Source organism: Manduca sexta, chromosome 13 (genome assembly GCF_014839805.1).
Source record: "Manduca sexta isolate Smith_Timp_Sample1 chromosome 13, JHU_Msex_v1.0, whole genome shotgun sequence".
Lineage (NCBI taxonomy): Eukaryota > Metazoa > Arthropoda > Insecta > Lepidoptera > Sphingidae > Manduca > Manduca sexta.
Window position 1 is genome coordinate 11556611 of NC_051127.1, and position 131101 is coordinate 11687711.

The 131101-nt window shown below is 33.5% G+C and overlaps 6 protein-coding genes across 10 annotated transcripts; 2 read left to right on the top strand and 4 right to left on the bottom strand.

Annotated features, from left to right (window-relative positions):
* Nucleotides 1-11158: 11158 nt before the first annotated feature.
* LOC115443451 (claspin) lies at nucleotides 11159-42723 on the bottom strand. Its single transcript, XM_037438213.1, has 23 exons — nucleotides 42144-42723; nucleotides 41285-41556; nucleotides 40615-40761; nucleotides 40137-40342; nucleotides 39238-39887; nucleotides 38921-39146; nucleotides 37923-38614; nucleotides 37482-37702; nucleotides 36673-37291; nucleotides 36482-36573; nucleotides 36001-36203; nucleotides 35370-35485; nucleotides 34870-34991; nucleotides 34461-34673; nucleotides 34041-34214; nucleotides 33559-33629; nucleotides 31189-31192; nucleotides 26716-26871; nucleotides 23891-24033; nucleotides 20568-20827; nucleotides 19662-19813; nucleotides 15803-17365; nucleotides 11159-13136 (listed from the first exon to the last, which is right to left on the bottom strand). Exons 1-22 carry the CDS (start codon nucleotides 42385-42387, stop codon nucleotides 15812-15814), a joined length of 6537 nt encoding a protein of 2178 aa, XP_037294110.1. The 5' UTR covers nucleotides 42388-42723; the 3' UTR covers nucleotides 11159-13136; nucleotides 15803-15811.
* A 710-nt stretch (nucleotides 42724-43433) lies between these two features.
* On the bottom strand, nucleotides 43434-45339 carry LOC115443450 (63 kDa chaperonin, mitochondrial-like). The gene has a single exon (XM_030168854.2). It carries the CDS (start codon nucleotides 45180-45182, stop codon nucleotides 43479-43481), a length of 1704 nt encoding a protein of 567 aa, XP_030024714.2. The 5' UTR covers nucleotides 45183-45339; the 3' UTR covers nucleotides 43434-43478.
* Nucleotides 45340-46780: 1441 nt separating this feature from the next.
* LOC115443425 lies at nucleotides 46781-48335 on the top strand. The gene is made up of 3 exons (XM_030168816.2): nucleotides 46781-47150; nucleotides 47366-47544; nucleotides 47773-48335. The coding sequence occupies exons 1-3, from the start codon at nucleotides 46884-46886 to the stop codon at nucleotides 48173-48175; spliced, it is 849 nt and encodes a 282-aa protein (XP_030024676.2). The 5' UTR covers nucleotides 46781-46883; the 3' UTR covers nucleotides 48176-48335.
* A 552-nt stretch (nucleotides 48336-48887) lies between these two features.
* LOC115443424 (beta-1,3-galactosyltransferase 1) lies at nucleotides 48888-51952 on the bottom strand. The gene is made up of 3 exons (XM_030168815.2): nucleotides 51682-51952; nucleotides 51204-51351; nucleotides 48888-51109 (listed from the first exon to the last, which is right to left on the bottom strand). Exons 1-3 carry the CDS (start codon nucleotides 51863-51865, stop codon nucleotides 50359-50361), a joined length of 1083 nt encoding a protein of 360 aa, XP_030024675.2. The 5' UTR covers nucleotides 51866-51952; the 3' UTR covers nucleotides 48888-50358.
* A 5692-nt stretch (nucleotides 51953-57644) lies between these two features.
* LOC115443444 (zinc transporter ZIP1) lies at nucleotides 57645-86280 on the top strand. Its single transcript, XM_030168840.2, has 5 exons — nucleotides 57645-58030; nucleotides 74682-75057; nucleotides 80138-80345; nucleotides 83733-83865; nucleotides 84308-86280. Exons 1-5 carry the CDS (start codon nucleotides 57769-57771, stop codon nucleotides 84316-84318), a joined length of 990 nt encoding a protein of 329 aa, XP_030024700.2. The 5' UTR covers nucleotides 57645-57768; the 3' UTR covers nucleotides 84319-86280.
* Nucleotides 86281-86402: 122 nt separating this feature from the next.
* Nucleotides 86403-115805, bottom strand: LOC115443446 (synaptosomal-associated protein 25). Of its 5 annotated transcripts, XR_005112282.1 has the most exons (9): nucleotides 115646-115795; nucleotides 103122-103212; nucleotides 102145-102186; nucleotides 97877-97925; nucleotides 96909-97026; nucleotides 96086-96214; nucleotides 95516-95660; nucleotides 89112-89263; nucleotides 86403-89079 (listed from the first exon to the last, which is right to left on the bottom strand). XR_005112282.1 is itself a non-coding variant. In XM_030168843.2 (8 exons), exons 2-8 carry the CDS (start codon nucleotides 103209-103211, stop codon nucleotides 89198-89200), a joined length of 639 nt encoding a protein of 212 aa, XP_030024703.1. In that variant the 5' UTR covers nucleotide 103212; nucleotides 115646-115805; the 3' UTR covers nucleotides 86403-89197. The 5 variants fall into 5 exon arrangements, 4 of the variants coding, with proteins under 4 accessions (XP_030024703.1, XP_030024704.1, XP_030024706.1 ...); XM_030168843.2 differs by having other exon boundaries at nucleotides 86403-89263; nucleotides 115646-115805; XM_030168844.2 differs by lacking the exon at nucleotides 97877-97925 and adding an exon at nucleotides 99890-99938 and having other exon boundaries at nucleotides 86403-89263; nucleotides 115646-115805.
* Nucleotides 115806-131101: the final 15296 nt, after the last annotated feature.

Consider the following 131101-nt stretch of genomic DNA (forward strand, 5'->3'; position numbering starts at 1 on the left):
TAAATACATTAATTGAACTTCTCTCTCTCCCTCTCTCTTTACGGTATTTTTGTTTTAATTATTGTTGAATTTAAATAAATTCCATAAGCAATGTATTTGAAAACAAAAACGAAGTTTGGACATAGCATGATGGTACTGCGCTCACATCTCGCATGCGGATCGGACTAACTCATAACCAAACTGCGGCTGATGCGGTTGTTCACTAGTTTATAAGCCCGAACCAAGCTAGGCTTAAATGGCGCCCCAAAACTCACGCGCTCTAAATCACTACTGGGAAATACCCGTTAGCCTCAAACATTAATAAAACAAAAATATTGATGACTGTATGACTGCCAGTAAGTATTCTTTTTGTTGCAAGTTACAATACACCTCTCGTTACCAATGGTCTCAAAGTTATTGTAGGGACTAATGGACTATGAACTAGACTAACGCTGCTGTAAGTTGTGGTGGGTGATAGGCGTAGGTAGATATTATTTATTGTTATTTCTGAAACTTGAAAAATCCATTTTATGGTTCTACACGCAAAGGGTGCTTACGAAACTCTATTACTAAATCTACGTTGTCTATCTCTTCGACTTTTATATTAAGACTCTATCTTTTGAGGCAGATAGAAATTACTCTTAAATGTGTTCTGATAGAGCATTATTATTATAATGACATTGAGTTTTGATGTACAGAACCCTGTTCGCCCGAGTCCGACCCACACTTGGAGGACTTTTGTTATTTAGTCTGTGGATCTAGCAGAATACCGTTTCAGCTGAGACTGTTGCTAAATCTATTGTAACCAAATTTTCATATTCATGTGAAAAAAAATGCGGAGGATATGTTAACTAACTACTTTTTATTTAATTCTGTCAGTACATCATCATCAAATAATAGATTTATATATATAGTAAAATAAATGTACTAGTTTTGTGATTCTATACTTAAGTAATATCTTTCCTTTTTTTGCTATGATTTATTTTTAATATATTTGATACCTAAGTTCATAAGACGTAGAAGATGATGCCATCATCTATTTGCCCTTATAACGTTTCTAACGAATTTGAACTTTATACCATAATATACATAAGGTCTCATCCCTTGGTCATTATATTTGGTCTACAGTGTTCTTTAACACCTTTTTGGTCTAATGGCAGTAACGGGCTGTTAAGTGGGAGGACCTGAATTCAAGGAATAGTTCGTTGTTTTTTGTCCAACTGGAAAAATACATCTTATACATTTTTAAAACTGGAGGAACACTTTGGCATTTTACAACAGGATTTGCGAACGACTTTGGATAATCCCATGACGTCAGGTAAACAGTAATAAAAAGTCAGCCAAATAATATCTGTAAATGTTTGATAAAGTGTGTTCCGCCGATTGCTCATAAGAGTCGTATAAGAGAGAGAGAGAGAGAGAGAGGAGAAGGATGTATAAGAAAATTAAAACAGTACATATATAACCGCTAGTAAAATTATCGTGGCAGGTTAAAATGTAGCCAACACATTTTTCATAAAATTCTAAATAATAATTCAGTAATACAACTGGATAACTATTCAATTCAAGTTCTTATAAAAAATAATCTAATTCCAGCAAAAAAAAATCAACCCAAAAACGACAGGCTGTTGAATAATCTAGGCATCCGTACGCCACTAAACCCAGCGATCGGTGGTTGCGTGGTGCGTACCACAGTGCGGTCGATAGCACGGGTATGTAGGCACCAGCCCGGCCAGCCGTAAACTTACTTTTTAATGCTCGACAAATGAGTAAATACATGAGACTAATTGTGTTGGTAAGTTAAAAACGTTGCGATAAATTATATCAGTTACAATATCTATGTCGACCTTCCAAACAACTGTACCTACTTAATACTCTTTTTCGACACAAATAAGTACACATATAAGAATCCTTAGTGGCTGCCTAGTAGACAAGATTTAATACTCTCACAGTTTAAATGAATACATTTGGTATTGAAATACTTAATTATAAAGCGAAAGATGTGCAAAACATTGACTCAAATAATCCTCAACTGTCTGTCTGTGTGTATTGTCGTAAAGTGATTTATTCAATTTTGATAGAGCTAGAAAAATATTATTAAGAAACGTCCTGGGTTTGAAACCTTGGGCTATAATTTGTTTGGATTTTTCCTATGACAATTAGACCAGGACTGGATTCCTCAGAAAAAAAATTACAACAGAGACATGATCAGTCATAAAAACGTAAGCTAAATCCGTTCTTCAAAATGCTTAAAAAAGTGTTTTGCACTGACCCCCACACTGGAATGGCAGTAGGGCGGAAGAAAGAAGAAATTAATTAGTACACTGCAAACTGTGAAGACACCAGGAAACTCGTATGTCATTCCTATGAGGATCTATGCTAATTCTCAGATCTACAATCCTTCGATACCAAATTAACAGACAAAACATTAATCTTCTAAATGCGACCAATAGAATGCAATGCGTTATTGCAAATTATTTAATAAATACAACAAAACATGATTTGACTCTGAAATAGTATACAAAGAGTTTATAATTTCTGACACGTTATCTACTTTGCCCAAAATGTTTATAATTTACATTTAATTAACAAACAGCTTTTATCAACAAAAACGCTATTTCTTTCTGCTTCTATGAATTCTTCGCATCTCCTAAAAAGAGCGTCGGGAAGTTGCTAAAATTTATGGCAAGTTAGCGTTGATGCAAATACGACAGAAGCCAGACTAAACTTAGCCTAACCCGATTAGGATTGGACAAGGATAAAAACTAACGCGGCACACATTATTATTTAAGTTTTAACACTGTTTCTATAAATGGGTCACACGATTATACAAATTATTTCCTGTGATTAGAGAGCATATACTTAGGTATTTAAAAGTATAAAAACCACATTTGCTTGTTCATATTGACTCGAAACTAACCGTGTGCGTTATTTCTAAACGTGAATATCTTTCCTCCGTCATATTATTATAGAGATAACTATTTCTACTAATGCAAAGTAGGTAGTCATTCGACATTTACCTATACCGACTCTGTATGACCAGGGCCGCGCGCTCGTCATTACGCCGATGGTCAACCGGTTTGTGATCGCATCAGAAAAACAGCTACCCCTCTACCACGGCACTCACAATGTGGCCAGCGACAGAAACTTAAAACGGGAAATGAGACGAAAGTGTTACATTGTGATATCGTGGTACGGGCTGGCCGATATGCGCGCTGGCGGAGAGCGCCACAAATTCGGCGTCAAAAATTTTATATAACGCTGCGAAATGTTAGCACCGCCTCGGTGTTCGCTTTTATACCTACTTTCTGCAATATACGCAGTGGTTATTGTGTGCTTTGATTATCTCAGCATTAATAAAGTAAAATAAATTATAATAATAGGTAGGTTTTTGGTTACAAATATTATAAAAATATTATTAAATAATGACTTTAGTCTCTACTTGGTTACAAAATCAAAACTATAGTTATAAATGTTGAGGGCCCTTTTAAAGCTCTACTTACATGCACACGTGATTTTGGGTAATTAATAAATTAACTAATCACAAGGCTAGATTAGGTCATAGGCGATACTGTCGGTAGATAGCAGATATTATTTTTTTTGCAACTGTTTATAGAGATCGCGCTGTTTATTCTTTGAATAAGCATTGGATTACAAATAATAGCATATCAACATATGTTATTAAATAAAAAATTTACTTTCTAACTTAAAAATGATTTAATTACATATTAACATTCAGTTTCCATTGTACAGAAGGCTTACAAGAATGAGTGTTCACGAATATAAGAAAAAGACGCATGGATGTAAAAATCGAGTCAAATGAACGAAAAAATTAGAAAGCTGCGTGGGAAAAGGCGGAACCCGTTGTACTCAGAATTTATTAGAAGAGGAGAAAGGTGGACTGAAGCTCGAAACTCGAGTGTGACATTCTTGAAAATAAAATTCAGGTATTACTTACTGTTTATAAAAACAATAATAATACTATTAATGTTACTATTGTTTCAATAAATAAAATAATTTAACACTTAAAAATAAATGTAATTAAATCCCGGCTTTTTTTCTTTACCTCATATACACAGAAATTATGTAATTACTCATGATAAGATTAATATAAACCTTTTATTTTCATGTACCTATGCGAAGCTGCAATTAAATTACTTAATACTTGGGGTCATTAACCCAAGTCTTCAAACATTATTTAGGCAAACGTCTTGGCCTTTTGACAAAACTAAATGAATCATTTCAACTTGTACCTTACTTACCCTAGGATTAATTACTAAGGAATTTTACAAACGGCGTTTACTCAATAAACTGCGAATTAAGTTTCCTAAAACAATGTACTCTATGTATACTATAATATACTGTAATGTGTTTACTTCTTGGCAGCTCATAGTGGCCTTTCATTCTATCACAACATTTTTGATATAAAATCAAGGAAAATAACCCCTTCATTTCAGCCGTTTACTATTTGCTTTATATTTCGTGTTGTCAGCTCTTCGTACAATATTTATAGATTGATTTTTGTAAAGTTAACAGCGTACGTTAGCCATTTTCAGTAATTGTTATAAGTGATAGCGGTAGGTACGTTAGTATAAGCGCAGAGGGTGTGCAAGGACGCGAGGGCACTAGAGGGCGCTAGGGTCGGCGCGCCGAGGGCGTCGGGGCACTGGCGGCCAAGGGTACCAGGGACACGCGGCGCATCGGACCCTAAGCCGTAAAGAGCTACTGCATTCATACTACTTATTATGCTACCCTTGTTTTAAACTCTTTGTTACTAGCTTAAGATGTGTCTGAATGACTGTTTAATTTACAAGACCTTTGTGAATGTTTACGATTTCGGTAGTACTTTTCTGCAACTTTTTGTTGCATGCATTTTTAGTTGGAAAGTTAAATTTTAATTTGATAACACTCTTCCATTGATATGTTTACAATTCTTACTTATTGAATATTATGTAATATCCTATTGGGCGTTTTAAATAATTACTTAAGTATTTTATATAGCAAATAAATAAATACAGCCATTTTATCTACAGTAATGTGATAATCCGATTTTTATATTTTTTACATTTTATACTTTTAAAGATTTTTTTAATGATATAGGTACATACATGTTCATATTTATGGAATAAATGATAGCATTTGTACATTTTTTATAAAAAAAAAAAACCATTTTTCAATTAATCGCCTTGTGAAACTTACATCTAAGCATAAAGATGCTGAGCATTCTATATTTTCGAATTGCAACGTATTTACGATCAGCGATTAGTCTTGAGTTCAGTCCTGAAATGAAAATTTGATTTGTGTGTGTTTTTTTTAAATCGAACGCAGACCTGATTGTATAGACAGTTTTCCGGGATTGGAATTTATGCCCGGTACAGCGATAGAGTCGGCTATAACATAACACCGTGGACGTAAATAAGTTCGGCGGACCGAGGGTGCTGTTGACAGTTCCGCCTCTACCTAACCTTTGGGGGATATGCGTAAGCTTATATAATATATGTATTCACACCTGTATATCGAACATTATAATAATATAGAATATCGATAATTATTGTCAGTATATCTAAAGTTTATTGTGAAATAGAAACAAAACGCGAATGGAAAAAATTATGCGCCACATTTTACATGTAGCGCTTTGGACATGTATCTTAGCTTAGAAGCGCTTGATCTTGGATTCGATTTTGTAGCTACTTAATTCATATATCGTTCGCAATAGAACATAATACAGTAAGGTTAAAGGGATATATTTGATACTAAATGTTGCATGCGTTTCTCCTAAGTATACCTAAGTAACTTATTTTCATGTATGGAGTACACTAAAATATCTACCGATGTAAATATAGTAGTGGTTAATTTAAACATCTATAAGCCTATCGCTATCTGCTGCTCAACTGAGATCTCCCCATTCCCCTAAATAGCGCCATCTACGCCAATCAGCATCCTTCCACTGCCTTCAATCTTTTTCAATTCTTAGTGTCGGTCTGACGGTCATCAGGACATCCTACACTCTGTCTACCTAAGCACAATTAATTCTACTAGTAAAAAAATAAGTTTCTTAGAACGATTTTACAAAGAACCACATTCCATGAAGAATTAAGGATACTGCATTTAAATGTGTTTATGGTAGGGAGAGATCAAAATCAAAAAAGGTTTAATATAAAAACCAATCACATACGTACTGATACTCGCAATAATTTATATTAACACACCGGCAGTACAGTCAATTTTGTACATTCGCATATTTACCGTTTTTAATCATTTTCTAAATTTAGTCTTGTATTTTCAAAGCTAGTTCAATTCTTATGTAATCAACTTTTTATTTTTAATATTATCTGGATTAACAAATATTTACAGCAATATATTTCGTTACTTTATTCAATCAATTACAAATAGTCTCTCCTTCAGTATATTGGCATGGTATGCGGGCTGGTCCTAACTTCTATTACTATGATATATATTACTATGTGTGCTTGTCTCTAGCATCATTTTCACGTGCCTAGATCGCCCAAAGGGGAATACCACCTAGTAGGAGAACAGAACGTAAAGTGTTATAAATAGTTATATTTTGAACAGAGATCGGAGAGGGAAAAGTGCGTATGGAATAAAAAGACATGTGGTTCACCATTCTACTATATAAGATAATTGCAGTTCTAATTCAGCAAACAATTACAATAACAATTATGAAAACGCCTTCTTTCTCAGCCTTTGGAAGTCCACTGCTGTACATATGCCTTTTCTAAAGATTTCCAGACCAAACTGTTAGAAACAACCAGCATCCTGAAAGCGCCTGAGACCTTGACGAGGTCGTTTGTCCACCTTACAGTAGGACGTCCAATGCTGCTCCTCCCGGTACGTGGAAACGTGTACAAACTCTTGAATTTCAATAATCCTTATAGCTATGCACTAAGTATGCTTATGACGAGTAATATCGAAGGCGTCGTAGCGTGGAGCAGCGAAAGGTGCTGCCTGTTGGTTAGCGGGAACAGCGAATTAGTAAGTATTTGTTGTATGTTTAACCTCTGACACGAACATAGAGGTGTTATAGGTATTTTAATTCATCTATAGTTAGTTATAGTTACTATCTTACTACTTAATATTACATATGAAAATATATTTGGATGGCAGAACTTAAGACCTAAGCCGCTAAATGTATTGTAACTGACGCAATGATACACCAAGTTTTTATTCAGTATTATGTGATTTTCATGTCTTGAATAGCTTTCCACTCAGTAGAGCCGCAAGCAAGAAATAATTAAATAAATCGTAATTCAGAACTTCATACATATAATTTGCAAGTTTAAAAAAATTTAAACTTCTTTTATTAAGTACAAATTTAGTATAAATATTTTCGTTTTTTTTTTTAAGAAAAAGTAGTTTGAATGTCTCCATGGATTTTTATTTATAATATTACAAATTTAAACCTTAACCAAATTTAACAATACAAAACTGGAAGCATGTTCATAACCCTGGTCGTTAGAACAACATAGTCATCAGTTACGAAAAAGCTCCTTAATCATGGAATGCAAAACAAAGTCAGAAATGTCACGCAAGTGTTGGAAATTCAACAACTGTTGAATTTCCAACAGGGTTCCAATTAGGGTTTTATGTCGATCATTTTTGCCAACTTGAAGTTTGACAGCGTGCAGAAATGAAATCCGACAGCAAAGCGTGATGATTGGCGCATTGAGATTCTGAAGATTATTCTAAATTGTGCACTATTAACCAGATCTACAGTCAGGCTTTTGTTTGTTATGGTATAAAATAGTTGTCACGAACTTGGCTTGACCATCTTTACCGTGCGACTTAATGTATCGTCAGACAGTAAGAAATATCTACTCTGGAATAATGTATATTATTTTGCAAAAATATGAAAATTTTCTTAGGCTACAATTTTAAAACGCAAAACTATTTTTTGTTATGTAAAAAGGAGAAATAAAGGCTATCGTGGCAACAAAAGCTCAGGCTCGAAAACAACGTCCCCCAAACGTGGTTCAGTTTTCCTCAAATGATTCGGCAGAGCAAACTTCTTGATGTAGATTCGATTCGAGCGTCGAGCGTGGCGCAACTGCCGGAGTACCTACCAACGAGTTACATAAAAATACAAGTCAGCCAGTCGGCCGACCACGACGTACCGGTTGCTACACAGCCGCTACTCGTCGTTCCTTCATTTTTATTCGATGTGTACGTAATCATTTTAGTTTTGTCGAAAACCCTTAATATTGAGTCCAATTAAGTAGGTAACATAAACAATAGTAACAAGTCAACTCGTAGCCAAGAATACTTAGAATCATTATCTAATATACCCATACCGTAGTCCGTACGCCTGTATTGATGATATGAAGGACAGTTACCCACCCATATGGGTAAAACCAAAATACCTCATCTTGTACATACCACATCATCCGGCATCCTCGCACCTTGACAGCGACATCAAACATTCTGAACGTCACATGTTGCGCCGCAATTGTTGCTCGGTAAATAAGCGTTAGTATGTCAATATTGTATTGTGTTAAATTTTAATAACTCCCCTTTTGAAAAAGTCTCTACCTACTATATGCAAACAATAACATTTTCGTTATGTTTGATCGCAATTATAGAATATACTATAATAGAGAATATTCTTAGTGAGGCGTAGTCTGTGACATACCAACGTTTACAAATAGCAAACATATCTACCCGCATTTCATTTCCCATTTTCATAAACAGTGTCCTTATTTCTAGCAAGCGTTGGATTCCAAGAAACTCTTATTATCTCAGCGGGAGTAGATCGTAAACAGCGGCGTCGCGAGCGTCGGGCGTCGGCGTCGCCGGTGACACATCGCTGTGTGATTCAGAGCCGCCGAACTGCGCGTGCACAACAATCCTTGACGTCAGCGTACGTCCGGCGGTTATTATAGAAACCGTGGGAAATCAGCTAATTCATTTTTTTTTATATATTTTATTCCGTAAAGATAATTCTTCGCCGATTCTTTAAAGACAGTTGAAATAAAATTAACTAAAATGATGATTGTCAGAAATTTGATCTTAGAATATAATCACAATAGAATATTTGTGACGATCCTTTGTGATCATTTCTAGAAGTTCAATGATCATGTATAGTCATATATCACCAAAAATGTCTACAGGTACGTCGGATGTCGATCGTGGTTGTCGGAATAAGATTCGGCGGGCAGCGCGCACCGGTTCATGTCCGCGACGTTCCGTTCCCCGACCGCAATGCTGCGCATTCTATACCTTTTGTATTCATAACCTCCGCATCACCTCACAGCTCGCTTGATTCAACTACCCGCGTGTGCCGAATTCGCTTTAATGCTGAGTGCTGACCTTACCAGTAGAGAAATAGGTTCCCATTATCTAAATAATTTATTGCAGTTTATGGATTTTTCTATGTCTTCATCCGCGTAAAAGTAATTTAATAAAAAACGTTAACATTTCCAACATCGAATAAAATGAATTCTATATTGATGCGCATATGTTTTCCCTTCTTGTTTATTAGACCAGTAATCAAACATATCATTCACGATTTATATAAATATACATTTTTAATCAATAATACAATAATATATATCTATGCCAAAGTTGATCCCAAATAGATATGAAAATGTTCAATGGGTAGATATGGCACGCGTTATAGGTAGGTACCTAATATAACTCAGAATAATATACTTAATATGTCAGTGTAATTTCAGTTTTGGTACCACTGACAACACGTTTCATAATCATGTATTTAGTTAGATTTAGTTTTTAGTGCTTATTATTCTGAAGCTTTGGATTAATTAAAGCCGTATTCTTTGTAAAAGTCCGCTATAGGAACGCGCGCCAAACTTTTTCCAGCATGTTAAGATTAACAGTAGTTTTTTCTCTACGACTGGCTATCTGTCTAAAGCCTAATTGGGGCACTTAGTCCTCCGCGACATCATTTTAACAAAATCTATGGTGTTTTCATATCATACGAACCAGGACCTCTCTGTCTACCAACCTCCTATAATGCGTAGTCTGAGCGGTCGCTACGTTGCTACTAGGCCAATGTGGCAACAGATACATTTATAGATTTCAAGTAAAACGGTTTAGAGATTTAAAGAATAAGGAAAATAGCTGATTTTTTTAAACAAAACCATCATTTTGTTGTTTGTTTAAAAAATACGTGCTTGACATGTTGAAGTCTTGAGTTCGATACAAGAATCGGGTAACCGATTGGGTTTAATTTAAAGCCTAATATAGTAGACGAAATGTGAATATAACTCGTTTAAAAATGAATAAAAGCGTAATACTATGTGTGTATGTATATTTTTATTTTCCTGCAAATATTCATATACTGCCTATATTCATGTTTGTGTTAGTGCATAAACAATACTTGGGTCATCGGTCAAGTCGCATAATTATGAGCGAAATATGCGTAACATTCCAGTAACCTCTCGTTCTCATGTGCACCTATAGTACTTACGATTATCATTCACTTCCATTGTGATTGCATAAATCCTTCTATCTAAATCAAAAAGGTATATTGTGACATGTTGTGTAAAATAAATATTGTGTTGTATGCATTTTTTTTAAATTATAAATTGAAAACTCGATTGCAATACTTTTCTAGTCAAAATCGTACTTCTAAGGCTACTGCAGACTACTGCTAAGTACCGAAAATACAAATATGCAACAAAGTAAAAGTTTACAATCAAAAGTCAATTTCACAGTAAAAAAAAAAAACAGTATTGTCGGAGTAGAGGCGTTTCGTTAACAAACGTTCGCAGCACAGTAATGTTAATTAATTTTTGTAATGTTCAAAAATCCAAATTATCCTTTGTGTCTAACAGGAAAAAAGATTATAGGGAATATACTTTCACGCGTCACATCTACAAGCCCAGGATAAAATTTCCAATTTAAAATTATTACAACTTTTGCCACTTTTTAGTAGATTATTTTTCTAGTTCTACTTACCAGTACTCTGTATAAACAGTTAGTTTAAACGCCCATGGACTATGTGGCTATTTTGCCACTCAAAAATGAGTTTTCCTGGAGTTTATATTTTGTCATAATTACTACGTCAGCCTTACATGTATAGCAACAATACGTATAGCGAATGAACAACATACGAGACATAGCTTTCAGTAATAGGGTTTAAATGTTGAAGCACAATTTATTTTTGTAGGTTTTAATTCAGAGTAAAAATAAAATAGCAATAGAAAAATTCTACATCCATTATATTTTAACGTCATTAGTGGTGACAGTTAAAACTAATACATTTCAATTGCTTTTGAGATTTCTTGTTCATTTTTACAATAAAATGTACCAACTTAAACGATGTATGATTTACTTAGTTGTTAGGGCACCCCTCGGGCTCACGCATTATCCCAGTTTCTGATAATTGTCACGCGTTTCGACCATTTATATCCAGTTCAGGGATAATGATTGAGTAGAGTATGAATAGTAAAAAATCAGTCTAAACGAAGAGGCTCGTACTTTCATCCGAAGTTGGTCTATTTAATTTCCAACTCACTGAACACAACAGCTTCGGCCTTATAGCTAACACAGGAACGTTTACAGCTTAGAAATAAAATACAGTCTACCAATGTCGAATAGAAATTATATCAATAAATAAATAATTGCAGTCATAAACCGAAAAAAATAAATTCAGCCTTCACTATATTTCTAATTAAAAAGAAATGACTTAGGAATAAATTCATAATTAGGGAACATGTAAACTTTTATCATAAAATTATTATTTATTTTAATACTTGTTTTTTGCGAAAGAATATATTATATACGCAAATTCGGAAATCCTGTTTTCACTCTTCACAAAACAAACTATATCTTGGTCATTGTTTAAAATATACAGCTTCTCTCGTGTTGCTTTGCATTACCGTCCAATTTCATAGTAAAATTTCAGTCAGTTTCACGTTACACCATACCTTATCGCTCGTCATCCAATATAAACCTAACACAGCCAGAAAACAATTACCAAAAAATGAAAAAAAAATAAACAGTCTTTATCATGTCCATTATCACAGTACCGCGTGTCCCAGACTTGACATTGCACCGACATGGTGAAGTTATGGATGCTGTTATAAATATGATTATGTATTCACAAGTTGCCATCTGGAACTGTCATAACCATTGTCATTAGACCGACTGCGAATGAAAATACGAGTGTTTGGCAGTGGATTTAAGAAAATCGAGTAATACAATATACGATAATTAAGAATCACAATACAGTTAATACTTACGAATAGAACTTACCTAAGTCAAATACGAAAGTCGGTGACGGAGAACACACACTGTTAGCCTCGCGGTGGGGAGTTCGCGTTTTATAACCAAACAACATATCGCAGATATACACCTACCACTAACAGAACATTCCTTAATGATATATTTCAAATATATTCTAATCAATTTTCCGAGACCGATAATCCACTAAATACTAAATCTTACAGCATATCTAAAAAGCACTCACAAAATTTTGCTCATGTATTGGCACGTAAGATCAGCAAATTTGAAGCACCAAAATGAGATGATACAAAAAATATTAAGTCTTTGATAATAGCTCTAACATCAAATAAACCAGAATAACATCATTAAATTAGGAATGTCTTCTCGTTACTGACGTAATCTTAAGTTTAACTGATTGGAATCAATGTCGAAACGCCACTCTAATTGTGACTTACAGGACAATCAGTTTACTCTGATTATTGAACATTATCGCTATTTTGTTCGCACTCACTAATAGTAATTCTTGTTAAAAAATACTGTAATATTCACATAATACTTGACAACAGTCACACATAGCAAGTCTTTTCTTACCGCAAACACGAAATATTATTTGCCATGCCGCCCTACAGTACATCAAGATCGCTTTTTGACCTACATTTACAGATTTAATCACTTACGACGAATATTTACGACACGAGTCACATAAACACAAACTCGTAGTCGCGACGGACAAATAATACGTCATGCACACACCGGAACATTAATTTTGTGCATTTACATTTGCTCGGCGTTTTCAGTGTACACCAACCGTCACCGCACAGTACACAGTGAAATTTCAATACACGTATAAACTAGGAAGTGATGTCAATTAGCGTGGAAGCAACCTCAGTCTTGTCATTCTTCTGATGTGAACCAACAACGCTGCGACGCCCTGCTGTTCCGATCGTCCGACACTGAAATCAATACAAATAGTATGCAGCGTCAAGTCAACGGTTCAAGTCTTATATTACAATGGGGACATTCTTGTACAGTTTCATTAGTGGCGCTGTTAAGAAATTCAGTCAAAAAATGTCGACCTTATGCTTATATTGATTCGATTATTTGAAGTAAATATTTTTGCATGTCCTTCGACTCAAAACAATGACTACATTTAAGTTAGATAGATAACTGTAAGAAAAAATATACTTTGGAGCTTATAATTGTTTTAACTGGCCTCCCTATCTAACAGCACCACCAAGTTGGAGAAAATTCACGACTTGTCATTACAACGTGCGCAACGTACTTCGAATAAAAATATTTAAAGGACATCACAGCTATAGTGTATATTAATGTATAATACATCACGAGATGTATAGCTTTAAATTATCTTTAATCACCACACATGGCAGGTAAGATAATTTATCTTTCCCTTTTTACCATCGGAATACGTATCGATAGACGCACTTGTAAACGAATAATAAATATACATTATAACTGTCTTGTGTGGGCTCCTGATTTTTTTTTCGAAAGATGTATTGAGATGTAATTAAAAATATCATGTTATAATATACATCTTTACATTACAACAGACGCGTGTGCCGCGTTAATAATACAATGCTTGTATTTAGATCTTGCGCAATATTCAATAGCAGACCACATAGTCGAAGACCTACTTATAAAGAAAAATATAAATCAAACACCCCTACTAAAGAAAAAAATAAACAGTCGAAACATTCCAACCTCTTAAGGGTTTAACTTTTGTCATGAATTAAAAAGTTCTCCATTATGAAATCTGGTAATACAGTAAGACCTTACAGGTCACACTACGGTTAAACGCGCGTGGTATTTAGCGGCGTCGTTTTATGATGCACTGGCGTTTGTTCCCGTAATCGACAAAATAGCAACTAGTTACAAAATGGCGTGCGAAATAAAACCGCGTATAGTTTATAACACGCTCAACTCATACGCTCCCATGTGGCGGTTACCGCTAGCGGTTTTTAATTCTAATGCGAGTACGATGAGTGGTTTTAGGGTTGCAAAAACAACCGGCCGTGGCAGAAAACTTTAGTGCGACCTTACGTTAAGTAATCACAAAATAGTGACAATAGGTAATATACTTGCGAGTATTATAGTTTTTGAGTATATCATTTAGCGAGAACAATTAACGCGAAATTTAATATATATAACATTAGCTCTATACTATATACTGTCCCTCTGCTGGGCTCGGGACGCAAATACTGAAAGGGTTTAGATAATTTTCTACCACGCTAGCCTAGTGCAGGTTCGCTTGGAATCCCTTCGAAATTCTTATGAACTTCTCTGATATGCAGGTTTCCTCGCGATGTTTTCTTTCACCGTTATAGCATGCGATAATTCACAAAGAATACACACATAACTTTCAGAACAGTCAGAGGTTGCACGCCGCTAAGGTTTGAACGCGAAATTTAGTCAACAATAATTTAATTCCTATTTAGAAACACGTTTCTACGTCTTAGTTTAACGTTTCTCTATTCGGACGAGATGAGACTATCAATACGCCGTGTACCGCCACGTTTTGACTTGGAAGTCCTTTTTCAAAGTTTATTTACGCAGAGATACCACAATAAAGGTCAATTATATTTTTAAACTTTTATATTACCTTAGCGAAAAATAATAGTACTCGCTCCTTAATTATCCAACTAACAATTACTAATATACTATTGAAACAGCTAGTACCTTTATGCTGCGGTTAACCACAATTGAATGGTGATATAGAAATGAGAATAAAGAAACGTTTTATTTGCTCCTAAATACCCTGTTCTATATTTGAAGGCCAACTGGCGTTTTTCACGTAAAACATCGGTAAACTTTTGCTAACTTTAAAAGATATTTGAATTTTTTGTCAGCGTTCAGTCAAAAGAATCCAAACATCTAATCTAATCGTAAAATATTTTAAGATCAGATTAAATTCAAATAATGTGTTTTAATTGATTGATATAGAATGTCTGGCATTTCCATACAATAGGAACTGAAGTGCGATGGTTGTTCCTGTTTGAGAATAATGAATCTGGAAATAATTCCTAATATTTAGGTGTTATTCAACTTCGATACGTGATAGACCCTTTTCATTAAACGCCGTTCAATCTCATGAATAAATTATAAATCAACAAGCAAGATAATTAATCATAGTGATTTTGCTGTAACTCGTACTTAAACTCTGGAAATTGGCTGTGGTACGTTTAAGTCATTGATTGATTTAAGTATAACACACCTGTAACCAAATAATGAGTGCCGTTAGGCCTTAAATAAGTTTGAATACTCCAAAGGTAATCAAAGAGCCTTAGGCTTGGGTAAAAATAGCTGAGGAAAATTTTGAAATGACAATACGTCAGAGGGCAGAAGATAGCTCTTGCTTTCTAATTGGATTATAAAAAAAAAAGAAAAAATATATCAAAATTGCTAATACATATTGTAAGCACATAGTAGCAATAATTGATTCTTTAATTTTTTTCTAAGAGTACGCGAATATTTATCCTTTTCAGGTAAATCTGAGTTTTGTTTTGCTTACTAACATCTGCCACATTATCGAGTTATAGCAAAGTCACCGATTTAAGCAAAGTACGATAAAATCAATAAATTTTTGGAGACTAACAATACTCACAAAGATATTTTATGCTTCCGTGGGTTGCTCTATTGGATCGCTGCGAGACTCGTCCGTGGCGACGCTCTTCACTTTAATGTCCGATACACCAAGTTCAACTTTATTGTCACCTTGTCCTTGTTCTTCAACAGAATTGCCGTTTGAACCATTTAATGTATCTTTACCATTTTCAACTGATAGCCGGGAACTTAATTCTTCGTCCTTACTCACGTCTCCGTTTAAGTTTACTGTTCCAGAATCACCATTTGTTGTGTTACCGTTGATTTGTGCGTCTGTTACTTCGCTGTCAGCTTTAACTTCTTCAGTGCTTTCTTCCTTTGTTTCTGCAACATCCTTCTCGGTTGAACTTTCTACAGGTGATTCTTTACTTACAGGGTCTGAATTGGCAGCATCTGCCTTTTGCACTTCTACGTTGTCTCCCAATTCACATTTTTCATCTGTTTTGCTTTCATCTGTATTTGCTTTACTCTCTCCAGCTTTTACTTCTGTATCCATTGTGGTTTCGCCTGGTGTCGCTTTACTGTTCTCCACTTCAGGTGTCTTAACATCTGTACATGTCGCGTTTTCTACTACAGCTTCTGGTTTTGTTTCCTCTTTTTCATTTATTTTATCTTTTGACTTATCTGTAGGAACAACTGTTTCAACCTCTTTTAACTCTTCTTTCTTTTCTTCTGGAACCATTTCTACGTGTTTGTCGTCCTTAACAGCCTCGGCATCCGGATCGGCTTTCTTGAATTTTTCATCCGTGTCCGTTTTTACTTCGGCCACTTCCGCTACTTCCGTACTAACTGGAACAGCTTCACATGGTTTCATAGCCATCTCCATTTCCGTATCTAAAATTTTATCAACAATATCGTTCGAATCAATATTTTCAGTTTCCATAGTTTCTTCAACAATAGGATGTAAGGGTTTTAAGGGTATATTATCCAAGTTAGTAACGTCTTGGACCTTGGATAGAATCTCATCACACTCTTTCTCTAGTACTTCACCCACATTTTTAAGATCTTCAATATCTTCAGTTGCCGGGGGCTCTTCAACTATCGGTTCAATATCAATAACTTCTGCAACTTCACTGGAATTTTGTTTATCATCAGTCATTTCCTCTATTTCTGTAATAACCGTTGGTGGAGTCTCTTCAGCCACAGGGGCCGTTTTCTCATCGTCATTCTTATCTTTGACTTTATCTTTGGACTCATTCGTATTATCCTCGGCAGGTTTCTCCTCTTCTTTTTCGATAGCTTCTATTTCCATCTTCTCAGATTTGGATTCTTCGGGCTTGTCTGAGACTTCCTGTACCACTGGATTCATTTCCACTTCAGCTGTGGCAGCTTCCGTTTTGTCCACAACTTCCTCAATCACAGTTTCCACTTGGACTGGTGTTTCTACTACTGCCTCTGGTTTGCTTTCCTGGACTTCATCAGGTTTATCTTCAACTTCCATTTTCTCTACTTCAGGTTCAGCGGCTTTCTCAGGTACTTCAGAGGACTTTTCAACAATTTCATCAGCAGTAGTTTTGACATCGCCTTCAGTTTCAGTTTTAGGCACTTTTGCCGGTTGTTCATCCTGAAATAGAAACGATTTAAAGGTTAATTATTTGTAAATTGTTACCAGTAGAAAATTCATATAAAATGATTTAAGAAATAATATAGTTTAAAGTCCTATTAATTAAACTTATAAGTATTTAAAATATCGGTATTTTAATAGATTAATATTAAAACCTGTGTATAAAACACTACCTATAAATAGGTAATAAAATCTCCCACATACATAGTGATAGTTAATCTGTACATATTTTGAATCTAACTGACTTAATAATAATTTTAATGCAGTTCCGAAAATCATAGTTATTTCTAGCCACTTTGACCGTTACTTGAAGTCATAAACGACATTGTATTAGATATTTTGGTGCTTTCAGTTCTTTTTCGAAATTTTTGGGTTTTATTAAAAGTTTACATAAACAACGAGATACACATACAGAATCCGATTATGGGATCCGATAATTATTATGACACAGGAATTTGTTCTGACTATTCTTCCCGATTAGTATTACATAGCCATTTCCCTTTTTTCAGAGGTATGCAGTGGTGGATTGCACCCATATTTCTCCATTTCACATTGCATGTATTAGGAGAACCTATCGACTCTCTCTATACCTTCTCAGCATACATTTTTTGATTTTCTTGTGGAACTCCATATATATATAAAAATAATAACCAAGCTAATATTTTAAAGAAATGTCATATTTTCCCTACCCATAGGAATTCTTTCGTATGCTCAAGCCTCGCTGGCCAGATACCACCGCATTGTATAGATATAGTTTTGCCGCTAGTCAACATTATGAAAGCTTTGTTGTGTTCCGGTTTGAACTGGGCATTATGAGCCTAAACATCTCATATCGCAGGGTGTCGTACACAGTGCAATGCCAAGGAATAGTTTAATTAGAATTTCGGCTTAGTTACTGCTTGTTAATGGCCAGTTGGGTTATTTACCATCAGCCTAGCAGCTTAGTCGTTTCATCATTCAATTGCATATAAAACAATCAATTATCTTTTCAGCGATACCACGCTCCAAGGTTTTTGTTTCCCTAATACATATAGAGGTTAACAAGTTTATCATACATGATTTATAGGTCGATTACCAAAAACTGGCGCGTATAACACATTTACAAGCTGCGCATGTCTATTTTCTGTGAATGAACGTTTGTCAGTCACCATGACGACGCATTGCCAAAGCGACAACAAAATGTTATGGCGTGATATTTTGTTGATATCTTCATGTCTATTTGTCATGGATTTATGTCTTCAATTAGGAGAAGTAGTGGTGGGAAAAGGAGAGTTGAGGGCGTTGGAGGGCATTATAGGAGGTCAAGCATCCCAATGACTATCAATACACAACACCAAAGCCGTCTTAACATTAGTGATAATACAACCCTAATCAAAATTATTTTTCAAAGGAATATATAGGAATAAGCTTTCAAAATATTTTATTTCATTGTACGGTTTATTCTAGAAAAAAGAAATGACAAATAATTCCCAAAAAAATATTTTATTAAAAAATATATAACAAATGTAAACATAACTTTTGTATACCACATACATAGTTCTGAATGATATTACTAAAGTTGTACATGCAAATTTGGAATATTGTCTCACTAACTAACTACATTATCAGTGCCAAGCTATATTTTGCGAAAAATAAGCTATTTCGGAAAAACAGCATTAAAATTTGGGTCAAGAAATAAGGCGGCACTTCACTGTTTAAATATTGCAATGCGCAAGAATGGGGGCGTGGTGAAAATATCGCACGATCCCTTTTTCTTCGCCTGCATAGAAGTTTCCGATGGCGTCACATGCCTGTAAGGCAACTCTTTTTTGTTTCATAGCACTTATATGAAATTATATTCTTTACCAAGATTTAACGACTGAATTTTGCCGACGTAAACTATTTATTTCATTTATAACTACACCATATAAAGCCTACGATTGAGGGAAAGGTCAAGAAAGCTAGTTGTTCCCAATAAAGTCAGCATTCCTAAAACTGTCTGGCCATAGCAAGCTGATGTCATTTAAATAATTGTTGATGAAATGACAGTGGAGAATTTATAACTAAAAATTTGTTTTGTGGTTTACCGAATCAGAACCAAATTTTAGAAGTACTGCTTTTACTAATGTTACGAGTATTAAAGAACTTTATTAAATTAAACTTTCAAATTTTAGGAGGGTATAACTAAATTAATCACAACACAAAAAAGCCTGCAACCGTAAACTACGTACCACTCACCTGTTATCTACTTGAGAGAAACTAACTACTAGTGCATGCATGAAGCGCTACTGTTGGTGCATATACGTGATCATAGCACCTGGGTGTCGGGCTTGCGCTTGTTGGTGGCGGTGAGCTGCGCCAGGCTGTGCAGCACGGGGTAGGCGGCGGCGGCGTCGGCGGGGAGCGGCGCGTTGCCCTCGCGGCTCACCAGCGCCGCGAACATGCCGGCCGCGCGAGCCGCCTCTGCCTCTGTGAAACAGATTGACAGTATTTTTATAATGCTGAAAAAGATGAAAAAAATCTGTAGCAACATCATTGGTAGATTAACCCCTACCTGGGCAAGAAAACTGTTCGTTACTAACAGGAATTGGAAGAAATATAGACTTTTCTGAGGTAAACAACTTAAAATTTTTACTGATGTGGCAAAGGGGCTCTGTAATTTAGCGACCATCATTTAGATGTGTAGGTTGTATGTCTATTTCTTAATCTGTGTGATTCTACTATATGATACAATAGGATTGGTATGTTGTGGACAAAAACCCTAAACAAATAATAAAATAAAAAAAAAAAAAAAAAAAAAAATCTTAAAATGTTATGGGTGAATGAAAAACAATGCTTTTACTATTTACGATTGAGTGGATTGAATCTATAGTGATGATTTGTAGATTTTCATATTTTTACCAGTTACATACTTTTAAATATATTTTCTCAGAAGATAAAACCTTCGAAATTTATTAAAATTGAAATATGTGGCTATCGCCAACGTAATTTCGGAACACAAAACATTTGTCACAATGTAAAAGAGCGAGGAGATGTCGATTAGTCCTTCAAATGTAAATTTTTCAGGACCGACAAAACGACTATAACCAAACCTGAAATAGCATAAGTTATGTACAAAGATATTAAAAGACAACAATGACTTAGCTTCAACAATAAGGGGACACTCAAGTTATGATGAACAAATCAGACCTTATAAACAAATATGATTAGAAAATGGCCATACCTTTCACAATATCGGTTAAAAATAGAATCTCATCGAGCTTGCAATCAATTTTCTCAGCTATAGCTTTGTAGCTCGATTCCTCCTGCTTGGCGCCCACCGCGGTGTCGAAATGGCCGTCGATGTGCGGCAGCAAGTCACCGGAGGAAGACAGGCCGAACAGTAGTTTTTGAGCTTGGACCGAGCCCGATGAGTAAATGTAGATTTTGTGCCCCTGTACAGAGCGCCATTGTTCGAGGGCCGGTAGGACGTCGTCGTATACGCTGAAATATACATATTTAATTTAGTTTTTTAAGGACGAACAATAAGTCATTTGCAAGGTTTGTTTCGATAAACATATAGCTTTAACCCAGGATTTTTCATATGACTGACAGTGACAACAAGAGACGACATAAGCTTGGCAAAATATACGTTTAATATTACTATATACACATACATAATATATACTTCGAAACAACAAGCGTGAGCTGTGTGTACGTTTTTATAGATGTTGATCTCTCTGTCAGTGCTAGCCTTGAGCTACCTTGGCGCACATCAGTGTATTGTCTAATAATGCCTTTAACTTTATTCTGACATCGGATCTTATCTGTTAAGTGAACACATCAAGCTGCAACTTTTGACGTCCCAATAGAACTTGGTTGTTGACGCTCTGGACAACCGGCCTTTATTATTATTATCATGTAAAACAAGGCCTCTTTCTCCATAACATTACAGGCCTTTGAGTTTAGTGCTTTGTGAAAAAAAAAACCTGAGACGTAATGTCTAATCAAGACAGACAGCATAGCAAATTACCATCAATCTTATAGAACGTTCAAAGATGTTCCTCTACCTAAATTTGGCCCAGATACACTTTATCTGGTAAAGGAAGCATATACTAACAGGATATTGCTATTGAGTCTTGACCTGTTTACAAAATAACTTTTGAAACAATTCCGTAAGATCTTGCATTAATATGTTTTCTTATTTTCGCAAGCGTTGTTTTTTATCCCTTTTCCTTAAAAAATTAAGCAATTTTATTTCCAACAAATGTGTTGTAAAGAAAAGAAAATTTCTGTTCTAGACTTTTCAAATAATTGTTTGAAATAATAATGAATAATTGTTTTAAAAAAACAGCCATTTTGACTGCCTATTCATTTCGTGATCGTAACAGTAAGTCTGGCTTTCGCCACTAATAATGGTGTTAAATAAATAAATGGTTGATTACAATCCACCCATTGTGAATAATAAACCTTACTTTTGTAAATCCTTAAAGAAATAAGCGTATGAGGTGCAAAAGTCGATTTGAATAACTTCGCGATACCAATAGCATTTCGAAATACTCGATGTCCATCGAAATCTAAAGTAAAATTGTCTTTATAGCTGTAAAATATTTAAAAATATATTCCCCAGACACCTTGGAGCCTTGCAATAGGTATTTGTTCAGGGTGACCGCAAACGTCAGGTACTTTGAAATAATAGATGTGCAAACGTGTAGAATCGTAGACGAATAGATAAATTATTCGACAGCTAAATACAGATTAGCTCAAGTTCGTTGTAAATGGTCGCTATTTTATACGCAATACAGTTATAAATCAATCTTAAATTTGAAGGGGGCATCGTGTGGATGCAATTTAACCAACTAGTTATAGAAGTTTCTAGTCCATCCTGACAATACACGCTCTTTATAGATTTTTGTCTTTTATAAATGCAAGGCAAAATGACCTTACCTGAAGGTAAGCGGAGTAGGGTAGAATAGAGTTTCCATTGACGAGTGACGATTATCGCTCGCTAGTCAACATAACTATACCGGCTTAATACCGGATATACACGGGCTGATACCGGAAATCGGATACAAATATCCTAACATTAACAAAAGTAGTCCGAAATTTGTGTCTAGCTAACGTTACTACTTAAGCATATCAATACTCCTGGTAGAGAACTATCATGTAAAACGCTACCGCTAAAGAAGTATGTTCGTCCCCCCGACCCGGGGGGTTCGCTCGTCTGACTCAACGACGTTTGGGTCAAAATATTGCTAGGTACTTATACTTAATGGACAAACACATTTTATTGTTTACTTTTTAGTCGGTTTTAGGTATATTTACTAATACATGTTAATTAAAATCTTTTTAAATTACTATTTTCTTCACCATGCTGTAAGTTGCTGAGGAGTAGGATATCGCGCAGACTACATGATGTAACATCAGCTCACGGTTGCTACTGTACAAGTTCAAATACTACTAAAGTAATGGTATACCCGATTACAAATCAATCAGACCTGTGACCGTAGGAAAGAGCTCATGATCTTCAAACGCCTGAGTAGATCTTCCTAAATTATAACTAAGAACCATTTACGTATATATTCTGTAGACACGAACGTCCATATAAACTATTTGTTCTTAATCTGAACTAAACTGGCAACCAAAACATCACTGTTATAATCTATTTATTCACTTGAACAAATAATTTTACTTATTTGACTAATATATTTTTATTCACTTTCAGGTTTGCACCTAGACTCGTATTTTTATATTATGAGCGCCACTTCGTACACAGCCACAAGCATAAATATTGACATCATACTAAAATCTGTTTGAATGGATTACAGTTCAATGCAGTTGAACACAGTGAACGTTCGGAATGCCAAATATAGTACGTAGTACAAATATATCGATGCTAAGAACTATCTCGATTACCTCAGCTTTAAAATAAAAAAAATGCATCAAAATCACATACACGCCTTATACCCATTTTTTTTCATCAAGGCTTAAGAATTAATTTTTTTCAATATTTTTAGACTAATCTGAGATTTCTTTAAATATTCAGTAGTAGTCACCCAGCGAACCTCATCGCAATATGTTTTTTACAAATTATTAGATTTTTCTTGTTATTTGTTTTATTTTTTATACACACCAATTACGTATTTATCCCCAAATGGGTATGCAGAGGCACAACGAGGGCACCCACTTTTCGCCAAGTGTGTTCCATCCCATGATGTGACAGGTGGCGAGCCTACCGCCATGTTGTGAATGGAGACATGCATTAATTAATCTGTTGAGTCTTAAATCCCAAATATTCCAACACTCCATGAAATGTATTCAATTGCTTTCGCAAAGGTAACCGTGAAGGTGAAGCCTTATGATACTCAGGCGTCAAAACATTTTTACACAAATGTTGCAGACACGATTTATCTTATTTTTCAAAGCCCGCCGCCTGAGATAAACTGCGACTTCCATGCAGATTATGAAAAATACCCTACGACTATATTCCGAGCCTCAAAATCTAACTCAGAGCCCACAAAGTAACAATGCAGCGTGTCTAAAAATATTATAAAAAAAAATACTCACTGTCCTTTAATGTCGCCTTTGTCGTATCCTTGTTTCCAAATGAGTCCTTGAAGCTGCTTCAACGGTCCAGCCTTACGGTCGGACGACATTTGCCACTTGACATTCTTCACCAGGCCTTCGATCTGCTCCTCTTTAGAAGCGTCCTGGAACAAAGAAACAATATTCGTACTAGACAATATCTGGAAAATAAAAAATAATAACCGGTTATTTTATGTATTTACAACTTCGGTAAATAAGAATCTCTCAGAGTAGGTATGATTATGGTCGACGAAACTTCCGCTTTGTCTACTGCCCAAAAGACAACATTGTGCAAATTTGCACTTTTGTGTTTAGATTTGAAGGACATGGTATTCAGAGCAATTAAAATGTAGTCACCGCACTCATAACACATTGAATATTTATCTCCAAATTTCATGCCTTTCAAATAATTATACAATAGTTTTTAAACTATATACTAACATTACAAAGGAAAATTTAAAGTTTGTATATAAGGTAATTTCTGAACATTCAGATCAGATTTGGACCATTCTTTAACCAGTAAGCTTGGTTTTCCTTGAAGTGCTGCACGGAATAGCGCTTACAATGCAATTTTTTTACTTCTTACTTAAAGTATTGAACCATAAATTATTAAGTATTCAATCTAATTTTAAGAAGTATACATATACCAATAAAGCAACGCGCCCCAATGCTTACTCGTGGTAGAGTTTCTAGAATGCGAGACATAGATGGAGCCCGACTAGGATTAATAGGATACCACGGCAATGTGAATTTCTGCTGAAAGGCACTGTCATTGTTTTTCGGTTTAAAGGATATTGTATCCAGTATACATACTGGGCATTATGAGACATCTAATATCTCAGGACGGCAAGCCCTGTGCAATAGCGTGTATTAAAGTGTTACTATATTTTTTTCCTGGTGATTGGCATACCACACAGAGACTAAAACCCGATGATAGCTTCCGACAGATTCTGGACTGCAATAAGATATCCTGTTATTTTAACTTTCTCCGAAACCGAATCTGACTAGAATTTAAACAACTTATTTTTAAGGTCTGTTTTTTGTTATAAAATTTGGACGATTTAGATTCTTAGCCTCTGACCAGTAATTTTGTTTTTCTTTCTTTAATGTCAACAATGAAAGTAAACGCAAAAACTGATGGACAAAATTGGATGAAATTTAGATAACTGATAGACCATGGCATGGATTAATACACAGGCAGCCTTCTTGATCCCGATAATTTATTATCGTTAGAAATACATTTTTATAAGATTTGATTTTTTACAATAGTTGTCATCATGTCTCGCGAGTGAAGAAGCAAACAACGCTTCGTTTTATGCAAGTCTTTTTATCAGTCGAACCATTCATAAAGATCAAGCAATCAATTTGAACCTCGGCACCAATTTTCGTCGTATATTCGAAAAAATTAAGATTTTTTTAAGATCTTTCTTCATTAATATTTTTGACTTAATTCAACAGTACAAAAGTAAGTCTAAACATAAATATTAAAAACTAGTTTGAGACAAATATTATACGGAAATAATATTTAAAAAGCAATTTAACTTACTTACTCACTAAAACATAATTATCATGTGCGGATGGTTGGTATACCTCTCAATAAAGAAGGTTTCCCAATTTTATCTCTGAAGTCTCTGAAATGACTTCGCCAATCTACATACATAATATATTGTACTATGTATATTTTTAACTATCGCAATCGACAAGTTTAATATAAGTATATTATTGATAAGTATCAATCAACATATTTTTTCCGAAGAGGAAATAAAAATTTTATAAATATTACAGGAAGAGTACTTTAACAGGTTGGACAGCCAAAGCAAGAAAACATATTTCCAAGAGACACAAGTCTGTATAATTTTATACATAAGCATAGGCCAACTGCCCGACCATAAAGTACCATTGAAACAATGTGATATAAAAACGATTCGAGCAATTAGAAATTTCCGGAGGTCCAAAAACCATTACGATTGGCAACGCACAGATTTCTCTTAAATCATGCGGCTTCTTTGAGCGTTATAACTATTAATCCCATAATTTCAGGGCCCTTTTTTATTGCTGTTAAATGACGAGACGAGAATGGCCTTCGTCTGATGGTAGGCGATGTGACAGCCAGTAGATAAACAGTAGCAACCAGTGCCGGATTTATATTTTTTTTTAGTGTAGGCTACTTTATTTCCACCGCCATATGTATGTTTGTACATATTATGGAAGGCACTAAAGTTAAATAAACAAATGATTAATTAAATCGAGTGTGCGTCCCCTAAAATCCGCCGCCCCTAAGAGGCTGCCGCCCATAGGCCGCGGCCTATACGGCCTATTTTCAAATCCAGGACTGATAGCAACACCATACAGTACTTTGTAGAAATGCCACTGCGCTCCTCAGCCTGAGACAAGATGTTGTGTCTCATAATGCTCGGCAATTAAGCTGGCTTCAATGACACTGAGCCCAGCATTATTTATATATTTTTCTTATTTCTTTGAATGACGAGACGAGACGCTTGTCCTTCACCTGATGATAAGTGATATGACCTTGAATTATAAAGTACTGTTTGGTATTCCACTGCGCTCGCCATTCTGAGACTTGAGATATAAAGTCTCATTATATCCAGTAGTTACACTGGCTACAATGTCCTTCAAACCGGAACTCACATATGAAAGACTTACCACTACCACAGTAACATCCAATATTATAGGAAACGTACAAATGATGACCATTTCTCAACTCAATTTTACTTATCCCAATTTTTTTTTTGTTTTCTCGGTCTCAGTAAAAAACAACAATTTTTATGATCAAAACAATTACATACCTCGCCAGGGATAACGACTGCTCCCTCGACATTCTTCTCCTGATCTTCGAGGGCCAGCTTCCTCAGCGCCGCCACTGCTTCCTTCACATCATCTTCCTCCCATTTTGTGTCAAGAAACTCCTTTACGTTCTCTTCTGCGTAAGGGAACAGCTTGTCCTATAACAATAAACGTTTTTATTACTACCTAGCTATTGTTCAGCGTTCCATCCGCGTGAAAGTCACTGTTGGATAAGTTTAAAACATGGGCAATTACGGATAGATGTCGCATATCTCGCTTTATTTTTGCTCGCGACTCTGCACGCGTAATAGATTTTTAAGGATAATAAAAAAAATCTATCGAGAATTGCCACTAAAAGATAATTTAGCTTCTAAAAATGAAATAATTTTTGGAATTGCAGCAATAGTCCAGAGATGAGAGTTATAACAAAAGTCAATCTTCCATTCCCCGTTCATCCTATGAGTGACTAGTTCTTACAACATGTTTACTTATTTTAAGATATCATTTAATCATATTTCAAGAATCAACGTTAATCTTCATGAACATGGGCTTCACAATATCTAATTCGTAATAACATGATTTCCTAGGTAAACTTGGGGTATTCATGTTATGAACAAACTATATAATATTTACGTGGGAAAATATAACAATGTCGTGTTATTTGGAACTAAATACAATCTCAGTTAATAATTAAACGTAACATACAATTACGCCTTAAAACAGTCAGAGCATTAAATAGATTTAAAAGGCCACTACAAGAAGTCTCCCAATGTAAATTTCGCAACTTTACTCACAAGCGATATTCAAAGGAGGAACCTTAAAATTTAGCATAACATGATACCCTAGTGAAACTGCATCGTCTACGATGCGGCAAGCTCGGATGGGTGAATGAACTGTGTGCCTTGCCGCCGGTGTCCAAACCGGATAGCGAGCCTAACTAGCCGACCCAACCCGACGCGACGAGACGTAACGTACAGCCGCATTGTACCTACTTTGAGAAAAAATTGCTCTAATTTTAGATATGTCGCCGCTTCGATTACCGGTTAATGACTACCTGTTTCAATCGTATAGGAGAAAAATTTGTTTACGATTTGAAATAAGTAATGATTGACTAATTTATCATTATAACAAATGGTACGTCAGAAACCATATATTTAATATTATATTCGCGTCAAATACCCCTATAGGTATAAACAATTATCTCAATAATTGTATTGAAAAAGATAAGTATAATATAATTAACTGCAAATACAATATTAATATTTGGCAACGGTCCATCAGTGCAGTTATTCTCTTCTAAACACAACTGGTTAAGTGCCTCAAAGTAAAATATGGTGAAAACAAAATAAAAAAAATTGCAGAAAAATTACAAGTGCTTCTAGGAACGTATGAGATATAAAACATAGTAAATCCGGTCAATATAGTATTAAAATCGTAATGGATTTAGGGAGGGTGCATCAAACGAAAACGTGGGGTGGCCGTATTGTGCCCGCGCCAAACATTTTTACGTCATTTTATTTGAATAAAACGACTTTACAATATAACGAAGTACTTATAAATAAGGTTTTGGATCAAGGTTCTTTATATTTAAGTAAATAGGTATATTTATTTACTTTTGTTATGTGATAACAAATACCGGGAAGTAAGCCTAGATATTGGCGCCTAAAATCATAGAACTTGCATTATGACAAAACACTTTTTAACTGAAACAACATAATTTTAAACTAGGTAGGTATATATTTGTGCAAACAAACGAAGTGTTTGCTAAAATCCCAAACAAATCAATAAAGTTTAAAAATGTGTCAAGTAGTTCTTAAATAACAGGTATACAACAGAATTACTTCTAAAATGATAAATATCTTAGGTCCACCTAGCATTGAAAAATGAATTTATGTAAATTATCTGAATTCAAATACATTTATTTTGTAGGTAGGTAGGTAGGGTAATTGTGCCGGTTGCGCGACCACTCCAGTAAGCGACCACTTACCTGAATAGACTTCTTTAATTATTTGTTTTTATTTCTTTTCAAAATGAAGACATACAGTATTTTTTTAATAATAATTGAATAGTTGTTCCATTATGTTTGACTGCATTTTGAACTAACAAATTAGCCTAAAATTAAGAAAAGGGCGCTCAATTCAATATTGACAAGAGGTGGTTGGAAAAATAGCAGTAAAATAATAATGAAATTAAAAGGCGCGCAGAGTTCAAAGCTAATTTTTGTTACTTAAGGTTATAGCTTAAGGTCCATTTTTCATACATTTTGTTTCACCTTTAATCTGGTAACAGTAGTAAAATTTAAATTCACGTCTAGTTAGTGGATATTTCGGCGTTTAAAATTTCGTCGTATTAATTTTTAAAGGCCGAAATATCCATGATTATTAATTATTTTTACGTTTTTCTTTCAACTGCGAGAACTAATCACTAACTAGACGTGAATTTAAATTCTTTACTTGTCAATACTTGTTTAGTTACCCCGATTAAAGGTGAAACAAAATGTATGAAAAATGGACCTTAAGCTATAACCTTAATATAAGTTATTTACTGAAGTAAGAAGTGTAGTTATTTTAATGATGTATTGATTTCAATTATTTAATAGTTTTAAAGCATTTTTTTTACCTTATATTAAAATAAAACGCGGTTGTTGGCCACTGGAATGCATCTTAAATTAATACGTTAGAAAGCGACCGTGCGGTCGCATTCTCACTCGCAAAATCTTGGATTATTTGGCTTATTTATTTCTTAATATTAAGTTATCATTTAGTATTTGGAGTTGACAACCCCATATTTCTTGGTAAAACTGTCTAATTCTCTCATGAAAAGTCCCTTATAGATATGGTTCACAAAACACGATCGTTGGCAGTTGGCGACCACTAACACTTATAACGAATAATAATTACTGCAAACTAAAATAAGTTGCTCAAGTAAGTATGATCAGAAGTGAACCACGAGATTCGTGAGTATTTTTTTTTTATTTTACTTAATAGAATAAATATCATGTGATTAAATACTATTCCTATTCATCATTATTTGATGTTTATTTATGTTTAATTTAAAATAAATTTTTGACTTTTTTTTATATTTTATGTATAAAATTTGTTTTATCACTTTAACTTTATCCTTTAAAATAATATCGCAACTTAACCCTCCACTTATTTCTGTGGTTACCAACTGGAATAAGTGGCCTTAAACTAACAATGGCTATTTAAGACGTTTCTCCTTATTTTTAATTATTTATGAATAGAAGTGCGATGTTTTATATTTTGTTTCACAACTAGACCATATATAACACCAATTGACATGCAAAATACAAATATTTTGACTCGTCTGATGTTAACTACTCAACTATAGGTCGCTAACCGGCACGATTCTACTTTCATCCTATTACAGTCATTGAAGACCTTGGAAAGTTATCTAGAAGTACTGAAAGTGCCATAATTTTTTAGATTTCGATGTACTCTATCCGAATTTCAAATTTGCCACCTCGTATCTTTGCCGCTCGCTCCACCATACTAAACAGAAGGTGCCTAAAAGCAACTTTTAGACAATATCTCCTTTCCGACTCACTTCACGAATCAATATTTATGTACAAAATAAAACTAGACAAAATTAAGTTTAATTTATGAACTGAGCTTTCTTCGTAAAATCAATAGTTATGGCGTACGTATCAAAGGCTATTATTGTTAGTCATTCAGCTGAAAGTACCTGCTATTTGAATAGCCGTATCCTTTTGTTACGATATGTTAATTACGAATTTAACTAGGTGGCAAAAGGTAGGTACAGTTACCCACATAATTAGCAAAACAAATTCGAAACTTCAAATCGCCTGTCCTGTTTTTTTTTTTCACACATTTTTTTAGTTTAACTTAACGTGTACAGGCGGTTTTAAGTTTTGAATATGTTTAGCTACTTTTGTGACTGACTGTACCTACCCACAATATGGTCCTACAAAACTTGATAATAATACAAGATACCAAAGTCGTCGTATGGGAAAGGGGCGCGCAGTTTCAGTTCGTCTCGTTATAACTAGGAAATCCACCCGAAACTTTGCTCCCAAAACAGACGCTTTTTTATCTAGGTATTTCGTAGCCTAATTAATATTTACTATGCGCCTACCGAACTACGAAACAAGTTTTAAAAAGAATTAGAAGCAAACACTTTGATCAGCCAGTACGTACTTAATAGCTTCCTATAGGTATAACCTATACACACCCAGAGAAAATCTAAACTAACAGGTTCATAATCGTCTTACACTTCTACCTATATACGTACTTGTCATATGAATGACTAAAGAAAGCGGTAAAAAACCTCGGTTTATTAACAAAATTGTAAAACCTTTTTTATTTAGAACAGCAAAGAGAAATGTAAACATGATCGTAATCCTCAATTTATACATGTTTCTAATCAAAAAAGGTATGTATGATTTTTGTTATAAATTAAAATTATAAACATTAGAAATCTCTATATTGCATTACATTCCTGACTTACGTTAAATATAGTTGTTACTATTTTCCAAAACTGTATATACAAATCATTTGATAATTTATTAAAATATTCCAAGACCAAACTTCAATGAAAAAACAGAATGACCCACAGACGTATAAACTCAAGCGAGATAAACATGAATAGATGTTATCACGAAGTGTTCCCACAATACTTTTGAGTAATTATTGTTAACTGATAAAAAAACTCAATGTACGCGCCAATGTTGCTATCGCGGCACATTCAACTATACATTTTTTATCTCTGTCATAATTTGACGTACGAGTCACGAGTGCGACAAGGCGAGGGTATGCTCACTTGACGCTTATTGAAAGAGGACAGTTAACTGTTCCATATTTTTTTACAAGCCAGCTGCTACGAACAGCTGTTCATGCCGGTAGGTATACTAGCACACTGAGGTACATGAATGTCTGATTGCAAATCAATTACCGAAATATTAACCACACGGTCCAATGGAAACACAAATGTTTGTTATAAAACAAGGAATATTATAAAACATATTGATATATCTACTAAGAAATCTCCGGCCGGCGCACGAAATATTTGTAAATCATTAAAAAATAATTTTAATGAACATCATAATATTATAGACAAGTATCTCGGTTTACAACAAAACTATGAAACGGATTCTCAGTTTAGTAACACGTGGATAAGTGAGACAATAAAGACGGCATGAAATGGGGTACCATTTTGGTTTCGTCCTCCATATTGCGAATCGGAAACATGACGATTTTGCATATTTAAAATAACAAGAAAATAGTTACGTGAGACGCAATCTGCGTAATAATCATGAATGATAAGTAAAATTCACAAGCACACGTTGAGAAAAAACACCGGCCGGCCAATCGTTAGACCTACCTTAACAAAGCTGATCGATGTTGTTGTTCCTTCAATATCCAACAGAAGAATTTTGCATTTCTTAATGATATCGCTGATCTCGGTATTTTCATTCGCCATTTCGACAAAATAGTACTACCTTTATCAGGAGTACTTTAATAAGTTTTTTATGATTTTTTCTTGACTAGAAACTCTTCCAAGCTACGCTACTACCCCACACCGCCACAGAAAAAAGCATTGATTGAACGCACGGGACACCACACGCACGGGGTGAAAACGACTGGGTTGATAGAGACAACTGCGCAGCCGTACAGAGTGGTGCTTAGAGAGTGAAAAGGATAGAAAGATTAAACAAAAGCGGGAGGAGACAACGACACGAGAAAACGGAAGGAAACATCTGTCAGCAATGCACCCAACCTTATAAAATGTTCAAAATGTTACCATATAAATATCATAAAATTATACCATATAATAAATAGTAACGTAAATAATAAAATAATTTATTTAATATATTATTTGTTGTTATTTTATTCGATAATTCTTTAACTATGGCAGTTATCCATAATTTTTGTTCACAGCTCTATCATTGTGAACATGACACATTTGTTTCTTATACTAACTGTTCGCGCCATTGATAAACTTTACTATATCTACCTATATTATTTTATCATGAGCCATGGACAGAGAGATTCGATTACATAGCTTTCTACACCAGAAAACACTAAATATTTTTATAGTACAGTCAGCCACACAAGTAGTTGAACAAATTCAAAACTTCAAATCGCCTATACCCACTCTATTATTTCAAATATTTTTTCTTTGTGTGCAGTAAAGTAAATCCTTTTTATTTTATTTTTGTGAAGAAAAAGGTTGTTTAGAATACAAACGTTTGGGAAAACATTCTCTTATTGGACACCCGCATAAATTTAAAGTATTAGTAAATGGTCCAAGGAACGGCTTATACGCCCCGGAGGATGATAGTATGAAAACTGATGAATGTCATCACATGTGTTTAGCTTTTTTGGCTAAATATTATGATTATTTTACGATGACGACCTTAACAGTCAGTTCCACAACTTCTGAGTTAATACTACTTGAACTTATACCTAAGTCACATAAATTTATAAGCCGACCAAATACCAGTCACACTAATAATTTATAATCGCATAATGGTCATAAATGAAGTACTATCTACATTAGCTATTTAAGAGCCTTCAAACAAAATTGTGAAACAGGTCCTTACAGTAACACATTTTATAGCAGGTGGAATAAAAAAAAACAATGTTTAAAATATTTGTTTATTTATAATTGCAGCTAAAATAGTATGTCAACAATATTTAAAATAAGGGCACTTTATTTACACATTCTTAGAAACAATTACACCTATTAAAATAAATTATTATTGGAGACACTTAAAATGTGAAATAATTACTATAGGTCTATATTATAAAGTCTGTATTCAAATTTTTAAATGATCCAATAAACTATTTCTAGTAAGTGTTTGCTTCTCTTTAGTCTTTAGTTTCTTTACAAGTCTCGGTGTGTCCATTTTACTGTCGGCTTTCCTTTTCGTAACCTGCAAAGAAATAAAATAATATTGTTAGAAGCATTTGTAATAACACATTATTGAAATGAAGATAAAAAAGTCAAGTGCCTATCTTTATAGTTAATCGAGAACACGGGCAACTCTTTCATTTTTAGTGATTAAAGTACAGGTGATACATTTTTTATATGTGTATAAATTACTTAAATTCATGTCTGCATTAAATTATGCTAGATTTTATAATATTATCTTTATTTCTGTTAGTAAATAAACACTGTTTATCAATTCGTTTAGCTTTCGCATCTTAACCAATGTTGAACTTTTTATAGGACATAGGCTACTCTGTTTTTTTTTTATTGAAACCCTGGAAAAGTCTATAGTGGACTATAGATTTGCCTTGGGTTCTGACCACGTTTTCATATGTTGACTTTCTACAAAACTTACCTTAGGTCCATTGTCCTCTTTAGTAATTGCGGCAAACACGAAGTTTCGCTGATTCTTCTGCGCCACAGTAGCGACTTTAGTTGAGTCTTCATCGACTGCTAGGGGAGTGGCGAGAGCGGCGAGGCGCGCAAGAGCACCACGCCCGCGTGTTAGGAGTGAACTGTGGTAGTTTTGCTGTAAAAAGTACAAGTACACTCCCATTGAGATTTTATGGGTTTAAAACAATATTCAATTCAAATAAAATAGAAGATCCTTCAAGCAAAATTAAATTAGGAAAATGACCATTACAATGACTACGTTATAAGAAAATACAAGTTGTGTTACTGATAGTCACACCAAATTACGTGTTCAATTTTACTAGTTTGATATTTAAAACTCTAGCTGCAATTTATTTTTTAGTAAAAGTTGCTTACAAATTACCTGCAAAATAGTAAAGCCATTTATAGGATTGGGTATATCTTTAAAAGGCTTTTCCTTGGTCATGGAGTTTTCTATTATATCAGTCTTCTTTATAGTGGTATCATTAACTTCTAACAATAAACTTGACATAGACTTTGAGGTTAAATTAGCTTTTATTATACTTGTTCTACTGATGGTTACATTAGGAGAATCTTCATTTTTCTCTTGCTCTTCCTGAAAGTAATTATTAAATTATAATCTTTATACGCTATTAATATTTATTAGACATTAATGTGCTTTTCATATACCTCAAAGAACCCAGATTCACTATTTACTTAGTTTATTTTTAATTTTACTATAACCAAATACATACATACTTTTTCAAACATACTAAAGCAACATTTAATAGGCAAAGTGACCATAAACTAACCATTTGCCTCAAGAAAGTCTCTCTCTCATGCCTTTGTTTCCGCCATTGTTCTTCAGATTCAAACTCTTCTTCTTGGGTGTCCGCAAAATCATTCACTATGGCGTCGGGCCCCTCCTCACCATCTATGATAAATATAGCAAATAAAAAAATATTTGAAGATATGGTTTCATAAAACTTTGAAGTTGTTTATGAAATAGTTTGTTGTTTTAGTCTTATGAATTAGAAAGTCCTTGATGGGTATAAAAAGGTTACTATGCATTTTTCAAGGATTCAAAGCATAATGAAACCATGAATTGTTTTATGTGCTTAGCAATTTTTAATCCAAATTAATTTATTCATTCATTGGGTTTTGTATTTAATCCTAACAAAAATATTATTTACTATCTGACGGAGGTAGGATAGATAACTAAATGTTTTTTTGTGAATAATTATTATTTAAAAAAATATATTATATACATCTATAGTTAAAATAAAAAGGATTGAATAAAGTAACTGCCAACCTGCATTCCGCCAGCGGAATTTACGCTGTCGACTACCACCACCCAAATCTCCATCTTCAAACAGCAACTCTTGGATAAGTCGCACTTCTCTTTTGTCCTGATCTAACACGTCACGCCTGGAATTTAACAAATAAATAATACAATTTATTTGAATTTTTTAAACATATATTAATAATTAAAATAGGAAAAGTTTGTGTTTTAGGGACTGATCTCTGAAAGTACTGAACCGATTTTTAAAATCCTTTCACTAATAGGAAGCTACATTACTCCTGAGTGGTATAGGTTATTTTTTATCCCGGGAAAATATAAAGCATGAAAATATAAAAAATCATCATGCGGTCGGAGCCGCGGGCAAAAGTTAGTTGGTTATAAATAAAAACTGACATATCTTAACCATTTCAGTAGTATTCAGGGTTTTCACATAATAGAAGTTGTTATAAATGCGAAATCTTTTATGTTAGGTTCTAAATACCCCTCCCTGTCCAATCTTATAAATACCATATTTGAAAACAGATATAACATAAAACAAATCGATGAAGAAAATACTTAAAAAAAAACCTAAATACAAAAGTGAATACTGTTAAAAGCTTTACAACAAAACCAAATCATCATAAGGGAACATTTTACTTACATATGAATTTGCCCCAGCTCCCTCTGCAGTTTCCCTTGGTGGAAAGTCTCGTCGTCGCCTTCCTCGCGCTCCATTCTATCCAGACCAGCTTCATCCTCATCACCAGAGCCAACCCACTCGTCTTCTGAAGTCAACTCAGCTTCGTTCTCAAAGAAATCTATTGCTTTACGTTTTTTCTTTGGGTTTTGTTGTATAACTTCAATCTGTAATTTATAATTTAGAATTTGGTTGGTATTGTCAATTCTTTTACGCCCGATCGTAAAAGACGATCGTAATCGTTAAATTTGGATTAGTCACAAGAATAAACCTATCTAAATAAGTAATCTGTGAACATTCCAAAGTAATTTTATTGTAATTGGTAAATTTTCACTATCATGAGAGTTGTTTGTTGAAATCGGATTTTAGTAAATAATATTACGATATTAACAGTGTTCACGATAAATTATAAATACACAATTTATTTATTCCATATATTATATACCTCATTCTCTTCTGAATCATATTCGACAATACGCTCAGCCTCATTTTCTTGCACCAGATCTTCCTCCTCATAAGAATCCTCTTCTTCATCATCTATAAACACAAAGATAGCGTTAAAATTAATAAGGATTAAAAGGAAATTTCTTTTAATAAAAAAAAAATGATATTGTAATATTTGGAACATAAATTTACCTGATATCTGCAAAGCTCGCTGTTCGGGTTTTTTCTTCTTAACTTTTTTCTTTTTCTTTTTTTCAGTTACATCGACATTCATTTCATCATCTGATTCAATGACGAACTTCTTTTTAAATTTATCATTTTCATCATTATGAGTATCTTTGCTTGGAAAATATTTATTTAGCTTTGATGTATCTATTTTGTCGTCATTTAATTCGTCAATAATCGACTGAAGTAGATTACGATCTTCAGCTTTTTGTTGAGATTTTACTTGTGGTTGATCTTTATTATTCATTTCAACATTATCTATTATATTTGCATTATGCTGTGCTTCATTATCTTTTAGCGTATTACAGCTAGCAACGGATGTATCTGTTTCCTTTTCCTGAGAATCGACCTTAGACCAACTATCATCGAAAGTATCATTAACAGCCTCTTGTATTTCACTTTCTTTATTTTCACCAGATTGCGATATGAACTGGTTATCATAAAAGTTTCCAGTACATAATGCTAAAACGTCTTCACCAATTGGCAGAGACTGTTCTATTGCTGGTTGGCTTGATGTTAAACTGGAAGGAATCAGATTTTCTATGAACTCTCCGGGACAATGAGCTGCAGCTGCGTCTAGATTACTCTGAAAAGAGAAAATATTGTTTTCTTATGCAATACTGCAGAGGTTGTTGGTCGTGGGTACATTTATAAACTAACATAATAATTTTTTTTATCAATGCCTATTATCCAACTATAATATTATATAAAGCTGAAGAGTTTTATTTTTTAATGCGAATGCAATTCAGTAACCGTCGCCAATACATAGTACTTACATCTAATGTTTGTGTAAAACTTAATTTTTGTGAGTTTTCTAAATTACACAGCACATCATTAGTATTAGTAGATTTTAATATTGAAAACGTTTGTGTGCCTAACGCGTTTTCGTCGTCATCCCCTTGAGAATATGTTCTCGGTATCAGTGAAGCACTTTCTTGACTTCCGAACATATCATCTGAAGCTGATTCCATTCGCTGAGCTAATTGTATTTCGTCATCTGAAAAATACAATTAAATTATACATAATATGAGTTCAAAAAATTTTAGCACATCAATATTAAAGTATTTATATTTAGTCTAATGGAAATACATATCATGGTTGTGAATTTTCAATTTCTGAGTTCCATACTGACAGACATTTTCAGTGTATTACGCCAATTCTTTATGAGGGACAAGGAAAGATAAAAGAAGAAACAGTTTCATATGGATTCTTTTTACCTTGAGATTGCTTATGCATTTGACTTCCAACTTCACATTCAGGACCCATATCTTTATTTGTGATTTCTTTCTCTTTATTATTCTCAGTTATTATTTTGTCTTTAACAAAAATGGGTTTCACATCATTTACTTTTATGTTATCGGTTGTTTTTTCTCTTTCATTAGCAGTTTCATCATCAGAGTCTACAAAAGCTTTTAAAATTCTTCCTTTTTTCACCTTTGGAACTTCTTCTTCATCTTCTGACTCATCATCACTGGCTTCGTCACTACTGGTTTCTTCATCAGACGAGTCGTTTTCCTCGTTGACTATATCATTTGCTTTATTTTCATCCTCATTAATATCAGTCTGCTTTTCTTCAATATCTTCATTACAATCTGATTCATCTGCTTCATCATCAATCATAGAATGTTTCTTTCTAGGCTTTTCTTTTATTTCTCCTAAATCGTCTTCCTCAGGTTCACTTTCACCCTCTTCAGACGTTTCTCCTTGTGCAACGTCTTTTTCATCTATCAATGCCTCAATTTTTTCAATATCCTCTTCTGCGTCAGATTCTTCGCCTCTGAGTTCTTTCAATTCCATTTGCTTTTGCTTCTCTTCGTTCAAACGTTTAGCCCATTCCAGAGATCTCTGCTCTGCAATAATATTCTCAAGCTCTTGTTTTAACTTCAGATGCTGTACACCTGGTTTCAATCTAGAAATATTTATTGTAAACATTAATCTCCTTACCATTAAATACTGTTAACCTGTGTCTTAATATATGTAAGTTACATCAAATAATTGGATTATTAAAAAATAATTACGTTAAAACAGGTATGGCAATATCTAATTGGAGCTTTACAAAGAAATTATTATTTATTTTCTATATCAAATTATTTAATTTACAATACAATATCATGGTTATGAAAATAAAAATAATTAATTCCATTTTTCGCAATCAAATGAGGTTGCTGTATTTTAAAGCTTCTAAAATTTGTGTTTAGAACAAAATGTAACTCACTTCTTTTCATTTTCTCTTTCCAATTCTTCTGGTGTTTTTAATTTTGCAAAAAAGGTGAATCTCTCTTTTAATAATTCAACACCAGACATCTTCTTACATGTGATAGATTCATTACCGTCCAAATCAATTACCATGCCTGGAGCTCCAGTTAGTTTAGGTTTAATATCAAGAGGTACTGCTGTAGTGCTGAGTGTGGAAGATTTTGCAGTATTTTCATAGGTTTTATCTGAATAATGATGGAAAAATACTAGATTACATAAGTGCAATAATAAAAATTAATAAGTGAATTCAATTTATACATTGTAATTCAAGCTTACCTTTTGTGTTGTCTGCATTTTCAATAAGCTGATCAATATAATCCATGTCAATATCATCAGAGGAATCATTATCTCGTAGTTCAAATTCATCTTTCTTGAGTATCTCACTATTACTTCCATCAATAACAAGTTTGTCATTAAGAGTATTTTCAGAATCATAATGCAAATTAATTATTTGACTTTCAGGTTCCGTTGGGATTTTTGCTATTTCTTCATTGACAGATTTGTCTGTTACATCCAGATTCTGTGTCACATTCTCTACCAAAGTATCATTTTTTGCAATCTTATGTATATTTGGTTCTTCATTTTCTTTATTTAAATTATTATTAATAGCTAATAAATTATCTTCTGAGGAACATTGTGTATCAACTTCCATAATATTTGAACTATTATCTTGTTTCATGTTTTTATCACAAACACCATCAATATTGGTTAATTCAGTTTCTTTTTGTAAAGGGATATCTTTGGCTAAAGTTAAATCGGCTGCTTGCACATTAGTGGAATTATCTTTATTATTTTCAGTGCATTGATCATTTGTGGTCTCCAATGATTCTTTTTGATTAAAAGCTGTGTCACAATTGTCCTGTTCTTCATCACTCTCACTTTTACAAAGGTCCATAATCTCTTTTTGTCGTTGTTCCAGGATTTGGCTATAAAATTTAGGTTACCATTAATAAACTGGTAATTTCTTATACACAACTGTCTGTTAGGACAACAAAATGCGGGAACAAACTCGTAGTGGTCACTCCACACTGGAATGAGATATATAATAACAAATTGGAATAATAACATAAATTGTTAGTAACTTGAAACAAACAATTACAAAAAATATTGTTTTTGGATGATATTGAGTACAAATAAATATATACAAATAAATAATTAGGCTTAGTTATACTAACGCATATTCCTTCAATTGTTCTGTGTTCATCTTTATTGGGAGAGCTTTGCCATCAGCAGATATAGCAGGTTTTCTCCTGCTCATAATATCTTTTAAGGAGAATGCTTTAGGTCTGTGATATGGTAGTGAAATCTCCCTTTCTCTTAGTAACCGATTTGACTCACTTCTTATCTTTTGCATATTTTCCATTGCTTGTTTTGCTGACATCTGAAAATATTTTATCCAGTATAAAAGTAGATAATCTAAATTAGTATGTTTATGCACTAGTAATTCCTGCATACATATAATTCTGGTGTTTTTTATTTGCATCCCTTGTTTTATTGGTAAATGACTAATTTGTAGTCTTTATTGTATTGGAGTAATTTAAAATGAAAACTATCATAATCTAAGCTTTAGATAGCATCCACCTATATTTTTTCATACCTAATAAATAATTAAGCATAAAAACAAATATAATGCCATTAAAAATGGATACAAACCCTCAATGGCTTCGGTGATACAGGTTTTGTTGACTTCCTTTGGTGTAATTTTGACACATGTTTTTGTTTTTTATCATTTATGTTCTCCTCATCTGATGTATCAGGATCACAAATAGATGATTTAAATGGCATGCTGTTGTTGGTTTCCTATAAAATATAATTTCCTGATTCTTGTCCAAAATGTGAGTTTCTGAGTGGATTTACATTTGATCAATACACACAAAATTACATGAAGAAAAGAAAATTTGTTATAATTGTGGCGGTACAATCGATGCATGCACCGCCATCTTGTCAACATCGCCGGAACTGCAAGAGGATCGATGCAGTGACGCTACTACAGTGATATCACACAGCAATCACGATAGATGGCGACGTCGATCCTGAATCACGCTTGCACAATTTGAACGACGCGTTGCATATATACCATCTCCGAATAGGAACCGTCGGAGGGGCCGCGGCCGGTCAGGCGCAACATCTGCCTGACTGGAAATCTTCCCCCTCTATAGAGGAACGCAACCATCTGTTCCTCTACAGTGGCGTCTACCTTTACGCCGCTAAATAATAATACAATTATGATTTAAAGGAATATAATCAAGCTTATTTAGGCAAATAATTTATTATCCCTACTATTTTACACTCCAAATAATTATGACTATTGAAAATAGGATACCTGTTCATTATTAAGAAAAGTTTCCTCATCCATAGATTCATCAGAATTACTATGATTTTGTTCTTTTTCACTATCAGGTAATACTTTAGAGGTCTCCTTAGATCTTGAAGTGACCAAGCTCTTGAACTTCTGTCTTAGTTTATTCCTTTTGTTTTTCATTCTTAATTGTTGTTCTTCATTTTTGTTAGATTGATGATTATCAGAGTCAGAATCGGAATCATTTGACTCACTCTGTTCACTGGTTGAGATTTTATTTTTTATTTCATTTGCACCTGCAACATATTGTAGTTTTGGTTTAAATATAATTTTATTAATATGTTCAAACTAATTCTTGGGATAAAAAATACTACTTTAAGTAGCTACTTAAAGGAGCGCAAGTGAGCGAGGAGGACAAGCTTGTTCTTCTACACTATTATGGCTATAAAACCCATTGTTTCAGTGAACAAAATAATTCAATATAAACATATATTTACCCACTATACAATCAGCTCTTAGTTGACCAATATGAATAGCTGATTTATTTTGATAAGACAATTTATTATTTTTTTTACTATTCACATTAAGCTACCTACCACACTTGCAAATCTTTACCTCTAGCCTTTTATTTATTTATTGCACTTAATGCACAAATTTATAAAGGGTGACTTAATGCCATAGGTGTTCTTTCCCAGTCAACCTTAGGGTGGTGCAGAGATAAAGAAGGTAGGTCTTAGCCTTCCTTTTGGCCTCATTGACCTGAGTTTGAACTTAAAGCCAAACCACCACTACACTTTGTTTGAGAATTCTTGAAAGGAAGTGCGAAACGCGACTCGATAAAGTAACCCATACTACGTACTGATATGTATATTATGTACCTCACCTGAGACCTTATTTGTTTCCTGGACATCTGTCTCAACGTCACTATCACTGTCTGTAAAGCGTTGCAATCTCTTCTTAACTCGCGACACAGATGCACACTCTTCATCACTTGACTCAAAGTTTAGTTTAACACTCGCGGAGTTGTTTTTAGGAACTACATCACTTGTATTATCACCGTCTATGTCGGAATCTGACAAATTACTGTTCATTTCTAATACCTGCGTTTTGCTATCATGGCCATTCATTGTCTTTCGTATGTAAACACTTGTAGACTCAAAGTACAAATGAATAATTATTACACCAACTACTTTTAAAAAATGTGTTGATGGAACAATTTTCGAAGCATGTTTACCATAGATTTTCGAAAGTCTTGATGACTCTACAACAATATAGAATTAAAACATTATACTTGGTTTGTCGATAGAAGAATTATTGTTTATTAACTTAGTATTCGTTTTAAAAGCACCGACGTAAAAAGGGAATATATTACTTTAAAAATACTAAGTTTCCAGTGGCTCCGTGCTCACCGCTAGTTGGCGCGAAAATCTGACATATTTGTCTTTTTCCGACAGATAGAGATAAATCACAAATTATAAAATAAACTACAGCTGAACAAGTTATTGTCACTTGAAGTTGACAGCCTGACAGAAACAACTGCAGCTTAGGCCGGGTTATACATCCATAAATTCCATATCTGAAATCGGATTTTGAACCGTAACACTCTGTATACTATGCAATTTAGCGTTACGACACACATATTATGCTGACTTTTTCGATAAGTGAATGATTTGAAATGTTTCAGATCATTCGAAAAATATGAATGATTTTTTGAACTATCACGAAGCTAAAGTTCTGGACTCTTCTCTGCATTCGGAACGACATTCCGGATGTATAAGGCTGGCTTATTTAATTTTTTATTGGGAAGGCAAAGGTTACAGCCTCGTCAATAAGGCTGCATTAGATACGACAGAATCTCGAACATAAAGATACAAAGAAACTAAATAGAGAGGTAATATTTGTCAGAAAATTCTTATTATTTTGAGGAAAAACGTTATTACACTCTTTTCCATGTATACATTATAATTAATCACGGAGCCATAACTATAGACCATCTACTATACTTGGGTTCGCATCTCATGATGTCGTAAGAGATGACCCTTTTGCCACAATACACAGCAATGTCCTCAAATAACTGCGGTAGATTTTAGAATTGAAATATAAGGACAATTTTTTTATTGCTTTACCTGGGAATCGAACCCTGTCTGTCTGTCATTTAACCAATTAAAAAAAAATAAGTTTACAAACTTTACTGAAAAATATCAAAAATAAAACAAAATCAATAAGATTCTAACGCAGAAAGATCAGGAGATGGAGGCGTTTCTTTTGTCTTCGGAAGATCACAAATAACTGCTTCAGCAGTCGTTAGAAGGGAAGCCACACCACTTGCATCGATTAAAGCTCTTTTAACCACCTTTGTGGGATCAATTATTCCTCTTTCTATCATATTAACGTATTCATTATTCAAAGCGTCATAACCAAAATCTTGACCTAAACTTTCAACCTTTGATACTACTACAGACCCATCGTATCCGGCGTTGTACGCAATTGTAAGGCACGGTGTGCGCAAAGCTTTTTTAACGATATTAATTCCAATAGCTTGATCGGAATTTATCGGCTGTAAATTTTCAAGGGTAGGTATGCATTTTAGTAACGCTGCTCCACCCCCAGGTACGATTCCTTCAGCTACTGCAGCTCTTGTAGCGTTCAGTGCATCGTTGAACCTGTCTTTTTTTTCATTTACTTCTACCTCACTAGAACCACCAACTAGTAAAACAGCTACCCCCGACTGTAATCTTCCTAATCGTTCTAACAACCTATCTCTCTCATATTCATTAGTATTAGAATCTATCTCCTCTCGAATTTCCTCAATACGTTGTTGTATTTCGTCTTTGTGTCCTTTACCTTTCAACAATAAAGTAGAGTCTTTAGTGATAACAACTTCTTCAACATTTCCTAAACTATCCAACTGACAATCTTCTAGTCTGATTAAATTAGCGTCGTCTTCAAACAATACGCCACCTGTAGCTGTAGCCATATCAATTAGTGAGTTTTTTCTGTAATCTCCAAAACCAGGGGCTTTAACAGCTGCGACTTGCAGACCTATTTTTAACTTGTTTACAACTAACATTGAAAGTGGTTCACCCTCTATGTCTTCTGCCACAATAATTAGCGGTTTCTTTTGAGAATTAGCTATTTCTAATGCAGGAACTATTTGTTGCGCAGTAAAAATTTTCTTTTCCGAATAAAGTATTAAAGCGTTATTATATTCGACTCTAGGGCCTTTCGACGAATTTATGAAATATGGTGAGATGTAACCACGCTCAAATTTCATCCCTTCTATAATTTCCAATTCATCTTCCAAAGTTTTGCCTTCTTTTACAGTAATAACTCCATTTTTTCCAACCTTATTCATTGCCTCGGCTATTAGTTTTCCTATTGACTTATCGCCATTTGCAGATATCGTAGCAACTTGTTCTATTTCTTCCGTAGTACTGACAGGCCTCGAAATTTCTTTTAATTTTTCTTTAACAGTATCAACTGCTAGCATTACACCCCTTCTTATTTCAATAGGATTGGCTCCCTTAGATATATTTTCAAATCCTTCCTTTGCTATTGCTCGTGCCAAAATAGTTGCAGTTGTCGTTCCATCACCGGCTTCTTCATTGGTTTTATTTGCCACATTTTGAACCAATTTAGCTCCAATATTTTGAAATTTATCTTTTAACTCTATGCTTTTTGCAACTGTCACGCCATCTTTGGTTACTTTTGGCGTACCAAACGACTGTTCTAATATTACATTGCGTCCTTTGGGACCCATTGTAACAGCTACAGCATCAGCTAAAACATCTACACCCTGTAGCATTAATGATCGTACATCTGGACCAAACCTTACTTCTTTAGCGTAATGACGACGGGATCCTAAATTGTGTATTTTAACATGTGCAGCGCTACTCTTTATAATAGTAGGAATACGCAACATTTTGCTTCTATAGTTATTATTTGTTAAAATTGCTATGGTTGAAATATTACTATAGCTGGAAATTCCTCTCCGGTATACTCAGTAGTCAGTTTTATAAAATCGAATTTCTGTTCACTTTATTATTTGTTATAAATAAACAATTGAAGAAAATGACAGAGAAAATATTCCGCGAAAAGAAATTCTATTTAAAATTTCAAATTATACGAATAGGATCTCTTTATATAAATATAATTATTAAGCATCGTGTCCATTATGAAACAGCAGGCCGCATAAGCGCGCTCAGTAATTCGTTCCGCTGATTCGTCTCGCTGCAACCCCCCAAATGTATAGGATATGAAATTTTGCGCCGCGACCCGAACTGACCTCGGCTGGTCAGCGCAAACCACGTTATTTTTTTAACCATTTTATTTCTTAAGCTAGTAGCAGTTTTAAATTTTTTTCACGCACAGTGATAATTTTATTTATGATTGATCGGTGTTATACATTATACTGTGTATAAGGATTCTTATAAATGGAGGGTCAATTTACAAGAATAATAAAAAAGAAATGTCGAGCGGGATTACTCATAGAAATAACTTCATTGATTCTTAAAACATGGAATAGGTATGTAACTACTCAGAATTTTTGATTTTTGATATGTAGTGGTTAGTTACTGTCAATCGTGGATAAAATGCCAAAAACTTATTTTTTTATGGCAGTGCGTTTCAATATAGTCTGGTTAAAGAATCGTAGTACAGAAATATGGTGACAAATTCAAAAAAATCTACCGTTTATAACCCCAGATGATTAATTATTATTAATCAGAGGCATTTAAAATTAAATGATTTATCTTAATAAGCTCGTTTTTAAGAGTTCTGTCCAAATATATATGAATAACCTTGGCAAGAATTTCTGTCGGTTAAAAAAAATGATTTTGTTTTTTGAGTACGTAAGTACTCGCTAACCATCGCTATCAAGTAATTTGGATCCGTTCCCACGCTTTACCTATCCCTATATTTATAAGTAATGTTCATGTATTCAGCACCTAGACCGCTAAACGCTTCCCTAAGTAATCTGTGATCTAGACGTATTGAATACTATATTATGTAGACCTATCAGATACAATCAGATTATGGAGGGTATAGGTAAGGAGCACCGTCTCAGTGTATCAAAAAGTGTCCAACAAAACAGGGAAAATAAGGGTGGCGCTGCAATCGCATAGGAATTCAATTCAAAATTAACTTTCAATGTATCACTCACAAGTGTTTTCACTGCAATTTCTTGGTTATATTGACAAAACTACTTACAACTACGCAAGCAGTTGAGATTCTGTATACTGGCATTTAATTGACTACTTGACTCATGAAAAGATTTAATTTGTTCATTTGGCTTACTTCACTCACTATTAAAAGCAACCACATTCGTATCGTAGTTTTTCGTACGCCAGCGCTATTGTGGTAGGTACTTGAAACTCTATTTTCAGCAAATGCTGGACACTTTTTCGAGTTCCCCTCCATCAGACGGTGCTCCTTACCTCTACCTTCCATAAATCAGATATCACTATCAATATTGCCAGCATACAAATTTTTAAACGAGAATTGTGATTGGATATTGGTTCAAACTTCATGATTGACATTAATTGACAACTTATGTGCCAGGGAACTTGTGGCATAATCTAACGGCTGATAAATTTAAAATTTTAAGGACTAGGTATTTTGTAAAATGAATTCTTCAGATCGAAAACCTGTATTAGTAAATTTAAATATTGGTGACCAATTAACTTCTACATCTTGCGGCCACGTTGTAGTGGAACTAATAAAGTTTATAGTTTATCAGAGGTTACAAATTCCCTACAGTTATCAGTGGTTAAAGCAAGTAATTAACAAAAAAAAGGAGTCTATAAACTTAGACCAAAAGGAGAGTTTCCAGTCAGAAAGGCATTTTCATGTTGCTTCCACTGCATTAGCTAATCTGGATTTCACTCTTAAGGTTAATTTTAATATATTTTTTGTTCTACTAGACATACTTTCACTAATTCCATTTCAATTATAACGTTCCAGTCTCACATATAATATTCAACAGAAAGTATAACCATTGTCAAATAAATCAACATAGATTCAAAGTCCTTGATAATACCTTTTTCTTGAGTCAATGTGACTTAGATATCAAGAACATGTTTTGTAAAAAACATTTGCGTATTTCAGAGTATTCTTCAAGAGATCAGTGGTTCATCTATTCCTCTAGAAGTGTGTATAGCCCTTGGGGCTACACCAGTAACCTGTAAGGAGGTATACAGACTGCTGCTTCCAACAATCTGCCACAAGCCACAATGCCATTCTAGTCTCATTGCTACTGATCAGAAAATTCAAAGAAACATCTTCAGGTTAGTATACTGTTTTTGTAAATAAAGTTTTCATTATAATGAATTTATGAAAAGTGCATAGATCATAATTATTGACATTTCTGTTTGTGGATATGGTACAGTGCAGGATCATGATCCATGGAAGAATTTTGGGCAGGCATTTGCTTAACATTGGGGCATTATAAAATAATAATACACAATACATTTCTTCTGACACTGGTGATACCTATATTAAATTCTCATTTCCAGGAGTTTAGTCACATCAGAGGAATTGAATCAAGTATTCTTCAACTCGATCCCACCTACAAATATGTATGTGTTCTTAAGAAAGAAAACATTGGACAATCAAGATGCAATACTAAGCACTAGCAATTTTACATTCACTGACGGATGTAGAATCCCGAGGAGCTCAAAAATTGTTGTTATAGACTTTAGAACTGACAACCCAGCTAGTGTTTCTTGCTGTAATGACTTTCAAATATTTGGGGACCTAGAAAGTAAAAAATGCAATGAAACAAATTTAGATATTGATTATAATGAAATAGAATCAACTGATGATATGAAATGGTATCAGTCATCTTATGTGATGAAGGGATTTAAAGACTGCATAGTCAATGGTAGTTCAGTAACTAACCAATGGCTTGACTCTTGACAAAATTATTATTAATAGCTCAATTAATTTTAATGTTAGTGAATTTTGAATGGGGAAAGAGTAATGGTTAATTAAAATATGCCATGGTATATTATCATTATATTGCTTCATGTTTTCGGTATAAATAGATTCATAAAATCCATTAGCCTGCTCCTAACATGCACACAGCATTATAGGTGCTAAAAATATATTAAATCTTTTTATTATATTATGTATCACTAATTAATGTTCCAATGAGCAGTCACCTTTGCATCATAGATAAGATCAACTATTGGTAAAAGAAGAAGAATCAGTATCTTTAACTTGTTAATATGTTGATGGATTTATAATTTGCATGAAAAAATAATACAAAGTGTTTTAATGTGTTTATTTTATATACACTTGTTAATTTAGATATTATAAGTGTTCTGACTGATTGTACTAGAATTAACTTCATGACATGAATGCCTGGTTTTAATTTACAATGATTTTATTTGTCGGAATTTAGGTATATAGACAATTCTTATAAAAATCTATTATTGTTATAGTGCAACTTTAAGTGTTCATTTAGACTGCATACCATAACAGAATTGCAATAATTTTAAATGCTTTTGTTATTCAAATTTACATTTCAATAATTGGATTTGATATTTTTTGTGTTATTTTTTTATGTAGTTTGATTGCAGGCTACAACATAGGGGTATTTAAATAAAAAAGTTGTTATAACATTTTATTGCGAGATATTTTAATATCATAAGAAGATAAATACACAATTTTGTTCTAGCTTTTCTGAAGGCTATGCCAGTTTTGTATTTACTGTCCTATGATGAAAATATTAACATATATGTGACTGATGATGCCATTTGTATTTAAAATGCATATTATTAAAAATAAGTATTTTTCTCAATCAATTTATGATTGTATTATACATCCTAATAGATTCTTGTACAAGCTAATTCTAGGCATTTTCTTTTTTTGTATAACATATGTTTTACATCATTTATAGCCTACATTATATTGTCATCTTTTTAAGGCAATCTTTGTGCCATATTCTAGTTGATATTATTTTAGTACATTTATAAAAATATGTTACTCAATTTAAATAGTAGATCATTACAAACAAATATTGTTAGTAAATAAAATCTTTTGATAATGGTAGACCTTTGTTTCCATCCACATAACTAATAAATAAAACTATTCTTAATAATTATAAATATTAACATGCATTATTCAAAATAAATGATAACAAAAGTTTCATATGTTTTAATTTTATTCACAACTTGAATGTAACATCACATCTCACTAAGCCATAAATACATTTTTATGATAATAATTATTGATCTTGGTCCATTATTTTTATTGGCATTATAATTGAAAATTTGGCAGTAGATGTCTCAAGGATTATAACTTTTTCACAACCCTGTTACATCATGGCACTATCAGTGTAATACTTTATTTGTTCTTATTATACCTATGTATTTCAAATATACTATCTTAATGCCATTTTTATATACTATTAGTGTACACAAAATCAAATTATATCTGAGATTTTACTCCACAGTAAAACTATAAGGAAAATAACAAAGATAATTACATGTCTATAAATAGAACTCACCATGTCATAAAATAAGCCAATTTGGGCTTTTAAACGTGAATTACAGCATTTTATTAACATTAAAAATGTAAAATAAAGTTTATAACTGTTTTCACCCTGGGTCTGGAGACCCCTTAACATTTTAATATGTATATGAAAAAGATCTTAACACATTGATAACTGGTTTTAATTGAAAAATCACTAATGTTGTGGACCAGTCCAAATAATATCAATTCAGTAACAAAATAATGAGTAGCAAGAAATAAACAGAAAATAAATTGGTCTAAAATCTAAACAAATAAAACATCATATAAGGAAAATAGCTCCTTAAATACAATAGAAGACTAAGGGGGGCCCCCTTAGACTTTACCAAATTTTTGTAATAATTGGATGGTGAACAAATTGCTTTTTATTCCATATTACACCTTAGTCAATAAAGTGCTGACTTTTATAAAAAAAAACATGTAATAACAGTAGTCTAGTTAGGCAAAATAACTAGTATTTTCAATAACACTAAAACCAAAAAAATCAAGAGAAATTTGGGCAGATGATTTGGTAGCTCTTGCTACTATTTGCTATTATTTTGGACTAGAAATATGTGATTGTGCTATTATAACTTCGTTAATTCAACTTGTCCTTGACCATTACTGAATATAGTTCTGTCACTGCTCACAATACACACCTTTTTCAAAGGTTTCTCACTGGACCTCTGTGTACAGTTTTTCCAACTCTCACAATGTCCAACAGCTTCATTGAACTCAACAATTAAATTGTTTCTCCCACCATTTGGACCCACAACATGATTACACATTATAGATTTATCTATCATATCTCTTAAACAACATTCAAGTAGTTCATAGTACTCTAACCAATAGTCATTTGGCAGATGCTGGAGTTTAAAACCAAGAGATTCTGTAAGTATGCCAGTTATTAGTATATCGTCAATCCAAAATTTTGGATGATATGTTGCCTCGTCACAGATCAATGTCGCTACTTTTGGAGTAGTGATGTAATACCATCCTGAAAGGTATGGTGGATAATAGTTCCTGGAATATTCATCCCATGTTACATACCACTTATTTTCCTTGTTTCGTCTAGGTTTAGTATATTCTAGAACATAGCCCATTACCAGGTTTTCTGTTTTATTGATGGTTTTCATAAAAGTTATAGATTTATTCAAATTAAATACAATGTCATCATCAACTTTTAAGATAAATTTGGCCTTGTAGCAATTAGTAGAAGCCCATTGTAATCCCATCAAATGTTTATAAGTCAGATTTCTATAGTTTTCTACGAAAGACCCTTGTAGAATGTCATCAAAAGCTTCGCTTTCATCTTTGATGGCTGCTTGTGTTATTAACCTGAAAGTGTAGAATCCATTGTCACACACATTAATATTGCTAATGTTTCACCATAATATAATTATTATAATTTCATAGACAAATATTAACTTACTTCTCATTTTCTGGAATTCTTGCAAGTAAAAATATTCTTGCTATGTTTAATGATCTTAGAAGCTCAGGTGGCATCGCCCTTCTATGTGCACTTCTTAATTCTACATGTCCTACATAAGACATCACTATAATTATCAGAAACGGTTTGCCTGAAAACAATCAATTTTATTAGATTTATTGGGCAGTTTCGATATTTCATAAAATGTCTTGTTATGATGATATTTACTTATTTGTAAAATTGTAAGATCTGTATGTATGTATAACATTTCTTAAAAAAATGTAAAGTGGTGTTTGGATTTTAACCAAGGCAGTGTTAAAAATTACATATATTTTATTTTGATTATGGTAGGTATGCTATTATAAATCTGGTGCTTATTGACTACTGCACTCAGAATACTATTTACACACCTTCGAAGTAGAAAAGGAACGTTGTAACCTTAGATTATATTATACTTAGTTGTAACAAATAGATACCTTACCTTTACAAGTTGTATTACGAGGCTCAATTAGGAAGTTGTGATACAAATAATTCTCTCTAGAAAGTATTATAAATGTATCATTTGTTTCCACGCTAGAGCTCCAATATATCCAACTTATCAGACTTATTGCAAGTATTGCTGCGAAAACCAGCTTTTTCTTCATTATGTACAAATTCATAATCATTTTTCTCAGCCCACAGCATTTTGTTTACAATAAAATGGTTATTTGATATTTCATTCACAAGTCATAACTTGTCAATGTCATTCATAAGTCATAACTATGTGACATGCAGTGTTGCCAGGGCCCTTGAGTCGTAAGTTACGTTTCGTTTCCTGAAATGTTACATTTTTGCTGCAAAAGTTACATTATTGTTTTTTTTTAATTTCCGCGTTTTTGGGCAAGCATTTCTATAGCTACGAAACCACGGGGACTCGCGAAGTAGGAAACGTGCGTGCGCACACTCAAGCAAAATCAAGTTTTGATATGTGCAAGATACGTTTTTCATTTTGTCATGGCGAGCCATCTCTAAGTGTGATATGGAGTGAAATATTTTTTAGACCCGCTAGTTTTAGGTGCGTTCAATTTGGATGCGTTGAATAGAAACGCGTTCGTAAACTGTTTACAATAAAAATTTTGTATTACGAATCTCGTTGTTCTCAAAAGTTACGAAAATTACCTTAAATATAAAAATTACTTACATGTTACGCGAGGGGGTCAAAAGTAACGAAAAATGTAAGAAATGTAACCTTCTGGCAACACTGGTGACATGTGATGTCTTAGGGCGGATTTATATATCGGGAATTGCGTACCGAATCCAGAATCTGAATTTAGATTAAAAAACGGATCCTTGCCACACACCTTGCAAATTCAATTATGACGCCACTTTCAAACTCGAAGTTGTATATAGTAGGTACTGATTTTTTATCGAATTAAGCGGCACACAAGCCATTTTCCTTGGACCCGAACTCTAAGTAACATTAATACAATATTATAAAACCATTAAATAGGCAGATAATTAATGATTACCTACCGGCTACCATGCTACTTTTAACATCTAACATCCGTAAATATTCTTATATTCACAACTTAAATTATATTTAACTGTAATCAGTGCGCTACAGTGACTGAGTCGGTCTCGAAGAGCATAATCGGTACATACAGCAATTCAGACTTCAGTATTCCGTCACGCCTTTACCCTAAAGGGCAGTGGTACAACCATGCCGCTTCATAATGGGCTAAGGGTACCCACCTACTCGATCTCTCCTCCCGTGTTTACCCAATCTGGTATTGTGAGTTCCGATTTTTTTGACACAAAATGTTAATACTTTATTGTCCCAACTAAGTATAAATATTTCTTTCTTTCTAACTAATTTATGCGCATTAATAATAATTACTTAACTATCATGTCATAAATTGTAAAATATAGGTAGATATTGTAACTTTGACTTTGCGGATGAACAATACCTCAGTCCCCCCCGTGACCATGAAGGCTGCAAAGTCTTCGAAACGTCGGGAAAAAAATAAAAAACAAAAAACCGCGATAGAATCACGAAAATTAGTTTAATTTCAATGTCTAACATTCGCGTAAACATAAGAAATCATTATATAATAATCATTACTATTTTACTTATCGGGAATATTTTTGGAAAACAGTTATCTTTTACTCGCGTTAATTAAACGTGTGGTTTGTGCATTTCTTCTCAAAATGTAAAGAACGAATATATGTATTTGGTGTTCCTACACCAGCCGGCCTAGCATGCGCACGACGACAAAATTTTGTCGACACTTTTTCTCGTGATTTTGTCGTTTATCTCTATATGTCTACCGACACTAACATGCGCGCTCATTTTCTCGACTTGTCACGAGAAAAGTAGAGCAAAATTAATGTTTTATTAATCTGTGGTATTTTTGTCTACAAACCCTAACATGAGCAAATAATTTTATCGTTTTTTGACACATGGAAACGAGATATTTGTCTTCTTTGATATTGTACGTAGAGATAAACCGAGAAAATTATCAATTTAATTTATTCGTTAAAACGCGATGGTGGTATCTTACTATAGTAAAATAATATCGATATACGACAAACGAGAGGCGTGTAAAGTGGAAAGAAGACATATTATACTTAATTGATTTATGATATCCCTTTGCTACAAAACGAATGGCATTGTATATTAAAGAAAAGTTTGCTCCCGATTTGGAGTCTCAAGCCAAAGGCATAGCCGTCCGTTTAAAGGTAATTGAATATATTTATTACATACTTAATTACATAAGTAGCTGAGTTTAATATCAATTGAAGTTTTTGATGTCTGGATAATGGAATCATTTTTATTTTTTAGGTGAGACTCGTGAATTTTACGTGCAAGGTATGTTAGGGCTCTTAGATTGTACCCATATAAAAATATTACCTTCTAATGAGCCACAAAGTGCACAATATCAAAAATGAGGAAGGATGCCTGCGACACCAAGGTTCAACTGGTAATGTACTATTAATTAATTATTAGAGTTAATAGAAATAAAAATTGAATGTACTTTGAGAAATATCTTCACAATTAATACATAGCGTATTACCTTTCATAAAAATGAAATTAGTGTGCCAACTAATGAGGTAATAAGAGCTATTTAATCAGATTAATTGCAGTTTTAATTTTGTTTATTTTAATATTACAAATACAAATGAGTAACTTGTTTTACCATAATGTTTTGCAAAACTAGTACCTAAATGTTACCAAAAAAATGTCACATTATGGATTCAAACAGCAAAACTCTTAATGTGAATGCCAGGTATCGGAGAAGATACTATTACTATGCAACTTTACAATATGAACAAACAATATCTTGCTTTATTTCTTTATTAAAAACTTCATTTACACTGATTGTATACTGATGGACTTAACAATAATGGATATATGGTTATACACTGTTTCAAATAGTTGTTTGACTATATTATTTTACCACTGGTACAACTTCACATTATATTACTATTGTTAAGTAACTGTAGGTAATGCAGTATTTTATGTTACAGTGTTCCAATGGAGGAAACTATTATAAATGACCATCATATGTGAAAAGAACCTGTACAATTATCAGTACCTGCACGTGTCTCACAAGCAGGATGACCTCAATTATAATAAATAGATATTTTCCCATGTAAATAATGTATATTTTATTATATTCACATTTTAAATATCAAGATAGTTTTCATTGTTACAACAAAATCTTCTACACAAATTTAGGCAACAATAGAATATTTCATAATAACTTGTTATACAACAAATTTCCTACAATTACTGTAATGAAATACTATGAACACTTACAAGAAACAGAAATTTCACTCTCAAGTAATTGCTGCAGTTTACTTATATTATTAATTTCCTAAACCAACAGAACAAGAACACAACAGAACAGAACCAAATTTCCTAACATACAGATGTTTTATCTAGTGTATAAATAAAGATACCTAACCAAATATATATACATGATATTAAGTATTTAAAAAATGTAGTTTTTCTTAAAAAAAACTGGTTATAAAAATACATATTTTCATTAAAGTATTAAGTTCAAACCGAGCAACTAAAAAACTTTTTGGGAGTAGTATTTGGTAAGCTCTTTAACATGGTGTTGACTGCTGGGCTGGGGACATTCCAATGAATGTAGAGGCACTTGATTCACGGAACTAAAACAAAAAGAAAATATATACTTCATATTTTAATAAACACTAATACTAAAAAACATCAATTACCATCGAATAAGAACAAACTTGAGCTTTTTGGCTGCAAAGTTCAACTTACAACATTGGTGTTTTGCTAATAAGGTTATTGTTTCACTATACTTACATCAATTGGGTATTTTGTGAGGCCCAAAGCCACAGCCATCTCCTTCCCGATTGGACTACTGATTCCATTAGGCATTATGGTACATCGTTCTCACGGCGGGGCGTAGTCACCCGAGGTAAAGTCCGGCTTGGGCACTATATACTCGTACAAATAATTGTCTTATTAGATTTTATTTGATTTGTGTCTTGTTACTTCGTACTCCAAAATAGGGCGGAGCTGTTATTTTGTGTTAGAATCCTTATTATATTGTACAATATTATTATTAATTTTGAATTTGTTTACTTATTTACGTTTTTTATTTACATTATGCTCTTTGTTATGACATAAACTGTCACATAAAACGTCAAAAAAAACCTAATTGGATCATAGATCTATAAAAATTGAATGAACTAAAACCATTGTAGCTTTGTAATTTAATATGACGAAATTTTAAAGGCCGAAATATCCATGATTATTAATTATTTTTACATTTTTCTTTCAACTGCGAGAACTAATCACTAACTAGACGTGAATTTAAATTCTTTACTTGCCAATACTTGTTTAGTTACCCAGATTAAAGCCGAAACAAAATGTATGAAAATGGACCTTGAGCTACCACCTTAATGGATATAAATCACGCCTAAAAGGGTTCAAAGCTTATCAAACAAGATCCACATATAATTTTAATTGATAAAAACACATCCAAAAAGTAAATATACAAAGATATTTGCTAATTTTCGGTAAAAACAGTTACTAACCTATGAAAAGATATTTCGGGGTCTTTCTTGCGTGAATTCGATTTGCATCCTTTCACACAACACTGAGTCATTTTCGAAACTTAACAAATACACTAATAAACAATCTAAATAATTGAGAATATGATTATATTACTTTTAATTCAATATTTATCAAAATTTGTTTACATCGTCTGACACTACATGTACTTGCTGACTGGGCTGCAATAAATGGCGTTTCTGCCGCAAGGCGGTCCCAGTGTGTTGAAGTAAACGAAATAGTGCCATATTCGAAGAAAGCAATTATTTTTGTCTCTTTTTGTTGCGTTCCAAATAAGCTTTGAGTAAAAGAGATAGACATATATATTGACAATTCTGCGTCGATTTCCCTAACATAAACATAACTTATTCATATAGCTAACTTTTGAGGCCTGTCCTCTTTATATTTAGTCATTGGATGCAAGTCGGACATATAAGTAAACGTTCACCCATCACGACAATCGAGTAATAGTTAAGGTATTTTTATTGCATACTGAAATCCATAACATTACAATATGGAAAGCTGGGGGAGCATAAATTAAAGACAAAGGTCTAAAAAATGAGATTTTCGGAATTTTTCCTTTATATGTGCTATAAAACCTTGTTCCATGCAAAATTTCAAAATTCTAGGTCGACTGGAAGTACCCTTTAGGTTTTGATTCCCTTGCGAATTTCGAAAATTTGCGGCATAAACGGACGGTAGTTTGATTTTTTCACAGCTACAAGGGACAGTAGACTTAAGTATTTGATATTAATTTCAGCTTTAATACCTCCACGCGTTCCTGTAAAAAAGGGTCTTGACAGACGGGCCGACGGACGGGCGGACGGACAACAAAGTGATCCTATAAGGGTTCCGTTTTTCCTTTTGAGGTACGGAACCCTAATAATGAATAAAATTATTTAATCCAGGAGTTAAAAACTAGAATAAAAGTAGGTAGCTTAAGTGTAAATCCGGGATTTGGTCTATCATGTACCAATTTCGTCTTAATCCGTTTAGTTGTTTCTGATAAATATCCAAACATTTTATACACTTTCGCATCAATAACCTTACTAAGAAGTCAGAAAATTACAGTATCTATAATCTAGTAATATTCTATTATATAGATGATAGAAAACGGATCTACCCGATACAAATAAGACTGCAGCATCAGCTGTTTTAACGTACCGTTTGTTATGCATTTTTAACGCAACAGAACACAAAGGATTAAGCATTTTATTATATTACGGCATTTTTTTATGAAGGCTAATGCACAAAATACAAAGAGAAATAATACGGTTGTATCCTGCCATGCGCAAATGTATACTACTTGTCAGTTTTATCATTAATAATGAGTTGTTATCAAGACCCGCCTACAAAATACCGTCGCAGGAGCGCAGGAAGTTCAGTCGAGTGATTACTGATTGAGGAGACGGCGCGTCGCTTGCGCACGATTCCGCTAACCTACGCGTATTAATATTTTTTTAAAACATAATTTAACGAAATTTATTTGTAGTAACAATGGACGGAAATATAGACGCAAATGTCCTAACAGCTAAGATAGTGACCATGGTAAGCTTGTTCAGCATATCCATGGTAATTGGCAGTTTGCCACTTCTGATATCTTTGAAATTTGACTGGTTTACAAAATCAAATGACCCAAACTTAAGGTCTTCAAACCAGCTAGTTATGGGGCTTTTGGCGTTTGGAGGTGGTGTTCTATTTGCAACCACATTTATGCATTTACTACCAGAAGTTGACAAAAACATTCACGCGCTACAAGGTGAGTTATTTGTCCTATTTGTTTGAATTTTAACTAAAAAACATTAAAGCAGATATTTAAAATATTGTATAGGTGCTTAGATTTCTTTACTAATGTCTCAGTAATTTGGTCCGAAGCATTTCATATTTTTAACCGATTTCAAAAAAGGAGGATTGTCTCAATTTGTTGTGTATTTTTTTTATTATTGTAACCTCAGGACACCGTCATTTTAAATTGATTTATATTTTTTTTTTCTTATTAAATATGGTTTTAATTTAGTCCCATAGAATTTTCATTAAACCGATTCTATAGTTTGAATTTTTAATGAAAATAACTAGAATATGTAAGTATCTTGCGTATTTCGCTTTCTCGTGTTTTCAGTGATCTTTTTGTGTTGGGTTCTGTTAGCTTAATTTCTTAATCCAGAAAATAAGTACAAAATAAAAACAATTTAACCGTCTTCAGAAACCAGTAAAATCCAAAAATAATGTAACATTGCCTATACACAGGTTACTAATATTGAAGTAGGGGGCCCCTATTGGAATAGACATCATTGATAAGTTAGTAAATATTTGTTTACATTTATGGAAATGCTGGTGAATACACTTTAATATTTAAGTATGGCAAAAATATCATGACGAATGTTTACCATACCTACTTTGTTATAAAATGGCCTTTTATTGCTGTTGCTTCTTTATTCAGTTGTTTTTTCCATTGTTATGCAGTCATTGCAAGTATTCATTTTTCCAACTTAGCAAACGATAACACACTTAACAGGTTTATGATAAACAGCTGGCAAAGTATTAATTAAATAAAACGCCTTTTTCGTCAACATTTATTTAATGCCCTAAAGTAGAATAACAGCGACATCTTAAAAAATAAGGTTTTAAAAATCAAATAATTTCGGGTCATATTTTAATTACCTATCTAATGAACTAATGTACCTATCTAACATTTTAAAAATTCTTCCGTAGTATTATTTGCCAGCTTCTCTAAAGAGATGAACTAGAGTAAATGGGTGCAGCAGGGAATAATATGCGATATATTTTGTAGTGTAGTAGATATGTATCTTTTTCTGGCTCAGTCTGAGATGGACGGGGTGAACTTCGAGACTACCTAAATATTGAGAAAGGACTTTTGGAATCTATAGGAGGCCTTGAAATGATATTGGGCAACCTCAGCTTAGTAATTCAAATTTACTCAGGATCATCCGGGATTTACACAGCATCAATCAAGCCATCGCAGGGCTTGGCTGGATGTTGAAATGTATAGTTTAACCAAGAAAATAAAAAAAACTTTCCTTTGGGCGTGCCACTTTTGTTTTTTCGTTTTAACGTTGTCAGTAAGTATATGTAGAAATTTTGCTGGTGGATATTTTATATCCGCTCGGATAGCGACCACCATACACAAGGTGTTAAAACCCACCATAATGTGTTCGCGTTCGGAATCCCTGTCCGGGATCAGCCTGTGTGCACCCTGTGTATACCCTGTTCTAATGTCGCCGGTCGTGCATACGATATTTGAGTCCGAAGGCCGATGAATCTATCTCAAGTCTTAGTGTTTTTTTTCTATATTTCTTCCTGTTTACCAACCACGCGCCTCTCAGAACCCGTATCCCATTAGTCATATCTCTTTAAATTACCCTCTAAGATACTTAATAGAGTCATGCTCTACAATCCAATCCATAGTGAGACGTCATTATTTCAAGAAATCGTATAACTATTATGGCCTTATGTACACGAGCATTGAGGCGTGTTAAATATTGTTTTATTTTTCCGTGCACAAATTGATCCATGATTTCAGAATGGTATTAAAGTATCATTGAATATTTGGGGTTGTTCCATTTATATTCATAAGTTCGTAATCTCTTAAAACATTATCCTTGTCAAAACCCTTAATATCAGCCCTGTATTATATACTTGCCCACTGCTGAGCACGGGCCTCCTCTACTATTGAGAGGGATTTGTCAAAACCCTTATAAAGTCACTATTAAAATTGACACCTTCACAAATTATAGGTACACATAATGGGAAACCGTTCTTCCCTGGACTTTCAGTTTAGTTGCCTATCACATATTAAAAAATCTAACGTGCTATATGGCATCCATAAGGTTTTTAATATAGTAACTATCAGGTAGAAGACTTGGAATTGCTTGATGAAGTTAATGAGACTCACTTTTATGTTAAAGGCAGTAGATAACACATGAAAAGAGATTATGAAGGTCTCATGATGTTTTCGTATCGGTAAAATTTATTTGAATTTCGAAAGTTTATTTGAATGAGTTTTTTTTTAATTATATTTGTTATAGGAATAAAACATCAAGACAAATAAATAGCTTATTGAAATATTTTGATCTGTTCATTCAATCATAATGCGTTTTTTCTAACTTTCAATTGAATTTTTTTCCTAACGCCCGTTTAAAACTCAATAATTCTTTCATCCGTTACAATTCTTTAAAAGTTATTTGTTAGCTCAATTTAACTCAGACTAAGGATTTTTTTTTAAGTACTAATTCTCACGTTAATATCTTCAACTTCGATTATAATCTTTCGATATTCGAGAACTTTTGTTTTTAAAACTTAACAAGGAAAAATACCAGAATAATATTTATCATTACCAAAATTGCATTCTCATAAAATTCGTATCGTAATGACACAAAGGATAATTACTTAATTATAAAGTATTTATAGATTTGCAAATAATGTTCTCTGTTTAATCCAATTTCATTTATTGTAACTTTATTACCTATTTTTATGAACTGATGCAGAAAGTATTACAGCAAGCTCTACGTGATGAGATAAAATAGACATCTTGTCATTTTTACAAGTATGTGATAATTAGTTGTGCTTATATAATATGTTTATGTATTTACTTTTTATATGATACCTTATTAGTTATGTTTCTAATAAATACACCCGTAGTCATGTGACAAGATGGCAGGTTTAGGGCGAGAGGAACGGGGGCTCTTATAGTGGTACTGACGCAAACTACTTAGTTACCTACCTGTTGGGTAGGTTCGTAAGTCAAGCACTTTTTTAAATCAATAATTTGCAACTACCTGCTAAGAAAACTATCAACAATACAAAGGTGGAAAATCAGTCTAAGTGACAGTCGTAATATTTTGTGTTAACTATAATAAAGTTGTGTTTACTTTCGATATTTGTACGCGTTCGTAATATTCAAGTAGATACCGCATAAACTTGTCCCTATTAGAAAAGTTTGTAATCAAGTATTTAATATGACGATGCTTTGCATAAAAATGCACATTAAAAACATCTGGTCATGCTTTACGTGAGTAAATATTTGGAAAATTTTATTCTGCCGGTGATGCAGTTCGCATTGAGGTTGAGACCATCGACATTCTGATAATTATTTTGTTCTGTTTTTTAGTAAAGCGTAGAACTTTTATCGTAGAGCGTGCGCAGAGTCGGATATAATCTTAACGCCTTTCCTGGGCACTGTAGAAAATGACGTCGAATCACCCAATTTTTTTTCTTAGTTAATTACTAATTTGTAGAATTCTCTTTACATGCCATATTTTAGGTCTCCAAAAAATTTGCCCCGCTATGCGCTAGTGTAAGTACAGCGCTGAGCGTATGGAAAAATGTGGTCGTAACGTCACCTTGCTGCTTAAGTCATTTAACTGTGTATTAAGGTATACGCCATAACCAATTTGTACTCAAATTGTTCAAATTACGCTGTCTGTCCTCTGTCTAGCTATGATGCATACAATGTCATGTTTCCTAATCACTGTTAAGGCGTATTCCTAATGGAATGCTGGGTTTGTCAGCGACAGCTAGCTGTTTACACCATTCCTGTCTATTTAAGATCGATCGAAACCCCCAACGACCGATTAAGGTGTCAGTTCATTAAAAAATACAACAATATACAACTGACGCATTTATCGTTCCAGTAAAACAGTCGTTCAGTACTCCGAACTAGTGTGAACATGCGCTTAGCAACTCGTGATTTAATAAGTTGAATCCGGTTAGTAAAATACAACTCCGCCAATGCTTGTTCGTTTGCAATGGTACCATCAAATAATTCCACTGGTATTATGCTGCTATGTAATATGGTATATTAGGTACTAAAATTTTTATTGATTTTATCAAAAAAAAAAAAAACGTAAATAGATATTCAAATGTAAACGAAAAATATCTAGATACGTAGCATAACAATCCACTTAATTTTTGATTGAAGTTTTTGGCCTATTAGATATTAGAAACTACTAATTATAAAATAATGTACCTAAGAAGGATGCGCGCAGCTGTACCAGATAAATCGTGTAGGAAACTCGCATAGGAGCCTGAGTGTGTATTAGCCAGTCCATGGTTAATACACACTGCCATTAGATCAAGAAAGGGACCTGACGAAGAAATATTTCCCCAAATATTCATCATAATATATTAACGGAAACAATACAATATTACTTGTATTTTTTATTTATTTATTAAACTACTTCAATTATAACATTAATTATTCCTACAAAATATTATTTCTTTCATATTTTAGTATCTCTTAAAATAAATTTACATTTCGTATTAAAACTAGTTTTCTTATTTTATCTCCATTTTTGTTTCATTTTTACTTCTGACGTTTCGCAGGCTTTCTAGTTCATGACCACGGGGCGGACTGTTATAAAATGAAGGGACATAATAACATTTACATTTCGGATGACCAATACCTCAGCCTGCCCGGTGACCACAATTCGCGTAAACATAAATTTGCATAATTTTATTTTAAGTACCAACAAAAGGCCAAATTATGAACCAGTGTACAATCAGCAAAGTTGGCGGTCGACCACCCTAAGGGTCAAAATAACTTGGCAAATTTGTTTTACTACGTTTGGGAGGCGGGGTTTGGGATCGATTGCATAGATCGATATCAGTCGTAAGTCTGTTGGCTACCTGCAATGACGTTACGTAACACTACCGAACCGCTGCTGAGTGTATAATAGAAAACGAAATTAAAATTGATGCGCGCACGTCTATGCTATGACGATAATTCCTATACTTGTAAGATGCATATCGTCGGCGTAAGGAACGTAATAACAAAAGTTTTATAGTTTGGAGACAATCGCGATTTACAGTGTTTATATTGTTAAAATTTTTGGCATTATTTTTTAATAAATAAGAAACGACATTATGTTAATTATTTTATATCATCATATTATATGCCTGATTACCTTCTTTTTAACTTTTAACAAACCAAACTTTATGTTGTATTAAAAAAATAATCATTTTAAAGCAATTTCCGCCATATTTGTCACAACTATATTTTGTTAGTAAATTATGATTAGCTACTTTTTTAAGCCGTTTTTTAGTTTTCGGTCTCTTTAAACCCATAGTCTATAATTAATTTATTAAATAAATTCAATGGCTGCATAATATTATGATTGAATTTTGAATCGTAAAAATTTAAACTGTTCAGTTTATTCAATTCGTTCAATAATTCATATTATAATAATAAATCATAGTTAATAGATTTCATTATTTGAATTGTTATTTTATTTTATTTCAAAAACTTAGACGATAACATTTTATTCCAATCTCTGTATTTACAAATATTATGTATTAACATTAAAGTTAAAATAATTGACCTAAAATTATTAGCTTCTTGGAGATATTGTTTTTTTTTATTTCCTCTTAATGATCTTTTTTTATCTTAAATATGAATAGTTTTTGAGTTAATAACGAAATACCTTTTTTTCATCCTAATTTGAACTATTTAACACCTTTTGAAGTAGTTAATTGGACTATTTATCAATATGCAGCGATTATTATTTATTGAATTTGAGGCGAGTTTAAAGATTTTATGTGTAGGTGGTAATATGCTTTTATTAGAGTAATATTGAAAGGCCAACATTTTTATTGCTGCAGATGTTGTTTGAAAAGAATAAATATCTATATATATAAAAATCAATTGCTGTTCGTTAGTCTCGCTAAAACTCGAGAACGGCTGAACGGATTTATCTTATCTTGGTCTTGAATTATTCGTGGAGGTCTAGGGAAGATTTAAAAGGTGAGAAAAATTCGAATAATTGCCGGGAAAATCCTCAAAACAGCATTTTTCTATTTCCCATACAAACGTTTTCTATATATATAAAAATCAATTGCTGTTCGTTAGTCTCGCTAAAACTCGAGAACGGCTGAACGGATTTATCTTATCTTGGTCTTGAATTATTCGTGGAGGTCTAGGGAAGATTTAAAAGGTGAGAAAAATTCGAATAATTGCCGGGAAAATCCTCAAAACAGCATTTTTCTATTTCCCATACAAACGTTTTCTAAATAAAATGGAGAGTCAATTTGTAATTTATTACCGCTGCATAAAGTTCAAATTCGAGTGCGCGTTGGAGGATCTAATATCGCGTTCTGAAACTCAACAAAAGTGAAAGTGAATCGCGAACGCGACAAAATTGCATAGTCTCAAAATACATAGTACATAAATAGTGGTCGGCTTCGAGAAACTCAATTTTAGCTAACTTCAGTTGTTAATATAATATATAACTCAAAGGTGACTGACAGTGATATATCAAGGAACAGCCCAAACTATTGGACGGATCGGGCTAAGACTTTACATGCATAAAGCTACTATGACGTAGGCATCCCCTAAGAAAGGATTTTGATAAATTCTACCCTTAAGGGGATAAAATAGGGGATGAAAGTTTGTATAAATGTTCTTAGATTTTCGACTGATTGAACTGAAATTATAGATTGGGGATAAAATTAGTTTGAACCTATAAGTACCGGGAAAATATGTAGCAAGACTTTTATCAAACAGTGGAATTTTATCCTGGAAAACACCTTCACGCGGGCGAAGCCGCGAGCAAAAGCTAGTATCACATAAAAATGGTTTGTTAAAGAGCGCATTTTTTATCAATGTTTGTATTGACACCGGTCTTACGTGGACGCATTTATCGTTAAACTGAGTCGATTGTTATGCTATTGAATTTAGAGGCATTTAAAGATTATAAGTGTAGGCGTAGATTTGAATTCTTATTACAGTAGTATTTGCAAGGCTAACATTTTATTGCTGCACATGTCCAGTTTGTAAATTTTAGTTACTTTCTTTAGCCAATTATTTAGTTTTCGCTGAGTTAAAACCCAAAGTCTATAATCAACTTACAGTTATTGATTTTTTTTACCGATTTAATAGCTGCATATTATGATTGAATTTTGAATTATATAAATTACTTAAACAGTTTATTTAATTCGTTAAATCATTCACATAATCATAAATTATTGTTATTCGTTTCATTATTAGAAATTATTATATTTTTTCTCAATTGTTTTTATGCTTTTTTGAACATTTTATTTACTTTTAAAGGACATGTCCGTTTTTTGTATGGGCGCTGGTTTTATGTTTCGAATAAATTCCAACCAACCTCAAACTTATTGAATAATAATGTGCCAAAAATTAGTAACTTGGAGTCATTAAATAATAATTTTAGACCCTTCATTGATAAGAAAAATAAGAAAGAAAAGTCATGGCTGAGTAATTCATACAAATAATTTCACGATTCGTCAAAAGATATAACTACCTGTTTTTTTTTTTACATAAGTAAGTGTTATTATTATCATTTACGGATATAAAGGGAAAAATTTTAAAAATAAGAAAATTTGAAAAAAAAAATATTTGCAGTAAGTAATTATTTTCAGAGATAACTAAACAAGATTTTTGATTACTTAACTTTTTTCGGGATGCCTTCCAAATGTAATAACGTTTATATTTGCAGAGTTCATTTTAAGTGTAATATTTAAAGTAAATATTTTTTTTTAAATCTCGCAATCAAATCTTTCAAATAAAATGATTTATTTCAATAGGCTCGTTTTGTGAAACAGTCGATGAGGCTCACGCACATATCGCTACGATATATAATTATCAAAAGTTAAAATCGAATATAGTAGATAATATATTTGCAACACCAATAAATAATGAGATACACATGTAAAATGAAATTTCGTAGAAAGTCTATGTAAATAAAACACATTTTTGTTACTTCAGTGATATGATTTAATTGTATTCATTACAAGTTTGATACGCTCAGCAGGCAGGTTGAGTAGAGTGTGCGCTCTGGATCGGTTGGCGATGAAGCTCTCATCCGCATCCTAGTGTATACATCGAGGGACAGTGGTTCTCTGTAATACAATTAAATTATATATTAATTACTAAAATCTATTATTCTAATAATATTTTAACGTAATGACTACAGTGCCAAAATAATAAAATTTATATGGGAGCAGAACGCCAGTGCGGCCGACACAAAATACGTGGGTCAAGTACGAAATAATCCAAATTAAGTAAAAAAATCAGCTTTGTTTTCCATAATTGCACACATTTTATTGAGATAAAAATCCCAAATTTGCATTAAATCGGATTGTAATTCTACTTTAATTCAGTGCTACATATTATGTAGTTGTAAAAGAAACAATAATAACAGAAACCTCTGGGTTAAACTGGGTGGGACTTAAACGTCTATAAGCGGATCTTACAAACGCGCCGACATAGTTAATTACTCTAGTAAGAAATCATATTACCACTACTTAAAATCTTTAAACTCGTCTAAATTCAATAAACAATGGACGCCGCTTTCCGATAAAGGCGTCGACATGGAACCGGGGTTAACAAAAACATAAAAAATGTCGTCCTCTAACAAAGACCCTTTTTATGTGAAATCTTTACACTTTTTAAACTGCACATGTGCAGCAATAAAAATGTTGGCTATGCAATATTACTGTAATAAAAACAAATTATCGCCTATCCATAAATTATTTATACTCGTCTATATTTTTGGCATTAAATAAAAATTATTAATAAAGGGGATAGAATTTCGGGAAATTTCCTCCTTATTTCTTATTTTTTAAGTTATCGAAGAACCTCTTTATCCTCTTAATAACAATTGTATTTTTTAAGTGCCAATGAACACTAAAGATTATTTTTCTAGACGTCATGTTATCCAAATCGAATGAGCTATCACTCATAGTTTTGGATCTTTATAATACATAAATTGACACCTTTTTGAGCTTATTGACTGGACTAAAAGGCTTACCGGCCTGACTTAATATATTCCCAACATTAAATTAGAGTTTACTATTAAAAGTTGACGGTAAAAGTTACGCTTAATGCTACTGCTGTTTCAATATCGAAAACTCTGAATTTTTAACTGAGATCAAGAAAAGATAGGTAACACCTATAAGTATAGTGAGTATACCCGTCGAAGTAGTTTATTTTTGCATTGAGTACTTTTAAGTTTTCCAATTATATTTCTTTTCAATATTTTGACATTTGATTATTCGTAAAGCAACTTAAATAACATACTACATAGATTACTACAAGTATGATCAATAGCACTATGTTAATTTTTTGGCAAAAAAACACACAATGACTAATGATATTTGACCCTACGATAGATAGGATAACTTAAGGATTAATATAAAATATAATAAGTAGCATATTGAAGTCTGTTTTACACAATTAAAGGAATAAGTATTCATCAAAACTCAATAATATTATAATTATATTTAAAAGAGCTTAAAAAGGTGGTCTATGTTGGCTTTAAATATAATTAATTATGATGACCAATAATTAAAAAAAAGCCATAAACCGCGATTTTCTCAAAACTGCAAAATTTTAATTATTAGTTCTCTGCCCTGACGATATTTTTCCCACGCATATTAACATCCACTAGTTAAAATTAATATTAAAATATTATATAGTATAGTATGACTGATTTACTTACTGTAATATTTAATTCCCGGAATATATATTCCATGGTGCAGTAGTCACATGACGGGTCGGCGACTAAGTAATTAAGAGTCCAGTAAACGAACATAAGTCTACGTAGTGGCAAGATATCGGTGTCCGTAAACGAAAAAAATAATTGTGAGCAAAATACTACTGGTACTCAATAGTTGCGTGCGCGTCGTCAATCAGTAAAATACAACTAAAGTAAACAATAATAGTTATCTGCTGTTCCTTTCGCACATCTCCAAAACTGTCGTAATTGGTGAAATATGAGACAGGGGCGTGTCTAAATATCTCGGGACATTAGACCGGTCAAGCAAAATGTGTTTGGAAGTGTACTAGCACCAACTTGTCCGATTGTACATAAACGGTCAAAACATAGGTAGGTACAATATCAAGGCTGGAAGGCTCATGTCAAAAAGAAACGCGATGAATAAGAATTCCGCTTCAAAAATGTGTATTGACTTCTTGGTAAATACTCTTCGTTGTCAGTACACAGCGAAATAGGTACTTTTGTATAAACAAGTCCTAATGCTAGTATGGACTTACGGTATACAGTGGGGTTGTACCAAACAAAGCAATATACAAAATATACAGCGATTCCAAAACAAAGTACTTAAGGGTTAAATGCTCTTTGGTACGTAAGAAATTAAGATTTTCATTGGGACCTCAAAGCAGACTTCGTTACGAATATTGTAAAATATCCCGAAGCACATGAACGTAGACTTCATCATCACGTGAGCGTCATGGCAATCCAGTTCCTTGACAACCCGGGCCTAGTGAGAAGACTGAAGGGGACAAAACCCTTCGAGTTAGTTTAGGGAACTTTTGCGCAACATAGTGAAGTGAGTGCTATTTAAAAAGTACACACGAACAATATGTCTCTCCCTTAATAAAAAAAGTGGTATTGAATATAGTCATAGTTTAATTAGAAGTTTGGGTTAAACTTAAATAACTTATTAGTCTTAAGACTAGATTGTTGTTAAATAGGTAGCACATCATTTTATATCATAGCACCCAAAAAAATTAAGTACTTTTTATTAGCTTTTCCTTCAATATCAATCGGCTTAGTTCATTTCACAGATAATCAATGATAATAATGTTTGTCGAATTACTTACACATGACATATTAGGCAGGCTTTTGACAGTAATTTGATTGATCAACGTACGTGATAGTTGATACCTATCTACGAGGAAAAGAAACCTATCGAAGATCGATTGATAAATCTCTTCTTAATAGCATATTACAAATAAATTGTATTTAAAAAAACCTTTATACTGGAGTTTGATTGGCAATTGTAAAGCTTCATATTCAAGTATCAGAATTATGTTTCTTTATTGTAAAACCTCTTTTCATTTTTATATACAAGGTGTAAAAATAAACTGTCCAACTGAAGTAGATCGATAGAAGAATTAAATGTCCATTGATTTAACCCTCAAGAATCTTGTTCGAAATGGGATAGTTTAAAAGTCATTTAGATTTATGCATTATGAAAGTCCAGTTTGCAAGTTAACTTCGTAATTATAGCTGGTCTATTAAATTTACAGTCACGGTTTTTTACTCAAACAAGAGTTATAGTCGGCATTTCGAGTAATCAAACAATTAGGATCAGTGTTTTATAAAATTAAAAATAAACAATAATCTTTACGAAAATTATGAACTTCATTATTTTCTTTTACTTCAAAACCTCTGGAATAAAAATGTAACTAATATTTTTTTCTACAACCTAATTAACTTACTTACCTAATTATTTCTATAATTACCTGCATACATGGAGAATGAGCCTTCTTAGTTTTGTTACGAGTACTAGTGGGGCAACATTCTTAAGATAACATGCCTATAAATCAACAATGAGCGAATATTAAAATTTGTTATTTTTGCTTCAAATGCCTCGCCAATAAAGAATATGATTTTAATAAACCTGTACTATATCAGGAGACAGATTATAATATTTGCCAAAAGAAATACACGAAATATGACAAATACAAAATATCATAATAATTAAAATCATGGCATGGGATTATTAGTACCTACCTGAGAAGTACCTGTCATAATATTGGTGTAGTGATAATGTTAGGTAGATAAATATTTTACTTCTACTCGAGGCCTCTTAGAAGTCTGTTCCAAGTTAAGATAATAGTAGAGGATCCGCTATAGGGTATATATAGCGGATTACTCCAACACTGGCAATCGGCTTGGCATATAACCTATGTTATCATGCTTTGATCAATGGGAGAGGAGCATTAATGAAAATTGTTGCAAAAAGGAGGAAAATTTATTCATTTTGAGAGCTTCCGTAGCGTGCGCTGCGTAAACGGTTGAACCTATGCAACAAACATGTTTGATGGAATTGTTCCTCTAAAAAAGTTCTAACAAATATATTGTAAAACAAAGTCCCCGTCCCATCTGTTTACTTGTCTGAACACGATACACTTAAAAACTACCCGATAGATTTCGATGAAATTTGGTATCGTGCCCGTCTGAGATCCGGGAAAAGACATAATTATATTTATGATATTAGTGAGAATTCTCTACTAACATTTAAGATTTTATATTTAACGAAAGGTGATTCTAGGTCCTCTATCTTTGCTATGGCCTATGAGTAATATTTTGATCTAAACGTCGCGTCGTCGCGTCGAGAGACTGCCAAAGAAGTATTTTCATCGCTCCGTCCCAAGTTTGATGTCCCGCTGCACCGCGACCGCGCTTGGATCAAAGTCGAATCTTAGGATAAGAAACACATTCTGTTTTTTTTTTACATTTTATTACTTTTTATTTTAAACTTTTTACAATTACCATTACTATTTTCTTTTTCTTTTTTCTCGACAGTGGGACATCTCTTGTAAATGTCTTATTCTTATGAGCTCAAATACATTACGTCTAATATAAATTGCTGAGGCATTGGGTTCCCGATCCCATGTATTGAAAATACCAACGGAGTAACAGCAGCTAATTTCAAATCAATCGATCCTGTGCATGATATTAAGATGCTTTTGTCAAGTAGAATAAGAGCTGATGTTCTTTAGACGCCTGTACAGATCGACATAAATTATATCTAAAAAACTTAGCTTTTAAACTAAAAAAAACTCACTCATTAGCTTTTAAACTAAAAAAAACGCATCAAAATCGGTCAATTTGTTTGAGAGCTGTCGATGCCTCCCTGTATACCTACTCTTTAGTTAATAGGTTGGTTATCTTCTTTTTTCTTATAAGGTTGATTATTATCTCCCACGTAACAATATAATCGTCACGGAAAAAATAATCGGAAAAAGACTTTCGATAAAACAATTATTTAATTGTTTCGAATGAAAATGAGTATTTCATTGTTTTTGGTCTTATTATCAATCAATGTAATCCACATATCATCATGTATTTTGACTATCTATACTTAATCTAAATTAAAAGTTTAGTCATTATTAAAACCCTATTGTCTGGAAATTCAAACATAAGTTACATATTAAAGTAGGATAACATTTAATCGGGCATAGTGTTTAATATTTAATTTGATGTTAATTTTTGATACCGCCTTTTGTGTAGAGAATATGAAAGCAGTATGTAATAATATGTAGACATGTTATATGCATTCGATATATCAACTGAATGCATGACAAGGTTTTGTCAATATGCTTCTAGCTGTTAGCGAGAAGAACGAAAGCAAGTCTTCCTGAAAATTTGAGTAGGAGCTGAAATGTAACCGAAACTCGAAGGACCATATAAATGTGAGAAAAAAGATAAAAATAGCAAGTAAATACTTAGTAATAATATTAAAAATATATTTACCTATGAATTAGTTATACCATCGTATTGATGTAATAATGTAGTGTAATAAATCCTTACATACTATTATAAAACAAAGTCATCCTGTCTGTCTGTCTGTCTGTCTGAACGTAATAAACTGAAAAAGTGCCGAATGAATTTTGATGATATTTGGTAGGGATAGTTTGAGACCTTGGGAAAGACAAAGACTATTTTTATCGCGGAAAAATATATAGCGGGACTTATATTCTGGAAAACTCTTATACACGTCTTAGGCCTTGCCCGTTTTTACGTAGTATTAGAAAATTAAGTAGTTTATATAGGTACTACAATTAGTTTCCGAACAATTTTTCGCCCTTATTCATAGGCGTTATTTATCTAAGTACGAAGCATTGCTGTGATAACAAGTCTGTCAGTGCTGACGGCATGGCAGCCTTCGCAATGCGTAGACATAGAGCCGTTGTGATTGGCTAAGATTGAGATATAACTTTAATCTAGTTGGCTGTCAGATAAACAAAGCTGAACAAAGAGTAAGCTGTCAGATAAACAAAGCTGAACAAAGAGCAAGCTGTCAGTTAAACAAAGCTGAACAAAGAGTAAGCTGTCAGATAAACAAAGCTGAACAAAGAGCAAGCTGTCAGATAAACAAAGCTGAACAAAGAGTAAGCTGTCAGATAAACAAAGCTGAGAAACCGACTTGTTATCACAGCAATGCTCCGTCTTTAGATAAGTAACGTCTATGAATAAGGGAGTTTGGTTATATAACCCACTTAAGTATAAGCAGATGTTAATGTTGTTAATTGTTTTTTGTAGAGTCGTTTCTGTAGTTTAATTTCAATTAGGGCATAGGTTTAAGAAAGACAATCTAGTCTTATTATAATTTAGTGCTTAAGTATTGTTAATAATGAATGTTTCTGTGTTATGCCTTTTATTGAATAATAAAAAAACGCGATATTTCGTTTTTGAAAATGGCTACTTCGAAACATAAACGAATACAATAAGGTGGGCGTACAAATGATATAAATAAACATAAGTCATATATTTGGACCCCAAGGGGTAGGCAGAGGTGCAACCAGGGCACCAACTTTTCGCCAAGTGTGTTCCGTCCCACGATGTAATAGGGGGCGAGCTCATCTTTTTGGTATATATTTTACGAAACTCTGAGCCGATTTACGCACAATTCAAGGATACTAAAATATTACGAAAGGTTGAAATTGATAAACTCTACCTAATCTGTAGGTATTCAATCGTTAGTTGCAACCATCAATATATATTATGGACTATACGTACTAAATTTGGCGTTCCGAACATTCACTGTGTTCAACTGAATTGAACTGCAATCCATTCAAAGTGACTAGTAGCTATGGTCAATATTGACAGCTTGTGGTTGTGTACGGAGTGGCGCTCATGATATGAGAATTCGATTTTAAGTGCAAACCTGGATTTGATAAAAATTAAACCGTTCGCCGGTTTGTGCAATACGTAAGCCCATAAAAATATCCGGAGTTGCTTCCACCTAAAATTATGTATCGTACATAAAAAGTACAATCTCATGCTAATATTGTTTTAATAATTTCTGTTTATTTATTCATTTTTCGTTTCCAACACAAAAAGAGGCATTTACAAACATTATAAATACGTATCTATTATTGCGTTCGTTTGTGACAACGCAGTATTCTTTAACTTTTTAGTCACATTAATTGTTAATAGTCTCTTTTCGCTCCTTCTGACGAACGCTCTATTTGTTTGGCCTACGCTCGTTTTATGAAAGACGTTCGAGCATTGGACAGTCTGTATGTGACGCTAATACGCTGGTGTCTTACACGTGGCGAAAACTGCGCCTACGCGTGCAAAGCTACGATATCAAGCAATACGCGTATAAACGCAATATTAACTATCTTGTATGTTATATTGTACGTTTTATTATATTTATATATTTACTTGGCAAGTATTTGATAAAGTATTTATTGTTCTTTAATTTTTAATACATTAGAGTACCTCAACTAGGCGCCACGCGTTAATTTCAACTCGGATACGCTATGCCTAATTATTTAAAGTAGGTTTGAATCTCCTGATATGCCCGATTTTGTAATATTTGCATTTAGCAAACCTCTCGTAACAAGTTAATCAACTTAGAGACGAGTTTTATCAAGTGGCATGTTAATTTAGTTGGCCCGGGATCACGGTGCAGTGTAATCAATTAGGAAAGGTTTTGGCTTCTCTACTTAACGGACCAAATTAATAAACAATTGAAGATAAATCATTAAATAAAAAATGTGTAAGCCTACCAAATATACTTTATTCTGATGGGTACATTTATTTTATTGAACTCAATCAGGATTGGACATAACATACCGAAATAGCCTAATTAGGTAAATAAAAACCTCACTGTATTGGGGTTACTTATGAAACAAATTCTTTTATTAATAAGTTTACTTTATAACGAAAAAGCAGTGGCGATCCAAATGTAGTTTCTTATTTTCCTGGTCAGGCTAAGGAAAAAAAGACAGACATAAGGATGTATCAGAAAGACACATTACCTATGTATATCCAAGTCCCGATATTGTTCAATGAATCTGAAAATAAAATAACCGAGGTTGGAAAATTACGTAATATTTACTGATCAAATATCCTTCACCAAACATTCCGAACGAGAAGCGTTAAATGCTTTATCATTAAATATTACAATTTTTATTGTTTGTAATACGATTTATTAAATGACAGTAGTTACTCCGTATTTATTGTATTAAGTTAAAATTACATAATGACCCAAACCTCCCGTAAGGTTGCTTTTTAAAATATAAAAGTTTTTAATTATTAGTAAATACTCATGAGTTACATTCAATATAATTGTAAGGCATACGACGCAAATAGATCATATTACAATATATTCGGTATATGACAGAAACGGATAAATTAAATCAAGGCTATTTTATAAGGTAAATAACGTTGATGCAGTCTTCATATTTTTTAATCGATATTACTCATATAACGCAATATCATGGATAAATTGTTAAATCAATTATTTGGCGAAACAAATCTAACATAAAATAAAAGTTGAAACTACATAATTTAAGTATACTTACTTATTCTCAGCATTTTGGTGGATATTGAACAGCGGTAGGTTTTTTATATTTCGTACGTTATTCATCAACCTATACTTTTTTTCAGCGACTGGAGATCTTGCTGAAATGCCGATCTTCTTCGCCGGGCTGATCATGTGTGGTGGATTCTTCATGATGTACTTAGTAGAAGAGCTAGTTCACTTATATATTAACAGCCGACAAAACAAGACCGCTGTCGCAAATGGCACAGAACCTTTTGATTTAAGGCGAAGAGATGAGGAATCTGACTTGCCAGAAGTTCAGCAAAATAAAGAAGCAGAATGCTCGTCTCGTAAAGGACATAGCCATTTGGTATTAGACTCATCTGTAGAAGACTCAGTCATGTCAGCATTAAGAGGATTGTTGATCGTACTTGCTCTGTCGATACACGAATTGTTTGAAGGTCTTGCAGTTGGTTTGGAATCGTCGGTTGCGAATGTGTGGTAAGTGTAAATCCGTATTAGTGGAATAAGTGCGAAATAACTATGTATCAGTAACGATATCTGACTAACTGAATACGCTTTGACAAGTGAAATTTTTACGGAGTAAGCCTGAGCTTCAAGAAAGAACATAGGTTACTTTTTGAAATTTGTCGCATAAGGAGTTCCATTCAGGCGAAAGCCAAAGTTAGGTAGTTCTTACCTATACGTATATAAGGTGTTCCATAAATAATTTCCTTTTTGATTTTGTCTATTGCATAAAAACAATGCATGTGAGCGGCGATAGCCTAGTAAGCGGCGATAGCCTAGTTGGGTGTGGAACGGACTGCCAAGACGAATGTCCGCAGGTTGAAATCCCAAGGGCACACACCTCTGACTTTTCTAAAAAATCATGTGTGTATTCTTTGTGAATTTATCGTTCGCTTTAACGGTGAAGGAAAACATCGTGAGGAAACCTGCACATCTGAGAAGTCCTTTATAGGAATTTCGAAGGTGTGTGAAGTCTACCAATCCGCACTAGGCCAGCGTGGTGGACTAAGGCCTAATCCCTCTCAGTAGTAGAGGAGGCCCGTGCTCAGCAGTGGGCAAGTATATAATACAGGGCTGATATTATTATATTATTATAATGCGTGTGAGAGGGGAGCCGGTGCTGGTGGTAGGATATAATTTATATCCTCCCGTATAGCGACGACCTTAGGTACACAAGGTGTTAAAACCCGCTATAGTGGCCCACGTAAATGTGTCGCGTTCCGGGATCAGCCTGAGTACACCTGGTTCCAACAGGCCGGCATTTGTGCCGACTGCCGAGGGTAGGTTATCTTTCGTCAGTCGACATACTTTGGAGTTGACATTGGACCCCACTCCACTTACCATCAGGTGCAGTGGGGGGGTCACTTTGCCGCGAACATATAAAAATAATCATACGACAGCTCAGTTTGGAGTTTTGTCCCAATAGTTTTACTGAAACGGAACGCGTATCCTGTGTACGCGAATGTTGCAAAAATCATGATTCTGCGACTTTTGTGTGATGAATGTTTCAAAACTTCTATCATTTACATCAATAAAATCTCAAGTGCTCATAATATTAGAGCAATATTATTTTCAAGACATCATTTTCCATTAAGTATAGGTAGTTTAATACACAATAAACATATGATATAAGTATATTAGCTATAAAACTGAAATTATTTATGGAGCACCTGTTATTTCGTTTAGTAGGTAAACACAAAAAAATACTTTTGCAGCTCGAGGGCGTTTAATAATATGGCCTCCAATCTCCCGTATAATAGGTGCCCCAAACAATCAATTTACGTATTAGCAATAACTCACTAAGTAGGTATTACAATTCTAAAGATTTATCGAGGGAAGTAGGAAACTGTTTTTTCATAGAACTAGAATACCCTACGCTTAGTATTAATGTTTAATAACAATGAATCTAGACTCTACAGTTAACGACTGTACGCAGTTTTCGGCGTCAGACTATTTAATATTTTATTTCTTTTTAATATCTGAAAGTTCTTATTTATTTTAGAAATCACTCGGAACATTATAATATAAAACCTTTCCATTTTATATCATATTTTTAATGTGTTCCGGACTAAATGGCTTTATTTTAAATTGACCAATCAAAGCCATGGTAGGTATAACTAAGAAAATATTTTGGGTCAAAGATATTTTTCATTAGCATAAGGCAACTATTTATCTACATAGCAGAATTTTTACATTATAGAGTTGTTAGGGTAATTTCTATATCTATAAAACAAAATCTCGAATAGATACTATTGCAACAAATTATTTACTTTATTTTTTATTTTAGTAAAATCTATATCTGCTGGATCATTAAATATTTGAATGAAAAAAAGAAAAGATAAGGAATTTAATGCTATTTTCGTAATTATTAAGTCGCCACAAATCATAATCGTATTTAGTTTATGGCAATTTATGCATATTTCGTAGTGAAATAACATACAATATGGAAATTTGATGCTATTTTTGGTAGGTAGGTAGATACTTATGAGTAATAAAAAAAAGAAAAATTCTGTCCTTTGTTCCCGCAGTAACAATTCACGACCTATTTTTACAAATGACACTGGTTATAATCACTATTTGATACACGAAAGGCTATGAATTTAATAATTTAACAAAATAAATTCCATCATCTATCTTTTATCAAATATCTATAACTGTTTTTAACGCAAGTAAATTGAGATAATAAAGAATTCAGAAAATAATTATTAAAAATTACATAATAGTTGGTTAGAAATTATTATGATTGTGTACTTTGTAGGGAATCAAAATTTTTTGTGTCAACTTCATTATGAAATATCCATAATATTATAAAAAATTAAACAACTAGAGAAAAAATAAAATAAAATTAAGGCCGATTTGCTGTGAACACAATATAACGATTCACGATTAGAATAAACTACATTCCTGCAGATAAATGCAAAGGCTCTGAATCACAAACTTGTCTTGAATCTTTATCATTTAGATGTGTTTTTACATCAATAGGAATTAGTTAGCGTAATTAATTACACATGACTTTTTTTTAGAACTTAGATACTTGCACTTGATGGAAAAGGAACCTTAAGATAATTTAAAGAATTATTTACTATATTTATGTCTCCATCTTTTGAATCGGTGCAAGTTAAATTAACTTGGTCTATGTGGTCCCCCTCATAGTAGACTTTCCAGTTATTAACCACCTAGTAAGCGGTTAGTTGAAGTGGTGATATCCTAGTTAGGAATGGAACGGTCTATCGAGCAGAAGGCCGCAGGTGCAAAACCTGAGGCTCACTACAATGACCGCGAAGTTACGTGGATATTGACTGGCAATTATGACTCGCTTTAACGGTGAAGAACATTGTGAAGTATGTGAAGTCTGCTAACGCGTACAAGGCTTAGTAGACTAAGGACTAAGTAGTAGAGTAGGTTTGTGCATAGTGGACAGTATATCATAGTAAATTATATTTATTTTAAATTTCAACTGCTTTCGACCATTTAAAGGTGAAATTATACCATTCTGCGGGTTTTTGATAAAAACGGAAATGATAGGTGGATGAGTCTTGAGAGTACTACTGATGTTTTTTTTGTGTTTATGGATAAAAAATTCCGAACGAGCCTGCAAGTATTAAGTATAACAGCTTTCTGACTGAGGATATATGTAAGTGGATGGATTTGTAAAGTTACTGGATTTGTGTATAGGGATTTAGGGACAACCTCTGTAGATGAATTAATAATAGGTATTTTACGAACAACGTCCACTCGCTACTGCGTTTTAAGTCCGATAGCCGGGTCAGTGTACTTACATAGTTTTTGTGTAAGTATATGTAGTTTGTAAATTGTAGGTTTGTGATATGGCTTAGTAAATTGTTGGTATTTGGTATGGATTATTATAATTATTATTAAGCGCCTATTTTATTATTATCTTTACTTACTAACTACGCGTGTTACATTCACATATTTTTATCGTGATAATCCTTTAATCATGACATTATTTATCATTATTCTCAATTGTCATAAAATTATTATAATACAAAAAAATTGAAAATTATCTGAGGTGAATTGCCCAATACGAATTAACATTAATTGATTGTAAAAAGTTATGATAAAGAAATTATCTATGTCTATAAAACTAACCTAAATATGGTTTTGATAAATCATGCGAAAGTAAATAAACACGTATGATGTATATCTATACCAAATTGTCTTACAAAATATGTATTGATTTTATCAAATAAATAAATATATTATTGGATCGGATTTGGTCCTCATTTTATAAAGTTTATTAAACACCTAATGTAATAATTTCAGATAAATTAATATTCGAAAGTTTTATGTGATATAGAAGTTACAGTAGGTACGCCGTTACCCAAATAACGACATAAGTATGTTAAAAAAATCTATACTATTATATAAAGCTGAAGAGTTTGTTTGAACGTGCTAATCTCAGGAACTACTGGTTCGAACTAAAAAATTCTTTCAGTGTTGGAAAGCTCATTTATCGGGGTAGGCTATAGGTTATATAACATCACGCTATGACCAATAGGAGCGGAGCATCAATAAAAATGTTGCAAAAACGGGGAAAATTGAGTCCTCTTGAGAACTTCTGTTGCGTGCGCTCAATAAGCAGTTAAAGTTTCTATCCCGGGAAAATGTATAACGAGACATTTATAAAGAAAGAACTTTATCCCGAAAAACCTTTATCACGCGGGCGGAGGCGCGGGCAAAAACGAGAATTATCTATATATTTTTGAAATTAAATTGTCGCGGATATATTAAATTTTTGGCCAAATTACTTAATATATCATAAGTATAATTTAGTTAGTTAATAAAAACACGCTCAAGAATCATTTAAAAAAACCTAGCCTTGTGTATTTTACGTTATAGTTTTATAAAAAAAGACACGAATTCTTTTGATCTGATTTGAATACCTATAGCTCGAATAATTTCTATTTAGGAACTGCAAACGAGATATAAGTTTAATTTTTAAATTACTACAAACTATTTAATAACATAATAGGTAATAAAAATAAGAGACAATTGAACAAGCAAGTAATCTATTATTACCTATTTTATGGAATCCTATTTTATATCAGATTACTATCTGATATAAAATAAAATAAGAGATTAAAAGTACAACACATATTTCGGCATGTAGCAACTGTCAACTAGGTGAACGCGATAGCGATGTTGTGTCTACTTGCACGTACGTGAAATCAAAAGAAGTTATCGCCTCATTCTTAGATTAATAATCCACATTTCACATTATCAATGACATGAATGGAAAGTGACTTTGTTCCATTACTATGGCTTTTACATACTTATTGTTTTGAGGTACAGTAATGAGAGGGTAGTTTAACCTACGACAACGGATGTAAAGTTCATTCATGGCTAATGATACGTTCTTCTCCTTCTCTTTTGTCACTTTGTAAAAAATATGTATCAAAATTATAGCGTGAGTTTACGCGTAGAATGAACTTCTTAACAAATGATTATACCTATTCATTATCAAATTCATCATCATTATCAGACTGCTAATTAATTCTTTGTTTACATATTTATTACATGATAATGTTTGCAGGTACATGTTTGGAGCGGTGTCTGCCCATAAATATATTATCGCATTTTGCATTGGAGTGGAACTGTTAGCTGCAGGGACGAAGAAATGGCTGTCCGTCGTGTATATATTTACTTTCTCGTTCGTATCAGCGTTGGGCATCGGCATTGGTATACTGTTAGTGGGAGGTTCGGGCGCTGCAGATTCCGGAATCTACTCTGTTATTTTACAGGTAAATATTATACTACTCTATAAAAAGTATTACGTTAGATATAATGGTAGACGAAAAGAAGTTACTATACCACAGGTAAAGGAACAGGATCATGGGTATACCGAAACAATGCAATGAAAAGAAAAATAGAATTCAAATAAAATATTAAACATTACATATAACCGTCTCAGAATAAAGATGCAGCGATACTCTATAGACTTAATTCGTCAAAATCGGCCCACTAAAAGCGAAGCTAGATGGAAGATAAAATGCATACACACACAATATATTATTTAGGTAGGGTGTTAAAATTACAACCATCCCTTCCCCTAGGTTGTGGTGATTTTTAAAGCCTAGAAGACACCTTTGCAGGCATACTTACACATAAACAGATTTACTCGTGTTAAAAAATGCATACTTTTTTGTTTTATAAATCAGTTTGTAGATTTTAATTTGTTTATTTTTTAGAATACCTTTTTTATTTGTTTGTATTTTGCGTTATCGGCTACGCATGAGTTTTTGACTCTCTCATAATATATGTAGGTATCCCAAGATACAGGCATAACCTAGTTTGGGGACCCCTAACAATTATTGAAATTCTTAACTCAGATATGCCAACTATTGTTTATGTAATTCTTAATGTTATTATTTTTGTTTTATTTTGTTGCAATAAAGTTATACTGAGCAAGACAAAGGCACAGCAGGTATTATAGACGTGACTTTAATTCACATTATAAGTGGGTATCTGCTTCATTAAAGTAATAAGTATAATTTTCGTGTCACGTATATTTATCAATAAATATTCATAATGATATGGTGAACATGTCGTAAAAAGTGACAATGAATAATATTACCAATGATAATCGTACTGTCTACACTTGGACATTACATTTTTTTCGCAAGTAGGTAATAACATATATATAGCTAGCTAAAGATAGATAAAGTTTATCCGGTATAGAACTCCCGCTATATATTTTCTTGTGACACAGAGTAGTCTATGTTCTTCCCAGGGTCTTAAACTATCTCCATACCAAATTTCATCGAAATGCGTTGGGTAGTTTTGGAATTTATCGCGTTCGGTCAGGCAGACTTGCGGTGGGGACTTTTTTTTTATAATATATAGGTATATTTTAGAACTTTTTAAGAGGAACAATTTCGGCATAAATGATTGTTGCATGATGGTTGATGTGATTGTTGATGGTAAATGATGGTTTACGCAGTGCATGCAAAAGAAACTCTTAAAAGGAGTAAATTTTCCCGGTTTTTTCAATTTTTTTCATTAATGCTCCGTTCCTATTTGTCATAGCGTGATGTTATATCAATGTTCCTACAATGTTGAACAGTCTATTTATCGAGGACCGCCTATAGCCGTCCTCGATAAATAGACTGTTCAACATTGTAGGAACTTTTTAATTCAAACTAGTAGTTTCTGAGATTAGCGTATTCATACAAACAAAGAAACTTTTCAGCTGTATAAAAATACTACTTAGTATAGATTTATTCTGCCGTGCTAAGCTCAAAAGCGGTATCTCAAAAAAAAAACAAAATTTTGATTTTTACGGCGTCGGATAGCTTAAAGAAAGGCCCATCGAATGAACTTACCTAAATAACGGTATCTTGTTTAGAACTGGTTAAAAAAACCTTAAAAGAGTTTTCTCTATCTCAGTTTTACCTAAAAAAATATGTTTACAAAATTTCGATTATCTACAATACGACATACCGATTTTGCGCTTAGCACCGCAGTATTGAAAGCGACGATAGCGTAATTGATTGTGGAACGGACTGTCGAGACGTGTGTCCGCAGGTTCAAAACCCAAGGGCACATACCTGATACCTCTGATCTTTCTAATATATTATGTGAGTGTTCTCTGTGAATTATCGCTTTCTTTAACGATGAAGTAAAACAGTGTAAGGAAAGCTGCATACCTGAGAAGTTCTCTATAAGAATTTTGTGGGTGTGTGAAGTCTACCAATCCGCACTAGGCCAGTGTGGTGGACTAAGACCTAATACCTCCTAGTAGTAGAGGAGGCCCGTGTCCAACAGTGGGACAGTATATACTTAATACAGCGCTGATAATTCGTAATACCGCCTGCAGAACTTATCAGTTTAATAATGGATTAATATCAATCGGTTTATGGTTCTGAATACGTGATTAAATGACGATTAGATTTATGATAAAATATATATTATTTTTTTATTTGTATAGCTCGGGACAATGTAAAATAGGTAACTTATGATTAAATAAGCATTAGTTATAATAAAATTAGGTTTTGAATGAATTTTCAAGAAACTTATATTCAAAAGATAGTTTTTCCATGTTGGTGTAGGAGCGTTGGTGTTCAACAAAATATTTTATTGTATAGTACATAGTATTGTTAATAATAGTAATAATATACAATCAATATGTGGTCGGTACGACGATACAGGAATGTAAATTATTGCTCGGATTTATTTATCGTGTGTATAACTATTATACATCCTGCTATAAATTGTTTCACTCGGTCCTTCTACTTCGCGTACTTTTAATTCACCGTATAGGTCCAGAAGCGGTCTTAGTAGAAGGTGAACTGGGCAACTGCCCGGAGCTGGGTCCCCTTTGTCGTTGAACTGTACCAGTATCCTATTAGCAGGAACCTCCCGGGAATGCTAGGGCCCCCATGTTATTACGCACTAATAAATTCCAGGACCACAAATGCTGAATTCCCCGGGCAATGGACTTGATCTAACCCTAAGCCCAATAACAAAATTCCCGGAACCTCGCTCTTGCTGGGGCCTCGCACGGTGCCATGGAAGACATTTTCTTACGATCTTACTGACGATACTGTTAATACCTGGAACTTTTGTGCTCCGCCCGTGTTCTCGGTTCGTTTTTTTGCTTTCGAGTGGGGGGGCCTTGCGTCGTTTAGGGCCGCCCACGGCATAGGTCTAAAGGTATTTGGTAAGTAGTAGGCCTTTGAACGAAATGTTAAAAGAGGTATAGTTGGTAACTAATCATTATCTTGTGCAGTTTTAGTTTACTGAATGCGAACGTTCATTAAATCATTAAAATCAACCTAGTTTGTTACGTAGTTATAAGCAGGGCCGCATTTGGAACTATATGATTTCGTAATGTTATTTACCTCTCTTGATTTATTTTTTTCGTGGCTCGGCAAACTGGGTAATGGATTGAATCTAAAAATATTTATTGTTTAAATAATTAATTTAAGCAGTAAGCTGCATGTAATATACAATGTATTGGAGAATTTAAATTTTCTCGATACTTCTTCATTAGATTTATTTGTTATAATCTAGCTGCAAAGGTAATCTCAATAAACTTTCATAATTTAGAACATAATATTAAATTTATAAATAATAATAATAATGTTATACGTATAATTAATTTAAAAGAATATTATCCATTCTTTCAGGGTTTGGCGTGTGGTACTCTACTCTACGTGGTATTCTTCGAAATTTGGCGTCGCAGCAGTGGTCTACTACAATTTGTCTGCTCTCTCCTTGGTTTTGCAGTTATGCTGTCAATAGAGGTGGTTGTGGAAACGAGTGAGTATAAAATTTTAAATTCTTACCTATATTCTAAACAGGATTAATGAAGATGTTTGGATGTTAGTTAGAATTCCTAGTCAGTAGTTGTTAGTCACAGAAAACGCTTCATGGATATGAATCAAATTTGGCACATAAATAGATCATGTCGTGAATGTATTGTACACATTGGTAGCATTATTCAAAGAAAGATCTTTCAAGAGGTGGAAGCAGCAATAAACACCAAGTTATATAAAATACCTGCAATATAATTTTTTAATAATATATTATGTAACCGTAATATGTAGTTATAAAATATAAATAATATTTTCGGTTACAAAAAATATACATAGTTAATGCCCGACGCTGAAATTTGTGTCTAATTCCAGTCGATACTCAATAGGCTCGCTTCTTATGAATTTATACGACATCCATAATATTAATTAAAAAAAAATCTTTTCAGTTCTTCAATAATGCTTCCAAAATATTTCGCCAAGTCAAGAAGATGACAAGTATCCTATCTAGTTCTATTGGACAGCGTTTTGTGAAAACCATATTTCCGAAATCATTTTTGGTTAGTGGTTAAACTAAACAGTATTTTGTTTCTTTGTCTTAAAACAAGAATGATTAATTAAAACATGGTATTAATGATCAATCCCCTGAGGGAATAGCTTAAAATATCTGAAAATGTCTCAAAGGATGAAAATAAAAACATGAATGTATTAATTAGATTTAAATACTTACTGCACGTACACATTGAGAGGTTTCTTAAAAAATCAGTTATTATAATCGACTTTTCTGTTATAAAAAACTTGGTAATATTGCACAAAGAATGAATTGTTATTTATTTATACGTCACAAGTTTTACATGTATTGTAACATCTTACTTTATCGAGTTGAATTTATTTTAGTCTGATACGATTTTCTACTACTAAAGCAAATCTTTCTTCAATGTAACTACTACATAGACAGAGTAGCACACATACGTGTACCATTTTGTGCTGTTATGAATGCACACATAACTAAATCTCAAACATTTGACTGTCAAGCACGCTAATCTGTCAAATATAAAACTTTTTATAAATGTAAGCATGAAGCATTTGATCCTATACTATGGCTTAAAGGAAAGAGATTATACAATCCGAGACCTTAATGCGTGACAAAGTTTTCAAATGTTTAAGTCGTATTATTTCCTAAGTACCTTAAATAATGTTAGCGACATAAGAGTTATTTTTTATTTACCTCAGTAGCCAAACGCGCAAGCGGTTGTCCTGATGAAATTCAGCATACATGGGCTCTAGCTATGTCAATGTCATAGCCCAATTGATTAAACCCCACGAACCCTTAGCCCATAACTGTACAAAAACGCTTTTTTTAAGTCAATTGTGGTATTTGTTTCATATTTCTGTTATATTTAAATTTACCTGCTGTTATATACATATATATTCGATTTGTAACATAATTATGAAAATGGTTGTTAATAGAGATGAAAAAGACTGTAAATATTATATATAATGTAATAGCTGTATTCTATAGCACAATTTTGTATAGTTAAAGGTATCTTACCACAAATATATGTTACTTAAGTAATATAGACCAGGCGCTGGAGAGAGTTGAGTGTGCAAAATATGTTGACCGAATTCTGTGAATAATTTTAGTTGAAATCATACTCTTATAGGGATGCGAACTTAGAAAATCTTGCAGATTATGATTCTGGATGTTGTCACGAGATTTGCTAGTCTATTTATTTTTATACCCCACTCTCTTATATATCAGGTAAATTGCGCCTGCACTGATAGTCAAGTGCGAGAAAAGCAACTATTGTTGACGATGTTTTGTATAAAGTACAGAAAAGTAGGTACCTAACAGTCATGTTGTTTTCCCATTAGGTTTAAAGAAATATAATATTAGATGTAATGAATGCGTTGTCGTAAACCTGTCGTAAATTCAACCACAATGTCAGTAATGAGACTTAATTGGAAATATGTGTATAGTTCGAGATTGTCGACATGTTTTAAAACTAATTGGTATTAACACCCTAATAACTATCTAATATTATTCGAAATTACTTGAAACTGTTATGAAATTAAAAGATTAAAGACTTTTCCTATTCTAAAAACCATTAAGTAGACGTAAGGAAGTTGTTAACTATGACATGAATTATAACTAAAGCCTCATTTAGACGAATCAATTATATCAATCGACGGATCAATATAACCATGATAATGCAATTATAATACTAGCTATATTCATATTTTGAATATAGCTATATAGAGCCTGATACGTCAACGTGGGCGAAAATCCTTTCGTCATTGTTCAATAGCGTACGATTATTGCTAGCAATAATTGATCCATCTCAATGAGCCTAAGTATATAATTCGCTGCTTTGTCATATACCTGTTGTGAATTTATTCAATAAATTATGTTATTGCATCTTCACTTTCAATTATTTATACTTATCCTGAATATAGAAAAAGATGCTTTTTTATCTAGTAATAAACTTTTTATTTAGGAGAGTCTGGGAAGCGAGGACTGGTAAGGAAAAAAAACAACACAAAGTAATTTAACAAATCAATAATGTAATTAGAAATTAACATTTTATACTATTCATTATCTATACTTACTTAAAGAAAATAGATATTACTTTAACACTATGTAATAGTTTAGGCTGAATAAAACCAGATACAGATTATGCAGGCGGTAGTTACACATCTATTGGATAATTGAATGGCCGTTACAAAACAATTCTACGGAGCCATGAGCGCATTGCAATATTTCATTTTAACGAAAATAGTCGCGTTCCTTTAACACCTTATTGCTACGGCTCAACTTACACGAAGCTATGTGCTCACGGCTCAATATCAACACTGTTAAAATATGTATTTAATAAAATATTTTAATAAGATATTTATTACTCTTAGAAACTAATACGATCGAGAGAAAAAGACATAGAGAAATTTCCGAAAAACTCTTAACGCTAACTGGTACACGAGTATTATATATTTTTTTGAAGCCGTTGCCTTTAACAATCCTACACATTACTCCTAAGGCCGATACATTTGATCATCGTACTTAACAACAATACACTTTAAGTAATCGTAGAGATTTAAATATTTAACTATATTATATAGTTTATATATGCTATTGCGTTATATTTTGTAATTACATTACATATAAATACACGTTTCCCGTGCATCCATATTTGAGCCTTTCACGATCGATAAACTTAAGGCTTTCTAATGGAAAATATGTAGTGGACATAGCACTTTGTTCGGCTAATATGCCTAAACGTGCGTACTTACATAGAAAATATCAGAAGCGTCGACTCCATCCATCTGTAACTTAAATACTAAATGCAACATACGTACCTATTATAAAAAATATAAACAAAACCAACTACACAATCAGGCACCGTTATCTTAATCTAACAAAGAAGGAAACTGTTGGAATTGTTGACAGAAAGTTTATTCGCTTTAGGTAAGATCATCAGTCGAAAAATTACGATCCATACGGAAAAAGTTAATTTAAATAACAATTAGCATATTACAGCATTAGCGTAGCTATGGATTTTCTCTAGGGAGGGGGAGGAGTAGGTTCAATTGGCGGGAGGAAAAAAAAAATAAAATTCGCCGAATTCAACAAAGGCTTGAACCACTGAAGACCACTGTAGCAGCAAGGTTTTGTACTATGAGGAATTATGTTTCTAAGCACCGATTGGTCCTGCTTCCCCCTATCTACGACCAAATGTAAAGGTAAGTGTTATTGTTATTTAAATGAACTTTTAAGGTAAGCAACGTAACATGTAAGACACATAAAGTTCTACTGATGATGTAGAAGGGGTTGTAGACCCGCTGTTTGCCATCCACTTTAAGATAAAATGGAGATAGGTAAGTCCTAACTAATTATAAAATAATACTATTAATTAAATACGGAGACTTCATTTATTTATTAATTAACCAGGGATCGAATTCCATCACGATAATTATTAAAAAAAAAAGAGTTTATTTGAAATATTGAATCTTGATCATTGATTGTACTTCTTTTATATTCGATAAAGCTATGTTTATACGATTACCTCACTAATTCATAGGTAGGTATGTATAATAATTTATCTTGTATTTATAAATAACTTTTCGATGTTTCATAAATTTTTGGAAGATAATAGACCAAACTGGCGTTTGATAAAACTTAATAATAGCACCGCTTGTGAAAATAAAATAATAGCAAATATTAAAAAAGTGAGTCACTTCTTGTTATGTCTTGTTTCTTGCACAATTTTATATTATTAAGCACAGTTCACAATAAATATAAGCACATTTTTTTAAATTTATATTAATTCCTATTGTATGACGCAAAAGTATTATTGGTGAGCAAGAATTTATGTTTGAACTATGTTTTAAAGCTTTAGCGCACTGTGGTATCATTTGTCGTGGCCGACAATAAATTAAAGGAAAAAATTTAATTTGGCACATCCTTAAAATTAAATGCAAATAATTTAGAAGAAGATTTACACAAATACAAGATTTTTTTTGATAGATTGTATGTAAAACGTACGGTAGATGGAAAGTATTTTTTATAAAAAATTAATGCCTTCAAGTTTAAGAAATCTCATGAATTATTTTCCTTCCACACGCCGCGTCCCCTAATCGATCTAACTTGAGAATTAGACGAGAATAAGTAATATGAAGCTACTGAATTTTGCAATGTCATACTAATATGACGTTAAAACATAGGTAAGTACAGTATTAAGATTAATTTTGATGCAGTCAACAATGGAACTAGATGATCAACAATAAAACTGTCTCTAAGACGTTTTTAGCTTAACATTATAATCAGTTATAATTATTGCATTTTTGTTTTATATACGTATCTGTACTTACCATGTAGATATAATATACGTATTTATTGTGGGAACATTAAAAGTTGGAATTAAAATGACGCTTACCAATGTCTTAGGACTTTTTACTCTTTTGGCAACCTATTTTTAAAATACACAGGGCTTTACAGAATAATATTATTTTCATACAAAATATCTTTGGTTAATTTTAATCTTCATTTACAGGAACTGTTGATATATTGAGATTATGTACTTATGCATAATTATTATTTTCGGTCCCTTAAGATTTCGTTGAATTTGTATAAATCACAAAAAAAAATTATGGGAACTTTCAACAGATATGTATTGGCATGAGATCGTCGTTTTCTTATTTTATATAAAGTTCATTTTGAAATTATATTGTTTAGGAATGTGACAACTTTGTAATTATATTGTTTAGGAATGTACGAGAAAAATATATGAACATGTGGCAGCGTCATTTTACAAACAGAAGAGTTGTGCATACTATATTGCTTCTTAGGATTTGAGGAGTTTGTTCGCCCGCTGGTTGGCGACCGCTATGCGCGTCTCGTTACTCTCGCCCTATAAGAAATTAATAGTATTAAATATATATCTGGTGATTGCGTGTCAGTTAGTTTCAATAACCCAGCAGTGAATTACATTAGTTAAATAATGGTCTTGCAAGCTATAATAAACGCCTAGAAATTACGATTTAAGACCGAGCTAACATTCAAACGGTTGTATTGTTTTTGACTTTGACGCATATTTACATATTTTGTCAGATAATTTTAAAGCATTTGTTGGAAATTAAATGACTTCTGTGAAATCTTAACCCTTTGTATTAAGTGGTTACTTATTAGAATACCTCATTATTTTTTTTATGTCTTAAACATCTTATTTTTTGGTATTTTTAAATTTTTTGAAACGCAAATGAACAATTTTCATTAATAACAGTTTGATTTCATTGTTCCTATTAAAAATCTTTAGCTAGCGTATATCTTTATGATTTTATCTATATTGACAAGGAGTTCAGTGGGTGGTGTTAATTTACTTTTCTTTATTATAATTAAATATTTGATCACGTAAAGCTATGCATACACCTATTTGCGATACGCCAGATATCTATGCCCTAATATTTTGTTTCATGTTGTCTACCTCACATCATTTAAACTAGTTGTTTGGGTTACTGAAACTAAATGCGGTCATAGCTATATTATCGGCAATAGTAGAATATAATATGGCTAGTAGATTAGTAAAATACCTGTTGTGAAACAAGTATTAAATACCTTTGCAAAAGTAGGTTGCGTGATATCCAGTTATAAGTTAAAAAAAAAAATCGAGCAACAAAATATTTAGGATTCAATAAATATAGAGACAATGAAATAGAAAGACATAAAAAAGAAAATCGATTATACAAATCGAAAATAAAATAAAAGGAAAACAAAAAGAGTGGAAGAGAAAAGGAAGAAGTACTTAAAAGAAAAGAAGAAATAATAACCAGTTGAAAATGTCTCATAGGAAATAGTGGATACAAAACTTTTTGTTCGAATGCACACACAACTGCATACTATGTTGCAAATATTTTTCATCTAACGATTGCAAAAAGAAATAAATGGGAGATGTTAAAAGCTCTCCAGCTAAAACTTTATCCAGTAAATCTTTATATGCAGTTGTGTGAGAATGGAATATACAATAGAGGATATAAATCCGTTATCCTCTTCTGGATTTAAGGCCTGAAGCGCCACTCATCATTCACAGCGTATATGTTTATAACACGACTGACAAAAGCTTATTGTGATATTGGCTTGTTATACAAGCTGTGCGTATAAAGTGCTTTAAAAATTAAAAAAATACTCACGATCATCACCGACATGTTGCGTGTTTCTCTGTGTGTTTGTGTTGCAGTCTCGTGGTGACGGCTGAGAAACGTTTTACCCTACCAGCTTGTTCGAAAATAATATATGAACTAATTTGATAGTTTTGTTACTTCAAAATGTATGATTCTTTAGGTAAATTATTGTGTCGTACCTAAGTAAATTTCAAGTACTGCTTTGAAAAACTTGCACTAAAGCTTACAACTGTAAACAATTGTTCAAAACGCTAACTTAATGGTTTTATTTTTCAATTTGGCAAAAAAAATGCAAACTTATTTTTTTATTACTTAAAGTGTATTATATTGAATTGCTTTATTTGACATTCGCTTAATATTAACAATTACTTCCATCTGTTATTGTAGTTTTGTTCTACCTTAAAAAATAATTTAAGATTCGTATTAAAAAGAAATAAATGAAAATAATAATACTAATTGAAACTCAAGGGAAATAAATAATGTTACGAAATATATCATAATTTATTTATACACAAAAGTAAAATAAATAAAAATAACTAATATTAATGATTTATAGACAATTTATCTATACCGTTAAATACTAAAATAAGTTACATAATATTATCTAACGTCTTTTGTTACTTGTCATAGAAGCAGATATGCACTTTGAAGATATGTTACAAACAAATGTTGGAGTTTGCGGATTACGCCACATCTGATATGCACATAAATAATAGTACCATCGTACCAGAAATCAATTAATTAATTTATTTATTTATTTTAGGACCTCCAACAAAGGATACACGGCGTATAATAAATACAATGTCGTAATATTGGTACAATTAACAATGTGACGTGCCTCTTCAATTATAGGAGACCACAGCATGCAAATTTATATATTAGTACAGCGGCAAAAATAATAATGTTTGTTACTAATATTATTTAGGTATATAAGTAATAATTCTTTTGTAACATTAATTCACCACAAAATCAATAATTCATACTAGAATTTTAATATACTAATTATTAAATTTAATCAGTATTTTTTTTTACTGGCCACAGAATTATACGAGTAAGCAACTGCTTTTTTTCAAATAAATGTCAGAACTGGAAAATAATATGTGTACAATTATTTTCCATCATAACCTATCTAAGGACATAAATGCTTCTATGAAAGCGTCATTACAAAATCGATGAATGAGATCTGATAATGTCAGATTATTTCTCCAGAGTGTTAACTAAACACTATTTGCTTACTTTGAATATATCACATGTCCAACACATCTTTCACGTTCTTCTACATAACTTTATTATTTATTCATACTTTTAATAGGCAACATAGATTAGAAAACATTATTTTATAAACGCACCAGATACTAATATATCATTAATTTAATTTTAAAACTTCCGCCTATACTATATTTTTATTATTTATAGTTTGTTAATAAAAACTAAAAAAAGATTATTTATGTTCAGATATAGGTAAAGTAAAATAAGTTAGCTTTGAAACACATTTAGTTATATTTTTATTTCTTTAGAATAATTTTAAATAGAAATGTACTTAACATTTTCTGAACTTGTAGTCAGAAATTTTGGTGTTATATTTAGCATTCAAGTTGAAAACAGAATAATCGATTAATATAAATGTATTCATAAACGTTATTCAAGCCAATATAATATAATAACAGTAATATGTCGACCATATTGTTATAGCTTTAAGCGATTTAATGTCCTAGCAACGTTAAATCTACAACTATATTCTGTTAACAACGGGTAAATGCATTTTCACAAAATAATCCGATTAGTTTTAAATCTCTAATCGCCTATTTATAAGAGATTATGGCGAGATATATGCATTTAAAGATAACTTCTGTAGAATGTACTACTGCACAAAATGAGCACCACGATATTAATATTTTCTATTTAATATAAGGTAGATATTTTAAAATATAACAATTCATTTTTTGATAAAGGCAAATAAGTGAGAAGACATGTCATAGATGTAACTTAGATTTCGATATTAGTATCGATTATTATTTTAATATCGATTATTTATACATAAAATATGATATTTTTTAACATTGAGCGTTTGTAAGAACTACATAAAGTAAATTTAAACATGAAAGTGTTCACTTAATACAGTAGCACGCGTTTTTAAAATATATATATATTTTTTAAATATACACTTGGTACTTTATCTCAATATGGGATATATCAAGAAAATATATGAAGGGGACCGGTTGCAGATATTTTAACAAGACATATAATATAAGTAAAATTATCAGTCTAAATGGATGAAGTCATGTCAAATTTATTCAGTTTATTATTCAAATTATTGTTGTTAATTCTCTTTACTAAAAACGTAAATTTTGATTATATTTTAAATAAATACTACTGAGCAGAAACAAAACAACAATATTTACAAGAGAAATTTAGTCTACTGAAATTTTTTTCATGACCTCGATTATGGAATAAATCTTAAAAACAACGTGGAAATATGTAAAAATCATGTAGAATCTCAGGCTTTCGTATATTATGAAGATACGCACCATACGAATGAATAAAAAATGAGCTGCAAATGACTATAACTTATTTTAACCTTATAAATGATATTAGCATAATTGATATAACTAATAAAGTACCAACCAACACAAACATACAACAGATAAAATGTTACCTAAGATTATTTTAAAGCGCTTCTATACAGGTGTTAACAAATAACCACCTAACCAATAAACGTATATGATACGTTTCTTATAGCTATTCAATATTTTGTCTCACCATTAAACGACATTTAACGTTAGTGAACGCGAAAACATTGAGTAACTGTGACAGACGTACAGCGTTTATTAGTAAGGCTATAACGGCCAATTTCAGTAAGCGATCTTAATCCCTAACTACGGATCAATGGCAAGCAAAAAACTAATAAAAATACATCATTTATAAGCATGTCAAACTCAATTCTGATTTGGTTAAATTTCGCTGTCAATTCAAAGTTAGCGATTAAGATCGTTTGTGACCTATTCCTTTATAGGAATCTTATCCGTTGCTGTGAATTCCATAGTGAAAATGGGCCAATCAGAATAAAGTTAGTTGACATACTTACAGATGTCTCATTTTTATTGGTTTATTCTCATCATTAACGTGTAGTTAGGGATTGGGATAGTTTATTAGAATCGGCAGTCAATGGAATTGGCGGTGTGTCTGCAACCGGTAGAGAAGGAACGCCTCGTCACGCGTGACCGCGAGACCGCGAGTGTTAGTGTGTGGATGTTGTGTACTGTTGTCTGTGCCGCCGTCGTTTACTTGAGGAGCTCGTGGGCGCGCTGGTTCGCCAACGTTATCCTCGTTTCGTTCGATTCGCCCTAAGATATAGAACACGCGTTTTGTTTCTGCTTATTATGTTCAATTTACAGCGGCTGCATTTTTAAGATCTCTAACTCAATGTTTGTAATGCAAGGTACACTCCACTACGGGGTTATTATCAGTACTTTGTGTTTAAATGTTATACTGGTATTAGACATGGTTTGTTGTTGGCAACATTACTACTGTATTGCCACTTTATGCCAAAATAACCGTAGTCCGCGTACAACTCTTAGTTATATTTTGCAGAATGTGTAAAATGGGGAAAGAGGAGAGAGTTACAGAGCACAAGCTACGTTTGTATACGTGTCCATGCTGTTCTGCCCCATAGAGCTTAGTCCTTCAATACGCCTCAATCACACCCATACTTGCAGTAGTACGCGGACTAAAATTACTAAAGATACACACAAAATACTAATTCAGACAACACACTGATTATAATCTGGATCATTTCAAATGAAATGTACGATATGCGCATGTCAATACTACAACAGTCGCTGTCATTTGAAACATTGTATGTTAGCTTGAAGGTGAATGAGTGTTAATGGTCTAAATCTGAAGGAATGTAAGTCAGTCTGATGGATGTGAACTAGCATACAATCGGTATACAATGTGTTCCGTTGGGTTAGTCATGAGATCGTACATGTAGAGAGGAATTTGAAAACAACCAATAGAATCTAACTGCATACTGTACAGTTCAAACGGAAAGTTCATGCTTCGACAGTAGAAGAACAAGTGATGCCAATTACAGAGGGGAAACAAATTAACTAAGCATTATTTGTTTTATGTCATGGTGAAATCGGTTAATCGGTTATAAATTTGAGAATCGAGGCAGAAGTATATAGTATATTGATAGACATCCAGATATTGGCAAAAGGTTTGGTATCTATGTACCTGCTTTTAAAGCTTTCTTTATTGCAGTTGCAGTATCGATATATAATTTTTGCAGAAATATTGATATAGCATTTTGCAGCAGTAATTACCTATATATCAGATGTACGAAATTATCTCTCTAAGTCGCTGTTGCCATAAATGATAGTAACTTTCCAATTCCACCAGGACAATACTATAATATTAAAATGGCAAAACATGGAATGCAGGTTCTTAAACGTATAAATCAAAACTATAATGCTCGTTAATTGTTCTCCATAAGGAAGTAAGCGAGTGATCCAAATTTTGAATGCCAATAAGCTAGAATACAGGTTTGTTACATGTACAACATTCTAAAGGATAAAATCCATCTAATCACACCTCTAACGTACCAGGCAGAAACACGTGGTTAAAATGGCATCAACAACACAAGGAGCGGCGGAATTTTCCAAAATTCTGTCTCCCCTTCTCGTTATTTAAACAAATTTAAATAAAATTTCATTTATCAAGTTGAGGCAAATTTACACTTTCGAAAGAAGAAATAACACCAATCTTTAAAAAAGCGGGAATAGATTTTATTTAGAAAGGTTCGAGTGTCCAATCGCAAATTCTCGAAATTTCTTAATATAAGAACCATATTTGAATAGCAAATACCTTGACTTTTTAGGTAAGGAAGATTTACATAGTTTGCTTGATATCAATTTGAGTTTGAACCTCGAGCACTTGAATGAATCAATATTCTCATATACAAAGATGGCGCATTCTATCCTTACCTTGCGGTTGATGCGGTCGATCTGGCGGTTCTGGTTCTCCAGTTCGGAGCCCATGTCGAGCGCCATGTTGCGCAAGTTGCCGATCATCGTATTCACCTGGCCCATGTTCTCTTCCATCTCGTCCTCTCGGGCATCATTCGTTATCCTAGAATTAGGTTTCAGGCCTTTTAGTATATTTTATATGGATAACTAAAATTACTCCTTTCTACTTGATGCCAAGGGGAGTATTGATTGGCGAGATTGTTATACCTCGCCAGTCACACAATTATGCTGTCCTGTTTGAAACCGGATGAGAATAATGTAATTATTGACGATCACCCATATTGTGCATTACGATTGTTGTTAATTTTTATTTTGATAACTATAAACACGTGTTTATATTGTGTGTTGGCGATCGATGTTCCAGTTTTGTATTCCCGAAAAACCAATAAAAGAAGCAAAAATTATAATTCCTGTAGCATTTTTATATTGCACATATTATACACTAACCATTTTGATGATCCTTTCAAAACAGTTACGAGAATACATCGGAATAAAAACAGTTTTGTACCAATAAAGGGTAAATCTGACCTTCCTATGTATCCAGCTTGTGGCCCTATACCGTTGCGCTCATCCATGACCCTCTGCGGCTGGTTGTTGACCACCTTGCCGTCATCGTTGCCCTTCCACGTTCCATCGTCCTCCTTGAACGAAGCTCCCCTGGAAGAACCCAGGAGTTTTTATTCACCAATCTTTGTACAATACGCTATAGTTTCTTTTGTAAAGTAAGAAAGTGCAATGTGCATGTGGTGGTTAGTGAAATAGTGAGAAAAAAAAGGGTTAGTGTGAAATCCGATGCAGCGAAAGATTTTTTGGGTGGTTAAAAAATAATAATACTATTACTCTGTAAGACTGTACACTAATTACCCAACGAAAAAATACAGTTGGATGCTTTACAATCCTGCAGCTAAATTTGTTTGTACAGAAGCTGTGCTAGTATCAAGATCTCGTTACATGGATTCTTTGTGATGGACGAGAACCATCGATTTAAAAAAGGAAGTAACGCATTAGGACCTATAATAGAGTAATCCTTTCTAGTTATGTTTATTTTTGTAACAAGAATGTTTCTGTATAGAGCTGCGCAATTTAATTTAGAATATTTTTTTTCATCATCGGGTATTATCGGCATTAAATTCTCGATAAGAGTCATTTTAATTTCCTCCTAAAGGGAAGCCGCGGAAATACAGAGCAGACGTGACTTCTGGTCCAAATAGCAAAATATAATTTAATAACTATCACTACATCGGATGTAAATGCAGATATAGAGAATGTTTGTGCTGATGGGTGAATGAGGTGTGACAGCGAACATTCCGCACGCAGTGACGCAATACATGAGACACATCACGTTACACACTTGTTACACGGCAGCACACAGATGCCGCAGCACTTCTCCATGCCGGACAAGTTCTTCTCGGCCTCGCGCATGTCCGCGTTGATCTGGTCCATACCTTCCTCGATTCTGTCCAATTGCTCTGTTTACACATATACAATCTCTTAGAAATGCCCTTGGAAACCCACCACTGGTTGTGTTCAAGCACCTACCATTCTTTGAAATTATTGTCGCGGTTTAATTTTACTGTTTTTTTTTCACATTGTAAATTCTCAACGCTCTCGACAATAACCCGAGCTAAGTGTAAGACATGTTTCTTGTGAGTTGCACTGAGTTCTTATTCGTACTAATTACGCTCATGCAAGCATAGAAGATTTCACCTAATTCCTAAAGCAATTCAATTTGTATTACATTTTAGTGTCAAAGCAGCTATTATTGTTTGATATTGAGCTTTGTGATTGATTCATTTTTTCATGAATGTCTTACACTTGATCCGGTTAAACTACGGAAAAAATTAGGTAATCTTTACCTTTAAAAATGATGTATGTGCTGATACTATGTGAATATCTTAATAATAATATCTAACATTTAGATCAATAAAAAATATCGAATAAATACTAAAAACTCATGCAGTCAACAGCAAGAATGAAGTCGTGCATAGCCAGATGCGTGAGAGAAACTAAACAAATGAATTGTCACTGTTTAACTTATCGGTTAATCTCATCGTCCCGACTCACAGTGCGCGAAATGTGGGAGCGGAGAGATCGTACGATGCAATTTATTCACTAGCGTTATTTAATCAATGATCATAACAAACAACTTTACCTTTATCAATATCCGTTATAAACAAACTGTTAAAACATTATCAATCGGTATAATTTTAATATCAAAATTATCGCCATTCACTTTCTTAAAATATTCGAACTGGCATTTCAGACAAAAGCTGCACTAGATTGAATGATGCAAAATAGTAGGTTCTACTGGATGCTTACCGCCCTGTTCATCCAGCATGACCAGGGTTTTCATGCCCACCTCGTGACTCTACAACACAATAATGATGTCACTATAGCTCGCCAAACGAATGCTGTGAGCGGTCGGGAGCGGCGCGCGCGCTGGCGGGCGCTGGCGGCGCTAGCGCGAGAGCGCGCGGCGGCGCGGCGAGCCGGGCTGTGCCGCTCGTGTCTCACTCATGTGTCACTACTGCGGTACGGCACAGCGCGACTCGACGCTACGACTCACAACTCAACTGAACATAAACAAAACAACCATACGTACGGTACACGCGCGCGTCCGACGGTATGGACTAAAATAAATATATTTAGCAAATGAGCGTAACCATAAAGCCATTCCTAAATGAAACGTGAATGTAGCAAAGTATCGATTTAGTTGAAGAATAGAAATGAACAAACTAATATGTAGTGTGGCGAGGAGCGAGCGGCACCGCCGGCCTCGCAGACAGACACAGATCGCATTGAGCTAAAAGTTACAGTTACACTCCTACTGACTAACATTAACAGTACGCTTATACGCAGTAGCCATGGAAATGAAGGCGTAACCATTTACTCTATACACGTACACGTCGAACAGACAATCGGTAAACGGCAAACGCGCATTCAACTCAGTACCGCTGTATACGAGAGAAGAGTACAGTAGATTTGGAAGGATAAATAAAATAAACCTATAAAAAGCGTTCCGATCGATACAATCAACGGAAGAACTAAACAGATTGCGCAGCTCATTCAAATTAAATCTTCAGCAAAAGATAGAGAACAGTCTTTTGCGACAATCAGCAACGAACGGCCATCGGGCTCATCTATTTACACTATGTTGTCAAAAAAGTCATCCCCATCGAAACATAGATATACACACGCAACATCGATCTCAGATAAGTCGGTATTCAAGAGAAACGTCAAAGAAAAATAAAAGAGATCAATTAACTGCACATTCAAACACAGACGTTCTCACGGTTCGACTACCCACGTGTCAGTTTTAACTCTTACCGCCCTGGTGACTCAACATATGAAGCGCTTGCCCCCCGGCGTCCTCGCTCTATACATAAAATAGAAATCAAAATAATATATCGTAAGAGAGAGTATCGGGGTGTGCGGGGCGGGGGTGGGTGCGGTGCGCCGGTAGGTACGGCACGCACGAGTCGCGCGCGGAGCGGTGCGGCGCGGTGCGGCGAGCTGCGGCGGAGCGTGACGCGTGACGCTACGGGCGTGGCGTGGCGTGGCTTGCGGCGGGCGACGTGCGTGCGCGGCGTGCGCGACGTGCCGGCGAGCGGCGCGGGCGCGGCCGCAGGCGCAGCGCACGCTCACTAGCGTCTACCAGCTACCACTCGCCCGCGCCTCTCGCCGCTAACACATTCTACTCGATCCACAACGACATGCATGCAGTGAAGCTTGCAAGTAAAACCAGAGAACCAGTTTCATCTGTGCTCAGTTTCATATGAATCATGATATTTTGTGTGATGTTAAGAGTCGTGCGTTGAGGAGAAGCGTTTCGAATTTACTTTGCTCGTCGATATTCGTTGTGATTTAGGTAAGTTGTTAATTTAGAGTCGAGTACGAACATTTGATTTGCGAAATGTATATAAAAGTATCGATCCGGCCGAAAATACGTTCTGTATGATGTCATCTCGATCGACCGGCCTGTCGTCGCAGAAGATGGAGCTCGTTGTTAGTTGTGCAAAGTGGTGTATAATAATTATCTACGCAACGAATAAATTATACAAAGATGTGGGTTTTCCGTGGTCATCTCCGTGTGTGAGTCGTCAAATGTAAATGGTAGATATGAATCGGAGGATGCCCGCACCTTTGCATTCAAGTAGTAGTGACGTAATTTTAAATACATAGTCGATGTGATACCCCCTTAACGTCTTCTATAGCGGCGAGCCCATCTTCGGGTCTGCTGAAAACCCTATGATGCTCAATAAAGTTAGCGAAAAAGTTTAATAGATAAAAATTGTAAATAATGTAGTGTTGCAAATTTTGCAGATCACTCACCTCCCTGGTCGTCTAGAGCGACCAGAGTACGAATGCCAGCCTCCTTGCTCTACGCCGCAGAAACAAAAAGTCACAGAGCATGTTAGTTGTGAGGGGTACGGTGGAGTGAGTGGATAGTGGGTAGTGGACAGTGCGGGCGCAGTCGAGGTGCGCGAGTCGCGGCGGACGCGTCACGTGGGACGAGTACTACTCGCTCCAGCTATGTCTGATCTGTTACGAGTACATGTTGTACTGTTTGTTTATAAACAGAGTCGCGCGCAACTGGATATCTTGTACAGCCTCGCGTTACTGTAACTGTTACATATTTCATAAGATAATCATATTCCAAGATATCCAATCGCGTGCGTGGACTGTGTTGTTTGGAGTTATGCTGAGTCTGTACTGTGTCGTCATTATAACATGAATGTTAATAGCTGGCACAGACATCTTAACGTTGTATTTATAGATTTAAAAAAAAATAACAAACCAAAAACAACATCATCAAAACAATAGATACCAATAACAAAGGAAATACATTACTACAAAATATACGGTGAAACGATAAAACGAACGCAAATGTAACTGAAACATGTGAATACTGGTTAGATATTGGTAATATATTTGTATGTAGATTGTGTGAGAGTTATATTCAGGTGTAGCTCGATATATTTGTTGGAGTTCAGTGGTAGGTACGGGGGTTTGTACACGCCCACATTTTGATAGTATTGTGAATGTTATAAGGCATGAAAATCATACAACATAATAGATTTACAGTCAACAACAGAGAGCAGCCACTACACAGAGACCTAAGATACAGAGTCAACTAAAACAGAATAGAACGAACATCAACATACACTGACCACGATATGCACATAATCACAACCAAGTGGCGATCAGTCTGTGACGTCAAGGTAACATGGCAGATGTCGTAGAGGAACGTCAGTATGTTGTCTAGAGAAGTGAAAGTAAATCGGAAAGGAAACAAGACAAAAGTAATAGTGCAATTTGAAGAAGTGAGTCGGCCTCACGGGTACATTTTTTTTACGTAAGAATTCAAGTGATACGAGGGTTTCATTTCGAAAGCAAGCCCAAGCAGAATGGATAGTCTATTGTTTAGATTGAAAAGCGCACGTATTTGGGTCAAGACACGTACTAGGGGATACTAATATCAAAGAAGTATAAATTGCTAACATGGGGCTTGTATCGTTACTATTGTGGTTAATGATGGGCTTCATGCGTTAGGGCCTAAGGTAGCGATCGGCATGGTTGTTAGGAGCTGACGGTTAAATATATGTATCACATTTATCAAGCTTTAAACTGATCCAAACAGACTTGGATAGAATAAAAAAATAATTAATTAACTGTCAGCGCCAAGCCGAAGGCTGGGCTAGATCGCCCACGATGGTAATCACAAAAAATATACAGTTTACTACAAACAACACAAAGGGCTATAGAGGTCTAACATTTTCGGACACAGTAAGGCACGGATCATGCAACACCCACAGTATGTATGGTTATAATAATAACATATAATACTGGTTACATATATGGTCCATGTGGGATATGGAAACAAAAACACAAAAACAGAACTGATGGCCGAGGAGCTAAAATAGATACATACACATTTAGAAATAGAACGAAAAATAAAAATCATAAGTAGCGACATCGAAACACAACAGCCAGGATTAGCAGAGGCTGCGGCCTAGGGGTCGGTGGGACGGGCGTCGGAGACCAAACCGAGCTTGGGGCTATCCACGACACTTCCGCTATACCCCTCACTCCCTCGCATCGAGAACACCTCTCTCACAGATGATCACAAATAATCGTATAATCAACATAATAACTAAACATAACTAATTAAACTATTAGGGGGAAATCAACGTCAACTGAACCGCGTCTAGTTGTACGAGACCGCACATCTATTTTGCTAAGTTATCTACATTTCAATAGACAAAGTTATATCCGATTCGTTGTACGCTAGGACTTTAAAATCACATATTATGCAACGAATAACGTTCTGTAATGTTTATTATAAAATGATATCTTTATATCTTTAGCTAGTAAACTCCGTGAAGCGGTGGTACATTCTAAACATAAATGAAATATGAAATTATTGGAAGGTATTCTCGACATTTAAAACATATTATTATCTTATCTAATAATTTAAACACATTAATAATTACAATTATGTTACATTTAAATATTCAGTATGGTTTTATTATATTATTAATTATAGAATTAAAAATTAATGAATATATGCGTAAATGCGAGCTCACCTCTTCGCATAGCTGCATCATACGCCGCGTGGCCTCCAACGACTGAAAATTAATAAACAAAGACATTATATTTTACTGTTATATAGATTTTTGCAAGTTATCCCAAATTCATGTTTGTCAAAAAAATACGCCCAAGTAATGTTTAAGTAAAACACAATTTAAAATGCGCAATATTTTATTATCATCTGCATTCTGCACTGTTTCCATTTCTTCTTTGTTCAAAATACTGGCACGGGCACAATATTTCACAATACTCTCGATGTCGTGAAATATTTCTTTACATTAATCTTCATTTGTCTTCAAAAGCGGCGATAGCCTAGTTGGGTGTGGAACGGACTGCCAAACCGAATGTCCGCAGGTTCAAATCCCAAGGGCACACAACTCTGACTTTTCTAAAATCATGTGTGTATTCTTTGTGTATTTATCGTTCGCTTTAACGGTGAAGGAAAAGATTGTGAGGAAACCTGCTTATCTGAGAAGTTCTCTATAGGAATTTCGAAGGTGTGTGAAGTCTACCAATCCGCACTAGGCCAGCGTGGTGGACTAAGGCCTAATCCCTCTCAGTAGTAGAGGAGGCCCGTGCTCAGCAGTGGGCAAGTATATAATACAGGGCTGATATTATTTATTATTATATTATTAATCTTCAGTTACATTCAACCAAAGTTCAGGATTGTTTTTTTTGTAAGTGCACCTGTTTCTGTTCTGTTATTTATTACAATAGTCCCGAAGAATGATTAGAATTTTATAAATTATCTTAAATGTAAAGATCATTTATAGGAAAAACTATCTATACAAGTAGATTTAGAATCTGCAGTTACTTTCAACCAATGATAATTCTTGCAACAGACAACATTTCTTTTAGGCAGTGTGGTAACTTTTACTTACTTGTAAAACATCACTATATCTCTCCCAACAAATTCACTTACGAAAGCCTCCAAATTAATTTGCCTATTAATTATAAGTGATTTGATACTGACCTCGTCAGTAACCTGACCAGCTCGCATTTGCAGCTGTTCGAGCTCGCTGCGCGGCGCGCCATTTTCGGCGGGCGGTACTGCTGAAGGCATCCTGGAACAACATTGGTTATTATAATTATTTTTGGTTTCTGTAATTTTGTTGTTGACAAATGTTTTGGTCAATATTTTGATAATTTTAAGTTTTCGAGGAAGAAGCTGTTTTTCAACTTCTATAATTTTATATGCACCCTAAAGAAAGGAAGTACTACTTCCTAGTACTAATAGATTAGGCATCTTTCTATTATTACAGGCAACATAATAAAGACGGTTCATCAAAGTCCGAAGAACAAAGGAACATTGTGATGCTAATTATGAACAATTAACGAGTCAAGTAACGTTTTAACGAATTAGGCATTCGAGCAGTTAAATGTTCGAGGATTCTTGTATATTTTGGGCATTCAAATATTAGAGGTAAGGTTTAAAATTACCCAGTTTAAGTATAAGATCGTGTTCTGTAGTAGTTTTAAGGTTAAAATCGAAACAATTTACACATTTTGAAATACGTAGTTTTCTAACCAAGTGTATGGTTTTGCCTGGATAAAAAACAACTATGAAAATAATAGATCCCACTTAATTTCTACATACAATTTCTAGGAATAAGCGATGACACAAACAGAGACAGACGGAAATAGAGTGATCCTGTTAAGTTCCGTGTTTTTATTATTAAAATTTACTATTAAGGTCTATCATTTTTGTTGACCATGCGCTCTTAATATCAAGTGTAGTGAAGTCACTTTTAGATAACCAAAAAAACTTCACATTCATCATTACCAATATTCATTTTCCAATTTGCTTACTATCAACCCGTAGTTGGTATGTCTCCTATAATAAAATTTTCAATAACAATCACCGTTGTAAAGTATTAACAGTGTCATTTGTTCATATATATTTAAATCAGATTAACTATAATTCTTACTGCGTACAAGTTAGCTAAGAGTGGCGACTACGTTGTATGCATGCAATCTTATTTAACATAAAGTATAGGAATTAAATGCATTCTGCTTTTGATGTTTTTAATTGTTTCTGAACTTAATTCAACTAAAACCGATACTAGAATATTTTAAATTCGTAAGTTTGGATCTTTGTCACTTAATCACGCCAGGATAGCTAAACAGATTTGGCACAGAAATAGATTATATTCTGGCAAAGCACATAGGCTAAGCTTTTTTTCCCGGGAAAATATTCACACAGACGGAAATACGAGCAAAAGCTAGTATACAACAAAGGATGATACAACCAAATGCTTAGAAATAGCTATGAAAACACTATTGGTCGAGATCATTGCACAATAGACATGTTTCCAAAAATGTAATGACGTTAAACCCGACGAATTTACTTTTCGCAATTTAAGAATTTAATGTTTTCCAATATTTAAAAAACGTATGTCCTACATAGAAATATTATAAAACAGTTGACCAAGTTATAGCCACTGCTCCCTAACACAAGTTCTTTAGAAGCACTCGTAGAAAACTAAGATATTTTTTCACTAAACATACCTGAAAATTAGAACTAATTTTGAAACTTTAACGGGCCTTTTCTAGTTTACTTAGTAAATGCGAATTAACACAACTTTCCGTATAACGTAGTGTATGAATACTAAACATTAATAAGCTTTTCAGCAAGCCAGGCCACAGTTACCTTAAGCAAGACACGTTGGGGTAAAATATAAATAGGGTAATCTATTCTCGGCTTAGCGAGTCCAGGCGGGGTTTCGGGCTTTAAATTATTAAAGGTCAACTGTTTCAAAGCAAAATAAACAGGTACAAAGAAAACGCCACTCTAATTAAGTAAAATACATTACAAATTTGCACGTATGGTTCTGGAGAATAAGGTAGAGGCACTGAGAGCGAATCCTAGCATATGGCAAATACGCAAAGAATCGATCTAGTCAGAAATATTCAAGTGAACCTTAGCAGACGACAATTCGACCAGATTAAAGAATTGATCGCTGCTCGTCGCTGTTTCCAGCACTTGGCAGACATCTTCATCTTATAATACGACATCATAATAAATTCACTACATGCAACCGTTCTTTTATCCGATTTGTATGCAGAATATCTGAGCATTTTTATTTTTAGCCGCAGATTATTCTGAACGATGAACTTGACAGGCATTGAAAATACGCAATGCCACCCTATTGGGTGGTACAACCTTGAACGCGGGGAACAAAGGAATGGGGGGAGCCACTACCCCCTCCCCTTCACATTGAGCCGCCCGACGTTTGCCCGCTATGATTTCGGTTAACGAGGATCGTAACCAGACTGGACAGATAGTGTCACATTACAGTTTATGTTAGTAATACTGCGTTTATTTTCTACAGTATTAATTCATATATCGGGTTAATTTTTATGTGAAGGATAAAGGTGACTATATACCACATCTTAAGTAAAATAAGCGCTTCCCAGTAATCTTTTTTATTTACAACTCAATTGTTGTGACGATGCAACTAAATGAAATCATGGTGTAGCTTTGTGCAAGAAAACGTATGCCCATTGATTATTTACACAGCACTGAACTAAAAATTAAAAATACCATAAGATATGGCACTATACTTATTATTCTGACATATTGGTTGTTGTGGCTCATAAACCCTATATCAATTTATTGGGACTTGGGAGCCTAGATATGCCAACTAGCCGCAAGCTTAGTCTTGCAGCAGCGTATACGTAGAGCTGTGAATCGAGGTATTATATTAAAATTTGTATATTATATAAAAAGTGGAATAAAAGCAATTATAATTATTCCTGTATTATGAATTACAATGAAGTTCATTTGTATCATATGAGGAAATTGTCGCTTGCCACACATAGGGCGGGGCACCTCTTCGAAATAATCATAGCATATATTTATTAGTTTATTCGAAATATTGCATCCTATGTTAAAGGAATAGTAAACAATTTTTATATATATCCTGGTGTCTACTATAACACTTTAAAAGTTAGACTGTTTACTCTGAATGATTTCTAAGATTGAACAGGACCATGACTGACTGTAGATATATTACAGTGTTTTTGTCTTGTTACTCATATAAGAAACTGAAAACCACAAAATGATTACGAGAAGATAGTGCAAGGCTTTTGTAAGATAAATGTAAATAAAACATTAATTTACAGACTTAACAAACTACCTAATATCTATTGTGTACAAACATATGTCTAGACAGCTTATAGTGTAGAGAGCATACAATAGAAGTATTTTATTCATTAACAGGGCTTGGCCAAGGCACAAGTTATGGTAAATTGGCAATTTTCCCAAGTGCGACTGTATCTGACCCACTTCCGATTATATGTTATAATGGAATATCGACTGGGTTGCTGCCGGAACTTGAAAGGAATCTTAGATCGAAATGCTTTGTAGTTCGATCTCTACTGGTTTTATTTATAATATTATGAGGACCTCTGCTATTTAATTGGAAGTCACAAATAAGAATGTATTGGTATTTATTCTAAATACGAATATTTTCGTAAAGAATGAAATCAGCGTAACAATTAGGCGCAGAATTATAATCTGACTTCATTATCGTTGAAAACAGGTTTCAAAACAACGTCCACTGAAGTCACGATGACGTTTGGGATCCGCGTCTGTGCATAGCAATGTCAAACACTATTGGTGTTGATTCTAGAGCGCAAATAACACAGAATATACTCATTGTTTTAGCAGTAGTACATTTCCGCTTTCGATTGCTCCAAGTTACAGTTTCTTCTGCAATACGGTGTGACTAACCATAAAATGGCCGTAATTAGCCTGCTGACTATCGCCTTTGTGAGCATATACATAAAGGCTATCGTAAAGAAACAGCGATACAAGTTAACATGACTAATGATTGTTTACTAAAATAGATGCGTGCATCGTTGTTTTGCATCTTTAGACACACTTAACGATGACTTGTAACATTTTCGTTTTGAACAAACATCAAGGAGGTAGTGGAATTTTTGAAAATGAATTATTTTTTGATATTAATGAAGAATTTTATATTATAGTTTAAAATATATATATTTTATTTTCTCAACCTAATACATATCTTTTCTACCCTAAATACAATAAAGCAGGGTTGCCAGTACAATTAAAATAAACTTTAAATATTTGGCTTTGTAATTAGCATACAGTTAGTTAATAACAAAGATGTTTATTTGTGTGAGAATCGTACAAAACCTGGCGTATTCAAAAGGCTGACTGAAGTCGGCAACGTATGTTCCGCTCGAGACTTATAAAAAAAACTTATACGTAAAAACTGAACCATTTGCCTATATGCGTCAGAAATACTTGAATGACTTCCTCTATGGCTTTAAATAGTAGCGATGTAAATGAAATAGTACGATATTTAGTGTGTTATACCGTGCTTAGCAAAGTAACGACCTTAGAATAAATTAATAGCATTTTATCGATGTTGTTTTGTTTGAAGTCATTACTGATTACATAGTGTACCTGGTACTCGATTACACGAATAAAATTGCTTACTGCCAGCAGTATCTTTATGAGAAGAAGATTTAGATATCGTTGTCATTCTTCTGCCAATGCAAGATACTGGAGAGATATTTTGCATATCCACAACATGTTAAGTACGTAATGCAAGTACTTCGCTTGTTACGAAGTTTTCAGTAAAATTCTTCATACCACTCTTACTTCAGGAAGTAGTTAATATAATTATGACTTTAATTATAATCAAAAGCGTCAACCTATCGGATATAATATCAGTGCTTAAACTATATTTTCATCTGGGAATATTCTCGAAACAACGAAAGTGTAAACACCGATCGCAAACTGAAATACATTTCAAACTTGTTGACAACATGTAATGGAGGCGCTGTAGTAGCGGTCTGCCTACTTGTTATGCATGAGATTCTTGATATGTCCTCATTCAGGACATACAGCAATAAACATACATGTACATAATATTGTCGTCCCTAGAGTTTTTGAAAACTATGTAATATTCTGAAAATAGTATGATTTCAAAATTAGAATTCACTAATAATTATAATTTAAAGATGTTTTTATTCATATACCTCGGAAAACGATTCCAATAATGCATCTCATCCCATTTTTTCACAACTGTATTTTCAATATTCTTCAGGAAATTGAAATATTTTTTAAGGATTTTTAGATGCCTTAAGATATTATGCACATGTTATTTTAAACGAAGTGACGTCGCGCTTGAAACGCAACTAAAACGCCTAGTAAACGCGATGTAGTTATATACTGCGTTCTTTTACATACATGTGTGTCCACTGAATACGCGCAGAGAGCGCGCATGAATAACGCACGACTTCTGCTCATTTAAAAACAGTCGTTTACACAGGCTAACACCGCGTCGCCCTAAAAGGATTTAGCTATTTAAATCTCTAGAGTAGAATGTTATAATAATTTTAGCGGTCTAAATTAAATATTGGGCAGCGATAAATATTAAATTTCCAATATTTTTTTATTCAAATATATTTTTTAAAATCTATTTCCAGCCAGTAACTCTATTATCTTTCACCTTTATTGAAGGAGTTTCATCGTATTTTTAGGACAATGTAGCTCCAAACGTCCGCTTTCATTGGTGTTTACTCACTTTTCATGATTTTAAAATATTTTTTAATAACACCATAAACCCTTCTTACGCAGGAATCGATAATAAACTATTTATATTGCAACAAAAACCTAACTTCACAAGATTGTTAGCTTCAGAGTCTAAACAGGACGTTTGTAGCTATTATAGTTCCAGAGATATGCGGTTGGCGACATAGCACGTCCGCGCTTGAAGAAAATCAATAGACGCGCGCAACCCCGCGCCCGCCCGGGCCAACCCTGGCGCTTACTGCAACTTCCAACTTGTTTACGGCTGTTTTAATAAAACTTTAACTGCGACATGATAGCGGCGACGAGCAGCCTTGTCGGTACCATTTTTTTTTAATTTACGAGCATCTGACAATACTCGTTGCTCACTTTAAACTACGTTAGCCTGCTTTCAAATTGCAATGAACAAAAGAAATTTTAATTGCTCAGTATGTGGTATTTATTCGTTGTTTCGTTTATGGAATTTTCTTAGCAATTTAGAGTAGGCTGAATATGACATTTATGTTTCATAAGTTGCTCGGTTTTCTTTTATTAATAAACTCTAAAATGAATGCCTTCATAAAGCGTGAAGTATTTTTAAGTTAATAACAGTAATATAATGGTTTAAAGATTCTTAATTACATAGAGAGGACACGACGCGACGTCAAATTCTAATAGGTATTGTTTTTCTTTTAGCGTGAAAACTGGATAAAAGATACCTTACTAACATCTTAAAATGCTGAATATATAATCTTTTATTAGAAAATTTTAATTAAAATTCTCATTGTATTATAATTTTAGCTACGCTTCAGAAAACAAAAAATCACATCATATTAAAGACTTTTGTTGTCAGAAAACGAGGCACCAGTAGATGAATAAAAACCCTTACGTATATCTCGAAAAAAATGTCGCATCTCTTGTAATTTCATTATGTAGCGACTAGATACATACACATTTGGAATATTTGCAGTGTTGGTTACATGATCTCATCAGATTGAGTTTGATGAACGCCAAACAGTCTGAAGAATATGCTTTAATATGGGGCGAAATATTGATGTCAGTACATGTTCAAAATTGTTTGCTCTGATTATGAAGGATAAAGAATATGAGATCATATTTCTTTATATGCATGAAGTATACATGTATGATTCAGAGTTTTGCTTTTACGAGACTCATTCAGAGCAAAGTATATGTAAATAGGAACAATGAATACAAGATGACATTTTTGAGCAAAGAAGAAAATTGGAAAATGATAGTTCTCACCATTTTACTTTGTTATGGATATAAAAATACTAAAAATATTGCCTATAACTCGTATAAAAAATATCTGCCATTTACTTAGTGCAAAGGTTACGTTTCAGCCTTTTTATTCGCAAAACACGACCGCGGAACAAATTTTTCGTACGATACGGCGTTAAGCTAGCCTCTTTCGCCATCATGGTCTGAAACACCGATAACAGCATCCCCCATCTATCTCTGGATTATATTTTTTTTTTTGTTAAATTTACTCCACAGCACCTGATGTTAAATGGAGTGGCGTCCAAATAGTAGATCGATAGACGAGATATAATTATCCCGCGCTAGTCGACAGAATTATGCCTGCCCATTTGATACTAGACATACACAGGTTGATCTTAATTATATATATTCAATTAAGAGTAAAGATCTATCGACCTACGCAGTATACATTTTACAGTAAGGTATATTTACTCCCACTGTAAGTTGAGGCTATAATTTCAGAGATGCAATATACTGCCATCATTTGCCATGCGAGATCCCAAGCCTCAGCTTACACGCCCACGATAGTGATACTCGCCCACGCTCGCAACACACGTGTAAATGTTTTATGCCAACATAAAAGTAGCTAAATCTCAGCAAAATATTTCAATATATTAAAAAAAGTTTTCACCCGGCCGTAGTCGCTGCACCGGCATATAAAAATAACTGTATGTCGACCGACCCAGAAACAACACCCATGGGATAATGTCCCAAAGGATTTTATTATTGCGAAAACAGTTTCTATACAGCACAAATAACATAGTCACTATATCGTAAATTAGAATTCTCACTCTTCTACAATTTACATATAAAAATAGCTAGTCCGTTCGTATAGAACCAGACTTCTCTAGAAAATACTCTAAAGCGTACTTTATATTATCCGAAAGCCGGCTAAAGCCTGCGGGCGCTGCAGTTGGCGATGGATTTCTGCACTTTATTGTCCCGTTTATGTAACGGCTGTGTTCGCAATACTTCCTGTGCTCAGAAAAATATCTCTACATTTTAAGTTTAGTTATGAAATGCACTTTGTTATTATTGCTACATAGTATACACTTAAATGTTTTTAAAATTATAAAGATAACTATTATTATAATATGAACATCAATAAAGTATACCCATTCGATATTTATTACAATTTCGTGCTAGAATTTAAACCAAGCTATTTTTTTTTAAAGCTGAAATAGACATGTTTATGAATTGAAATACAAGCTGATATCCAGATATAGGTTTGGAGACTGAATACGGCCGGTCAAACTGATATCAGCGGTGTAGCACTTGACGTCATGTTTGACGTTAACTGTGTACAGACGCGTACTAATCCATTGAAGCTTTTACACCACATGCGTCCCAACTTCATCGAGTATAACTATCAGACTCATAAAATGTTATGACGTCTAGCCATATCATTATAGGTTTCATGAGTGACGTTTTTATCTTATATTTAACTCAAGTGAAAAGGTTCTAGATTGATCAAAATACCTGTAACCTATTAGATGTCAGAGTTCATAGAGTTTTAAAATGTTAATGGTTTATATTTGTGCCTCGGTGTTTTTCTCTTCGCGGGGGTGGTCCGGAGGAAATCTTGACTGGAAATTACCCACTTTCCGAGATCATTCTGCCGCTTGTCGTGATAAGAGGCGAGGCTCGCCCTCGTCTTGAACGAGAATTATGCGCGGCACAATAACTTGACTTTAATATTGCAAGTTTTTTGTGAAGCATTGCTTATAATTTGGTATACAAGTCACCATTTGCCAAGGTGGTACTTTTGATTTGCAGGAGTTATAGAAAATGAACGCAGTTTTAAAAGTAAGGAATTTTTCTAAACCCTATAACCAAAATCTACGAAGCCCTAGCCGAAGGTGTATCTAGCGTTTAAGGATTCTTATTTTAATCCTAACGTGTGATAGGAGCGAGGGTTGCTCTTTCGCTACACCTTGTACAATTTCAAATTTGTAATCCCGAATAATTTATTTTTAAATTCATTTCAAATATAGAATTCACGGCATCATAATTCCTCGAACAGAGGATCAAACTCAAGAGTTTCAAAACATAAGTAAGCCGTCGCGCTGACCAATAGGGTAATTTTTACGTAAACCAAATATTATAACAAAACTCAGTTTTACTTATACTAGAAAACAATACGAGTCGTTAGTCACACCTATTATTATACTCACTACAAGAAAAACAATTAATATTGGTAACTATAACAATAACAGTTCATATTTAATAACTGAAAAGATTGTGTGCATAAATTAACATTAAAACTTGTGCTTCGTAAGTAGAATGCGTAGGTACACGTAGTCAATTAGATTTATAGTACGAACTTGCCACAATAAGTAAGACGGTTCCAAGAATATCAACAACTCCGAATTTTCTAATAATAGACTAGACTGTTTGGGCGTAAAAGCCCTCAAGCGAACTTTACGGTGTCAAAGACCCTTCATATCTTTCTACGAAAATAAAAACTGTAAAATTTCTTCGGTAATATTAGAAAATCACACAGAGTAAACGTTTTATAAATTTACTTAAATACTGTTTTTTAAATTATGTTTTGTGTTGTATTTCTAAAAATTTAAAAGCTTAAACGTTTTCTTTCTTTTTCGTGAATGAAGATGCACTTTTTTTAACGTAAAAATAAAGTGAGTGTTCCTAGTCTGAAATCAATCTGGATCCGTAGTAAAATCCCACCAATTTACTAGGTAGGTATTTGAATGCAAGTCGGAATAGGTAAGGGGACAGTAGATACCGCGCTGTCTCTGCCACCAAGCACCATATTATGCAAATTGCAAGCACTTTTGTGTTCTGAATCGAAGGACATTTTAGCCAGGATAAAATTCACGCAATATAATACTTATTTATCTTATGTCTCAGGATGACGAAGGCAAAACCACGCTAAGCAGCAGGCGAGTGCCATCTTGCTCTCGTTATTCCAATGTTTAAAAAACACATTTGCGGTAAACTGAAAAAGTAAAATAATACATTTGCCACGACGCAATTAAACCCTCAAGTGATTTTTCAGCAGCATTTGGCAATGATTGTGTACTTGGCAGCCTACTACATTGTGAATTGTGACCTATGTATTTTGAAGTTTAAGCTTTCGATAATATATTTCGTTAAGGATTTCATGTATTTCAAATCTATAAATGGAGATCTATATTAAACAGGCAACTAGTACAGAATTCGTATTTATTGCTTCTATTAACTATTTTAAAACATAAGTAGGACAATACTTTCATCGCAAATCAATTAACTCTGAAATGAAGTTTCATATTGCTTATAATTCTTTTATACTGGTGGCAATATAAAATGTTAGATGTTTAATAAAAATCGATAGAACGCGGAGGCGGATATACTATATGACTGCAACAACATTAAGGTCAGAAGTCATTTGAATACCAATGTAAAGGGCATTGTAAATAAGAGAACCCCCTGCAGCTGTTCTATAAAACATTTGTGTTCAGCAGATACCTCTCATTGAATGCTGTTTTATAATAGATGTTAAGTCAATAAGGTCTAGAATCCATTATTACTTAAGCAAGACTAACATCATGACTTTTCAATCTATTCTGAATGAAATCTCTTTTCTCATCTCTGGATAGTTAAAATATTTCTTTAATCATATTGCATCAAAACTATGATTTATCCGTTTTTAAGTTATGGTTTTATGGTTAGTTGCATGTCCTGCATCACTGCAGGATCATGTGTCATATAATTTGTTACGGGCATAAAATTTGCATTGTGAGTAGCACAATCATAAAAGGACCCTGAGAATTCCCGGTCATTTTATTATTGAACTCATTTATTATAGTATATTTGTTATGTACAGCTAGTTAGCCACAAAAGTAGTTGGACAAATTCAAATTTTAAAACTTTTTTACATACTAACTTCAATCACAATATTGCTTTTTTTATACCTAAAATAAATTCATTGAAGTTATTAGTAAACAAAAAAAGACTGCCAATAAAGTAAGAAAGGTTTAAAAGTATTTTAAAAATTTTAATTTGTTCAGCTACTTTTGTGGCTGATTGAACATTTTTGAAGTTTCCATAAGTTTCCATCGAAAGACAGTAATATTATTAAGGTCTTCTACTCTCAACATTTTATCACGATTTATTTTTAGATTGTGTCCACACTTAACCATTAAAGTATAAGTTTTAAATTATTCTTACAAAGGACAATTTCTGTGATATGTTCCTGTTTATGTAGAATTATTTCAAAATAGGAAAATCATAAATATAGTAATTACCCAAAGTATTTTGGCATCTAAGACTGTAGCCAAGTCTAAAAGTACACAATATCATAGCCACTAATAATTTTGTATTTAACTAATTTCGCATAACACCAAACAGTGTCAATTTGATGCACAAACCTGTTTAATTTTCTTTGATCAATGAGCTAGACTTCTCCTGAATTTAAACAGAAGTAAAAATTATACCAAAATTGGACTTCAAACTGATTATTAAAAGTTTTGATTGTCAGAAATTCAATATGATTTTTAAATTATTTTCTGTAAGAAATACAATATATGCTGTCCTATGTGAGTGTGACTTGGCTATTATTTTTTAATCAGATGCCTCTAGAAGCAAAATATTTTTCTCAGACTCATCTTTCTCCATCCTTAGATTTATGTGAAAACCTTTTCGGCAGCAAAAAATACTTAAATCTTTGTTTTCTGGCACTGAAGTTAACAGTAAGAAATAATGGAATTTTGCATTATATAATAACTTTAGTATAATTTTAAAATATAATAACAGGAGTGTTTTGTGATAATGGTGAGAGTAGGTGGAGTTTACTCGCCAATCACAAAATATTTTATCACAAATTAAATTCCCCATTCAAAAATTTAAATATAAATGTTCTAATTTCAAAAACCAGCAATTACAAAATGGAGTCAAGTCATAGCAACGGTGATAATAAAACAGGCCAACATAATTGTGTTGAATGGTGAGGATTGATCATGTCTCCTCAGTCGAGACCCTAGCTGGACCTCATTCTACTTACCATAAGGTCCAAAAGGGTCACTTTACTGTGCTCATATAAGAACAATATAGTGATCAGTGATAAAGCACTGAAAATTTTTAGCTCAGTCTCAAAATCCTGTTGCTGTGTAGTAAATCCTAACAGGTAATTCAATTTTTATGTTGCAATTAACTGTACTAAAGTCATTTATGTGCGTACTAAGGAGAGATAAATATTATTAAAACGCAAACTGTATGGTAATGTAATGGAGAATAGATAAGATACTACATAAATTAATTACTTAATACAGAAAAATAATTATCAAATAATATTGTGGCAAGGGAAGAAATTATTAAGTACTATTTCTATGTATATGCCGATGTTTTCAGTTAGGAGATAAAGTACGGATGCCTATCATTTTAAATTTTAAAGTGAAGAAATTTAGTAATGCAGCTTTGTCATATCCGCCCATGACATCATCAAATAATATTATGATCGCAGATCAAACCACATACTTGCGAAATGTATTCATTACTTTGGTTTTTAATAATAAAAGATGTCACGAAACAGTACCGTTAAGTACTTATAAGGTACATAATATAAATGCGATGGAGAAACAAAACCTTAGTAAGTTAAACTCGATATATAAGTATCTTTTGATTTACAAACTGGCTGACTTTAATCTGAACTAAATAAAGCAACGTTCACTTACCTGAAAATATACTTTTAATTTGTACCTAAATAAAACAAAAAGCGCTCGAAGACACTGTACACCACACTAGGCACCAAAATACAGAACAGTGGCGAAATGAAACGGCTTTCGCACTGACAGCTCCTCTCGGCGGTCGATGAGGTTAGCAACGAAATGCGCAATGCTTTGACTATGCGCATTGAACTTTTATGCAAATAGTCATGCGCGATAAAAAATTGATATAATGAACAAAATATTGCCTCGGTTGGGAAATGAAAAATAGTAAATTAAAGTTGTTAAAATTTATTTCGATGATCAATATGAATTAAAAATAATTTTATTCAAATATTACATTAAAGTTTAGCGCCATCTATAGACGTTACTGTAAAACTAGTTGTGTGGTATGATGACACCATACTAAATGCAGATTGCTTTATATTTTTATTATTTGTCGCTAGAGGGCTCTGATTAAGAAATTATTTATTAATAAAAGAAAATACTTTACAAAACCGCACAAGACGGTAAATCGGCAGTTTTTGTGACTACCTGCTTAGTGTAATGGGATAAAATAGTCCTTTCGTTAATCATTTGAAGTGCTCAGGTCGAAATGGAAAGAAAAATATTTCTTAAAGTAAAAATCTCAGTTCTGAAAAAAATGATGGCGAAGAAAAGCGTTCCCCAGTACTTTATAAGCCTCAATGTTATCTATAGTAGGACTCAAGAGAATCTAGCTCTATCTATAACTTCTAGCTCTATCCTCTATTCTAAATATTGTGCAAACGCCAATACTTTGCTTGTACTTGGTACTTTCAACCAATACTTTGTCGTACTCGTGGAAGCAATTCAAAAGGTTTCTCCCTATAGAGATTCCCTCCTTTAAGAAGATATTATAGATATTAGGAATGGGATATACTGTAGAGTAATAACGCCCTTAGAATTTATAAACAGAGCAGACTTTATTTACTGTTAGCTGAGTTTTACGCTACATCGTATGTATCAGAGGTATGTATCACAGTTACATCATTTTTTTGTTCTCGTAATTTTCCATCGCTGTGGAAACTACAATGACATTTTCTATATCAGCCAGCTAAATAGATATAAGTAATACAAATAAAACCTTCAACACTAGATTGCTAAGCATCAGTATAGCCTAAATAGATGGGTATATATAATACCCATCTATTTGACTCATTGACATGGACAAATACATACGAATTTGTTTCTTCATCAATATGAATAATTAACTACCAGAATTTAAGGAAATAAACTCGTAATTAAATTTGTACAGATAGGTAATATAATATCCTTCAAATTACATAATTATTCATTTACTCAAGAGGTATCAAGTATAGTATCTATACTTATTCAAAGATAGGGATTAGAAAACAAAAAAGGACCCAGATAGCCACCCAGTTACGAAGTAATTATTTGCATCCAAAAACATTAAACAGTTTAGTTTGCATTTAATAAGATATATTTAACAAAGGATTTTACAAGGCTTATTTGAATTGCTCGAAATTAAATTGATCATAATTATTATCACGCGAAGGTTATCTTCCATGGCTTATTTAGTTGGCTTTGTGTCTTTATCTAAAACAATCGTTAGGTATTTGATGTTATCGGATACGCGAATGCCCGTAACTCAATAAGGATTTCGTTAAAGCCGCGTCGTAATTGCATTTATCTGAAGCGTTCGCTTTGATCGTTACTCCACGAGGCAAGTTGTTGTTTATATTGCGTAGAGCACTGAGTCCGTATTTATAAAAATATGAATGGTTTAGCAAGCATTTCATCATCATCATCATCTCAGCCACAGGAAGTCCACTGCTGAACATAGGCCTCACCCAAGGATCTCCACGTCGACCTGTTGGAAGCGGCCTGCATCCAGCGACTTCCTGCGACCTAAGCCAGGTCGTCCGTCCACCTTTTAGCAAGAATTTGAGTGGTTTTATACTTCATTTTAGATAGCCGAAATTAGCGTAGAATGTCTTTCGTGTGAGCGTTTGATGGGTGCCACTTCGTTACTCCCAGAAGTAAGTGATAGGTATGCTGTGTGCACTGTGGAGGCTGAAGTTGAGTTGACTTTGCAGGACATTTTAGGCATTATAATTGTCGAGTCTTATTAGAATTTAAACGTCAGGGTGATAAGCCAATTTTCTATTTTATCAAAGTACTTTGATCATCATCAACCCACCATCTATACAGACGATAATTGACTTTTGACTTGTGTAAAAGTCGAGTTGTACAGTCAAATTTACAAAATCAATAAGCGATCTAAATTATATAATCTAACGATGAAGGAAAACATCTTGAAAAATCTGTATACCTGAGAATTTACTACTTTTTTATTGGTGGTAGGCCTTTCTTATGTGAGAGTCCGCCTGGGTAGTTACCACCGCAATGTCTGTTTCTGCCGCCAAGCAGTAGTGTGTAGTAACTGTTGTATTCCGGTTTGAAGGACATTGTAACCAGTGTAACTACTGGATATAATAAGACTTAATATCTCATGTCTCAAGATGGCAAGTGTAGTGGTATACGAATACTTTGTAAATCAAGATGTTAGATGGTTTTTCTACTGTTAATGGGTGCCGTATCGCTTACCATCAGGCGAACAGCAAGCTCGTCTCGTCTTTCAAAGCAATAAAAAAGATCTCTATAGTAATTTTGAGGATATGTGAAGTCTCTCAATTCACACTAGGCCAGTGTGGTGACTAAGGCCTAATCCCTCTCAATGTTCGTGGTCAATAATTCGTAGAGATGGCCCGTGCCCAGCAGTGGGACAGTATAAAGTTCGTGATGTATGATAAACGACCTAAATCAAGGTAGCTCAAATGTTTCCTAGAAACAAAATAAAATTGCAAGTTTGCTAGTGCGGTTTGCACAGTCAGTTATCTTCTTCTATACTTATAATAAATCTGTAGAGAGGTCAATTCTGTACATGAAATATATTTCCAAAATAACTATCAGGGGGTGATTAGGGATCGATACTGATGCCAAAAATGCAATTAGTAAAATTTTTGTCTGTCTGTCTGTATAACCGTTATAGAAACAAAAACTACTCGACGGATTTTAAAGAAACTTGGTACAATTATTTGTCATACTCCTGTGCTGGTTATAGTATACTTTTCATCACGCTACAATTAATAGGAGCAGAGCAGTGAAGGGAAATGTTGGGAAAACGGGAGAAGTTACTCCATTATTTAAGCTTCCGTCGCGTGTGCAACCTTAATGGTTAAAGCTACACAGAAATCATGTATTACGGAAATGTTCTCCTTAAAATTATGTAAAAAATATCCCACGACAGCATATGTCTATCTTTTATGGTTGACTCACAATAACACGTGTAACTCCCGATAGCTTACTCTTACGTTTATAACACTCTCAGTCATCCCTAATTAAAACAGTTAACATTATTAAATATTCCATAAAAAAGAATCATAGAAATCGGTATAGAAACACCAAAGTTATACATGAAATACGCTAATAATAAGCCATCATGCGTGAATACTGAATCATGCTATAAGGATTATTTTTGTATATATATAAGGTCGCGAACGTACAGGCAGGCGGTTTGCTTGGCACCTAGAGGCTAGCGAATCACCTAGCGAGTAGCTTCGTAAAACGAACATTCTCGATCGTTCGCGACCGGCTCCATTTTTGAAGTCCGAAATTCACGCGGACGAAGCTGCGAGCGGAAGCTAGTTATCAAATAAATCCCAAATTTTCGTATACACAATACAATACTCTTTCTCTAGCATTTTTTCTATTTGCGTATAACACATGTTTAAAACGAAAAAGAAAGCATTTTTGTAAATAGTAACTCAATACTGCCCCTCTTTTCCCTACATTGTTATGACTCCCAGGGTAAGTAGCAGCGTGGTTGATTACCTGGCCTGCACTAAGCGACGCCGTGCAGGGACTGTTGCAGAAAGCTAGACACTTTCCTTCAGAGGAACCCCGCAGTCGCACCTAATGCACTGAAAAAGGCCTTTGCCAAATTTTAGTAAGTGTTGCCGTGTATATACACGGTGTATTAGAGACCATAGGGTGTATATAGTATTAGAGAGCCTCTTAGGGCGGCTCAATCTTGCGCCGGATTGTAATGTGATTTTCTTAGATTTTTTTTTTGTTGATTGCAAGTCATTTTAATTTCCTGTGAATAAGTTTTTACTGAAGTAGGTTTTAATTATATTTCACCTCAAAATAGGTACAATTAGCTGATAAGAGGATAAAAATTGATAGTCACTAAATACTACTTAATTTGACACAAAGTAGGCCGATTAATATAATTGATGATAATATATTTATGTGGGATTTATATTGACGTAACGAAAAAAGCCTTATTAAAACCTTTTTCGTCGTTACTAACGATTTTTTTTATGACGAGTGATTAACGAATGAACAAGTTTTATCAGCTTATATATTATGTAGTTGAACAAATTCAAAACTGCAAATCGCCTCTACACTTTTGTGTGTTTTTTTTAATCTTTATTTAAGGAGCTTGGTCGTTATTTCACGACTATGTCGCTCACTTTTGTTTCTTAACAAAATTTTTTCGTCACAAAAAAAAGTACTTTACACATAGAATATATATGTATATATATATTCTATATGTTTGGATGTCTGTGATGTTACTTTTTATCCCCCAAAAGTACATTCTACACAGTAAAGCTTATATTCCTGGTCAAATCAAACACCGTTAAAAACGTAAAAAATAATAGTAATACTATAACGACGTAAAAATTCCTTATTTACGTGTTTACAAAAATTATAACGCATTTATTTCCTACTTACATGATTGATATAAATACTATAAGTAAACGATTAACATAAAATAAGAATCACAGAGTTCCGCCCAAAACCTACGAAACAGGAAGTAATAATAACACCATAGGTAGATGTTTTCACAAAATAATACATATTTAGTAACCATTTTATTTCCTTGAAGGATTTCTATTAATTTTAACTATAATTTCGACAAGCACATCTTATAATGTCAGCTCTAAATATTTTTTCATGTTGTCAGATTGCTTTATCTGTTTGCACCGTTTCCAGATAAAGGTAAAGGGAAGCAAGCCATTCAATAATGTATCAATATCGCGTATATTTCGTGGCCAATAGTGAGATAACGAATCACGAATCGCCTGTTACCAACCACACCGACGACTGGAGAGCAAAACGAAATTAGTCTAATATTGAAATAAAATTTTTGGATTCATTTCGCTGTTTTAGATTTTCAATTACCGCTTTCTTTAACGGTGAAGGAAAACATCGTGAGGAAATCTGCATCTCTGAGAAGTTTTCTATAGGAATTTTGAGGGTGTGTGAAGTCTACCATCCGTACTAAGCAAGCGTGAAGGACTAAGGCCTAATCCCTCACAGTAATAGAGGAGGCCCGTGACCAGCTGTGGGACAGTATATAATACAGGGCTGATATTATTACGTATAATAAATATTATATATTCAAATAAAATGAACGTTGCAAATATCGCTTCAAGTCACTTATTTATTCCACTTCATATAATAAATATTGCTGATAAACCGTTATCAGCTCACGTCGTTACATAAGCCGATGAGCAGTAACGGCCGCCGCTACATACACGTCGTTATGCGTTACCGCCTTGCCGTTATCGTCGTTAATCTATCGTATAGATTGTACATAATCTAACGTTATTATGTAGATAAATATAGATCTATAAATAAAGATTACATAGTTTTATAATCTTATTGACGCATATTATTAAATATGTTGATTATATTTCTCAGTATATCTTATAAAATTATATAATAAGACTCCAAAATTGGTAACCAGTAAGTATATAGGTAATGTTAAATTATATTTTGATTTTTTTAAGGCGGTAAATATTGTTTTCTACGTTGTTATTATTTGCTTTTTGTTAGTAAGAAATAGACTGCCTCGGTCGCGTAGTTATATTGTGCATGTGGTAAGACTATCGCCCTAAGGTACCAGGTTTAAATCCCGGGACTCTCAAAATCACAGCATGTTATTTTTGCGGATTACAGCCGGTTTGATTTCCAGGAGTAGCAAGCGTTTTCAATTATACCGGCATACAGTTTTGCTTCTTTTAAAAATAAAGGAATCTATCTTTTGACGAAAAATTTGTTATCACCAGCATTTAGAGTACCTTCCCTGCGGGCGTAGTTAAAACATTCCAGCTTGTGTAAATTCTTCAAGATATTTACAATATACAAACATTACTTGCAATTTAATAAAACATATATTGAGGAATTTGTGCGCAAGTATAATTAATACACAGCTTCGATAACAATAATAACTAATTGGGTAATTTAAAAGATAACTAAATATAAGTAGTTAATACAAAATATTGTACTCAAGTGTTATAAGGAGTAAATTAACGAATGACGCGTAGCGATGCCACGTCTTAAAGCGCCGTATTATACCCAGTTTCGATTAGGCTTGCTGAAACAAATCAAGTAGAAACTTTTAAGTAAATAAAAAGACAATAATATTATAAATGTTTATGGAATTTGAAACTGAAACGTGCAAGACATAAAATATTTTTAAAGTACCTCATAATGCTATCAACTTTATAGCATTAGATAAGTTATAATGTGATAGATGTTTTGTCACGTTGTCAATAACTAACACCCGTATTCTAAGAGATTTCCTCGAATATTCCTCAACTTTATCTCAATCTAGGTTACCTTGAGAATTAATTCAAAGAATCCTCGAAAATGGTATTCTTAGTTAAAGTTTGAGGTATTCTTGAAGATCCTCCAGTGAGGTTGTTATTGCTCATACCACTTCTACCCGAAATAATTGGTAATAAAATGTTTACGATTGTGTCTTTCCTAAACCGACAGGGTTTTTGGAATTCTATGCCGTCGTATAATTCTATCGGGTTTTCTGCATTCCTTAAATAACGCCGTTCGGGATATTCGTATGGAGTATCGTACAAGTATTGCAGGAACCATTTGAAATTCATTTTTAACACACTTGAAATAATATCAGAATAAAGTAATCAGATTGTAATATTGTTTACAAAGCTAACAACTTTCCTCGAGTCTTCCTTAATGGAATTCGCAAGGAACCTTGATTTCTTTCAGTTGATTTCTTTCCTCGAGAAAGGAAAAGTGTTGAGTGACGGTGAGTGCAAGAGATTTTTTTCAACTAAGACTTCAGATTACTCCAGTGAGGTTAAGTGGAGTCGAGTAATTTTCGAAGAAACGTCTTATAATACGGGTGTTAATATCTTTGCCGTCCTATTTCGAGTATTGCGAACGTAACCGTAGAGAATATGGTATTTTGTTTCGTGGCGGCATTTTGATACAACGCGAGCAGCTCAACTAGAAACTATTTATTGATAGTAATGATGTGTCTGACGATCGATAATTCCTGGGTTTAATCAGAAATTACTTTGTATGAGTTCTCTAACATGATTTCTTCAGAACGGGGTTTCCCGGACGACTTTAAAAGATTCAAGTTGAATATGAAGTCCATGTTCATCACATACTTTTGGTTTATAATATTATAAATCAAAGAAATATGTAGTACTTCTCATTCTTATTTAATTATAATCAGTTATTAACCAGTGTCAGCATAAATCAAATGATATCACAGGTATACAAGGACTTTTATGTCCCAAACCGAAAAGATACATTTCTCAGAAAAGAAACGAGTTATTGTTAACACTATTATTCAAGACACGAAATGCTAGCAGACGTTGAATGATACCAAAACAAAAGAACACCGATCTGCGTATATGACGCATGGAAAAGCAGGAAAAATATTTATTTATGATGGTTGAATTGTAATATGTGATTTTTTACTATCTGGGCACGTCGCTTTGGTACGCAGTAGTGATATTACGTTTGCTTTTTGATAGTAAACAAATTCAATTCGGAGGGGGGAAAAATAACTTTATTTCTACGCTAAAGTTTATTATGTAATATTTGTTTTGGGTCTGGGTATATGTGAAATTCCTTTATTGTTGCTGATCTCAATTTTTCAGGATACAAGACTTTAGTGAGGATTAGTATGGGGTCAGAACTATATGAGTTCGTTTCGATATTATCTCTTCCACCAATGGTTTTTTTACTTTTTTTTTATGAAAAATATATATAAAAAAAAATCATATTAGCGACGATTGGACGTATTTATTTAATATTTTGCTGTTTCAGACAGTGGTTTATGAGTAAACACTTTGTCTCCGATATTACTACATATTTACATTTTATGATGTAATAAATTGCACTTTCGTTGTAAAGATTATACATGGAGTCGCCAATAGTTTGCATTATTGGCTTTATTCAAGTGTCTATTATTTTGGGTATCAAGAGTAATTTATCACTGATAGAAACTGATTATTTATATTCCTTACTCATTATACCTTGTTTATTTAGGACAATACTTTGCTTTATCGTTTTAAAACAAGGACAACACAAGGACAAGATATATAGATATTTTTATGTTATAGGGGGTAAATGAGCATACGGTTCACCTGTTGGTCTGTGAACACCGTCGCTCATGAACATCTGCAATATCAGGGGCCATAGAGATGCGTTGCCGGCCTTTTAGGTGGGAATACGCTCTTTTTTTAAGGTCGCCAGGTCATATCTGTCAAGAAATGCTGCTAGCGGCAATTGGTTTTGTAGTACGTGTAAAAAATCTCGGCAAAAAATGTACTGTCGTGGAATGCCAACCTCCGAGGTGATGTGGATGGAATTTAGAGTTTTGCCGCTTTGTACGATGATGGAACTCAGCAACAGGGTTAAGTCCGAACAACTCTTCAGAGCACTTGCCGTAGTAAATGCGATAGAGAAGGCAGAGCAATGTAGATGTAGTGTGTAGATGTATTTAAAGTTATAAATATCTACAAGTAATAAGAAACTGAATACATAAGCTCGTATTTATCCTCAACTACGCAGTTGTCGACTGTGGGTGAGCCCTAAGGGCTACAGTCACCAAGTTTCACACGGTAAGTAGGGAATTCCCATTGCGTCTCACCGTGACGTATCCGACTGCATTACCATGCAGACACGTCCAATGGAAATCATGTACCTACATTTCACGTCACGTACTCATATAACGGATTAACTTCAGCTTTAAAATCATATGCATAAAGGATTATGTAAACTGCGGGTTTTTCGCTGCCAAATAACATTGATGCGCTCAAAATCTGCTGTTATTTTGTCATATATTATGAGCATTGTTGTGCCTTTAAAACACGTGTAATGCGGTAGTATTTTAATGTGAATTTGTTTTATTGCGTTCCAATATGTCAGCGGCAGATGTAGTTATCAGAATATTAAGTAGTTCTTTATTGTCAAACGGAGCAGAGTTATGAGGCGAGGCACGCGGCTTAAGTGTCTGTGCTTGAGAGACATTTATTGGATGCTTACATACCTACAGTTACACAATCTCACACTTCGACAGCAGGTACAAACCTTGAGCCAGATAAAAAATAAAAATATTAGTAATTCATTCGAGAGTTTTCTTCATTACTTGGTTTTCTATTTTGATACGCTGACGAAAGCCTTTGAACATCTGCCAAAATTCGGCTGTTATTTTTGTTGAATCCTACAGTAGAAAATATGTCAAGGCAATTCAATAAGTATGCAGACTACTACATCTTATTATACCATGAATAATAGTCTGGTATGTGCCAAAAATCAAAAATTTAAGTAGTATTTTAAAGTGATGTTCGCCTTTGATTGTACACAACACAGTTGTCTTGATAAGTAACTTACCATTGAGAAAAATTAGTTATCTCTCCAAAATAACACCCGACTCTTCAGTAATCCAAATGGATAAACAAACGACGGTTAAGAATACTGAACCAAGAGTAGAATAACAAAACTAATCACAATATTCTTTTTGTTAACATTTTTCGTAGCCTCCGATGCCTTCCGGTATCTGATTCTGGAAGCGATTTCACAACCAAAATGCTTGATCCAAATTTTACCAAACATTTTCTGCGACATGCTATCGATCAACCAATAAGAAAATAAATTTATCAAGTGCAGTGCCTTAATGAGAGCACTCGTCAATCAACAAATACAGCATCGTAATTCAAAGTTACGAAGACAAATGTACTTACTCCACTTCTGCTTATTTATTTCGCGATTAAACACGATTTGTGCGATGGCTGAATGGCACATCCGCGTGGTGGTGCCTCGATCTGACATTTTATGTTATTAAAAACCGGTTGTTGCAGAAGTCAAAGCTTAATAGGCGGAAAGTTCACGAGAAAGTAAAGATTGTTAAAGATGTATGTCTAGAATTTTTTTGAATGCTATCTGCATTATGATGTATAATTTATTATTTACTTTTGTGTCAATGGTTGGCAATTTACCAGTCCCTTTACCAGTAAATATTATGCCTAATATAAATGTTAATGTAAATGAAGGTAAGAAAAATTACGAGTTGTACCAAAGATCAGTTCTTTTGAGTAATAATATTAGTAGTCAGAATTTTTATCTGTTGTTAACGTAAGTGAAGATGCGCTCATCAGGTAGGTTATGCATAAGGAAATATTATTAGCCGGTTAAAATATTCGAGCTCTAGCCACTTATATAATTGCTTCTCAGAATAACTTTATGAAACGACCAAGGCACCGTTCTTGTGGTCTTAACTCTATAAATTCGCAAATTTTCGTGTATGTCGACAAGCCCAAGATTCTTCTCACACCTAGTTTTGTGGATTATTATTATTAAGGTAGTTTTCGTCACTTGTAATCGAGTCACAAATTTGCTCGCTAGCAATAAAAAGAAGTTAGCGCCTTCAACAGTGGCCATGTATCAAGATAATTGCCACGAAACCAACCCGACAGGCTTTTCTCCAAAGGAAGGTGGAATAATTAGTACGGGCGTCATAAAATGCCACTGCAGCAATAATTTATTTTATGACAAATGATTCCCGTTCGATGTAAAATAATATTATGTTATTCTTGCCTTCTCACTTGACGTATTGTAGCAAATAATCTGGATTGTTCATTCAAAATGCAATATCAAAGAAAGTAAATGCATAATAATTGACCAATTATCTGAAAGTTCTTTGCTCGGGCCGTATCCCATTGTATTTAGAAATTTCTGACTTAACTGCATGGCAATTAATGTTTTCTCCATGAATAAACTAATCGCCCATGACAATATTTTTTAAAACAATACGATGCAATAACGAGCCTAATATCTGATTAGCTAGTGATTTAAACAAAAGTCTTAGCAATTATAGCTATAATATCAACATTTTTTAACTGAAAATTGACATGAGTTTTTTTCCTGTTAGACTTGACCAGGAAATAGCGAAATAAAAAAATTATCAAGTGGCAATAATAACTTTTTTTATTATATGTAACAATTGCATGATATAAATGATCTACTATACACAACTAATATTTTTAAGCCTATAATTCTTATATACATGTCATGATGTTATATTTTAGTCATGTCGACTGGCGCGCGAATGGTATCTGCGCTCGCGCTGCTTAATCTTTGACGAAAGACCGGCTTCGAAGACATTTTTCGGAAATTGTAATCACTTCTTGGAACGATGGCCCAAATGTATCTTAAATTAATGCCGTTAACGTATCAAGTATGTACTAAAAAATACCTGCTACATTTGTAGGGTTTTATATAGATATATATGTAGATGTGGAAATGGATGTAGGGAACTCTGTTTTTTGTTCTATTTGTAAACTTATTGAAGCAAAAAGGTTCTCAAGAAATTTTAATTAGTACGTAGAGTTTATGTTATTGAATGGTATTTTATGTAAATATGTATACTAAACTATTTATGGAAATAAGCTGAAGTTATGAAAAGCTGATTGCTTCAGTGTGTTGTGCTATTGAAAGTCTTAATGCATGATGCTTAAGACTCAAAGTATGTTCGTACGAGGCCAGAACTACTTATAAGAATGTGGGTGTATTCATTTATTAACATTAAACTTATTTAGTTATTCAAAATTAATAAATATTGATGATAACATCCGAAGAAAGCTCTGAATACCTGCCGGTCGTCTGTTTCTCGGCTAAAGTCATTCTGCAATTATGATTAAATTTGTTACTGAGTAAGCTTTAATTATAAGAAAGGATATAAAGCTACTTTTTATCCTAGAAAAGGATAAATCGGAAAAGATTTTTCACGCGGATGAAACCGCAACATTTAGTTTTAAATGTAATTGTAATCGAATCCTTACGACTTATAACATTTTTATTCATAAATATAACAATCATAAATATTCGCTGTTGTAACATAATTACAGGTTCTCGAAATAATTTCCAAGAAAATTCTTCGTTGAGTAAGATTTGCTCACGGGGAATTTTTATTATTACATCAGCAAATAAATTCAAATGACTTTGTTACAAGTCAACAAATCTCTGATTCAACAGCTTGTACATTAACATTTATTCAATGTTTGGTAATAAGTAGTATAGCTTAAAACTCTACCAAAGTATTTTGTACAGTCGCCTGCATATTTATGTTTGCCAATTTCTTTAATTCGACACAGTTAGTATTTTTTTACTTCATAACATTAATAAATTATTAATTTCCTATAAAAATATTTAGTTTCTGGTTCATTGTAAATATATCTATTTTAACTTGATTTAGTGATTCTCTATAGATTTATTATGAAATTTGATAATTTGAATAGGCATATTATAATAAATTACATAGTGTAGGTAACTGTACCTAAGAAGCAATTAAGATTAATTAGATTAATTATAAGAGTAATAATATCCGTCATTACAGGAACCTAATTCCGGTAAGTTTAACATTCCGATAATTAGGATTTCCTCATATTACTTAAAATTACAACGAGTAAATTTTATTCGCAATATATTAAACAAAACACGACTACCTTGATTTTATCGAAAACGCTACAGCAATTTGTATCTGCGCGTCATATCACCCAAGGTCGCATAAAGAGTAGACACATATTTCCGTGAGCAGTTGGTTAAAAATAAAACGTGGCAATGTAAATGAGCGAACGCATTGTACGATCGTGCACAACATTAATTTTTCCCGGCTATCTGCTACACTCTCAAATTTAATCGACCTTCAACGACGTAAAAAAAACTCTGGGCAATCGACTGCACCTAATCATGGGCCTTGGGGGTGTCTACTCTAATTTCTAATTGCCGAATTTACATTTATTATTGTCGCAGAAAAAGCGGCATGATAATTCGTATCTTGAGTTAATGCAATAATCATTAGCTGTACAAGGAGTCCAATACGTTGGCGGGTTTTCGAGAAGTTTATTTAATTTGATTTGAAAGACGTTAAACAAATAAGTTTCAACGGGGTTGGGCTGTTTTTCCAATTAATGATCCAATCTAGTTTTATGCATCGCTAACGCAGGATAGACGTTGCAAAGTTGTGATTGATTTGTTAGGCAATATTTAAAAAGGTCACATTTACGTCAGGTGATTTATTGGAAAATAATTGGTAGTGCAGTGTTTCTCAGCAACAGGCAAACGATTTCTGACTTTGTTATTGTAAGTGCCCTTACAGTATATACATTGTAAATAAACTTGTCAATAAAATTTTATCTCGATTATTATTGATATGATTAAATTCATAAACTAGTATTATTTTGTATAACTAGTATTTTTTTTTCTGAAATATATAATGATTCTTAGCGACGATAGCCTAGTTGGGTGTGTGGTCGCTTGCTTTTGATGAAGGAAGAAATCGTGAGGAAACCTGCACACTCGAGAAGTTCTCAATAAGAATTTTGAGGCTGTTTGAAGTCTACCAAGCCGCACTAGGCAAGCGTAGATTAAGGCCCAATCCTTTGCAGTAATACAGGAGGCACGTGCTTAGTAGTGGGACTGAATATAGTATAAGGCTGACTAATGACTATATTATATTATAATGTACTTATATTACAATTCACAAAACAAATTATCATTACTAAGCAGAGTTAAAAAGATGTATAATACTAGCGATTCTAGTCAAACTAGGAGGTACATTGAATTAAAGAAAGCACCTGTACGAGGAAGGCTTCGTCCTGATTACTGAGGAATTGTGATGTAACTGAAGTGGCCCTTATATTATCTTCACCTGACATGCTACATCCGGTAATAAATTATCGTAGGTAGAGATAATTTTATTAAATTACGATAGATCCTTATTGATTAGTGATTAATTTGTAATTTTGATTACAATGTTATTGCATTTCATTAAAAAGCACATAACAACATAAAAATTTACATAATAACTATTAAATAACTATTATGTTGGTATAAATATTCATTGGAAATGTGTGCAAATCCTTGACTATGCATTCTAGTGACATAATTATTATTGTATTCTGTTGTTTCTAGTCCTTACTTTGATCGTGTTTTTAGAATATACTTTTAGATTATGATGATATTATTAAATATTATACGTGGTGACTAAAAATCCGGCAAGATTACAATTTACATTCCTACATATTACGTAAGTATATTAGTAGCCTTTTATGGAACAACTCACTTACTTTTACACAGGTTGTATAATGTAGGGCTATTTACATACATAAATAATGGAGCTAATCCATGCATTAAAATGGTATTGATAAATATAAAAACTGACGTGAATTAACATCCCGGAACTTGGAATTACCTGTGAGCAACATTATACGATTTAGAACCTTTACAACCAGTTTGGAGATCACAGTGCATTCTGCGTTCGCATGAAAATCCATCTCGTGTGTACGCGCATGCGCATATTAATACTTACAATACATAAACATGTGTATATGTGCATACATCACGACCACACTTACTCAGCACCGTTGAGGCAGGTTGAGCCACAATATGTATTTAAAATATCAACATCGATATTTTATGTCTTATTTTTAACACGGTGGTAGGTCTCTTGTGTGCGAGTCTGGTTGGTTATATTATATACTGTCTATTTCTGCCGCTAGGTGATTGCAAGCTGAGGAGTTTTGGATTGACGGTCATTGTATGGCTTAAAATATCTTGAATTTGATTGATATTATGGGACTTAACATCTAATGTCTTAGGCCCAATTATACTCCGTTTGCAGCGCTTCTGTAAAGGAGTAATATACCAGACTGAAGAGCCAGAGAAGACGTACGTAGGAGGTCCCAGATGGACGACTGACTGGCGCCGTTTGCCCTGTCGTCAGAAGGCATCTATAGAATTCTGCCACGTACTCCCCTGACTAGCAGAAAATGCCACTGTGGAATATGGGATATGAAATGGGAATTTGAGGGAGTAGCGAAACCAGCATGGGGGGCTGCTCGGTCGATTACTATAATGAAGTCACTTCGAGGTGGGCGACATTGCGGCCCAATGCTTGCTTGAATGATGCTATACTCTTGCGTGTTGACATTGGTTTGTAAGGCCGTAAAACCAACATAACCGTTCATTCACCCCCCAATGGTAGTAGCGATAAAGCGATTTTTCACTGCCAAAAAAAGGGTGACGAATGTAATACAATGCTTCGAAGTGGTTTGTAATGTTAAATTCGGGTGAAGTTGT

Excerpts from the sequence above, each read along its gene's own strand:
- LOC115443451 (XM_037438213.1), bottom strand. The coding sequence starts at position 42,387 with ATGAATGGCCATGATAGCAAAACGCAGGTATTAGAAATGAACAGTAAT. Across the intron at positions 41,557-42,143 it reads GGAAACAAATAAGGTCTCAG|GTGCAAATGAAATAAAAAAT; the intron begins GTGAGGTACATA and ends AATATGTTGCAG. Across the intron at positions 35,486-36,000 it reads GAGCTGGGGCAAATTCATAT|GCGTGACGTGTTAGATCAGG; the intron begins GTAAGTAAAATG and ends GTTAAATTCCAG.
- LOC115443444 (XM_030168840.2), top strand. The coding sequence starts at position 57,769 with ATGGACGGAAATATAGACGCAAATGTCCTAACAGCTAAGATAGTGACC. Across the intron at positions 58,031-74,681 it reads AAACATTCACGCGCTACAAG|CGACTGGAGATCTTGCTGAA; the intron begins GTGAGTTATTTG and ends ACTTTTTTTCAG. Across the intron at positions 80,346-83,732 it reads TCTACTCTGTTATTTTACAG|GGTTTGGCGTGTGGTACTCT; the intron begins GTAAATATTATA and ends CCATTCTTTCAG.
- LOC115443424 (XM_030168815.2), bottom strand. The coding sequence starts at position 51,865 with ATGATTATGAATTTGTACATAATGAAGAAAAAGCTGGTTTTCGCAGCA. Across the intron at positions 51,352-51,681 it reads TCGTAATACAACTTGTAAAG|GCAAACCGTTTCTGATAATT; the intron begins GTAAGGTATCTA and ends GATTGTTTTCAG. Across the intron at positions 51,110-51,203 it reads AGAATTCCAGAAAATGAGAA|GTTAATAACACAAGCAGCCA; the intron begins GTAAGTTAATAT and ends CTACACTTTCAG.
- LOC115443425 (XM_030168816.2), top strand. The coding sequence starts at position 46,884 with ATGAATTCTTCAGATCGAAAACCTGTATTAGTAAATTTAAATATTGGT. Across the intron at positions 47,151-47,365 it reads ATCTGGATTTCACTCTTAAG|AGTATTCTTCAAGAGATCAG; the intron begins GTTAATTTTAAT and ends TGCGTATTTCAG. Across the intron at positions 47,545-47,772 it reads ATTCAAAGAAACATCTTCAG|GAGTTTAGTCACATCAGAGG; the intron begins GTTAGTATACTG and ends TCTCATTTCCAG.
- LOC115443450 (XM_030168854.2), bottom strand. The coding sequence starts at position 45,182 with ATGTTGCGTATTCCTACTATTATAAAGAGTAGCGCTGCACATGTTAAA.
- LOC115443446 (XM_030168843.2), bottom strand. The coding sequence starts at position 103,211 with ATGCCTTCAGCAGTACCGCCCGCCGAAAATGGCGCGCCGCGCAGCGAG. Across the intron at positions 102,187-103,121 it reads CTGGTCAGGTTACTGACGAG|TCGTTGGAGGCCACGCGGCG; the intron begins GTCAGTATCAAA and ends ATTAATTTTCAG. Across the intron at positions 95,661-96,085 it reads CAAGCTGGATACATAGGAAG|GATAACGAATGATGCCCGAG; the intron begins GTCAGATTTACC and ends ACCTAATTCTAG.